The sequence below is a fragment of the Daucus carota genome, chromosome 9 (genome assembly GCF_001625215.2).
Source record: "Daucus carota subsp. sativus chromosome 9, DH1 v3.0, whole genome shotgun sequence".
Taxonomy (NCBI): Eukaryota; Viridiplantae; Streptophyta; class Magnoliopsida; order Apiales; family Apiaceae; genus Daucus; species Daucus carota.
In genome coordinates, this window is record NC_030389.2 from 12,141,408 (window position 1) to 12,247,238 (window position 105,831).

The 105,831-nt window shown below is 35.0% G+C and overlaps 4 protein-coding genes and 1 non-coding gene across 10 annotated transcripts; 4 read left to right on the forward strand and 1 right to left on the reverse strand.

The window, feature by feature from the left end:
• Positions 1–18,503: 18,503 nt before the first annotated feature.
• LOC108201745 (flowering time control protein FY) lies at positions 18,504–32,525 on the forward strand. Its single transcript, XM_017370031.2, has 18 exons — positions 18,504–18,875; positions 20,497–20,588; positions 21,673–21,741; positions 21,935–22,039; positions 22,990–23,085; positions 23,159–23,241; positions 23,340–23,411; positions 23,625–23,722; positions 24,840–24,899; positions 24,983–25,043; positions 25,144–25,231; positions 25,334–25,397; positions 26,892–26,970; positions 29,404–29,493; positions 30,292–30,380; positions 30,505–30,977; positions 31,273–31,512; positions 32,003–32,525. The coding sequence occupies exons 1-18, from the start codon at positions 18,620–18,622 to the stop codon at positions 32,117–32,119; spliced, it is 2,232 nt and encodes a 743-aa protein (XP_017225520.1). The 5' UTR covers positions 18,504–18,619; the 3' UTR covers positions 32,120–32,525.
• A 1,731-nt stretch (positions 32,526–34,256) lies between these two features.
• On the reverse strand, positions 34,257–36,014 carry LOC108201277 (pentatricopeptide repeat-containing protein At5g66520). The gene has a single exon (XM_017369567.1). It carries the CDS (start codon positions 36,012–36,014, stop codon positions 34,257–34,259), a length of 1,758 nt encoding a protein of 585 aa, XP_017225056.1.
• Positions 36,015–38,991: 2,977 nt separating this feature from the next.
• LOC108201750 (uncharacterized) lies at positions 38,992–53,872 on the forward strand. 6 transcript variants are annotated; one of them, XR_010287533.1, is made up of 9 exons: positions 38,993–39,282; positions 40,060–40,344; positions 48,858–48,917; positions 49,005–49,214; positions 49,662–49,769; positions 51,178–51,296; positions 51,416–51,529; positions 53,098–53,222; positions 53,318–53,341. XR_010287533.1 is itself a non-coding variant. In XM_064084300.1 (9 exons), the coding sequence occupies exons 1-9, from the start codon at positions 39,058–39,060 to the stop codon at positions 53,456–53,458; spliced, it is 1,371 nt and encodes a 456-aa protein (XP_063940370.1). In that variant the 5' UTR covers positions 38,995–39,057; the 3' UTR covers positions 53,459–53,872. The 6 variants fall into 6 exon arrangements, 5 of the variants coding, with proteins under 5 accessions (XP_063940371.1, XP_063940373.1, XP_063940372.1 ...); XM_064084300.1 differs by having other exon boundaries at positions 38,995–39,282; positions 51,416–51,513; positions 53,318–53,872; XM_064084301.1 differs by lacking the exons at positions 53,098–53,222; positions 53,318–53,341 and adding an exon at positions 52,371–53,091 and having other exon boundaries at positions 38,992–39,282.
• Positions 53,873–64,585: 10,713 nt separating this feature from the next.
• On the forward strand, positions 64,586–67,575 carry LOC108201747 (aspartyl protease AED3). Its single transcript, XM_017370033.2, has 3 exons — positions 64,586–65,111; positions 66,151–66,625; positions 67,021–67,575. The coding sequence occupies exons 1-3, from the start codon at positions 64,632–64,634 to the stop codon at positions 67,377–67,379; spliced, it is 1,314 nt and encodes a 437-aa protein (XP_017225522.1). The 5' UTR covers positions 64,586–64,631; the 3' UTR covers positions 67,380–67,575.
• Positions 67,576–90,988: 23,413 nt separating this feature from the next.
• Positions 90,989–91,095, forward strand: LOC135149858 (small nucleolar RNA R71). The gene has a single exon (XR_010288063.1). It is a non-coding gene; the product is annotated as a small nucleolar RNA R71 (small nucleolar RNA).
• Positions 91,096–105,831: the final 14,736 nt, after the last annotated feature.

The following is a 105,831-nucleotide window of genomic DNA, read 5'->3' on the forward strand; positions in this document are numbered from 1 at the left end:
GTATTCAACCCCCCCCCTTCTACAATCTTTCTCATAGTTGGTGTAAAATAACAATTGGTATCAGAGCCAGGTTCCCAACAAACAGGGAAAAGATCAACAATGCTAGAGAAGATGGGAAAGAAGGATGCTGGAGTGAAGATTCCTGTTCTTGACAAAGACAACTATTTTCACTGGAAAGTGAGAATGCATCTGCATCTGTTGTCCATTGATGAAGCTATGTGAACTGTATTGAAAAAGGACCTCATGTCCCCATGAAGGTCTGCACAAGTATGGGAGCTGATGGTGAAGACATGGTAGGTAAGATGATTCCAAAACCGATCCATGAATATTCTCAAGAAGATACTGAAGAAGTGCACAAGGACAAGAAACCATGAATCTTCTGTTCAATGGTTTGGATCAAGAAATGATTGATAGTGTTATTAGCTGCACAAGTGCCAAAGAAGTTTGGGACACCATCAGGACCATCTGTGAAGGGAATGAGCAAGTGAGAGAGAACAAGATGCAGCTTCTGATTCAACAATATGAGTCATTCCATTTCAAGGCTGGTGAAAGTTTGAGTGATACATTTAACAGATTTCAAAAACTGTTAAATGGTCTAAAGCTCTTTGGAAGAGTATATCAAGTTAAGGATTCAAACTTGAAATTCTTAAGAGCTCTTCCTAAAGAATGGAAACCCATGACAGTCTCTCTCAGAATACACAAGAATTTAAAGACTATACTCTAGAGAGACTGTATGGAACCATAAAGACTTATGAGCTTGAAATGGAGCAAGATGAAGAGATTGAGAAAAGCCAAAAGAAAGGGCATTCATCTGTGGCTCTAGTTGCATCTCTGGAGGATACTGTCAAGGACAAGGGAAAGTCTCAAGTTGAAGAAACTGAGAAGTTGGTCAAAGAGGAGAGCTCAGAGTCAAGCAAAGGAAGAAGAAAGGAGAAAGAAGTAGCTGATTCTGGTGAAGAAAGTGATGGAATTGATGAACATCTAGCCTTCCTGTCAAGAAGATTCTCCAAACTGAAATTCAAAAAGAATTTTAATTCTGCAAAATCTTTTAAAGGCAATCCCAAGTCTGATAGAAGCATGGTAGACAGATCAAAATTCAAGTGCTTCAACTGTGGGAATGCAGGTCACTTTGCAAATGAGTGCAGAAAGCCTAAAGTTGAGAAAAAGTCAAGTGAAAACATTGACTACAAAAGAAATATTATGAACTTCTCAAACAAAAGGAAAGAGCATTCATCACAAAGGATGATTGGGCAGCTGGAGATGATTCTGATGAAGAGGAGGAGTTTGTCAATCTAGCTCTAATGGCCAACTCCACAGATCAAGAAGAAACACTGGAAGCAGCAGTCAGGTATTCACTACAAACTTAGTTGAGTTAACTAAAGATGAATGCAATGCTACTATTAATGAAATGTCTACAGAATTGTATCATTTGCATGTTTCTTTAAAATCTCTTACTAAGGAAAATAGTAGGATTAAGGAAGCTAACACCTTTCTTAGTGATAGAAACAGTGTCTTAGAAGCTCAATTTATTGAGTTTGAGAAGCTTAAAATTGAGTGTCAGACAGCCAAGGATGATCTCTTGGTTGTTCTGAAAAGAGAAGAGATCATAAGAAAGCAGCTTGATAAGGAACAAGAGATTATTGCCAAATGGAAATCTGGTAGGGATGTTTCCACCAATATCATCAACATGCAAGGTAGAGAGACCTTTGTAGAAAATGAGTGGAAGAGGAATAAGAAAGTGCTTGAGAAATCTGAGAATAGTTCAGGTGATGAGAATACTGATGATGATCATCAGTTGAAGAACAAAGTCTCAACTGATGAGAGTCATCAGTTGAACAAAAACTCATCAGTTGACAAGAGTGTTCTCAAGAAGCTTAACAAGAATATGGTCCTGTTAAAAGAATTTTGTTAAAGGTGAGAATAGTTCTTCTGAGACCAGTGATAGTGTTAATAACACTCTTCATTCCAGTAACAAGAACAAGAAGAAGTTGGATACTAGTGAGCATAAATCTGAGGAGACTAAAAAGAAGAAAGGAAATAGAAATGGCAAAATAGGAGTTAACAAGCACACCAATTACACTCCCAATGCTAGTGCTCTTAGGAAAACCTGCAGTAAGTGTGGTAGTGTAAATCATTTATCTGCTAATTGTAAAACTGTGGTTGCTCCTAATTTATCCTTGCCTATTCCTATGACATCTGTTCCTCACATGAATTTATCTGCTATGAATATGATGCCTGGTTTATTGCCTCACAATCCTTATTCTCAGTCTAACATGCCATATATGTTCAATCCTTATTTCAATGCCTTTAACATGCCTCAATTTCATTCAAACTTGCATGGAATGAACAATTTATGCATGTCTCAAAGGCCTGTGTTTGAAAACAGAGTTGATGTTCCAATTTCTCAACCAAAACCAAAGATTGAACCAATTCAATCCAAGGAAAAGGTTGAGAAAGTGGAAAAGGCTGCTAAGACTAACAAATCTGGACCCAAAGCAATTTGGGTACCAAAATCAACTTGATCTGTTTGTAAAATGTGTGCAGGGAAACCACAAGAAGAATTTGTGGTACTTGGATAGTGGATGCTCCAGGCACATGACTGGTGATTCCTCCCTGCTCACAAAGTTTGTGGAGAAAGCTGGCCCTAGCATTACCTTTGGAGATGACAGCAAAGGATATACTATGGGATATGGCTTGATTGCTAAAGAGAATGTCATCATTGATGAAGTTGCATTGGTGTCTGGTCTTAAGCACAACTTGCTTAGCATCAGTCAGCTCTGTGACAAAGGTTACAAAGTTAATTTCACTCCTGCAGCCTGTGTTGTCACCAAAGGAGATGACAACAATGTGGTTCTGATTGGACAAAGAAAAGGAAATGTGTATGTAGCTGACTTCAATTCTGTCAAATCTGAATCTATCACTTGCCTTCTCAGCAAAGCAAGCTCAGATGACAGTTGGCTATGGCATAAGAGATTGTCTCATCTAAATTTCAAAACCTTGAATGAGTTAGTAAAGAAGAACTTGGTAAGAGGTCTACCAAAGCTGGAATTCTCAAAAGATGGACTTTGTGGAGCCTGTCAGCTAGGAAAGCAAAAGAGAAGCTCTTTCAAAAGCAAGACTCTTTCATCAATTGTGAAGCCCCTTCAGCTCTTGCATATGGATTTGTTTGGACCAGTCAACATCATGTCTATTTCAAAGAAGAAATATTGCCTAGTGATTGTTGATGATTTTTCAAAATACACTTGGACTTTCTTCCTGCATTCTAAGGATGAAGCTGGGAAAATCATCATCAATCATATCAAGGCATTAAACAACAATCCAGATGTCAAAGTTGGAAGGATAAGAAGTGACAATGGGACAGAATTCAAGAACTCTGTGATGAAAGAATTTTGTGAAGAAGAGGGAATTATTCATGAGTTCTCTGCACCAAGAACTCCACAACAAAATGGTGTTGTTGAAAGGAAGAATAGAACTCTTATTGAGGCTGCAAGAACCATGATTAATGAAGCTAAACTTCCAACCTATTTTTGGGCTGAAGCTGTGAACACTGCTTGCTTCACTCAAAACATTTCACTAATTACCAAACCTCATAATCTAACTCCCTTTCAACTCTTCAAAGGAAAGAAGCCAACAATTAGCTTTCTTCATGTATTTGGATGCAAGTGTTATGTTCTAAGAAATCAAGGTGAAAATCTTGGAAAATTTGAGGCCAAGGCAGATGAAGCTATTTTTGTTGGATACTCTGATGGAAAATCATTTAGAGTATATAATCTGAGAACCAACATTGTTATGGAATCAATCCATGTGGTTTTGATGATAAGAAGATTCAAGGATTCTCAGATGAAGGATTTCATGATAATCTCAGATTTGAAAATGAAGGTGAAGGTGATCTGTATGACAGTGATGATGATGATGACATTATTCAAAATGTTGGAATTAATCCTGGAATTAATATTCCAACTGATGACTCTCTGGTGCAAGAAACAACTGCAAATGGAAATTCAACTGAAGCATCAGTTGAAACTACATTGGAGGGATCAGTTGAAACACCTCAAGGATCATCAGTTGAAAGAATGTCTCAAAGTTTCAATCAGTCTAGAAATAATGAGATGTCAAATTTAGGGGGAGCTTTCCAACATGGAAACCTGAATTTCAATAATGAAGCCACATCATCAAGACAATCACTTCCACCACAAAGAAAGTGGACAAGGGATCACCCTTTTGAGCTAATTATTGGAGATGCAAATGCATCTGTACAAACAAGAAGAGCAACTCAAGATGAGTGTTTGTACAGTGCATTCCTTTCACAGGATGAACCTAAAGTCATAGAAGATGCTCTCAAAGATGCTGATTGGGTTCTTGCTATGCAAGAAGAATTAAATCAATTTGAGAGAAACAATGTATGGAAGCTGGTACCCAAACCTAAAAACAGAACAATTGTAGGAACAAGGTGGGTATTCAGAAACAAGGTGGATGAGAATGGAGTTGTCACCAGAAACAAGGCAAGGCTTGTTGCTAAAGGATATTCTCAATCTGAAGGAATTGATTTTGATGAGACCTTTGCACCAGTTGCAAGACTAGAAGCAATAAGAATCTTCCTAGCCTATGCTGCTCATGCAAACTTTAAAGTTTATCAAATGGATGTCAAGAGTGCTTTTCTAAATGGTGAACTGGAAGAGGAGGTATATGTCAGTCAGCCTCCTGGTTTTGAAGATCCAGAATTTCCAGAGTATGTTTACTTTTTATTAAAAGCACTCTATGGACTAAAGCAAGCACCAAGGGCATGGTATGACACTCTGTCTCAATTCTTGTTAGATAATCATTTTTCCAGAGGAACTGTGGATAAAACACTATTTTACAGAAATGTAAATGGTGTCTTTATTCTGGTTCAAATTTATGTAGATGATATAATCTTTGGTTCTACAGATGAGAAACTTTGCAAGAAGTTTGCTAATCTAATGAAAAGTCAGTATGAGATGAGCATGATGGGAGAGCTCACCTACTTTCTTGGTTTACAAGTTAAACAAGTAAAGGAAGGTATATTCATAAATCAAACTAAGTACATTTATGATCTACTTAAAAAGTTTGATTTACTGGATTGCAAAGAAGCTAAGACTCCCATGCCAACAGCCACTAAATTAGAATTAAGTCCTAATGAGAAATCTGTGGACATCTCTAATTATAGAGGCATGGTTGGTTCTCTTTTATATTTGACAGCTAGTAGACCAGATATTATGTTTTCTACATGTCTCTGTGCTAGATTTCAATCTGATCCTAAAGAATCACATCTTATTGCTATAAAAAGAATATTCAGATATCTTAAGGGAACACCAAATCTTGGTATTTGGTACCCTAAAGACTCTGGATTTGATCTAATTGGATATTCAGATGCTGATTTTGCAGGATGCAAAATTGATAGAAAAAGTACAACAGGCACCTGTCAATTTCTTGGTGACAGATTGATTTCTTGGTTTAGCAAAAAGCAAAATTCTGTATCAACCTCTACAGCTGAGGCTGAGTACATTGCAGCTGGAAGCTGTTGTGCACAATTATTGTGGATGAGAAATCAATTACTTGATTATGGATTAAATCTCTCAAAAATCCCAATATTTTGTGACAACACCAGTGCTATTGCTATAACTGAAAATCCAGTACAACACTCAAGAACCAAGCACATTGACATCAAATACCACTTCATAAGGGAACATGTGATGGCTGGTACTGTTGAAATGCATTTTGTTCCAAGTGAAGAACAGATTGCAGATATTTTTACAAAGCCTCTTGATGAATCCACATTCACAAGGTTGGTAAGTAAATTAGGTATGTTAAATTTCTCCTAATTTAGAGTGAATTTTTCTGTAATTTGGCAGCCAGAATTTGATTAATTTTGATTTATCAAAATTGAATTAATTATAATTCTGGATAAAGTCTATAATATTTCAACTGATGAACTAGTGAAATTGTTTCAACTGATGTTTGAAACAATATCCTCTTGCGTTGTTTTTCATTCAACTGATGACACCAGTTGAAGACGCTTTCAACTGATCTTCATCAGTTGAATAGGAAGTTTAAAGAGGCGCTTATTTCATCCGTTGAAAGTATTATCAGATCTGAGCCATTGAAATTTCTTTTGTCTCTCTCCTACTTTATACACACGATCGTGTGTGTAATTTTTGTAGAGATAAATAAGAGTAATTTCTTCTCAACGGTAATTTCTCAGCCAATCACAGCAATTTTCTGAGAAAGTATTTAAGTGTTTTAATTTATTTTCACTCTCTTTTCATCTCACTCTTTCGAATTCTCAAAGCTCTTCTCTCTCTCTGTGCAAAAGCAAACTCTAATTTTTCCTCAAGCTTTCTCTGTAACTACAATGGCACCCATGAAGAAGTATACTGCACCAAGTGGGTTTATCTATGAGAAGAACAACTTTGCGTCATTTGTGGATACTAAAGCTGTGGAGGAGAAGGAGTATCACAGGATGATGGAGTTCATCAAGTCAAGCCAGCTCTCTTATGCTATGACTGAAGCTCCTATCATCTACCATGAAATAGTGGAGGAAATGTGGACCTCTGCAGAGTTTAATAGTGAGAATGAAACTCTAACTTTCTCTATTAAAAATGAAACTCATTCTGTTAATGCTGACATTATGAAAGCATGTTTTAAGATTCCTGAAGATACTGTTTTATCTTTGCCTAGTGATGTTCAGTTGGTTAATTTACTCTATGCCATGAATTATGTTTTACCAACTGATGCCTTAGGTAAAATAGAGAGAAGGGGTCTTAGGAGAGAATGGAGTTATTTATGTGATGCATTTATTAAAGCATTTTCTGGTAAAATTAGTAATTTCAATGCTCTTACTTCCCAGATTTTACAAATGCTTTACATGTTCCTGACTAATGAATATTTCAACTTTGGTGGTTTGATGATCCAAGAAATTGGGGAGAAACTAGGTGATAAAACTGATAGACCTAGGAATATTTATTATGTCAGATTTCTTATGATGCTAGCTAATCATCTCAATGATAAGCTAGTTATTACTAAAAAGGAAGCCAAGCTTCCCAGTTTTGTGCAGGAAAAGAGAGTCTTTAAAGACCTCTTTAGGATGAATCTGTACCCATCCTTGGAGGTGGTGTACCTGCCAATAATGGAGGCTGGAAAGCAAAAAGAGGTACATGGCTTTCCTACTACTCTCTCTCAACCCTCAACTTCTTTGCTTTCTGCCATCAGGGCTGTTGAAGAGGCCCATCAACAGTCCACACAAGTGGCAAAACCTTCTAAAAACAAGTCTTCTAAATCAACCTCAGATGCCTCCCAAAAGTCATCTGTTGTAAAATCCAAGAAACACAAACCTGAGGGGAGTGTGATTGGAGGTTGTGAGGGGGAGGGAAAGGGTGAAAATAAAAGAAGCCCTAAGAATAAGGATGGAGAGATGTGTGTTAACCAGCCTGGCCACTCTGCAGTCTCCCAAAAGACTGTAGATGTTAATATGGAATTAAACACATCCCTAGTAGCATCCTCCCAAAAGGATGTTGCTATTGAAAATAGTCCTCAACCAGGGACACAGTCAAAAAGGGGGAGGGACACCACTTCTTCACCAATAAAAGCCTATGGGAGAAAGAAGCTAAGAAGTGACAAACTGAAGCACTCTGCACACACACAGGCATCCATTCTGGATTTTATGCCTTTAACCTCTCAAAGTCAGATTGATGTGACTCCAATAAATGTGGAGTCACAGCCCCCTTCTTCATCTCAACCAATCACCCATATTTATGATCTTACCATCTCTACTACTCAAACACAATCCCCAACCTCTTCTGTGGATGTGGAATTAATTCACACCACACTTGTAAATTCTCCATCTTTGGATTTCATGGAGAAGCCCCCATCTGAGATTGATCATCATCATTTTGATGATTTGTTGGATTTTTCTCTTCCATTTCCTTCTTCTGTGACAGTGTGTTCTGTGGATTTTCCTTTAAAATCAATCACCACAGACTCAACTGTCACAGCCTCTAAACCTATTTCTTCATTTTCTTCAACTGATCTTTCTCATCAGTTGACAAGTGTTTGTCCTTCAACTGATCTGCTTAACAGCTCTCATCAGTTGAATGCCTCCTCTACTCATGTTTCAACTGATGTCTCTCATCAGTTGACAACTGCTGCTACTTCAATTACTTTACCTTCTTCTACAGCAGTTGATCACATGGTAGCACAAACACTTTTAGGATTGAGTGGAGTGAGCTAAGGAGTGGAGAGGCAGCCTAGTGAGCTGGCAAAAGGAGAGGGTGTGGAGAGTCTGGCATTTTCTTCTGGCCAGGAAAAAGGAGAGGATAAGAGTGACCCTTTAGTAAGGGTAAGTGAGGGAGAGGTGAGTGGTGTGGTGAGCCAAGGGGAGCCCTTGATGCAAGAACAGAGAGAAATTGAGAGAAATGCAGGTGTCAATGAAGGGTTTAGTGAACAAGAGTTTCAAGCTGAATACAGATCCATATTGGATGGTGTTTCACTAGACCCTGAGACTTTTACTCATGGAATGTCCTCCATTCAAGACTTTGCCAGATTGGACAATCAAGCAGCTGAGAGGCACCTCCATCTGATTCACACTACATCTTCAATGCTTAGAGCAAAGGAGGCATTTACAGCTCTGCCTGCCAATGCTGGAGATGATTTTCATTATGATGATAGTGATGAAGATCTCAATGATGCTCTTGAGGAATCTCTTGTTGAACAACCTACAACTTCTCTACCTTCATGGCTCTCCATGCAGTCTGCCAATGCAGCTGTTGTTAGCATGGAGCTGGAAAGGCAAGCCTCCACCATTCTTCAATCACAACCTGGAAGCTCATCCTCTTCTCCAGCCATCTCTGCCACCATTGCCAGTCAAGCACTAGACAATCTCAAGCTTCACAAGTTTCAATCTCTCCATTTTCAGCATGAGATAGAGCATCTCAATTTTCTTATTGCCTCTGTTAAGACTGATCAGACCAAGCAAATTGATGAGAAGCTTCCAGCTCAGGTCAAATCAGCTCTTTCTGCATCTGAGCAAAAACAACTACAATTGGAGAAGCAAGTGGAAGCTCTGGAAGGAAATGTCTACACCTTAAACTCTAGAATGGATGAGATGTTGCAGCATCAAAGAATTCAGACTGGACTGCTTCAACATCTTCTTCTTGCCTCTGGTGTTTCACTTCCCAGTTCATCCCCTACACTTGCTGCTAACAAAAAGGGGGAGAAAGAATTACCAACTCCTGCAGAATTGATCAGTCAAATTCCTCCCCCTTTCCACACTGAAAGGGAAAAGCAGAAGATTGCAAGGATGAAAGAATTGGACTCCATTGCAAAGAGAGTGGCTCAACTGGGCAAGAAATCATCTACATCTTCTACAGCCACCACAGCTCAAATCTCTTTTCCAACCACAACCACAATTCTCAGGGTAATTACACCTGAGATTGTTATTCCCTCCAAGACAGAAAAGGGTGAGCCATCATTTCTGAATGAGTTCAAGCCAATTCTGTTTCCAAACAATTGTGGTTACTCCAGGCCTGGAAAAGACTCAAGCTCAATCTACTTTCCACTAGCCAGGCCTGACAAAAATGAATACAAGCTTTTGGGCCAAGAAATCAAAAGTTATAAAGATTGTGCAGATGTAGCCTTAAAGGCTCATTTTGCCATCATCTACAGAGAAGGCCAGAAGCTGTTTATTGGAACTGGCCATCCTCACTACTCATTTGCAAAAGCTGAAGAGGTGGCCAGAGAATGTGAAAAAGAGGAGTTTGAATCCCAACTCTCCTTGAACCAAATAGAGGTTGATGAAAGGTATGCTATTGAGCTGGAAGAGGAGTTGGCAGCTGAGCTTTTAAATGAGGAAAGATTGCCTCTTGAATCGTCTCCAATGAAAAAGAGAGTCAAATCTAAAACTAAGATGCCTGAGGCAGCCAAGAGAAGAGAAGAAGTGCCAGAAAAGCCTATCTCAAAGCCTTCTTCTCCAATCAAGGATACCACAGTAGTACATCCAGATGTCAACTTCCATGATGAGCCAATAATGCCAAAGGAGGAGCCAATTGACTTGGAAGATATTCCAATTCCAGCTTTTCTTGTCCAAGAATCTTCCAAGCCAAAGAAGAAGGTCAAGTCTGTGGCTAAGAGGATGGCTAACCCTCCTAAACCTCCAAAAGAACCTGAAAATCCTGATGACTATCTGATCATTGCTAACATTGAAGAAATTTCTGAGTTGGAGCTGGAGCTGGATGATCTTCAAGAAGTAAGAGGAATAGAAGCAACTTCAAAGTTACCTGAAAGATTGGTATTCTCTTACAAAAACAAGGGTGATGTCATCTGGCCTCTTCACAGAGTTCTGAATTCTGAGGGATTCAGTTCTCTAACAAAAATATATGGATCTATGAAGAGGACTGGAGGATTTACACCACCTGCAAAGCAAATGGTACTAAAGAGAATCCTTGAGATCAGGAAGGAATGGAACTCAGATGCTAGTCTACAAAGAAGGCTGAAAATTCCCTACACTGGAAAGAAAATTCATCATGAACCTACTCCAGTCATGGAATTTAGGGACAATCAAGGTGTTAGGAGATTTTTCAGACCTAAAGATCAACTCAAGGTTGCTAGCTTGAATACTCTGAAGACTCTCCAATCCAAGCTCAACAGACAAGATAGTGATGAAGAATGGTTCTACAGGATCTTTCAGAAGCAGATTAATATTCTTGAAGAAAAACTCAAGTCCAGAAGAAGAAGATCTTCTAGGAACAAGTAACTGCTCAGTCTAGAGGAGCATAATCATCTGTAATCTTTTCTAACTCTTGTATTTAAATTCTGCATTTTATTTTATTAATGTTTTGTTATCATCAAGTGTAGAATTTATGTCTGCATCTTCTCCAGTCATAAATTGGGGGAGATTGTTAGGAATCAATAATTTTTGATGATAACATAAACATTTTGTAACATGTCTCACTTAGAATCTTTATCAAATTTCAGTTGTAATTGTTACATTTCTTGTCTTTGGGAATTATCAACGGATGGGTAGAATAGGATGGCTAATTGTAAATATCCAATGCCATGTAATTTTATCTAAGTGAAGGATATTCAACTGATGAGATGTAACTGTTCAACTGATGAAGACTGGATGATGTTTCAACTGATGAAAATCAAGCATTCAACTGAAGACAAAGTGTTCAACGGATGATGCTGAGGAATTCAACTGATGAGACTGGAACAGCATTCAACTGATGGAGTTTGTAATTCATTCAACTGATGAGCCAGGCATTCAACTGATAAAGTCAAGAGCAGTTGAAAGCAACCAGAACTTTCAACTGATAAAGCAAAGAGCAGTTGAAAGTGACTAGAGCTTAAGTCTGACAAATCACATGGATCGAATTACACTAAAATAGACATGGAAGCCTAATTAGGAAAACAAAGAAGAAGCAGAAACATACTTATCTCATGCAGTGCAATCTGGATCAAATCAAGATGATGGTCAAAGATGAAGACATCTCAGAAAGCATGCATAAGACAAAGTTGTGCAGCATTGTTTTTAGATTAGAGTGCATTTTGTAATCTAGCTAAAAGCTTTGTAAAACTTGGAGTATATAACCAAGTTAGTAGCATCAGTTGAACTTGTTCAAATTACTTGAGAGAAAAATCTGAGAGTTAGAACTTGTTGAGTGATGAACCAGCAGCTGTGCGAATTGTAAACAATCCACAGATTCTTCTATATAAAATCTCACGGGTGGATCATTCAATCCACCCGTATTTTTAATACTTGGTGTTTTTCTGTTTACTGTGTTTTTAGTGTATCATTCTTGAATCTTTTAAATTTGTAAAAGATTGTATTCAACCCCCCCCTTCTACAATCTTTCTCATAGTTGGTGTAAAATAACAAATACATATCCGCTAGTGGACTTCGACCCGTTTACACCATTTATCCAATTAGAATCACTATAACCTTACATGACACTTGGATATGTTGTGTAGTGCAATCCATAATCACGCGTATACCTTAAGTACCTAAGCACTTTAGTTATCGCTTTCCAGTGATCCCTACCTGGATTACTCGTGTATCTGCTTAGCTTGCTTACAGTTAAGGCAATGTCTGGTCATGTACAATTCATTAAGTACATCAGACTTCCTATCACTTTTGCATATTCTCCTTGAGAAATAGCTTCCCCTTTATTTTTGGATAGATGTTAAGTCGTATCAAAAGGAGTTCTTGACACACTGGAATCATCTTTTCCGAACTTCTCAAATATCTTATCAACCTAATGTGAATGATTTAACACAAGTCCACTTGAAGTTCTTAGGATCTTTATTCCTAAAATCACATCAGCTAAGCCCATATCTTTCATGTGGAATCTTGAATGTAATATCTCTTTGGTAGATTTCACCATCTTGTCATTACTACAAATGATGAGCATATCATCAACATAAAGACACAGGATCACATATCCATCTTTTGTATCTTTGACATATACAAACTTGTCACATTCATTGATTTTTGAATCCATTTGACAACATAACACTGTCAAATTTTTGATGCCAATCACAAGGCGCTTGTTTTAAGCCATAAATTGACTTAACTAACTTACAAATTTTATGTTCCAATCATAGAACCACAAAACCCTCAGGTTGTGTTATGTAGATTTCTTCGTGTAAATCTCTATTTAGAAAGACCGTTTTTACATCCATTTGAGGTATTTCAAGTTTTCATAATGCTGGAATAGCAAGTATCATCCTTATGGATGCCATTCTCGTCGCAGGAGAATATGTGTCAAAATTATCAATGCCTTTCTTTTGACGAAAACCTTGAACAACAAGTCGGACTTTGTACTTATCAATGGATCCACCAGTTTTCATTTTTCGAGTGAAAATCCATTTAGTACCTAATGGTTTACATCCTAGCGGAAGATCCACTAGTTCCCACGTATGATTCTGCATAATAGAATCAACTTCATTCCTTATGACCTCTTTACAAAAAGGACCATCCGGACAATGCACAGCTTGTGAATAAGTCTGTGGCTCATTCTCGAGCAAATAAGTTAAAAATTTAAGACCGAAAGATTTTTCAACTCTAGCTCTTTTGCTTCGACGAGGTGTGTCCTCCTTTTCAAGTTCATCCAAATTTTCTTGTTCCTCGTCATCACTATATTCACTTTCAGATATAGTTTCATGTGTCCGTTTCGATGAACTTGAACTTTCTTTGGACTTTCGTGGAAATAGATGTTCAAAAGATGAAGCATTTCTTGATTCCATTATTGTATTCTTGTGTATATCAGGGATTTTTGACTCATGCACAAGAAACCTATAAGCAGTATTGTTGTGTACATACCATATAAAAATGCAATCCACTGTCTTTGGACCGATTTTTACCTTCTTTCATTTTGGTACAAGAACCTTTACAAGGCACCCCCACACTCGTAAGAATATATAGGAAGGCTTCTGATGTTTCCATAATTCATAGGGGGTTTGCTCTTGATTTTTCCGGGGTATCATATATAATAGGTAATTAGCTAATAACACAACATCTCCCCACATATTTTCAGGTAAACCTGAACTTAACAACATTGCATTGCACATTTCTTCTAATGTCCGATTTTTCTCTCAGCAATCCCATTTGACTGAGGCGAATACGGAGCAGTGACTTCATGAACAATTCCAAGTTTTGCACATAATTCACAAAATGGTGATACATATTCACCACCTCGGTCACTTCTTATAACTTTAATTTTATTCGTGCGTTGGGTTTCCACTTCCTTTTTATAGAGCTCAAACTTCTCTATAGCTTCATCTTTGCTTTTAAGCAAATAGACATAACAAAATCTTGTACTATCATCCACAAATGTGTAAAGTACCGAAACCCCTCCCTTGTTTGATTTGATTTTAGGTCACACACATCACTGTGTATCAAATCTAAGGGTTTTGTATGTCTTTCCATTGTTTAAAATGACGATCTTGTTAATTTTGCCTCTACACAAATTTCGGTTTTGTATGTCTTTCCATTGTTTGAAATGACGATCTTGTTAATTTTGCCTCTACACAAATTTCACATTAGTGTTTTGAAGTAATTTGGAATGAGAGTATATGGTTCAAGTTAATTAATCTACGCATGGTTTCATAATTAACATGACCTAGTATACCATGCCACAAATTGGAAGACTCAAGCAAGTAAGCAGAAGAATTATTAAGTTTATTATTACCCTTCACAGTCATTACATTGAGTTCAAATAACCCCTTAGTTTCATAATCTTTTCCAACAAACATTTCACTCTTGGACAAAATAACCTTATTAGATTCAATCACCAAACGGAATTTATGTTTGTTCAACAATGAACCAGAAACCAAGTTCTTTCGGATATCTAGTACATATAAGACATCATTCAGAGTCAGCTCCTTGCCAGATGTCATCTTCAGCATAACTTTGCCTTTTTCCTTGCATGTCAAATGTAGCAGAATTTCCCATGAACAGCTTCTCTCCGGTCTCAACGGGTGAGAAGGTGTGAAACATCTCTTTACGAGAGCAAATGTGCCTCGTAGCACCAGTGTCAACCCACCACTCATTCGGGTTTGAGCCGATCAGGTTCACTTCAGAAACCATAGCAGAGAGACTAATTTCAATATAATTATTAATATAGAACCGATAATATGTTTCAACTAAATACATTAATGTTATTTTTAATTACTCCATGTTATCAGTTTAAAAATAATATCATAGATCTATAAAATCTATTTATACTATATTATACTATACTATATATTATTTTATTTTATTGAAATATTAATAATTTTGTTGGTCAATCGAGTTTTATCAGCCAACCAGTATTATTCTCAGAGTCTCCTTAATATATAATGTGTTCTAATAAATCTTTTTGTTATCAATTAAACAAAAACATTTGAAAATTCGTTCAATATGATCGGTTGTTTTTCAATTAAATTTAAAATATAGACGTTAAAATTACAAATACTATAAATTACCTGTGTATGACACGGGTTATGAGCTAGTACGTTATAAATTACGCATACAATTAACTAATATTTGTTTGTTTGAAGAGCATGTTCAAGTTGAGTTATATTTTTTTGGTGAATTAATGTTTGTTTGAAGAGCATGTTCAAGTTGAGTTATATTTGTAGATCTTGTTTTTTAAGTGCTATTCTTTCATTTTGTTAAGTGATCGGAGTCAAAAATATCATTGTTTGTGTGGGTGTGTTGAGTTTGCATATGGTTCTGTGTGATCGTAGTGTTTTGTGTTTGTGGAAATTGTTATAGATTTGTATGCATACATGTTTGATTGTTGTATATAGTTTTGTTGTTTTTGAGTTTTAAAATTTTTATTAATTTTGAGGAAGAATTGACATATTGTGGTGTTGTTTGGTAATTTGATGTTTCGTATGAGAGTTGTTATCTATTGTATGGGAAATTGAGTGGTGTATGGTTAGGATTTTACTTAAAGTGATGGTCAGATTGGTATCTTAAAGAGGTTTCTTTATGCCATTGATGGCTTTTGGTCTTGGATGATCCAAGTAAAGGTTATGTCGGTTTGACATTGTTTGAAAAATGGATTTTCAAAACTAGGCTTCTCAATCTTATGTGTGCTAGCTTAATTCCCGATATGTGATGCTAGGTAAGTGCTGATAATAATGCTCTGGCAGAATCCTATATATCAAAACCTGGTGAAGGTCTAAGTTAAACAAAATGTTAACTCTAATAATAGCGTCTAAAATTTGACTCTGGGACTTTTAGAAACTTTTAACATGTATTTTGCAAACTTGCAGAGTCCTCATATTCGTTCAGAGTTTTTCAAATTGTCGAGTTACTGTGGTTAATTAGATGATCAACATTTAATAGAAAAAAGGATATTAAAGATAATTGACATGCCAAAATTAAGATGATAAGTGCACAGTTATTAAGGGCTTTAATAGCAGCTGAATCAAGGGATTCTAATTTGGGAAGTAGCTGCCACATTTAGAATATATTTCAGGATGCTAATTTTCATCCAAGACTAGTAACATGTTTTAAAAAACAACAGTTTTTGAATTATATTAAAAGAGCTGAGAAATTAAGTTGAAAAGTTTAATTTCCTTAAATTAAAACCAAGAAGGAATATCACAGAGAGTGAATCAAATTATATAATAAATGGTCACAAAAAATGCACTCATTCCATCCCATCCCAATTTAGATGAGTTTTTTGCTCATTTCACACATATTAACACGTATTAAATGATTGGCCTACACTCAACTAAAATCTGATTAGTTAAAAGTCTATTATATTATTATTTAGTTAAATTTATTAAGTTTTTAAATGTTCTTTTCCTTTGGTTAGATTTCTTTTTTAGATCTATTAATACTTTTACTTTGTATTTCCTTTGTATTTTGATATTTTTACTCTTTTTGTTATTTAAGATTTACTACCTTTTTTTACATCATATATATATATATATACAAACTTACAAACTTTTTTTGTTCAACACATATATAACTTGAGTTCAACATTTTTTAAAGATATTTTGTTGAATATCGATTAAAATTGGAGAAGTACATAAACTAATTTTTCAATGTAAGAACTAAGTTAAACGTATTATATAACCGATATTTATCTTTCTAGACCCTACCCAAACCCCAGAGGTATACTTTAAGCATCTCTATAAATATATTCAACACAATGATAATTAATGTTCTACACCCAATGTTGAACCTCATTTACAGATGTGTTGAATGCACGATTTTTCTGTGCCTTATTTATAAAATTATGATATTTTTTCAATAATTTTCAACATAGATACTTTCTATAACTAAGGATTAAAAGGTTGGGAGAATAAAAAAAATTTAAAAAAAAAGTTTGTAAGTTTGTAACTTAAAAAAGTTTTTATTTGATCTTATCCCTATATATATATATATATATATATAGAGAGAGAGAGAGAGAGAGAGAGAGAGTCATACTCCAATAGAAACCTCCTTATTCTACAAACTAAAAACGGGTTATATGGCGTTTTGGTCGCTCAACTGACCGAAAACTTGCAATTGGGTCATCCAACTCAAAAAGCTGTCAGTTGCATCATTATACTCTTAATATTTTTCATTCGGGTCACTAACCGTTACACTCCGTTAAAAATTTGACGGAAAGCTGACTAAGGTCGTGACTTGGCTTAAATAAATCCACCATGGCATGTGCAGTCAGCTGAAGTGGCATTTTGGTCACTCAACTGACTACCAACTTGCAAACGATTATTATGATAAGTGACCTAAACGAAAGTTTTTTGAGTTTGATGACCCGATTGCAAGTTCGTAGTTAGTTGAGTGACCAAAATGCCACTTCAGCTGACTGTACATGCCACGGTGGATTTATTTAAGCCAAGTCACGACGCTTAGTCAGCTTTCCGTCAAATTTTTAACCGAGTGTAACGGCCAGTGACCTGAATGAAAATTGTTAAAAGGATAATGATGTGACTGACAGTTTTTTGAGTTGGATGACCCAATTGCAAGTTTCTGGTCAGTTAAGTGACCAAAACGCCATTTAACCCAACTAAAAACCAAGCTGAAATATCACTAAATCCTAAAACAAATACCACTAAATTCTTAAACAACCCCATCTCCACCTCCATCTTCACCAACCCCACATCCACATCCGCCACTGCCACGACCTCCGTCGTCACCTCCTCCATAACCACCACCACCACCTCTATGCCGCCTGCCCCCTCCATCTCTACCTCCACCTCCATTATTTCTTTAACAACACAATCTCCACTCCATCTTCACCAACCACATCTTGGTCGCTGCTTCAACCTTCTTCAGCCCCGTTCATACTTCTTTCTCCACCTCGGCTCAACTTCAAAACGCGGCGGAGCCACCACTATTCCGGCAACGCTACAACCCCCTACTTCAAGCCGCACATACCTTCGCTACAATCATCCTTCCTCCATCTCCACCTCCACCTCCACCATCTTCACCACTGTCACCACCATCTGAATTGAAAACGTGAACATGTCTGGAGATTTGAGCAGTTTTTTGAACATATATGGTGATTCTGGGCGGTTTCCACAAGTTTTCACTAATTCTTGCAACACAGATCACTAAATCCTAAAGTGAATATCACTAAATTGTACTGAGAATATCATTAACTTGTATTGGTTTCTAGTTTTTATTTTAAAAGTGGTTTCTATTTGATCATGAGCCTATATATATATATCATTTTTCTTGTATATTGATTATGTTTTGTTTAGTTTGTCTCTTTTTCAGGATATTTTGGAAGCGAGCAGCTTGTGACTTTTCTTATGAATTTTCTTTTCTAATTCATTTAAGTTTTATCATCTAAGCGTTCGAAGTTATGTTTGCATGATTTTTGGTTCAATGATAAACTCTCTTGAAAGAAAGAAATCCAGGATGCGATTATTGTATTTCGACACAATTAATTTACGAGTATTTAGACCTTAAAAAAAAAATTACGCACACAATTTTTAATACTAGTGAGTTATTTTATAAAAAATAAAATAAATACTACTGATAGTGATAGCGAAGCCCGGGGGTTCCTAATCATATCCTCGCTCACTCCCCCTACCCAAATTCTAAATTCTTTCCTAGGGTTAGGGTTTTTCAATTCAGTCTCCCCTCTCTCCGCTCACAATGATGTACGGCGATCCTCAACAGCAGCAGCAACAGCAGCTCGCTCCGCCCCCTCCGCCGCCGCAGCACCACCAATTTCAGCAGCAGCAGCACCAGCACATGGGAGAGTTCCCGCGGGGCCCACCCCAGCATCACCAGCAGCATCCGCCGCAGATGATGATGCGACAACCGTCCGCTTCGTCGACGACTCTCGGGGGGATTCCTCAGGACTATCATCATCAGAATCAGAATCAGCCTCCTCATTCCAATTATGATGGTACACTCTAATATACGCTTGTCTGTATATAAACTGGAAATGCACTTAATTTAGTTTGAATTCGATTCCTACATTGGAAATTTTGCCGAATAATATATTATAATATTGGTTTTGGGAGTAAGTGGAGACTCTAATAAATTTATGGAAATTGAGGTTAAGTTAATTGTCCTAATTATTTGAAATTACAGACTGTCTATATTTATATTGACGATAAATTAAATCGCTTTGCTTCATTTCTTTGTTCCAAATAGCCTGTTGGATCTATAATGTAAGAGGTAGCTGTTCTAACTATATTTATCTAGCTTAAATGCTGATTTTTATGTGTTATGTACCAGTGAGAGATTGGGTTTCACATCATTTGTGATGACTATATCATGTTATTTTGAATGTATTTGTTTTGCGGTTATGCTGGTTTATGAGCTCAGTAGGAAAGAGGTGGGATTTATTATTTGTAGTATTTTAATTTTAATATTTTAGTGTATCATGATTTGAATATATAAAGCATGATATATTTTAATTTTATCTGTAATTGATTATTACATGATTTTAAAAGCATGTTTTTTTTTTGTTGAGGATTCAGTAGACATAACATCAGTTTGAAACTTCTATTTATTTAATTTATATATAAAAATATAAATATATAAGATGTCGCCATATATATATATGTATTATTAATTGGATAGGATATAAACTAGTATGTAGTAATAATATTAAAATCAACTCCGAATTAGTTATTGAAATTTGAGCAGCTCAGTATAAATCTTATACTCTCTCTATATCTATATATACTTTGCTGATCCACATTACATACATCCTCTGTTTTTTTTGAGTGGGATAGAGCCACAGAGGGGAGTTGCGTATGTGTATTTTTTTAATTTATGGGAAATTCTCAATGATACCCTTCTATTTTTGGCTTTTTCAAGTGGTGCCATTTCGTATTTTCAACTTATGAGTGGTACCCTTATATTTTAAGTTTCAAACACATAATACCTTTCCGTTCCTCAAACGTTCGTCAAACATTAAATTATAAGGGTATCACATGTAGAAGTAAAAAAATAACGGTATTTGTTAGAAAAGATAATAGCACAAGGGTATAATAAAGAATACTCTTTAATACACTTTCTGAAGTTTTAAACTACGTTGTGTTCATATATTTTTATGGTTATATTTTTAAACACCTTAGATTGTTATGGGTGTTGAAAGTGCGAAAAAATTGAGGTTTAAAAGACTAAACAAGTCATTTACTGAAATTTTAACATCTGGTTAACGGAATGGCATGCTATGCGTGAAATTTAAAATACAAGAGTACAATTGATAAGTCAAAAATAAAAAAACACCATTTAGAGAAGTCAAGATTTAGAATTGAGGTTTAAATGGCTAAACTAGTCATTTACTTAAATTTTGATATTTAGTTAACGGAATTGCATGCTATACGTGAAATTTAGAATATATGGGTACCATTGATAAGTCAAAAATAAAATGACACCATTTAGAGAAGTCAAAATTTAGAACAGAAGGCTACCATTGAGAATATCCCTTTTTTTATTTATCCCTTGTGCTGGAATTGATGATTGTTTAGCTATTATTTGTGCTGATGATTTGGTTCCAATTCATGTTGCAGCACATGCAGACAGTTTTGCTACAAAGAGAATGAGAAAGATTGGCCAAAGGAGAGCAGTTGATTATACAAGCACTGTTGTGCGGTATATGCAGGTAATATACACCACACAAATCTTATTGTCATTTATTATATGTAGCTCTGATTTACCTGCCTAGTAATACTACATCAGCCTGCTAGAAGTTGTATGATACCATAGTGATGGTCGGTTATAGATCATATTATGGACCTTTGTTGTAATTATACCTTAAGTTTCACTCTGTGGAATTGCTGGTTTCGTTCATCTGCTCGTTGGCAGTAATTTAATGAATCGCTTATTTAAAGAGGTTCCAGCATGTTATCGTTCTCTTGTTTTGGCTAGTTAATAGTTGTAATGCTTTATCTCAAGGATAGAGGGGAATACATTTCACCTGGACTCCCTTTTTCCTTCTATTTTCAGTTTTTTGATTAAATGACGGAAACTGGATGCACAATCTGTGAAATGATAAGTTAATTAAGTATTGCATGGGTATCTCATTTGCTTTTAATCACACTATTTTACTTATCTGAGCAAAACACTAGTACAATATTTGGCCTGAATTTTTCTTGTTTAAACCTGAAGTGATTCGTAGCTTTGGTCAGGCGTACCTTAGAAATGGCAGAGCTCATCAATCCTCTTAAAGATCAGTAGATCCTCTTGGAAGCTGGAACCTAATTAAAATTTTCATTACCTTGAACCACCTCGATAGCATCATTATCATCTTGCTTCTTGCTTCGACATCATGAAAATTAACAGATTCTTGATCTGGTTACGTATAGACTAGCGTTCCTTCTTGTACTTGTGGACGGGGAACGAAGGTGGAGCAAGTGGTACACGCGGGTCCAAAATCTACAATCATAAAAATTCTTAAACATAACCTATGATAAGTGTAACCCAATTTTATACATGATAGATGCATACTAATAAATCGGGATTTGTTGGGATCAATGCTATTACTTCTTTTGTTCAGCAGTTCACATGTTTGTACCAGGTATATGGTGTAATGTTTTGTTTACTTATTTTTTAGTTGATTTTGAACATTTCCATGCTATGTGCTTGTTGAATAAACACTGTTTAAGAATCAGCCTTCTGCTGCATATGTGTATATAGGGAGGTGAAAGTCTGTTTTTTCCACTAATCTTATATTATATGGTTCGCAGACTCGTATGTGGCAGCGGGATTCAAGGGACAGAACTGTATTACAACCGACTCCAGCTGCAGCAATTGATGTCAGTTAAAGATGAACATTTTTCTATTTCCATAATGTAGACCTGTCTGGCTAAGATAACCAATCTTCTATCCTCTATAGCTTTTATCTTTGAGGGTTTATATATTGCCGAAGAAATACAATAAAGGAATTATTTCGCATAATATTTTTTTGTTCGCGTTAGCTTCATTATCTTTTGTTTATGTTGGGTGCAGATGTTGCCAACAGTTGCCTATGCAGATAACCCGTCCACAAGCTTTGCTGCAAAATTTGTGCACACTTCTTTGAACAAAAATCGATGTTCAATTAATCGTGTAGTGGTGAGTTCGACGGGACATATTTAATTTTTATTTCTGTATCTGTATATTTATCAATTAGTCATCGTGATTTACTGGCCTGGTTTGAGTAATATTGAATCAAAATTTAGATTCATTCTGTTAAATCCCGATTAGTTTAGAGAATTGGATATTTTAGTAGATTAGACACATCGTATATTGATTAAAATTTTAGTTATCCTTGCACAAATGTAAACTAAGTTCGCTGCAAAATCGTCAGTTAATTTTTCAATACTAAAATTCATATCAAGCCACTCGTTCATTTGTAAAGATGCAGTGATGATGTTAAATTTTAATGTCAGTGTTGACTGTATGTAGTGTATGAGTTGGTGAGTGCCATTACTCAAGAAGGTTGCTTTTGAACTTTTAAATACATATTAAAGTCGTGTATTAGCTCATATTATAATTTGTTTTACTCTTGTTAAGCAAGCAAAACATTTTGTAATTATACTTCATAAAAGTATCAACTTCATTCGCAGACCTTAAGTACTGTGCTTTCCCCCATTTGAGTGTAAACTTGAACAACTTATGATACAGAAACAAATCTGACTTTGTCCTTCTAGTTATATGTTTGAGTTTGGTTTCTGATTATATGAATACGATTTCTAGGAAATGTGATTATATTTCATTGGTCTCCGTTGTGTATATTTTGTTTCTATGTATCAGAAAGAACAAATTATACCGAAAATATGGATGAAGTTTTTCTTAGTTTTAGTTGTGGATTATATTATAATTTCCCAGAACATTTTATTAATTAAGATTACTAAAAATCATGAATTAAGATATTTAAACAAACTAAGCCTTTGTCTTCTAGTATGTCTTGGAATCTGTGGCCTGGGCTTTATAGGTGATATGTTAGAGAAACTTATCACGAGTCACTTTTGCAAATATCTTTACTTCTGCCGATAAGTCCTGACAATAATTTTTGTTTAAAGTGGACTCCCACCGGCAGGCGGCTTATTACAGGCTCTCAAAGCGGAGAGTTCACATTGTGGAACGGGCAGTCGTTCAATTTTGAAATGATTTTGCAGGTAATAGACTTTTCTTCCTAACAATCAAATATCGATCGAGTCCAAATGGACTTATGTTGCTGTGTATGTGCAGGCTCATGATCAAGCAATCCGGTCTATGGTGTGGAGCTATAATGACAACTGGATGGTCACTGGTGATGATGGAGGCTCGATAAAGTAGATACTCTAATGAGGACAATTACTTTTTTATATTATTTTTCTAATACATACTTTTATCTTTGCAAAAGTTGACTTGCATTTCTTGGGATATGTAGATACTGGCAAAATAACATGAATAATGTGAAGGCTAATAAGTCTGCTCATAAAGAATCTGTACGTGACCTAAGGTAATACCAGTTTTAAGGTGAATCAGTGATTTATATGTTTTAACCTTTTATTTTAATTATTATGTCTATTGCTTCTACTCTGTGGAGGAACTTGCATCCACGCGGGGGTCGGGTTGGGGGTGGGGAATAAACTTATAATTTTTGTCTCAGACTTGCTAATAAGTGGCAGATTTCATCTATACATTTTGGTGTAACATTGACGCCTTTGTACAGCTTCTGTAGAACAGATTTGAAGTTCTGTTCCTGCTCTGATGATACGACAGTGAAAGTATGGGACTTCGCTCGATGTCAGGAAGAGCGGTCTTTGTCTGGTAATGTGCTCCAAGTTGTTTCTTAAGCAGAAAAGAATAATGCTGTTCCCTCATCAGACCATATAATATATTCAATTAATGCGGCTTCTAATAAGGAGCTATTATTCATCTTTATCTGCAATTACAGTTCCTTTAAATACCTCAAATAAACTGCTGGTTTTCCTTGTATCTAAACGAATTAATTAAAAGAAACACAATTATGCACCCATATATGTTCTTATTCTTTGTTTTCACTATATCTTGTGAAATGTACAATTGAGCCCTTGGAGATCGTGGCCCCTGAAGTAGTGAATATGCAGAAAACCTACTATGATAAGCAAGGTTCTAGTTTGGTCGTAAGGGATTTACTCCTGTCACAATATTGAGTTTATATTATTGAATATATATGATGTCGAGGTTATTTGTATGTACCATGGTTTGATATATATTATAGATTAAGGGAGCTCTCTGTTTTCCGTGAAGAAAGATGACTAGACTGTGAGATTTGAAATGTCTTTAGATATGAAAGGCATTATTTATCGAGAAGAATAGTATCTGTCATCTCTTAGTTGTGTTTGGCAACAGCAATTGTTGGTTTCTATCTGAGCCGCAAAAGACTAGTAGGCATTGCACATTTGGATTGCTGCTAAACAATGTAAAACTTTAGGGTTTGGTTTTGCGCTCATTTGGATCCAATAGCGCAAGTCTAGTATTTAAAAAGGCCAATCCTTTCTGAAATGGAATCAGAGTTAGCAGACACGACTTGCATGTATTCTCCTAAAAGTCAATGGGAACAAATTTCGTATCTAATATGCAGATGGCAGTTGGCATGATGTTCCTTTAAGCTTTGTTACATTAAAAGTACTTAAATGAATAGACTATTGTACTTTGAAACAGAGAAATATTGAAGACGGTTATTTGATCATTTATAAGTTACTACTTCAAATAAAGCACAAGACCTGACATCTTTAGGTGCATTATAAACTTTTGAAGCATGTTTTTGAGTTTTATCTAGAAGTACGTTAGAATTTGTTTTAAAATTGTTGCAAGTTGTCACTGATTCTAGAGTATATCGTCAAATTAAAGTTTCTCTGACATAACCTAAGGGTCTTTCTTTGTGTGGGTTAAACTCAGGCAGGCCATGGTTGGGATGTGAAGAGTGTTGACTGGCACCCTACTAAGTCTTTACTAGTTTCAGGTTAGTTGATGAACTTTTCTTGATTGTTTGCTGTCATTTAGTATGGCAGTGCTTGCAGCTAATATTTATGCGTTTTTTGTTAGGCGGTAAAGATAACCTCGTGAAACTCTGGGATGCAAAATCAGGGAAAGAGCTAAGCTCATTGTTAGTACAAATATTTAATGTCCAAATTTTCTATGTTTTATATATTGATTATATTAAAATTTTAGCTTTTCAAAAAATCATGAGATTTTTTATATTGCAGCCATGGGCACAAAAACACTGTTCTTTGTGTAAAATGGAATCAAAATGGCAATTGGGTGCTCACTGCCTCTAAGGATCAGATCATCAAGGTGACACTCTGTTCTTTTTTCTCTTTCCTAGTTATAGTTTAAGCTGGAATTGTGTTTAATCATTTCATCTTATATTGACGAATAAATAAATACATTTTTCAGCTTTATGACATACGTGCTATGAAAGAGCTCGAATCTTTCCGTGGTCATCAAAAGGATGTTACTGGTTAGTGCAGCTTTCTTTTAATCAATAAGTGGAGCATTACGTGTCAATACTAAATTACTATATTCCAGAAGTTGTGAAAATGTAGTAATTGTACGTTGGTATGGTATCTGTACGCACTACACATGTTTTTTAAATATATGTCTGAAACTCCCATCCTTCGTAACACTACAAACAAAACCTTTCTATGATATACTTGTTAATTTGGATGCCATGAACTGTTTCCAGAAAGTTGATGGGCAAAAGGAATTAAAGGATATTGATATAGATATTAATGGACCAAATACCAATTGAAGATGAGCTTCTAGGTAATCAAATTACACCCAACAATAACTCTGAGTTTGTGAATGAGAGTCACGCAGACATGGAATTGACAAAAAATCATGACTGTATGGTTTTAACTTCATAAATAGGACAGCTTGTGGCCTTCAGGACTGCTTGTTATACCTCTATCGTCTTCAGGTCTCCTTATCTTTTCTTTTCACACGTTTCCTCCAAGTTCCCTTACCCTAGCTCCCAACTCTAAAAGGATTCCCTGCATATTCTACTCTTGAAGTCTGCAGTACATTGTTTCTTGGAAATTTTTATCTTGCTTTCTTTTCTTTGGACCTTATTATTAATATTATACCTCTAGTTCAAATGCTTATGCATAAAAAAAAAATTGCGTGTTCAGCAATACCTGTAGTTATTATGTCTCATCAACATTCTTCTCAACCACCAATACCAACTCATAAGTATATATTACAATGGTAAAGCTTAAATGGCATCCTAGTTTCTCTATGTAACTTGCTTTTTATTGCTTTAGTGTCCACATGTACTTCCTGGCAACTGATCAATGTACTAGGCTTTGACTTTTGAGTTCTGACTAATGGCATTAGATTTTGAGAGATATCATGACATTTTCCCCATAGAATCACTCACATGATTTTGTACCGGTTCCGGAAGAGCAAAGAAAAAGGAGTTCTATTCTTTTTGTTCACCCTCTGGTATAGATACCTTGTACATATTAAATATATAATGTAAAAATGTTGCACTAATGAAAATTCAAATTGTGTGTCCTGGCTTCAATTAGTTGATTTAAGATTCTGAAGTTAAAATTTTAAAGCGTTCATTGAATGAGTAGATGAATAAGTTACCCAATAGAAGGCCGTGTGTACTAGACAACTCGAGGCCTCAAGGTGTGGCCTGTGGCGTAAGGCCTAAATGGTCATATGCAGGCCTATGTGTGGACTAGTAGATTACATTTGTGTTTTATACCATGTGATTATTGTGGAAACCTTGAAAGTAATCTTGGCCATAGAGGTATATATATGACGGATAATATGTTGGCCGGATCCTTATTGTACTGTGTTATATGGCATTCATGATATTTTCATCTATGTTTTCACTAACTATTTCGATTGTTACTCCTTTCATGCATTCTAATTTACAGGTTGCTGCTTTTTTGGAATATACATATATGTACTTACTTTGTGTTAACTTTCTTCATTGTGCCAGCATTGGCGTGGCATCCTTTTCATGAAGAATATTTTGTAAGTGGGAGTTTTGACGGATCTATTTTCCATTGGCTAGTCGGGTACAATACTTGCACAACCTCTTATTTCCCTGGATCTTTTTCCTGCTATATATATCTCATGTTTCTGAGTTGGTGCATTTGGGGGTTGACAACATTATTGACTATCTGAGATTTTATAGTTTTTGTTGTGTACCAGTTACCTAGGTGATTGTATGGTAATCGATATTATGATATATTTCTTCAAGCTATCTCTGGATTCTGGAAATATGTAGTGATAGATAAGAACGGTCATAAAGTATAGTGGTAATATATTATCTCTGTACTTGGTGGTTTTATCCTGAGATTAACAGGTGTCCTGTCAGGAATTGACCTTTGAGTTTTCTGATTTTGTAAATGTTTTTGTGATTTTCTGTGTTTTTAGGCTAGGATTGTAGAAAAACAAGTAGGAAACAGTGTTTACTAATACAGGTTAGCAGGATGACAGATAGGATTGAGAGAATTCTATCGAGGACAGAGAAATTTGTAGAGAAAGCTATGGTTTAGAGTGAGAAAACAGTTACAGAGAGAGAGACAAGAGAGAAAAGCAGTTGGTGGAAATAGATTCAATTTTTTGTATTTAAATTCATAATGCATAATACAAATTACATCTACTACAGGCATTTATAGACCTGGACTATTAACTCTTTAAAAGGATAAACTGCCCTTACTACTACTACTGTACTGCTACCATTGTATCATCAATTAGCACTAGTAACACAAAAACGATCCTGACATGTCCACTGTCCAGTCTTTTTGTTAAAGCTGATTTATCTGTGGACAAGTCTAACTGATCTGGAGCTGATGTCAAAAGGATGCAGCCCAATTTTGCCCTTAATTGACTCTTTCAAAAAGAATATAAAGTTAATGCATGAATCTGATGTATGGGGGTCCTTGAGTCTCTTCTATGTATAATGGCTGTTGCGAGTATGAGCATTCTCATAGATAGATGTTTAGATTCTCATAGACTGATGTTTAGAAAAAATGGTGATGAGTTACAGAATATTTAGTGCAATGCTTGCAACCACTTTTCTCGTTAGTTTATTTTGGACTTACTATCTGGCGGTGTTCTAGATGGTAGGCGGCACTGAAACGCCCCAATTCGGCCCTAAGCGGTGAATTAGGCGTTTTTTACAAAAATTGGTCCAAGGTGGTCGACATCCCGCCTACGCAGTGTAGGCAGCCAATATTTTTTTTAATAAATAAATTTTAAATAATAATAATAATTAGAATAGATTAAGTAGTCAGTTATACTTAACTTAATATCCTCTAAAAAATTAAAATAGCTAATTTTTATTTATTTTTCCTTTACATTATGTGTAAGAGATGTGTTTGTATATATTTGTTAGTCAGTGATCTTGTATTGTTGTATCAAGTATTTATTTAATATATGATATTGTATTGTTTACCAGTCAAATACTCTACTAGTAGTGAAAAATATAAAAAAAATATTAAAGCATGTATGATTATAATAATCTAAATTTAATATCTGTGTGTGTGTGTGTGTGTGTATCCTGTTAATGCTCCGATTAATCCCCGATTAATTGCTAGAAGTTACCCCAACGCCCTGGGACGCCTAGCAACTTATATAACACTGCTATCTGGCCTATTCCTTGTTTCGAGGATGACCTTTTTATCACTTTTTGACCCTCATCCATGCATCTAGGATTGCTTTTTTGAATGCCTGACTTGAGTACTAACCGGATTTTGATTCGGAAACCATAATTTTATTTCTTGAATTACCTTTTAATATATGCTTGACTGTATATCTGACCCACTAGTACCTTGGATAAATCTAAATTTTTATATATGTTTGACTTGCCCATGTGTCAGAGCCTCTTGAACTTAATTTTTCTTGCTTGTATGCTTGAGTTGATTAGTAACTCTTTTATAATTGGGTATTTGGGTGCCTACTTGGTCCACGGATTACTATTTTGTATTGGGTTTAACTGTAACTATTGTTGTCACAAGTATTTTACCTGCGAGTTGGTAGATTTTTTTCATTGGATTTAGTGGATTCTAATGACTCTTACTCTATAATTTGTGCCCGATACTTTTTAAGAAAAAGATTCTATCAATTGGTTTAAAGATTATAATCAAATACAAGTATTTTGATTATTAATAATTGCGTCCAATCATACACAACTCTGTGTAATGTAATGGTACATTTTAAATTATTTTTTAGTTGGTTAATTAATTTTCTATGTTATACATGATATGATATGATTATCTATAAATATAAAATATAAATTGGTATGAAATTGACAAGTATAGTAGTTGAGTCCTGTATGATTAGCTTAGGATATACTAGCTGTCTGTTTACTAAGAACCTGGTTTGGAAAAATTTACAACATTGTATCATCAATTTATATGGATTTGTTTAAATTTTTAATTCAGCTGTTATACTTTTGGGCTCCAAGTAGGTTAGCCACTCCTGACATTGGACATCTGATGCAGGCACGATACTCCTCAGGTTGAAATTTTTAATGCACATGATAATGCTGTTTGGGACCTGGCATGGCATCCTATTGGATATATATTATGCAGGTATAGTCATACTTTCTTTCTGTTATACATTGTTGTAGAAGTTCCTTCGTTGGAGAAAGACATATGAGCATGTGTGTTTGCTAAATTTTGTTCATGTGCAAATGTTCATGGTCAGGGATATTTCCGACTTAAAAAATATTGAATTTACGAATTTATTGCAGATTTCTCTCGGATAACTTTTTAACTGAAGTTAGGTATAAATGGTGTAGAATGTGTTTTGGGAAGAGAATCTCAAATTTCAGAATTTAATCTCTTAGAAATTAAAAAGTTGGGATAATTAACATTATATCTTGGTTTTGTGGTTGTTTGTAGTTTTAAGATAACTCTCAGTCAGATAAAAACACTGATAACTGCTGTCACTGCTCTTCACACAGGACAACACCAGCAGTCTTTCTTATCTAAATTTTCAGTTATCCAGAGAAGCTTTAGCCGAAATTTGGTACTTAATTTTTACTTCATGTAACAGATACATTATAAGCACCAATGTTCCTCGAATCGATAATAATTAGTTCCTGTGTTCATTGAACAGATACTTTGACCTTAAGAAGGTTTCATTTTTAAGTTTTACGCAGAAGGTATACTACGTAAAACTCACAACTAACCCGTGTGTAAAACTGGGAAACTAAAAATATGGGTCTTAATCACTTAATGGTTTCAATACCGTAGGATGAGAGGTGTGATATGTTTTTATTTAATTATTAACATTGATGGAAACAAGTTATCTACATTTCACTTTATGTGTTTTCTTATGCATTATTGTTATTGATATTTATGTTGATGTATGAATATATTTTGCAGTGGCAGCAATGATCACACTACGAAGTTCTGGTGTAGAAATAGGCCTGGGGATCCCGCTCGAGACAAATTTAATATGGGGCAAAACCAGGGTAAGCCCGTGCCTACTTATGCACTTAATACTGACAGATTTTGATTGAACTCAATTGAAGAGCTCATCTGAAGTTATATATCATTGATAGTACAGATGGGTTATTAAACTTGTGATCTTTGCAGGTTATGGTGAGCAAAACTCTACACTTGCCAATCGCATGGCTGGTAATTTTCCTGGATCTGATCCGTCCACAACTCCTGGATCATTTGGTGGTGGATTGACTCGGAATGAGGGAACTATTCCAGGAATAGGAATTGCAATGCCGTTGTCCATACCATCACTTGAGACATCAGCTCAAGGAGACCAGAAGCCACCTATATCAGCTTCAATCCCATCAGGAGCCCCTCCTCTCCCACCTGGTCCACATCCATCTCTCTTTTCAGCCAATCAACAACAGCCTTATCAGCAAAATGCTCAGCAGCTCCAACATCACCAGTTGCACCAACAGCAAATGACGTCTTTACCTCTCCCCCCTCCTAACATGTCACAACTACAACATCCTTCCCATTTACCTATGTTACAACATCCTCAGTTACCTCGTCCTCCATCTCAGCTTCCTTCTCACAATATGCCATCGATGCCTATGCGACCAATGGTACTTCTCGCATACCCTCTTTCTTTCTTTCTTTTTTTTTAATTGCCCTAATGTGAAAAATTGGAAAGGGCATAATTGTTAAATATGTATGATAGATGAGTACACATTGGTCCTCATAGTTATAATGTTATATGATCATTCTTCATCATTGTTATTATCAATTTAAATCCAGGTTCTGGATTTCCGATTATGTTGTTGTATAGTTGTAATGTTATGTTGAAGGGGTTAGCAATGCCTCCTATGCTTTTGATATAGGTACAAAAACTGCTTGGATTGACATTTTTTGTTATGCCAGGGAATGCAAAATACAATGAATCAGATGGGGCCTCCAATGCCTCAGAACCATTTTATGAACATGAATCATTTGCATTCTGGATCTCCTGGTGGTCCACCTCCAGGAGGAATCCCAAACGGGATGCAAAATATGCAGGGTTCTTCAAATCCAAGCGGTAACCAAATGTTCCCCCAAGGAGGTTCATTTAATCGGCCACAAGCTCCACAAATGCCACCTATGCCAGGGCATAACCCGTTCCAGGTTATTTGTATTAATCCTACTCAACACCGCATGTTTAAAATTATATATCATGATCATATTATGAAGGATGCTGACATTCATCTGTTAAGTTCTTAGGACTACAGTTATGCTTTAAATTCTTTTGATGATCATTCTTCCCTTGGTTTCCTGACCCCTCTGGACCTGTTCAGTACATGCATAGTACATTCCAAGAGTTGCCCATTTATAAAATTTTGGCCCTTAACTGAAGATACCAGAAGTGTAAATAAGGTTTATCAATATTTTAATATGGTAGAAATTCACACCTGACCTCGGCAATCCTAGAATTAGTGATAGATAATTAAATATTCATGCACAAAGCAGAGGGTTAGACAGAAGAGATAGAAATGTAGCTTAGATTAAATTGAAAACTACCGTGTAGTCAGATAATGCTCATCGCATTAATATTTGTTTGGAGAACCATCGTCTGTTGAAAAGGTTTCTTAATTTTTTTATATTTCTTTTAATGCAGTCTGGGAATCAAAATATTAACGCGATGGGAGCATTGCCTCCTAATTTTGGGATGCCATCTGGAATGCATCCCCCACTGCCACCTGGTCCTCCACCACATGGCCAACAGCCTCAGTAAATGACAGTTGTTTCTATGAAGTCCTGTAATATTAGAAATGCTTGTTTCTGAGCTTCATGGAAAATCGGTTGAGCTGCTACTGGGTCATTCCTGATTTGAGCAATTGTTTTTTTGTTTAATAGAAATTTAGTCGTATATCAGTGTTGTAAAAAAACTATGGCACAGTCTTTCATGTCTTGAGCTAGTATTAGTGAACTTCATGTAGTAGGGTAAATGGCCTCATTTATATCCAGTATTCCAGTTAGATAAATTTGAGTATCATCTATTCCTGATAAAATTTTAATATTACAACATTTATTTTGAAACAAATAATCCGGTTGGTATTATTGAACTGAAACACTCATTGTTTACTTTAAAGTTTGGCTTCGTGAACGTTTGAAATACCAGTTTTTAATTTTGAGGTGTTGATTTGTTGTCTAATAATATGAATTGAAGTTTAATTTTTTTTCTTACTATATATTGAAAAATTAAGTTTGTTTTGCAGGGTCGAGCTCAAGAGAACCAATGCTTAAAATGGAACCATAACCACTAAGGTTCTGTTGCAGAATCCTATATTTTTTTATTGATTTTCAGGCATGTTTTTTTGAATTGTGGTGTGTTCTCAAAAGTAATATCAAAATATAATACATAAAAAAGACATTTTTTTCCATGTGCAGCTGTAGAACCTTAACTAATACTAGAAATATGGTAATGGTTACTCTAACTAATACTAGAAAATATGGTAGTGGTTCTAAGGTTCTCTCTGAAACATGACTCTTGTTTTGTAATCCTTTCGTTGTTTATCGTGTGGATTTATGTTCATGAATGTTTCATAATCAATGGATACAAAGGGCTCTATTTTTTTGGCACAAAAGTATTTTTTGCTAATTTTATATTATTTTGTGGAGCAACAATTGAAAAAGTTAAATAATTGTTAGATGAAATTTGGTATATCGAGAAAAGTTGGAAGAAGTCTTACTTTCAAAAAAAAAAAAAAAAGTTGGAACAAGTCTTGTATGATAATTGGAAGTTTTGTAATATAAAGGAAAATTAGAAAAAATCTTGGATGAAGAATATAAATTTTGGTATTCTGGGAAAGGTTGTAACAAAACAGAAATGCAAAGGTAAAATTGACCATTGAAGTAATTTATCGTATAAAAAAGACAACTAAAATAAGAGGCGGCAACAATCTTTAAATAGAATAGAGATTGAAATGTGCTAAATCATATTGTAAAAATATTGTCCTCAACATTGTAATAAAACACTACATTTAAGTCTACGATAATAAAACACTATGACACAACGTTTAACTTATATATTATGTGGGCTTGAGTTTTAAATGTTAGATAAAATAATATTATGAAATGACATTACATAATCTCACATTAATGTTTTTAGAGTTTGCACCTGTTTCTTTATGAGTTTAGGTTAAAAAAAGGGTAAACACTACACATGTAGCGTTTTCAAATATAAATGTTAAACGAGAATGTTATAAAGAATTGCAACCTTCCGCTAAGTGTAGAGATTTTCATGTACTTCAATACTTTTCTTGTCTTGCAGATTCTTGTTTTACATGTTATTGCTAATTGCATAATTTAAAGGTGAGCAAGTAATTAAGATGTTGCTTCAGAAGGAGAGAGTAATTTTCATCTCATACTTTGATAAATTTCTTAACCTTTATATATCTCTACATAACCTCAACCTGCTGATCTCCTAACCAGACACTAACCGTTCCGTATCTCGAATTCTTAATAACCAGACACTAACTGTTCTGCATCTTGAATTCTTACTTTCCAAGCTTGGAATTCTGATAGACAATACAGCAGATTAGATTATAGAGATGCAATATATCCAGATTCAGTCTTAGATACTTTAGGTTCTGGTAAAATGAATGAGAACAAGTTGGTCTTCTAGCTTTCTGCAACTTAGAACACATATTTCAACAGTCAGGCAATCCAGATCCTCTTTCTTCTGTTTGCATTAAATTATACTTAATTAAAAAAACAACATTATAGTATACGCTTATCGCTAATGTTACACTAGACAGATATTGTGGTCCTACATTATGGTATAGAAATGTTGATACCTCATGCATTCAACCATAACACCATTAATATATCATGATGGAGCTTGACACACAAAAGTAGATAATGAAATTTTACCAATAATCGTTACATGAACACTTCCCTTCCTGGAAATGGTGAAACCGAACTCTATCTCTCACAATGATTACGCGTTTGTAAATTCTAGAGATCAACTTCAAAACCATATGACAATCTCTGCACACACGTAAATTCTTCACCACTCTGATTGGTGAATTCTTGGGCAATTGCAACAGACCATAAGCTACAGCAAGCCTCTCACTGTGAAAGCCTAATGCATTTTCTTTTTCTTCATCATCTATATCATGCAACACCTCAGAAGTGGTCGCTATGTGTCCCACTTGTTTCAATTTTCTAGCTATTCTATCAAGCATTTCATGAATTTTATCACTGTCTGGATGTGATTCATCCCCCATCCCAAAACGGTGCACTGTGAAATCCAACTCTATGGAACTCCAACCATGTTCCTTCTTCACTTGCTTGTCTTTCATTAAATTTCTAAGATTGCTCACACTTGACCACTTACCAAGTGAAGCGTATAGATTCGACGCAAGAACATAATTATCACCACCTAGTGGTTCTAACTCGAGTAAATCTCTGATAATACGTTCCCCCAGCTCTTTGTATCCGTAGGTCTTGCAAGCAGTGAGCAAAGTTCGCCACAGAATTGCATTGGCCTTAATGGGCATTGTTCTAATGAATTCGTTCGCTCGATTAACATGCCCTGAGCGACAAAATAAATCAACCATACAACCATAATGCTCCAACTCTGGAACGCACCCATACTCCACTTGCATGCTATCAAAAAGTTTACACCCCTCGTCAAGTAAACCCGAGTGGCTACATGCAAACAAGACACTAGTGAATGTGACAGAATTTGGATAGACATCAGCTTTTCGCATACTATCAAACAATTCTAAAGCTTTCTGACCATATCCATGTATGGCATACCCTCCAATCATAGCAGACCACGCAGCAACATCTCTCTTTACCATCTTCTGAAATACTATCAGCGCATCATCCAAACTTCCACATTTTGAATACATGTCAACCAAAGAAGTACCCAAGACAACATCTATATTGATACTCTTTAGGTCAATATAAGAATGCACCCATCTGCCTAAATCTAAAGCACCCAAGTGCCCACAAATCCTAGCTACACTAGCCAAAGTAAACTCATCTGTATCAACACCCTCTACTTGCATATATTTAAACAATGCCAGTGCCTCTGACTTCATATCATTCTCCACATACCCGGAAATCAATATACTCCACGACGCCATATCCTTGTCACGCATTTCATCAAGCAGATAACGCGCAAACTTAACGCACCCACAAATACAATACAATCTCATCAAACCATTTATCACTGGTGTCTCAAAGCACAACCCCTTCTTCAAAATCTGGCAATGCAGCATCCTACCCTCTTCAAGCCTTGACAACTTGCAAAGTGCCTTAAGAACAAAAGCAAGCGTGAAACTGTTCGATGAAATGCCGCAAAGATGCATGTGCTTGTACAATGTGACAGCTTTGGTGGGTGAATCACTAAGTGCGTACCCTCTGATAATGGTGTTCCACATAAAAACATTGGGCTGGTGGGTCCAAGAAAAGATACAATGAGCATAAGCCACGTGGCGACGGAGCGTGATTGCGGCAGCTTGTATCAAACTGCTGGCTAAAATGGTGTCATGGGCTAGACCAGCTCGAATGATATGAGCTTGAATGAGTTTAAGGTCTCTAGAGGTGGTGCACTTTTTGATTAAGGACACTAACAAGCTCTTGTCTAGTGCTAGTGGTTTTATGTTACTTGTCATCTCATTTTCTGAATCTTGCTCGCAAAACTAAAGACTAGTAAAAATTCATTGGATTAGCATTAACAAAACTATCAGTCATTCTTGGCATCTTCGGCAGCCATTTTGTGGAAAACGGCCACATATCTCATGAAATCCGGAAGTAATGCCGAGTTGGAAAAAATCCTTAAATACCGGTTATTAATGCCGGATAAACTAGCATTTTTATTTGGGAAAAAACGATAGATCATATAATGTTTTGTTATTTTAACCCTATCCAGTACGCTATACGATTTAGCGTTAGCATAACAGAATGTTATTCTATTAGACGATATAACATTTTTGATAAATATCCAAAACGTTATACAATCGTTAATAAATGATATTTGTGGCCACTCTTCCGGATTTAAAACATTAATGATAGATGTAATGATAATGAGCCTAACACTCTATTTTGTTGAATTGAAGTCCATAAACTCTCGGTCTCTTCATTCTGTACCTTCCCCTACCGGAGATGGTTTGAGCTTGGTACTGATTTCTGTCGTTAAAATTTGTGTTGAATTCTTATCTTTGTTACTTTAATTATGAGAAATCGGTTGAAAATGCGATTCGTAGAAGAAATCACTCCTATCTATCGTCAAATGTTAAGTAAAAAAAGGATAATTATAAACGGTCTTTCTAATGTGTGCCCAAGGGCACACAATAATCACCAACTTTCATGAAAATAACTTGTTTTGATCGGTGGAATTGATGTGAATGCAGGAGGGCCATTTACATTTATTATTCATCCACCAATCAAAAACTAGAATTCATATGGGAGTTAGTGACTATTGTGTGCCTTTGGGCACACTATAAAAAATTCGAATTATAAATTTTATGTATACAGGAAGTACACAGAGTCACAGACTTTCTAATAATATATTTCTTTCCTCATTATTACTCCCTCATTATTACTCTACATGACTACATGGGACTATGCCGGTAAACAGATCGGGTTTGAATCGTATCTAGTTAAATTCATGTTATAATCTATTTAATTTTATCGGATTCAGATCGGATCGGATCAGGAGTCAGATATTTTATAGGTCAATCTATATCCGGTCCATTCGGATTGTGGATAATCGGATCGGAGATCCGATCCACTGAAAATTACGAAATATATTTTTTCACCGTGGACAATATTTTAACTTTCCATATAAGAAAAAAGTGATTTTCTAGTTGTATTAATTAATGAATTTTAACGTATCAAGCACAAATAAAAACTAATAAAGCAGTAAAGTAAAGTCTGCAGTTTCTTGTTATTAATAAAAATGCAACGGAAAAAGAAAATAGAAAATTAATAAATAAGTTGCTTAATATTTTTAGAGAATGCAAATTATGGTCTACTCCTCTGTTAATAAAGATTAAAATCAATAAATATGTCCTAAATACAGAATCAGGTGATTCAGAAGGTGTTAAGTGAAAGAGTTTAGCTCATGTGTGTTTATACTCACTTTACACTGAAAAAAGAGTGATTATTAGATTAACTGAATAATAAGAGTGAGAGTCAGGTCAAGACTTAGGAGCGGTTGATTGGTTATAAAGAAATATGATTTAGGATTGTGTATCTTGTATTTTAAGAATTTTTTATTTTGTATGTATTATATAAATATAATATATTATAATACAGTATAATATAAAATATATAATATAGTTAAGCATGGATCGGATCGGATCGTTAACAGATCGGATTTGACCATATCAATATCCATTCTTTATCGAACCGGATTATTAGCGGATCGGATTATTAGCAGATCAAATTTTTTTAATAAGAATCCGTATCCATTTATTTAACTACGGGTCGGATCGGATCAGATCGGATATCCGATCCATTTACAGGCCTATATGGGAGTATCTTATTCTCTTCAAAAAGACCTCTTTTTTCCGTGTCCTTTCTTTATACTTCCTCTCGTCTCACTCATTTTTATACAGTTTTATTTTTGGATATAACATTATTTCTATATATTACAAATACCATTTTCTTCCTCTATCTCTATTTTATTATAATAAAAACACTATTACATTTAGTATTACTATCTCAAATCTATTATTAAATATAAATGAGTTCCACGATTTTATCCACTTTTCATCTAATTTTATTTATTTTTTATAATTTTTTTAGTATCCGTATCCCAACTAAATGTATATAATTAGTTGGACGAGGGAATATATTCAGGACTATTACTATGAGTAGTATTTTGTGATGCACATGACTAGAGAAGGATGTGGAAGACTCTTTTGTGTTGATAATGTATAGGCTAACGTCACATGGATTTGACTATAATTATAGTCAAAGGTAGAAAATGACTGAAGTATGATATTTTTAAAAAATTATTTATATTATTTTATTTTTGATATATCAACTTATTTTTTAGTTAAAATTTTTTTATGATTGAAATTGTTTTTAGATAAAATATAATTAAGTATTTATCCGAAGTTTAATCAGTTTAAGTTTTGGAAAATTAGACAGTTATCCAGATCTAACAGGGGCACACACGGAATACAGAATTACAGATCATATGAAACGAAATTCTCAACTCATTCGTGTTTTTGATGTTAAGGAACAAAAACAAACAATTACCGTCAAGACGTAAAAAACACATTTTTTTTTTGAATAAGTAAAAAACACATTTAAAACATTTTATGAATTCAACTATAATGACATAACCCTTCAGATAAAGTCTGGTCAAGAAATGACGACGCAGAAATGATGATATTAATAATTATTTGATCTAACTAGTACTCTGAAAATTTAATTTATTGAAAATTTATTTAATTTCAAAAATTTAAAAATTTATTGTATTCTGATTTAAAAATAATAATTTATTAATTTTCTAATTATATTCTAATTTAACCAAAAAAATCATATTAATTAAAAAAATAAGCAGGTTAACGCATTAGTTACCGCTGACAGTTAAAAAAAGTAAGTAAAAAAATGATGAGTTATTTCTGAACGGAAATTATAAATGGATGTAAAACAGTCCGAGATGAAATTCCCGGGTCGAAAATATCATCACACTGAGGAGCGATGTGCAGCAAAATATCATCATCTCCATGGATACTGGGAACATCAAAATTATCAGTTTATGAGAACCAAACACGCCCTTATTTCACACACACACTCGCTACTAAGACTAAGAGCAGCACTTCAGTTAATCCTACAATTTGTGGATTGGAATCAGGATCAGATGACTATAAATTTGTCTTGCACGATGCTCTTGATTCTTCTGGCAACAATACAACTCATGCTCGGGTATGTTGTTATTCAATTATATTATTGTTGTTTATATAAATTTTGGAACGAGAGATTGAGGTTCTTGAGGCTGAATTCGAATTTCACTTTGAGTAATGTATTCATGTTGAATGTTGTTTATTTCGAATTCTAAAATCAACTCGCGTGATTATTAGATTTATTGCGTTGGCCTCACTAATCAGAATTTGGAACAAGTACACTACAATATACACCTGACGACTTGAAAGTACCTTATACGTGATAATTATGTTAAATGATCTAGGCTTAATTAGGGAAATTGAGGGAAGAAATCTCGGAAATGCAGGGTCCGCGAGTTGAGGTAGAGGTAGAAATTAGGGCTAATTGTTGTGAAAAGTTTTTTTTTTTTTGTTTTCACATGCCTCATTTAAAATAATGGTAATTGAGTATGTTTAGTGGTTAAACAAATTAAACTATGCATACGTAGTTTTAGTGGTTTTGGGAATTATGTAACTTACGGACTTAATTGACTGGTATATTTTTAACTTATGGAGTCAAACATGTGATTGTGTAATGAGTAGTGAATGAAATGTTTTTTAGTTGTTACCTTGATGATACTTTTGTGTTGATTTTTACTGTCATCCATGTATTCTTTTATTGTACTCATATCTCATAAATATTTTACTACAGATATAATGTTTGTTTTTTGTTATCTTTTTAGTGTGTGTGGTTGCATTGTTACAGCTATAGTGCAACTTTATTTTGAAGTGTTTGACTAAATGTAATCAGTTAAAGCTCTGATGTATTTTATCGGGTCAGGCTGCGAGGGATGGTTTCTGCTCACAGGTCAAAAAATTGACAGTGGTGGAGAGGGAAACAAGTATAGCTACAAATAGGAGGGTGGATTTGGCGAGAACAGCCCTTTATATAGCGGCAGAGGATGACTCCCTTATCTCGCATTCTTCTGTTCCACTTCCTGTTGAAGCTTTTCTTGAGAGACTAGATGATCTTTCCATGGGTTACTGCTCACACTTTGGCTCTTCATTTCAGTCCTCACCGGAGAATTTTCTTGAATGTATGGATACATACTTGTATATTAACAAGGTCAGTGTTTGGATAGTCTCTGTGTGCTAAATTCATATACCATTTAGGTTGTTTCCTAAAGTTTTACCCGGTGACTGATACATGGAGAATATATGAAAATCAATATCTTAACAGATGTTTTAATCCTCCTCAATTTCCTAGATATTTTGCTTAAACTATCTGATGGACAAGATCTAATGTTGTGTTTGGTTGGGGTGAATGATTCCGGAAGGAATGGAATGAAAAATGAACTGTATTATGGACAATTGTTAAGAAATTTCATTCCTTCCTCCATTCCATTCCTTACATTATGTGCTAGATATCACACCTTCAATTTAAGATGGAATGCTCCATTCTCTCCTATCCTCAATTTCTTCTCAAATCTCATCATAGCAATTTTGCACTCTGTCAAGTTTTCTCCAAAACTTACTTCCTATCTGTATTAGTGTCAAGTAGTTTTACTCATTCCATTCCATTCTCCCCAACCAAACACAACATAAGTGAACTAGAAATGGAAATATTAGGAGAATGGACCAGTTGGTTGCTGTCTCTGATACATAAATTATGTAACATTATTCTCTTATTAAAAGGCATTTGTGTATTACAAAGAAAAAGGTCATCCAGATTGAAAGGGGGGAACGTGTTGTTTTGAACTACAAAGAGTGGGAAATATGTGTTCAATGTATATTACGGGATTGTCTGTAGTGTCCAGTTGAATAAATGCTTCTTTGCCTATAAATATAAAAAGTTAAAAAGCATGCAGATCATCTGACTTTATTTGTGAGACCAAAGATAACACAGTTTTTCTAGTGTATTTACACATATATGACATCCACAAGAGTAGTGGGAACCTAGAAATTCTGAATCTAAATACGTTCCCATTTCCTTTTGATTAGCTTTATATCTTGGACATCCTAAAGATTGATCACACGAATTACTTCCTCATATATAATAATGGTGGCAGAATTAGAAAAAATTCAGTAGAATTTGAAACTAGCAAAAATTACCTTTATATTTGTACTTACAAACATCTTTATTATCTGCATTAGGACATGAAGCAATTAGGTGATGATGTTTTGGTGCAGAAATTTTGCTGCAAATTATTTATTTTCCCCGAGTGCTCTTATTAGTTTTCCATGCATGACTAGGGGCAGTGTGCTCAAACAATTAACTTCATAAGGAATATGTGTATTATGCAGAAGAATGGGGACATGTTTGCAGATAAGAACTCCAGGAATGATTTTCAGGAACAATTCTACAACTCTCATGCGGAAACTAATTGTACAAATGATCTTAATGTTAATAGAACTAGCTGCAACCATTGCTAAAGTCTGCCAAATAATATCCACAAAAATATACACTGTAAAAAATCACTCATATTTGATATAAAGATAATTCTGTAAGATAACTGCCACTGTTAGAATTAGTTCTTAACTTATTATATTCTAGTACATGGAAATGAAAAACCTAGAGCTTAATGTCTTGCGGTCAAATGTCGTGTTTTTGTGTTCACTTGTATTGCTCAATCCCCATTTTTATAATATGTTCTATAACATTTCTCCTCCATTGCAAAATAAATAAATAATAATAAGAAGAAATAAACCTACTCTTTTCAGTTAACTAGACCAGAAAAATATAGGAACAAAATGGAGTACCGAAAAATGTTGTGGTTGTCGCATAGTCATTTGGTGAGAGGCTCATCTCAGGTGAGGCGCAAAGGGAGAGTGGAACAGTATATTTGAGCCATAAGCCCCTAACGTCAGTATGTTTACACTACTTCTCTTATGTACCCTCTTCTTCAGAACGTTGCGACTCTACAATGACTTCCTTCATCTTCTTAACTCATCATCTAATTTCCTTTTCTCTTTAACCTTGCACACACACACACACACACACACACACACTTGTAATTATACAAATTAATCATAAATTCATTTAACCTAAATAAATTAGTTAGTTTGTTTCTTATTTATTTATTTTGTGTTCTTGTTTGTCAATGGTTAATGCTCACCAACAATGTTATTAAAAGCGTGCATATGCGCTCGCATATGCAAGGTAAATGCGCATTGTTCTGATTATGCGATGCGAGGTTAGAGATGCGCGCGCTTTTCTACGCATGAAGAGCATAAGCGAGATGCGAGAAGCGCAGGAAAAGCGCGCTTTTTTATTTTTTTGACTGGGCGATTGACTGGGCTGTTGACTGGGTCTTTTTAAAAGAAAAAAGTCATAAAACCCTAAAACAGACAGACACGCATCTTTGATACCATACAACACGTACATACACATACATAGGCGATCGATTGAACAAGATCTGTGCAGGATAATCTCCTTTTTGGTAATTATCTTCTTTCTTGTATACACACACACATATATATACACATACACACACACATATCTAGACACACACACACACATACAGAAATATATATACATAATCTTGTCTATACATATATACTGATTATGATAATGATTATTTAGTACAGACATATATTATATATGTGTATATATATGAACATATTATTTATTTTTTACTAATAATATATATATAAACACACAATTATATGATATTGTGACGATGATGATGATGATTTTTAGTTTATGTCAAATTATCAACTACTAGGATTTTAGATTATCTATTTGTGCCCTAACTTTGAACCTGATTATCATCAACATGTTCTATGCCAATCTAATATGCTTATTACTTGTTACATTTAATTGTTATGCATTTTTTTATAATTTTTTACGCTTTGTTTCAAAAAGCGCGCATCTCGCATTGCGCGTTGCGCTTATGCGCCAGGAGGCCCTTTGCGCTTCAGTGCGCATATCGCATTTAATAACACTGCTCACCAGTTATTCCAGACTTCTTGTATGCTATTTGCCTATGCACAGGATTTATTATGATTGGGATCAGTCTTTGATTTGCTTTTTATTTATGAATCGTGAAACTTATTTGAATACTTTGTAGCTTAAAAATGAACAATGCTTGTTTAATGGTGGATGATTCTTTATATGTAAATAAAACAATGGACTCTATAGAACTTAACTCTAAAATATATATCTTTTGTAGATAATAACCCTGTGATTTTTTTAGGTCTAGGTGCCTATATGACTCCAAATCTTAATTTTAGGTCAATGTACTGGCATCAGACACTTGGACGCAACAATTGTTCCTTGTCTGATGCTTTGCCTGAATGTGGTCAACTTTACCACTGAAATTCTACATACCAGATGAACTTAGGATGCAAAAAGAAAATGATGAGAAAGACAGATGTAAAAAGATAACCTATCCAATCTGAATACCCTCTTTAACTATTATAAACATTCCTATCCTATCTCAAGGTTATTAGTAAGATAAATACAATTGTGAGAAAAAAATCTGTAACGAATAATTCTTTGACTTTCTATTGCTAGATTTGGTCCTAATGTTGGGTTTCTATAACAGTTTGGATTGAACCCATGTCTTTCCACTAATAGTAAGTTCTTTAGGAGTCCCCACAAAACACAGAAATCCCAGCAAATTCTTCCACCAGTAGTGTGTACCTTTTACTGTCTGCATTACATAATTTCACATAGTCCTCAAGTATACATTACAATTTTATGTCATAAATTCATAGTTGTTGGTATGTGAGTCAAATGCCGATCGACTGGAAGCTAGTTGTTTATTGCTAGACTTAAATCTTTTTTACGTGAACTATCAGAGATTATGAAAGCACACTTAGATAATTAGATAACACACCAGTTGATTCTCAGATGCAATTAACATTTTTTATCCACACGAGTGTTATTTTGTTAATGATAACTGTTTGACATGTAAGTTATAACACAGATAAAAGAGGTTTTTCTTGTCAAGCTATTAGGAACGAAATAGTACAGTATAGTAATTCTGTTACTAGTTTAGCCTTATATTAGTATATGCAGTAGTAAGGGTAGAATGGTCTATTTCTTAGATATCAGTCACGGACTATTATAATAACTTTCTCTGTACGGTGTTGGCCTCCATTATCATAATTTGAAACATTAATGCCCCAAATATCACGATCTTAAAAAATGCCCTCCAATATCACTTATTAACGTTATATCGTGTAGTGTTTTTGATATTAATTGAAAACACTACTTCGCCTAGCATTCTGTTGGGGTTAAAAGATCAAAACGCGGGTTAAAAAAACAGAACGCTACAAGATGCAGCGTATGGATCTGTTGGGGTTTAGAAAAACAGAACGCTACACGATGTAGCGTTCTATTGGGGTTAAAAGAACATAACGCTATACGATCTAGTGTTTTCTTCCAAAATTAAAAACGCTATATTATCCAACGCTAATAAATGGTATTTTGGGCCACTTTTTCCAATTCTGTTATTCTGGGCATTACTTGTGTGTTTTGTGAAATTTGGGGCCTTTTCTTTGTAATGTTTCATTTGAGATCATGTTATATTTGAATTTAAAAAAATGGAATATATTTTACACCACTGCTTCCCTCTGTTCTCTCTCTAAAACCCTAACTTTTTCTACAAGTTCTGTGTTCTTCCTCATTTCTTACTAATCTCTCTTTTTAATGCAATCAATCACTCTTATCTCTCACTATATCTACTTGTTTCTCTCTTATAAAACACAAAAACCTCGAAGTTGTAAAACAAGTTGGGAACTCCCCGATTCCAAACAAATTAGTATCAAAGCCCTAAATTTGGATCAACCAGTGCTTCACCAGTGCGGTGTGTGTCAAAACAAGCTGAGCGGTTTTAGAACTGTAGTAATTGCAACCTTCAATCTCCAGTTATGTTTGAACCAACTCAGGTGTTGTGTTTCCTAATTGCTCTTTACAGTTCAGTACTTGTTGAGGGTACATCTGTAGTTTCGATTGATTTCTGCTAGTTCTACTTGTTTTTAAGTAGTTGAGTTTGTTCAAGTGTTGTTTACATCATATAATCACAAAAATAGTTGTTGTTTGCTAGTTTTGTTGGTTTACTGAGTCAACTCAGTAGTAGTGTTGTAATATTCTGGGTAATTTGTGAACACTCGAAGCAGTTAAGCAGTTGTTAAGGTGTTGTTGAGTAGTTTGTGGTTGAATCCTGTCTTTGATTGTGGATTGGGGAAGTGACTTCTGTGGTGTAGCCAACGTCTTTGATAGCTTCTGTAAGAGATTATGTGTGCTGATAATTGTATGTCAATAGAGAATAGTGACAAGGCCTTTAATGAGCTTCTACAAGAAGTTCAACAGCAGTTTCTGTGGTATAGGGAAAAAGTCGAGTCAGAGGTTGCAGGGTTTGGAAGGTGGAGGAAATGATCGGAATGGTTGCTGAAAAGATGGAAGTTTTGAACAAGCTGGGAACTCAAAGAAGAAGGTCAAATGTCTTTGTGAATCCTTTTGCTAGTAGCCATACAGCTGGCAAGAGTGGTTGCAAGAGTGTGAGTAGTACTTCCTCATATTCAAGATAGGCGAAAGTAAGAAGGTAACGTTACAGGCCTGCACCGGACTGGTACAACTAGGAATTGGTTCCAGGTGTATGTTATTGGAAAGGAAAAACTCAAGTGGTCACTGCTAGGTTTGGGACCTAGAAACAAGAAATGCTGTTTGACAACTTCAAACAGCATCACCAAAGCACATATATCGAAGATTACTACACTCAGTTTGAAGAGTGTATGGAGAATCTTAAAGAAAGTTTACCCGTCTTGAATGAGTCGTATTTTGTGGAATGCTTTATAGGAGGGATACGAGACAAGGTTAGGAAACCTTGAAGCTGCTCAATCCTCAACCTTAGACCAGGCCTATAGATTAGCCAAACAGTGTACAGGAGCTGGGGTCATTAAGAAAGTGAACCAGAATGGCAGTCATGCTATCAATACTGCGAGTATTAACAATGAAGGAATGGTGGCTAATCTAGAAATGAGGCACGAGGGGAACACTACAGATATTTGAGTCAAAATATCTCCAGAACAACTCAATGAAAGACTCCGGGAAGGATTGTGTCCTTACCCTGATGAAAAGGATGATCCACAACATAAATGTGCCCAACCTTGTTATTTCAATATAACTAGGGAAGTGGTTGACACCACTAGCAAGAAAAGGGTTTTGGTCAAGGTAAAAGAAGAGACCCTTCATGAGGAAAAGCAAGAACAAGTAGAAGTATCAGTTCATACAATTGAAGGATTTCATAATAACAAGACGCTTACATTACTAGGAGGGAAAACCAACAGTTTTCAATACTTGTAGATGGAGGCAGTACTCACAGCTTTATTGATGAGCATACTGCTAGTAAACTGAGATGTGAAATGGTGAAAACAAAGCCTATGAAGGTACAAGTAGTCATTGGGAACAACTTGATCGGGCAATATGAATGTGCAGAGTTCTCATGGAAAATAGGCAATCTAGAATTTCAAACTAATGTGAGAACCTTGCCAATAAGGGGATATGATTTAGTCCTTGGAGTGGATTGGCTGGGTTCTTTAGGGTTGGTAACCTTTGATTATAAGAAACTGACATTATAGTTCCAAAACCAAGGCCATTTAGTGACACTACATGGCAATACACAACCTTACAAACCAAAGATCCAACAAATGAGTGCCAAGGCTTTTATTGTGAGCTGCCAGAGGCAAGGTAATAGGTTTCCTTACTTGGCTAATGAGCTCAGATCAGAATTAGCAGGGAAGGGAAGACAGTGAGCCAGAGCTTGACCAACTATAAGGAACAACTACAATTGCAAGGGTTATTACATGATATGAGGATATCTTCCGAGCTCCAACGGGCTTACCACCTCACAGATCTATTGAGCACAACAATGAGCTGAAGGAAGGATCTCAGCCCTTCTCTAGAAGACCATATAAGAATTCATATGATCAGAAAAATGAAATTGAGAATGATGGTGAGATGTTGGAGGCTGGGATTATAAGGTCCAGCAATTCCCCCTATGCATCACCTATCTTACTAGTCAAGAAGAAGAATGTATCTTGGAGATTTTGTATAGATTACAGAAAATTCAATTCCTTAACAATCAAAAACAAATTTCTTATTCCGCCCATTGAGAAGTTGCTGGATGAATTAATTGGAGCCCGGGTTTTCTCTAAGTTGGATTTGAGAGCGTGGTATCATCAAGTGAGAATGAAGCCTCAAGACATTGAGAAAACAGCTTTTAGGACCCATGTAGGTCACTATGAATTTACTGTGGTGCCCTTTGAGCTCACTAGTGCCCCCGCCACCTTTCGAAATTTAATGAACCAATTTTTTGCACCTCACCTAAGGAAGTTTACTCTCGTCTTTTTTTGATGACATCTTAGTTTACTCAAAGTTTGTCAAGGATCACATCCCTCATCTAAAGTAGGTGTTCTAAATCATGAGGCAGCAACAATTATTTGCTAAACTCTCTAAATGTGAGTTCATGAAAACACAGGTGACCTAACTTGCGCATATCATCACTCAAGCAGGGGTTGAGGTCAATAAGAGTAAGATTGAAGATATGGTGTCTTGGCCTCTACCTCAAAATAAAAAGGTGCTCAGGGTTTCCTTGGGTTAAATGGGTATTATAGGAAGTTCGTAAAAGACTATGGCATTATTGCCAAGCCTTTAACCAACTTGTTGTAGAAGGATGGCTTTAAATGGACTGAAGAATCCACCCAAGCCTTCAATAAGCTTAAACAGGCTATGGTTAGTACACCTGTACTTAAACTTCCAGATTACTCAAAGGAGTTTACAGTTGAAACAGATGCTTCAAACACTGGTATTGGTGCTGTATTAACTCAGAAGACCACCCACCTGCTTACTTCAGCAAGGCCCTATGGCGCAAAGGGCAGGCCATGTCCACTTATGAAAAGGAATTGATGGCAGTAGTTACTGCAGTTAATAAGTGGGCTCCCTACCTCATGGACAAACATTTTTTCATAAAAAGTTTCATAAAAATCGATCATTGGGCCCTCAAGTATCTGACTGATCAAAAAATCAGTAACCTCCTGCAACAGAAGTGGATAAACAAGTTAGGAATTCCCTGATTCCTAACTCAAGCTCCAAAGCTTAATGTGTCACATGATCAGTACTCACACCAAAGATAGTAGGTAGCCTATGTGTAATTGTCTTCAACGTCCACATCATCAATTATAACAATAACTATCATCAATTAAAATGAGTTTATAGCCAAGTCTTCAATGTGGAGACTCCCCTGCAGTTTCTGCTTTTTAATTTTCGTCTTATATTAATATCGCTATTACATGTTTGCATTTGCATTGATTCAGAAACTCTCTTGTGCCATTTGTTAACTTATTAGATCTCTGTTTGTCATAAATTGCATGTAAAGATCTTTTTCAAGGGATATGCCCGTCAGAAGTTGTAAATTGCAATCATTAGTGCAAGTAGTTCACATAGTTCTTATAACCACACTAGTTTACATGGAAACAGAATATTAATGTTATATGTTTGTTAGGAAGAACTTGTTCCCACCCTTCTCTTCATTGCCTACCATTATATCATGACCTAGAGTGTGCCTTTATCATCCTAGTTCTCCACTTCTCATCTATTCACTAACTTGTCTTCCATTGTTTTTTGTGTTTCAGGCTTTCTGCAGACACAGTTCAAAAAATCCATCTGAACAGCGCACCCTTTATCTTCACTCTGTATGCAAAACTGCTGCCTTTCTCAATCACTATAGCAGCGGAATACTTTACCTGCAATTATATTGTTACCTTTTTGTTTGTGTTCAGGTTTTGACACATCGTTTAGGTTCTGCCGCTATGCTTTCCCTTGTTTATGCTGAGATCTTGAAAATGTTTCGGATATGGGGTATATTAAACTTTGATGTTGAAATTTTCTTTCCTCATGATTCTAGTAGCAATCCTAGAGGCTATATTAAGCAGAAAAGTAAAGAGTCTGATCAAGCACATATCATGACAACAGAATCCTTATTGGTGAAGGTACATCTCCCTCATCCCACTAACACGGGGGCACATTTACATGTATTGCAACTTGCTGAACATCTATGTTTGTTCCATCACATGTACTTGGAATTGTTGTGCTTTTAGTTTTAAGATGACTCTAAATGTTGTCATATTCAAGAAGTCATTGCACTATATAATTAGAAAAAGAAAAAGGCTAATCTCGCACTGGGACTGCGAATCATAGTCTTTTTTTGTTAATATTTCTTGCTTTTATAAACCGTTACTTAGGTATTTTAGTAGCTGAATGATGAGGAGTTGCCGAGTTTTGTGAATACCATAGTTCTATATTTATTGAGTGCCTAGGCTATCTACTTACTGATGATTGTTAATGTTTTTGTACAACTTGCGATACATAAAGCCACTTTTGACCTGGCACAGTTGGACATATTCCAGTGATATTCAATGAGGGATCAATTTTGTCAGGAACTTTTTAGGTGTGATTGTACAAGGCCAAGACATATTGTGGTGGGCACCATAGCTCTGTGTGGACTACAAATTATCTTCAGTAAATTCTTCACCAAGTGTATCTTTGTGGGTAACACTTGTTTAACAAAAACTATATATATTTATATATAGGGCATCGCTCTATGGAGAACGTTTTAGCGTGAGAACTCTAAGAACACTATTGTTCTAGTGCAGAACAATACAATATTGAAAAATGTGAAATTTCTGCAAAACAGTTGTTATGTACTTTTTGAAAAGTGCATAACAATTGTTCTCACTGTTCTTACATGATATATACTGGAAAAATAAGTTTTTTTTGTTTTTGGGGGGGGGGGGGGAGTTGAAAATTGAATTCTATGCCTCTTCTAGTACTAGTAGAGCTTTGTAATCACTGTAGTCACACTCCTTGATTCGCAACTCAAACTATATACAGTTGAAACTCGATTAAGTTATAATCAATAAAGTAATAACCTCATTGAAGTAATATTTTTTTCTGGCCCCAACATAATGTAGATAGTGTATTTTTACTCTCGATAAATTAATATTTTTCCTTAGTCCCAACATTATTACTTTAAAGAGGTTTAACTATATGGTTATGAGGCTAGACACAAGTCATCTTTTCAGAATTTACCGGATGGAACTGTTCATATATATTTACTGGAGGCCTGTTTTGTTAACTTATAGCCCTTCTATGCTTTATTATAATCTCTGCCTAGAATCTGTATCTAAGCCCGGTCTACTTTTTGTGTCATATAGTTGAAACTTAAAAGTAAAGAACTGTGTCCTACCAAAAGTTAGGGCATTCTATTTAGTTGTTCCTAAGTAATGTTAATTTCTTTCATCCTCATTTCTTCTATTTCTCTTTCCTCATTGCATATCTTTTATTTTGCACGAATGAAGTCTTCACGCTTCCTTTAAAAAATTGTTCATCGTATAATTAGTCAGGAGCCCAATTTGTCTTGTGACATTCTTTGCTTCATTTTATATTATAGTATTCGAACTTTTCTTTAATTTTCTAATAGTGATAAAATGCCTCGTAAAAGTTGCTGAAAAATCCTCTAGGCACGGGAAAGTAATGTTTTAGTGAATTGTGCTAGAAGCATTAGGGATGTGGAGTGTTATGGCTTGTTATTATTGTATTTCGCAAATGTTTCCCTAGTAGGTAGGCGCTTTATTGTGTCTTGGGTATAAGGTCATCAAAACAGCTTCTGTTAAAAGAATAAACTGGGCACCAAAGAGCCTTTAAAAGTTCTTCTAAATTACCACTTAAGTGCCTCACTGAGTTATATGATTACTCCATTAACCATTTTTTTAATTTGGGAAAGAACTCAAGGTAGGGATCAAATAGATTTTGTCGGAACTTCACAATGACATTTCACCTATTTGCTTTTCATGTTGCCCTTTTCAATTATGTTTACTTTTTAGCTAGTATATTTTGTCAATCTTATGTACTCTGTAATGAAATGTTTGCACTCATTATACAACCTGTGAGCAGATCCTGACAGAATTAAAGGTAGCTTTTTGGCCGTTCCAGCTTGATCAAGATAAGAGTTTATTTTTAAGGGCAGCAGAAGCTGCTAACTGCTCTCGTAGGTCAAGGAATGTCAATGAAAGGTCTATTAGTTTCATTCTTTTGTATAAAATACTTTGAGAATTTACTTCTACATTGCAATGTGATTGCCTGCCTATATCTTCCTGTCTTTCTTCTCAGTATTGTATTATGTCTCATGTAGTGCCTCTGAGCTTGCCTCTGTCAAGGCTGCACAACATAGGTTAGAACGTGGAGTTTGGACCAGTGTACGGTTTGGAGACATGAGGCGTGCTCTATCTGGTATGTACTCTATCTGGTATGTACTACTGTTTTGTTTCTATGCAACAAAACATTTTGTATCATTTTTGTTTGTTTTATCACACCTCAGGCTTATTGTTTCTTTTCTCTATATAATACATTTAATGTGGTAAAATAGCGATAGCAATTCTGTTGTTAGACAAATGAAAAGTTTGGTAGATTGTAGTGCTTAGTTGACTGCTAATGACCTCATACATAGCTTAATTTTGATTTTGCTAAAACTCTTTGGACTAAACTCTATATATGTAATATGTGAACTTAAATATATATTTGATGCACAACATGTTTTTTTAGTATCCTTGACTTGATTATCTCCACTCCCTGTACAAAGTATGATATGACATTAATACCAACACATCAAACAAGGTTATGTATTTCCAAACCTAATAAATATCCCCATCATCCTGATTTAGTTTGGATGCTTGCAGTTTTGCAGAAATAATTATTCCTTAGGTCCAAATGATACTTTTCATCTCAATTTCATTTTCTAGAGTGAACATGCAATGGCTCATGCTAGACACTGATCAACTATATTGGAAGATAAAATTGCATACAGTTACAGAAAATTTCTCTGTAAATGATCTAATGGATGTTCACTCTAAAAATTAGAAAAAGGATTGAAAATGTAGTTTGAACCTTAAATTTTTCATTGGTATTAGGCTATATATAGGCATGTGGCTGCGTAGTGTCTGTTACTATACAACTGGCAAGAATAGTGTTTCTCGAAAAAGGTCTTATTTGATTTGAAATTTGTATCGTTGATATTAGTATATATATCTTACATAGCCGAAAGTTGGCTCTTCTGTATTGATAAAGAGACTGCTTTATGTGTGCTGAAGGTTATTAGAAAGAGGGGATTCCTTTCCATGTGAGCACAGGCACAGATTCATATATTAGTCTGAACCTTCCGCAGCTTCTTTGATGTTTAGATTACTAAATTGTGCAACTTCTGTTTCTGATGTAGTTACAGGCTCTATCTACTATTAATAATACTACTGCATTCCTGATAGCAGGCTTGTAATATTTTGTGTTTGAATTCTATTCTTTGATGTTAAAAATAACTCCAAGTATGCAACTTCAAGTGAGAGGCAGACTAATTTTGTTGTTGATAATAAGACTGTTAAATTTTATTGCAAGTAGTGGTCAGCATTCGATCAGACTGACATATTTTATTAGTACTATTATCAGTATCATTTACCAAGTACAGGAACTGGTTAATGACTGAAAAATGGCAGTGAAGATTATGTGATATGCGGTCTGGTTTGAAAACTTGTTCTCAATTCTATGTAATTCCTGTTTGGCAGCAAAAGAATATGAAGATTTTATCGAAAGATATATAGTTGACATTAGAGGGAAACGAAAGAAACTAAAACTAAAAACAAGATTAGAATTGATTAATAATAACACAACATACCATTTTTTGTTACTGTTCATGGAGCGCTATCTGGGGGTTCTATGTATTATTATTGCACGGTGTTTTCTTTGTTATCAGTTACCTGGTGTGTGTGCACAGTCCTTGTATTAATGATTCATCTCTATACTCTCATAATTTTTTTGCCCTGTTAGCATGTGAGCGTCTTATCCTCCTAAATACCGATCCTAAGGAACTAAGGGATTACAGTGTGCTCCTATACCATTCCGGTTTCTATGAAGAGTCTTTGCATTACCTGAAGCTATATCAGGATGCAGAGGTAAGTTGCATATTTTTTTTGATAAATTAATACCTGAACTTGACTTGCTGCTAAAATTCACTAGTACGCAAGCTAATCTAGCAACTCTATTTCAGAAATCATCCAATTCCACAAGTGATCTGGAAAAAAATGCTGTGGATATGTTGTTGATACGCCTAAACCTCATTTTGATGGAGGATGGTTGGAGCAGTCCTCCACACATTAGAAACTTCCTTCATAACTCGGATCCATGGTAATTGTTTGTTGGTGTTTCTTCTGATGAAGTGAATAATTCAAGATGAAGCTGTCTAGTGCATATAAAAAAAATAAGAGATTAGCATAGAACTGGCAGCAATGTATATAGAGAACATATCATCAGGTGGTCAACTGTGGATCACATATTCATGGAAAATCTCCATAGTTTCTTACTACTCACAGCCATGTCGAAGGAACGGAAGACCTAAAGTGCAAAACCTGACCAAGAAAAAGGAAGAACAGAACAAAAGGATAGCAAGTAGATCATGCGGCGGACCTTGTTATTGATGTGTAACACACAAGATTAGTGAATAAATCTGTAATGTATCTGCCATGTACATAATAACTTATGTAGAACAATGAATAATACAATAACATCCAGAATAAAAACATAATTATATCTTTTGGAATTTTAATATATGATGATACTGTATAGAATTAGTAGTATTGAAGTAGTACTTATCAAATTATGAAAAATTTCGACATTTAGTGTAATGTACTAAGTACATTTTCTGACGTAGTTATGTCACTGAATGGGACCTTATAAATGTTCTGGTCTTTTACCCAAACCTAGCATGACCCCTTGCCCGTGAACAAATTCACATACTTATACTTTTGCCCAAAACATGTCAGGTCCTCGGGCCTGTGCCAAATTTAAATTTTAAGCTTTTTTATTGTAAAATCTATATATACACTATATAAATAATTTCACTATATAAATTTTGGTCCCTTTTAGTTAGAGTACTGGTGTTGGGCGTGTCTATTTTTGTGTGTGACTTCTATTTTTTTCAAAACTAATTTTTATTTTATTTAATATATATAAGCAGTTGTTTTGCGTGTCTATTTGTGGCTTTTGTTTTCTTCAAAACTATTGTTTATTTTGTCTAATATATATAAGCAGTCGGACTAATTGGGAGCCTGCATGTCTCCTTCCAAGTATAAAAATTATTAATATAATGAAAAAATACAATAAATTATTTTTGAAAGTGATTCATACATCTTTATAAAAATCAAATTTTAAAAATACAAATGGATTAGTTAAAAAATTTGAATTTCACCTCTAACTTCTTTTTCGCTGAAAATAAGAGGGGTGTATTGGATTGAGAGTTTAAAGCATTTTTTTGCATTCATAAAATCCGAGGGTATTCGATTGGGATTGTTTGAAATCCATTAAAATCTTGAGGTATTCAATTGAGATTTTAAATTATGCCACAAAATCCAGTGGTATTCAATTGGGATTTTAAATTATGATTAAAAATCCGATGGTATTCAATTGGATTCTTTAAAATCCATTAAAATCTGATGGTATTCAAATGCTGATGAATTTTTTTGCATTTCATAAAATGATGGATTTTGTGGCAGTCTGCAGTGTATTTTAAGTTTTTTGAAATCCCACCAAAATCAATGGGATTTTGAAGCATTGTACTTAAATCCTATAAATTATGCGACATTTTATCAAGAATCCGCACAAAATCAAAATCACACACAATCCATAAAAATCCATAGACTAAAAACAATCCATTAAAATCCCAATCGAATACACCCCCGTAATTTATACCCCGGCAAAAGAAACATGTGCATAGATTGTCCCTCTGTCCCATTTTGGTTGTCACCTTTGGTTTTGTGCCGGTCAAATTGACCAAAGTTTGACTGAAATTTATTAATATTTTATTAATTAAAAAAATAAAAAAATATATATCTCTATTTTAAGACGTAATTTTCAGTTTTTTAAAATAATGAAAGAGTGACTTATAATCTTTGGTCAAAAAATAGTTAATTTGACCAACAAAAACAAAAATGTGGTAACTAAAAAAAATGACAGAGGGAGTATATCAAACCAATTATCATAAAATTGATTGATTGCATTTTAAGATATGATGATATGCACTTGCGGCTTGTGGGGAGAGGCTAGTGTTTATACATCAATTGAATAATTGTTTTTTTAAAAGAAAAAGTCGATTGTCAATTCTGCTTGGTCGACTCAATTTGTCCAGTCGACCTGATACAAAAGATCTTGCAAATTTATGTATGGTTATAATTTTTGGCCATAAAATTTTGTCCCTTGTATTCGATAAAATTTATCATCAGCTCCGTGAATTGAGATGATTGGGCACTAAGATTAGTGGCAAGACAAGAAAGCAGAATCACATGTATTAGTATGTCCAGATGGTGCGCTCAACATCACATGTAGCGCTACCTGATAAAAACACAAGTACAAGATCTTGACTTGGAAGCCTGTGTTTTGTTTCATCTTCAGGGCATCTTAATTGCTTAATTGCTCTGTAGGGTACGATTCATAGTGGTACAGATAGAAAGAAACAAAATCAAGAACATGGATCTGAATCTCAAATGAATATGCTTTTCATGTATTCTCTCCTCTCGAAATATAACTCTACTCGTCCCAACTTGTTTGATTTTTTATAAATTGATTAAACTTTAACTGAAATTTACACGTATAAAATAATTAGAAAAAATTATGAAAAATATATTACTAGAATTTAAATCTATTCTACTTTAAAATGTATTTTTTCGATTTTCAAGATCATGTAAGAATAATTATTAAATATCAATCGAAATTTGGTTAATTTAACCACAAAAAATCAAACAAGACAAATAAATTGGGACGTAGAGACTTTTTTTTTTTTAAACGCGGGAATATTATATATAAAAACGGCAAAATTAGGCCTTAGAGCTTACACCAACCCGCTCTAAAAGCCCCCCCTCCACAAAAGATCATAATCATAATTAAAATAGGACATTCAAGATCATTTAAATCTATTCTACTTTAAAATATTTTTTAAATTAAGTAATCTAAGACATAATATCACAATAAATGTTTGAAAAAGAAATCAATTGGAATAAGTAGCTAGCTACAAAGCACCTAGGTTATATATATACACACACACACACACACACTCATATTAAAGAATTTTTGCTGACAAAAAAAAGAACTTTTACAAAAATACTATCATTTTTTAAATAAATTGCAAAATTATCATCTTTCAAAATAATATTGCAAAAATCGGTGGTTGCAGATGCAGCAATATCTACAACTGTAAGCAACTTTATATGCAACCACAAATGTAATTTTGTAAACATCTGTTGAAATTTATATTTAATTATAAAATAAGTTGCAAGTGGTTGCAAATAGAATACCCTTGCCGGTCAATATTCATATAACAAAATCAACCACAATCAATTTTTCTCGCTTCTCACACTCTCCCGTCTCTCTCCTTGCACCCCTCTCTCTTGCACTTCGAAATCTTCTGTTGTTACCTCAGCATAAACATGTCTGACATCTGATTTTGAAACGCAGTGAATCGCGAGATTTAATCTGGCCTGTAGCGAGTTGACTCGGAATGAGTTTACCATTGAGTATGCCAGTATGGGTTAAACGACAGTTTTTTGCGTGAAAACTTTTGACTATTTTAGGTTTGTTTTAATCTTGGTTTGTGAGCTTGGTGTTGGTATGACGATGATGAGAGAGAGTGCGAGAAGAGATGAGAGAGAGAATAGTGAGAGGAGAGTGCAAAGACATATATAGTAGAAGATGAAGATGTCGACAGCAAAACAAGACTCGTATTTGTGCAAATGTTTTAACTGAAGTTATAAGAAAAATGTATAAACCAAACCAAACCAAACATACTCAGTATATCTTGTTTAGAGCAGGGTCTGAGGAGGGTAAGATGTAAGCAGCCATGCCCCTACCCTTAAAATAGAGAGTCGGTTTCCGTGAAGACCCCCGACTTAGTGCCCAATAAATAAAACAGTGTGTACTATAATAATAAGAATATAATACCTTAGTCATGGTCTACTTCACGGGGCTTATAAGAAAAATGTATGCTTGTAAATTGTAATAATTATAAATAAACGGTACTTTTGCAAATGATATGATAAAAAGATGCATTTTTGCGAAATCCCCAAGCACTTGAGCACTCATGATCAGCAGATCCCACCATTATCAAGATTTACGAATGATTGAGATAATCCAAAGTGGAGTGCATAATGCTCAAGACAAGACCTAATTATGGTAATTAGTGGCTCAACTCAGATATTATTTTCTATTTCAGCAGTGGAGTGATGATCATAATTAAGAATGCCCCAAAGCCGTGCTTTCAGTATATGATTGCATTCTCAAATATCAAGTAGTGTAGTGATCCATGCTAGGCCAATAATTCTATAAAGGCAGAAGGCAGTAAAGAAGGTAGGGTTCATGTCACAGCGGCACGGGCATGCCAGATTGGGCATGCCAGACTGGGCATGCCCTAGGCATGCCTTTTGTCCATTTGGCATGCTTTTTTACTAATTTTTTATATAAATAATAAAATTTATATAAATATTATATCTTATAAATATTGAAAATTTTAAATATAGTCCAACTTCATAGTTAAATATTAGATAAACTACTAATATAAGTTAGTATTGTACTAAGTTCGGTTCTTAATATTTACTAACTTTTGTTATATTTGTAAGTGCACTTTAGTATCAATCCTGTAATGATGCAGCAGTTTTTGCTATATTTAATGGAAAATGGCATGCCATTTGGGCATGCCTTTTTGTAAAATACATGCCTATAGGCATGCCAGTGAGAACTGCCGTGACATGTACCCTAAAAGAAGGGGACCTTTGCCTGTTCCATTAGACTCATATTTAGGCATATTCTATTATTCTGGGTTATGCTCCAAACATTAAATTAAATAATTTAGATCAATTCTGATATAAAATTTTGACTCATTTTAGTATAAGATCTAAATTTTGAGTCAAATTATATATTATATTATTTCAATATTAGATTAAACCATTTAATATTAAATATAATGTTTAATTATCATGGTTTATTTTTAGGGAAATCTACAAAACTACCTACCTTTTCTTTTATTGTTTTCAAAAATACTACTTTCCAGAATTATTTTTAAAAATACCTTTTCATAAATTTTTTTTTTCAAAAATACTGTTTGCAACTTTTGCAACCTCATTTGCAACTACAGGCGGCGCCAGCCGTGTTGCAACCTGATTTCAAGTTCCAGTTTTCAAATGTCATTTTCGACCTCATTTTCGGAATCGATATATATATATATATATATCGATTCCGAAAATGAGGTCGAAAATGACATTTGAAAACTGGAACTTGAAATCAGGATTTGTAATTGCATATATGGTTGCATATGGTTGTATTCAGTTGCATATGGTTGCATTCAGTTGATTCTATTGTAATCTAATGGCCCCGCCAGGGGCACACCATACATCTGTTGTTACTTACAGTTTTCAGTTGCATTTAGTTGCAACTGCGGTTGCAAAAGTTGCAACTGCAGTTGCAACCTCATTTGCAACTTTTGCAACCTCATTTGCAACTATATATAGTTTTCAGTTGCATTTAGTTGCAACTGAGGTTGCAAATGAAGTTGCAACTGCAGTTGCAAAAGTTGCAACTGCAGTTGCAACTTCATTTGCAACCTCTTTTGCAACTTTTGCAACCTCATTTGCAACTTACAGTTTTCAGTTGAACTAGTTGCAATTGCAGTTGCAACTTTCCATTTTTATTTGCAACTTTTGCAACCTCATTTGCAACTTTTGCAAACTCATTTGCAACTTTTGCAACCTCATTTGCAACTTTTACGGCTGCGCCGCCCAAGGTTGCAAATGAGGTTGCAAAAGTTGCAAATCGTATTTTTAAAAAAAAAATTTTATGAAAAGGTATTTTTAAAAACAATGAAAAAGATGGTAGTATTTTTAAAAAACTAATTTTACAGATGGGTATTTTTAAAAAGATCCCTTATTTTTATTATATTTGTTAATTTAATAAATTTTAAAGACATAATTTTTTTAAATATACATAAATAACAAAAAAGATAAAATATGTATACTATATTAACAATAAAAACGTGTATCTCATTAATTTACACATGAAATATTATCGTTGATTCGTACTGCTATTTGTTAAATAATTAAACAATTACACAATAAAATTTAGTTAAAATCAACTAAAGATATACAAATAACAATAATATTGTTTTTGATATTAAATGAACTTATCTGAATTTTGGATTAGTGAACAATGGTGATCTAGTTTGCATCAGCACTCTTCTCCTATCTAAATTCGGATCACCATATAGATTAATAGCAGAGAAAAATTGAAGAAAATCTGTTTTAAATTTGAATTTTTGGATCACTGTTGGATCTACCTTTTTGATTCACCTGATTTATCCAAATATCAAAAATGTGAATTTTATCATCACTCAATTATTTACACTTTTGACAATTTACCATCCAACTAAATATTGATCGTTATTCCTACTTCTTAAGCTATATGAGTAATATTATGTATATCAAACTCCGTCTCAAATTATTATTTTTAGTAAATTTTAAAGGTGTGGTTGGATTTTACACCAAATCCCACATATTTGTGGCCATATTTAAAAAAGGACAATAACGTGGCTGGAGTTTGCCTCCGCGAGTCCGGCTTTTAAAAATGTGACTCACGTTAAGTCAGTTATTTTTACGCCGTTAACGTACTTAAAAACTAATCATTCGAAGGGGTAGAAATGTAATAGCAGATAAAAGCGCGCTGCGAAGGGGAATTAAGAAATAGGCGCGCTCTAAACCATTCTACTTTAGTAAACCGTTATTGTGAGCGAAAACCTTAATTACTAAATCAGAAAATGTTGAGTGCTACACATCTGAACTACTCGTTGCCTTGCGATGGATTGGTATATGCGTACAAGGAGTGAGATGCACAAGTACGGAGGCGCTGAATGCCCTGATTATAAAGGTAATTCCTTCGATGCTCTAATCCACTTGTGTTGTATGGATTTGTTGCTTTAAAATGATGTGACAGTAGAATAATGATAGTGTGGTCCCAATCTTGTTAGTTTGCTCTAGCTCTATATGTTGATTGCTGTTGGTTTATTTGTTTATGTGGAACACTGCTGAACATTGTTGGTTTATGTTGACACCGGTGTTGGTTTTTGAGGCTGTTGAAGGTGGATTTGGATATTAACAATGATGCAGCATGGACATTTATAAGTGACAAACAAAAGGTATGTATTCCTTGACTTCAGTTTCATTTGTCAACTATACCACGTACTAATGAATGCATTTTCTATTGTAGGGGCTAATCAATGCACTTGAGGAATTGTTTCCAAACGCAGAACACAGATTTTATGTTATGCATTTGTACAACAACATGCATAAGGAGCACAAAAGTCTTGAATTAAGATCTCTTCTATGAAGTGCTGCAAGAGCAACCCATCTCCGGCGCTGGAAGACAAGCTTCCCACGATGTAAAAGCATAACACCAACATATGTGTAATGGCGGAATCAGCACAAGCTAAACCAGGCATATCGTATTAAAGATGAAAAAAAACAAAAACAACGATGAAGAGATATAGATATGGAAGGGTGTGTAAGTATGTGTGCATGTATGTAATTGTGTAGTTGTGAAAGATTAGGAAGAGGAGGGGAAGATTAGGAAAGGTGTGAAGATTTATGTTGACGAGCACGAAGCATGATGAAAATGATGTTAGTGGTATTAAAGGTGAATTAAATAAGGTAGTATATTTTCAAATAAAATCCAAAAGATTGTATATTTGTAAGATCCGTGAGAAGGTAGTATATTTGTAAATATGATCTAAAAATTAGTATACTTGATAAATTACCATAAATTTTCTGTCTTTATTTGTAAACGTACAGCTTAAAAATGTCCCTTTATTTGAAGTTTGGCTGAGGTTGAGTAGTGTTTCAGCTCAACAATTATAATTATAAGTGATCAATTCAATCTTAAAAAAATAAAACATACTATGATCACTGGTTTAGAGTAATTTAATATCCTAATTTAATATATGTTCTTCTTCAAATTGTAGTGCTCGGAATTTATGATTATATATAAAATCAAATATTAAATATTATAGTTGGATTATATATACATCATACAATAGTCTACATAGTTTTTTTTAAAATCTATTATAAAATTTAACAAAATAATCAAATATCACAAAATTTATAATGTTAGTCAACTATTGATCGAGAAATAATTATTTGATAATAAGTTCTTAAATTAAATAACAATTTATTAACAAAAATATCTATTTTCTTAAAATATAAATCACAACACACTATCATTATGGTAAACATATTTTCTAACGTTTTAAAGTTTTAAATGAACCTGCAATCTGAACTCGTATATAGGGATGACAATCGGGTCGGGTATGACAAAATCATATCGAACCGTGAATATTATATTCATACCCGAACCCAAAAATTACCTAAAAATGAAAATTCGAACCCGATTTAATGGATTTCGGCTCGGATTCGGTTATGCTCTGAATTCGGATATTTCTGGATTAGATATCTGAAATCCGAACCCGAAACCTGAAACTCGAAATCGAAAACGCGACATGTAGCATTACGGGAGATGAATTTTAATATTCTAACTTTAACCATTATACCACAATATCAATTTTGTGTATATATGTATAAATAATATTTTAATAATCAACCAAGTTAATGATATTTATCACTAGAAAATATTTTGTTCACCACATCATTCGTTTGAATTTTTATTATTATAATTTAATTTTGTTAAATTTTATTATTAGTCAATATTTATCTTAAAGATTAATATATGTTCTAAGAATTATACAATAATATGCATATTGTATAATGTCCGGTATATAAAATAATATATAAGTATAATATGAATAATTTAATATAATGTGTAATATATAAATCTATATTTAAAATTATAAAATTATATACATATATATAATATAATATTATATATTTGGGGTTTTTTTTCGGGTTTCGGTTCGAATCGGATTTCGAATCAGTATACCCAGTATTTAAATCTAAATTCAAAAATTAGATCCATAAAAATTCAAGTTCGGATCGGATATTCATTATCGGATTATTTTGCCATAATGCCATCCCTACTCGTATCGAAGTGCATGCATGCTCTTAACATTTGGTTCGTGAAACAATTTTAACTTAGCACAAGAGATTTTGAAAAGTATAATTTGTAATGTCTTTTACTTTGAAATATATAAAACTAAAAACAGAAATTATGAAAATGAAAACAACTTCAAACAACAAGGTTGGAGAAACGAAACATTCATGTAAGAAATATAGTCTGAGTTGTACGTACACACCACAAAGTTGGTGAAATAAAGGAGGTCGACAGAGTACAAGTCGCCCACCGAAACAAATATTGAATCAAATTACAAGTGAGTTCCACCAGTAACAGCCAAGAATAGTTTACTTTTTTCTATTCTACAATTCCAAGAAAAGTTAGATACTTTACATATCCACTTTCAAGAAAAAATTTTGTTTCAAATTACTTGTCTACTTCAACTTTCAATGCAAAATCATATTTTCAAAACCAATTCTACTCTACATATCACTTATTTATATTTCCTAGATCAATCTCACTCCACATATTTTGATCATTTAATGCAATTAATTTGTGAACAACTAATTTTCTTAAACTGTGTGATTTTGATCATTTAATGCAATTAATTTGTGAACAACTACTTTTCTTAAACTGTGTGATTTTTTTAAAGTGGACAGCTAATTTGAAACGGAGGGTGTATAAATATGGAATATATATTGCATATGCATATAGCAGACAAAATGAACAGAATGTATTTTACGTTGTTCAAAAAGTATTTCTTGATATATTCACTCTTCCCTTACCTGCTCTGCTATGCTCGCTCTCTTTGCACAAAATAATCAAACCTTTAGTCCTTATACTAATGTGTCATGTACTCGCACATTGTCTGTAGCTAGGCCTGTTCACGATTTTCTTAACTCGAGTCGTCTCCTAGTATGTTTGATACTCATACATATCATCAGCTACCATAAGAATTTTCAACTTCAGAACATGACTAACTTGGCTCGACTTGAATTAAACGCTTACTTATAACACAAGTTTAAGGTCGAATATTAAATCATAGACTCGATCAAGTCTATTATCCACACCTGCTTAAATTGTTGACGTGATTTGCCTCTTCATATATCACATGTGTTGAGCGTGTGATAAGCTAAATCCCATATTGTAAAAACATAGAGGATTTAGTAAAGAACTCCGTTAAAATGAGGTTAAAATGAGGTCTTCTGAAACATATCCGTGCGAGTTTGATCAAAGTCCAGAGCGAACAAGATCATACTAATGTGGAGTTAATAAGCGTTGTGCGGCCCAACAAGTGATATCAGAGCCGATGGTTAAGTTGATCATGATATCACGGGTTGCAAGTTATATAACATGGGTGGCTCTCCAGAAATGTGATGGGGTCTTCGATAGCTTTGTCGAAAGTTTTCCCAAAAGTTTTCCCAACTAAGAAGGTCGGGTTACGTGGTGGTTCTTGGATTGAAGAGAGATTGCTGAGTGAGTGTCAACCCAATCTCACATCATTAACATAAATAAGATTTATCTTGAATATAAAAGCGGCAAAACAAATTTATACAGATACCACGACTCAAAGCCGATAATATCATATAATACTAATACGGAGTCAAGGATGTTACGCGACCAAGGTTCATTTCCAAAGTATTAATAATTCTTTAGTTTTTAACCACGCATGATTTAAAAGGCCATCGTTTCGAAACAAATGTAGTAACATTTATGTATATACACGTTATGCACTGATTTGGCAATTGGCAAGCATACTCATAATTGTGTTTCGAGTTGTCTATTTCACCGCTTTTATGTGTCCTCTTTGTGGTCCGGTTATTCTTTAGTTAAGCATGATGACATATAAGCGTCAGTATAAAAATTCAAAAAAATCCGATATATCTAATTAATAGAAAAAAAAGTTTAGATTCTTTAAAGCATATTGACAAAATGGCTTTGTAAAAGTTTCTACATTTTTCATGTAATTTCGGTACTTTTGGACTGTGAAAAACAAGAGATCTACTTAATTAGAATCCAAGGATGGTTCTACCTTTTTGTGTTGCCACACTTTTCAAGCATTTCATATTCACTTTACCAAAGTAGCAATGAGGAAACATGAAATTTTGCAATTAGTCCTTTTGCTAAAATCATTAACACAGTGAAAGTCATATTGGTTACTTTCTTGTGATACTTGAAATAATCACTGTACTTTCTCTTTTAACCCTAATCATATTTCCTCCTATATATCCCAACACAATGCACCTCTTTCAACATACTAACCAAGCCAAGCCATGACAACTCCAAACTCATTCCTCCCCATTCTCCTCTTCACAGCCTTTCTCTTATCTCCATCACAAGCCTCCAACATAGACCCTAAATGCGACGTCCCGGAATCCGGATCAACCCTCCAAGTCCTCCATGTTAATAGCCCATGCTCCCCATTCCGGCCACAGAAACAGCCCTCATGGGAGGAAAGTGTGCTCAAAATGCAGTCCGACGACACGACAAGGCTACTCTTCCTGTCGAATCTTGTTGCGGGGAGATCAGTGGCTCCTGTGGCATCAGGCAGGGGGATTCTGCAGACACCAACTTACATTGTGAGGGCTAGAGTTGGCACACCACCACAGACATTCCTTATGGCTGTTGATAATAGTAATGATGCTGCCTGGCTCCCATGCTCTGGCTGCACTGGATGTGCTTCCACTACTTTTGCTTCTGACAAATCTGCTTCTTTCAAGACTCTCGGTTGTAAAGCTAGTCAGTGCAAACAGGTAATAACAGTTATAGATCTACCACTTTAGCTACTTCATTTATGCTACTAGAGTCTAGATTCCTCTGCTATTATAAGAGCATCTCCTGCACCAGAGCTACTCACTAGGAGTGTCAACTATTCTTGAATTATCTTAAAAGTTATTTTCTGAACAATGTATATAGTTTAACATATTTGAACTACTAATTACTAATGTTATAGATCTGAGGCTCCACAGTCGAATCTCAGTAGCATACATCCTACGGGAAAAAACGCTAGCTCAATGACAATGTAACACCCCTGCATATGCATCGAAAGTTTAGAGTTAAGTCGTCTAACAATTTTTGTCGCTGATAGTATGAGTCTATGACATGACATTTATATGTTAGGGAGCCGCACCCTTACTTTTACTGCATAAAATTTTACTTTGCATAAAGATATCCGGAAGTTCCTGGTGTTTTCTAATTAGTGGGGACAACTCTGAACAGCTGCTTTGGTCTGATTCTCTATATGAATAACGACATTTGTTTATCTAGTGGTGGGATACCGTTATAAACACCAAGATTTTGGACGACTCACCACACCCCCCACTCTGCAATTATGCACACACATGCTCTACATGTCTGTTTATAAAATATGAATGTGTACTCCCTCCCTTCCAATCAATTGTATACGTTATTTGATGACACGCTTTTTAAGACTCTTTTAAAATATAGTTTTATAATATTTTCATTAATTTTTTTCCTGAATAGAAATTTAATGTTTAATCTTTTACTCCAAAAAAAGAAAATTTTTAAAAAAAATTATGAAACTATACTTTATAGAAATCTGCGTGCAAAGTGAACGTATACATGTCAGTGAGACGGAGGGAGTAGTCACTAAGTCAGTATCTTAGTCATGATTTTCGTTTATATGGCCTCTACATATTTAAAACAGTTTGCACTGCTGCAAGTACTATTACTTGTTAAATATTACATTTTGAACCTGAATTTTATAATTGAATTGGAATCAACTATTGTGATTGTGCTGACATTAACATAATTTTGACATGAAATCTAAAGGTTGCACACCAAACCACCTGCACAGCCACAGCATGTAGCTTCAACACCACCTACGGAAGCTCCTCAATTGCAGCAAATCTCTCGCAAGACTCTCTCAAACTCGCCACCGATGTCATTCCTGGATACACATTCGGCTGTATCCAGAAGACGACTGGGGGCTCAGTGCCCCCGCAAGGACTTCTAGGCCTTGGTCGAGGCCCTCTATCGCTGTTGTCCCAGACCCAGAGCCTGTACCGATCCACATTCTCCTATTGTTTGCCCAGCTTCAAGTCTCTGAACTTTTCAGGTTCCCTGCGATTAGGGCCCGTGCAGCCCGTCAGAATGAAGTTTACCCAGTTACTGAGGAATCCCAGCAGATCATCACTTTACTATGTAAATTTGGTGGCAATCAAAGTTGGTAGAAAGATAGTTGACATCCCTGCAAGCGCGTTGGCGTTCGATGCAACAAATGGAGCTGGAACAATCATTGATTCAGGTACTACTTTTCACTTCCTGATTCAGTATTGCAAAATTGTTACTTGTGGATAGTTTGAATTACTGGGGCCGTTTGGGTTATCTTAAAAATAGTGTTTTCTTGCTTAAAATAAAAAAGTGGAGCAGAAGTAAGAAATATATTAATCATGATAAATTATTAAAGTTTTTGGAAAAGAAGTAGGAGTTGAAAAAAAAAACTAGGATTTTCTACTTCCAACTTTTTTCTCGTGACTTCTTAAAAGTACGTTTTGCTTCTTTATACAAACGGGTCAAGAAAATCAGAAGTAAAAAGCAGGAGTTGCTTCCGTTTCCCAAACAGGGGCACTGGTGTAATACCATAATAAGTTGTGGCATCGTTTTCTGAGTAAATGTTTAACCACATTTTCCAAATATCAGGAACTGTCTTCACTCGACTAGTGGAACCAGCCTACATTGCAGTGAGAAATGAGTTTCGTCGACGCATGGGCAAAGCTGCTGTAGTGTCATCACTAGGCGGGTTCGACACATGCTACTCTGTCCCAATAACAATACCAACGATAACATTCATGTTCAAGGGCATTAATATGACACTCCCGCAAGACAACTTCCTTATACATAGCGCTTCAAGTAGCATTACTTGTCTAGCAATGGCCGCATCGCCTAACAATGTGAATTCTGTGCTGAATGTCATAGCTAGCATGCAGCAACAGAATCTCAGGGTTCTTTTCGATGTGCCCAACTCAAAGCTTGGTATGGCCCGTGAGACGTGCACTTAATTAAAAGCACCCTTATATGTGTGGTCTTTGTAGCTACTTGTGTTGCTTTTGGTAGTTAAGTCATTTGGTTTGGCGTTTGTAATCTTGCTTTTGGAATTCTAGTATTAGTATTGTTCCTGTAATCGAATTAAAGGTTTGTATTGACCTGCAATGGGTTTGTCACAGCAAGGATCGCCCTGTACTTTTTCTACCCTTACTCTGACTCTTACATATATATTATAATTAGAAAGTTAAAGAGTTTGGTTAACGGAAATTGGAACCTCAAACCCATGTGTTGGCGTTTGGATTAGTAATATAAGTATAATTTTGTTACATGGAACGGAAATCCCAATTTCACTTAGAGGGTAAATAATTATTCCTTGCTCTCCCATTGTGATACCCATTCTCATACCTTTCATTCTCGTTGCTGTGGTAATCTATATTCACTCAGTTTGTTATAAAGAGAAAAAGTAATGTGGAGAGAGACTGAAGAGAAATGTATTCAGATTGTGATGTAAAAGTTCAGTACAAAGTCTAACCTGCAGAGTTTATATATATGAATAGATGATATATTACCATGAAAATGATATGAAAGTTGATGTATCTGATGTTTACATCAGTTAGGTTTTTATATACACAACATCTCTACATGATATACTCAAACTACAAGATACACTTCAAATTACAGGAGATAAGCATAATAACGGATCTGCTGTAGTTTATCCTTTAGCCTTATCAGTTTGTTGTTGCTGCTGTGTTGACTTGGTCTGGTCAGTACTATCATTAGGCCCCCTCAAGTTGGACGGCGTTTCAACAAGTCCCAACTTGGAAATATGAGACTGGAAGGAAGTCCGAGAAAGAGGTTTGGTAAGTGTATCAGCAACTTGATCTGCTCCATGTATGTGGAGAACTTCCACCAGTTTATTTTGAACTTGATCGCGGACAAAATGAAAATCTATTGCGATATGTTTCATACGGCTATGAAACACAGGATTTTGACAGAGGTAAGTAGCACCAACATTGTCACAATAGATTTTGGGAATGGTAGTCAGGGGAACCCGTAATTCACGCAAAAGATTCATCACCCAATTAGTTTCTGCCAATGCACTAGCGACGGCACGATACTCAGCCTCCGTAGATGATCGTGCAACAGCACGTTGCTTCTTTGATGACCAGCTGATTGGATTACTACCAAAATAAAGGATGTAGCCTGTTGTAGAGGATTTATCTAACGGATCACCAGCCCAATCGGAGTCTGAATAGATGAATAAATTCTTGTCTCTGGTTCGTGCTATGAATAAGCCATATGATTCAGTATGCTTTAGATAACGCAGTACTCGCTTAACAGCTTGCCAGTGAGACTGTTTAGGGCAGTGCATAAACTGCGACAATTTATTCACAGAAAACGAGATGTCAGGCCTAGTAAAGGACAGGTACTGTAACTTCCCAAGCACCCTGCGATACATAGTCTCATCCACATCTGGGCTGTTTGAGTCTAAAGAAAGGGGAGGACGAGAGGCCATTGGTGTGTGAACACCTTTACTCTCCGTCATGCGAGTCTCCTGTAACAACCCGTTAAGATAATATTTTTGCGACAGAATAATACCCTGAGGCCTGTGCAGCACCTGAACCCCCAAAAAATAGTCAAGACGACCAAGATCTTTTAAAGAAAACCGAGCTGATAGGCAAGAAATAACTTGACGTATAATAGCAGATTGAGAACCGGTGACAATAATATCGTCCACGTAAACAAGTATATACACTGTAAACAAGTATAAACCTTAACCCTCATTCCAGCCGCCGCCCCCCCCCCCCCAACCCCATCCCATCTCATCTTATCTCTAGCCTTAATCTTTCTGAATCCAAACCCTTATTTCCCTTTCCATCTCTTCTTCTCTGAATCTCTCACTTATATTTCTTATACTACTTATTAAACACTTATTTATTCTCCATGTCTAATTGTGACTCCGACGGGGTTCCAATTGACCATGATGGTCACCGCCTTGAAGACTTCATGCCAGATGTTGCTCCCTTTGCTGTTTCTGGGGAGGTGCTTCGTGAGTTGGTATCGAGCAAGATTGATGATGCTCCAAACAGTCATCTTGAAGCTGAGCCCTCTGTTGGCGTTAAGGTCCGCTCTAGCAGCCTGGCTGGAAGGATCCCGATCCAGATTTTTGATGATGTTACGATTGAGGACTATGATTCTAGTGAGGAGCCTCCATCTCCTCCCTCGGCAATGGGTGGGTTTCAGAACCCTACTAGTGACACAATCCAGGCCATCTTGCGCACCTCGAAACATGAAAGAGATGCTTTGTTTGCCAGTCGGAGGAAACTTGCAGACGTACTCGCCTTTCTCAAAGCCAAGGGATTTAAGGAAGAGGATGTTCTTAATAGCTCTTTGACTCAAGGATTTGGTAGGGCCAATCCTCTTCGTGATGATTTTGGACTACCTGTTGCTCATTCTGTTGAAGGAGATCCCTTCAAAGACAAAATGAAGAGCAAAGTTGAAGATTCTTCATCTAAACCGAATGCAGCTAAAGTGTGTGATGGAAAGTCCCAATCGGGAATTGCGGAAACTGGTGTTCCTATGAGTAAATCTGAGCCTGATGTCTCTAAAAAAGCTGAAGGTACTGGTGCTACTAGATCTTGGTCACAAGTGGTGAAAGAAACTGAGGTTGAGCTGGACTATTGCCCTCTCCCAGTTGGTTCGAATGTGGTTTGCCCTCCTGATGAGGAATTACGAAAAGGACTCGAGAAGTTCAAATTCTGTGTTGTTGGGTTTTTCACTAAGGGCACTATGCCTCTAAATGCTGTGACGTCTATTGCAAATAAGCTGTGGAGCTCTAAGGGCTTAATCTCTGTGATGCAAAAAGATAGCAGAAAATTTATCTTTAAATTTGCCTCTTCTGCTGCTATGAACTCAGTGCTTGCTCATGGTACTTGGTATTTTGAGAGGAAACCAATGCTTGTTTCTCCTTGGGGCAAAACCTCTGATGATGGAAAATCTTCTTCCATGCCAATCTGGATCAAGCTTACTAACATTCCCGAATGTTACTGGACCAAGGAAGGCATAAGTAGGCTTGCAAGTGTCATTGGTAAGCCTCTTTTTGCTGATAAACTCACTTCTAAATTTGATGCTCTACCATTTGCTAAAGTATGTGTGCAATATTCTATGGGGGCTCCTCTCCCAAACTCGATATCTGCTGTTACTCTTGATCCTGCTACTGAGAATAAAATAACTGTGGATGTTGGTGTCTTTTACCCGGCTAAGCTTATGTTCTGTGACTGTTGTAAATCTTTGGGACATCTTCCCGGTGCTTGCCCTACTACTAAAAGAGTCTGGGTCCAGAAGTCTACAAATCCTCCCCCTGATGATTCTGTTCCTCCTCAAGCCTCAGAATTGCCAAAGGACCCTCCTCCTGCTGTTCCTGTGCAGGAAACCCCTTGGACTGAAGTGAAACGCAAGGGCAGATCTTCACCTGGTACCGAGGAAGACTCCCCCACACCTCTGATTACTTTTAAGGGACTAAAAAATGTGGATGAAATTGACCAGAAGTTGAAGGATACTCCTACATTATCAAAGCACCAGTTGAAGAAGCTTAAGAAGCAATTGGGGAAGGGTTCCCCCTCATCAGCACACTGATCTCATGCTGTATGATTTTTGTTCCTACAATATCCGAGGGCTGAATAATAAATTATCTTTTGTTAAAGATTTCATTTCTAGCAATAATCTTGGAATGATAGCCCTCCTGGAAACTCACGTGAAAAAGGAAAATGCTTCTTTTTGTTCTAGAAGTATTGCTCCAAGCTTCAATTGGTTATTTAACTATGATTTTCATTTTGATGGTCGAATTTGGCTTGGTTGGGACCCTAAGCTCTGGAATGTTTCTCTCTTGCTTGCTTCTGCTCAGCATCTTACATGTAAGCTTGAAAAGCTTGATGGTTCTTGTTGCTGTGTAATTTCGTTCATTTATGCCTTTAATGCTGTTGGTAATAGAAGAGTTCTCTGGGATGATTTAAAGCAAATTGATGTTGATTTTATCTCTGATAATACTCCTTGGTGTATTATGGGAGATTTCAATACTTTTCTTGAATCTTCTGAATCAAATATGGGTTTGCCTCGGAGGAATAACTCTATCTCTGAATTTAGAAACTGTATTTGTGATATTGGTGTCTCTGATTTAAGGTTCACTGGTCCAATCTTTACTTGGTGGGATGGGAACACAAGCTCTCCTCTACTTCGAAAACTTGACAGAGCAGTAGTTAACAGTACATGGTTGTCTACATTTGATCTCTCATCTGCAGAAATTTTGCCAAGAGGTATCTCTGATCATTGCCCTGTTGTTGTTGGCCTTGGTGTTCATTGTGAAAGAATTAAAAAACCATTCCAAATTTTTCATTATCTTCTGGAGCATGAAAGATTTTTTGAGGTGGTATCCCATGCTTGGTCTTCTCACTTCTCTGGTCACCCTTGGTTTGTGCTAAAATCTAAACTCAATGCTGTGAAGAATGCTCTAAAGTCATTGAATTCTGAACAGGGCAATCTGCACCATCTAGTTGTCTCCTGCAGAAATGATCTTGCTGATTTTCAGTCCTCTCTTCCCTCAATTCCTGATGCTTCCCAACGAGAAGAGGAAAATAGATTGATTTGTCTGCTCAATGATGCTTTAGCAAAGGAAGAGCAAATTCTAAAGCAAAAGTCCAGAATTAAATGGCTCAATTATGGAGATGGGAATAATTCTTTCTTCTATAACTCTTGCAAAGGGAGATGGAACTCTAATAAAATATGCAAGCTGCAGGATGAGCAAGGGAATCTTTTTACTTCTCACCAGGGCATCTCTAGATTGGCAGTTAATTACTTTGAGAATCTGGTTGGCAGTGAGCATTTAGTCCAGGATTTTCCTTCCTCCTTCGATTTGCCAAAGCTCTCTACTGAACAGGCCTCGGAAATTATGCAACCTTTTTCTGAGATTGATGTTTTTCTTACTCTCCAGTCCATGGGTAAAGGCAAGAGCCCGGGTCCAGACGGTTTTACTCCTGAATTCTACACTAAAGCATGGTCTATTGTTGGTAAGGATGTTAGTAAAGCTATTCTTCATTTTTTTGATACGGGGCACCTTCCGAATGCTATTAATTCTACTGCCATTGCGCTGATTGCCAAGGAGGAGAATGCTAATTCTATGAAGCAGTTTAGACCTATCTCCTGTTGTAATACATTGTATAAATGTATTGCAAAAATGCTTGCTGCCAGGCTTAAACCTATCATGGGGAGTTTAGTTTCTACAAATCAAGGTGCCTTTATCCCGGGTCGTAAAATGGGAGATAATATTATGCTTGCTCAGTTTCTTTGTAGAGACTATCATTTACAGAGTGGAACTCCAAAATTTGCTTGTAAACTTGACATTAAAAAGGCTTTTGATAGTCTTAATTGGTCTTTTTTATGGAAGACTCTTCATCTTATGAATTTCCCTCCTGGTTTTATTTCGTGGTTGAAAGTTTGTATTAGTTCTTGCAAATACTCTGTGAAAATCAATGGTTCACTGGAAGGTTACTTTGATGCCAAATCTGGGCTTAGACAGGGGGACCCTCTTTCCCCCTATCTATTCGTCCTAGCTATGGAAGTTCTTAATGCATGTATGAAACAATCCATTAGTGAAGGAGACTTTCAGTATCACTGGCGCACTGCAAAGCTTCAACTTACTCACCTTGTATTTGCGGATGACCTTTTACTATTTTGTCGCGGAAATCAGGACTCAATTTCTCTACTCCTCAAGGGCATTTCTTTGTTCTCTAGCATCTCAGGTCTGCAGCTTAATTTATCTAAGTGTCACTGCTTCTTTGGCAATGTTGATAACACTGTGAAAGATTTTGCTCTCTCTGCCTCGGGATTTTCTGAAGGTACTCTGCCAATTTTATATTTGGGCATACCTCTTATTTCTGGAAGCTTAAATGCTAGACAATGTGCACCTCTTATTGATAAGCTTTGTAGAAGAATCCACCTCTGGACTTGTAGATTCTTGAGTTTAGCTGGTAGAATTCAACTACTTCGTCATGTTCTCTTCAGCATCCAAGAATTTTGGACTTCAATTATTTTCCTCCCGGTTCTTGTTATCAAGAAAATCCACTCTATCCTCTCCACTTTTCTTTGGAAGGGTACGAGTTCGGGTTCTTGCAACTTTAAAGTGGCTTGGAAGAAATGTTGCTTCCCTAAACATGAAGGTGGCCTTGGTTTCAAACACATCAGGAAATGGAATGACGCTGCAGCTTTATTTCAAATCTGGAGAATCATTAATCAGGCACCATCAATTTGGATTTCCTGGCTTAATGCTTATGAGCTTGATAAAAATCATTTCTGGACGCTAAAAATTCCATCTAAATGCTCTTGGTGCTGGAGACGTATTCTTCGTTTACGGCCTATTGCTCTTCAACACCTTCATTATAAAGTTGGCTCCCAATCCAACTTCTCTCTTTGGCATGATCCTTGGTGTAATGGTGCTCCCTTATTACATCAGTTTGATGCGAGTCTTAGGTCTGCTATGCGATCCCCGTTGCATGCTAAGCTGAGTACAATTATTTGGAATGGCCAGTGGAACCTGAGAGATTGCTACTCCGTCATTCACCTAAGACTTCTCTGCCAGAATATCACTCCTTCAGGCCGTGATGCTATTCTATGGAACAATGATAGTGAGGCTTCAGTATCTTCTGTTTATAAGAGCCTAGTGCAACACAACACCGCTCCTGTTTGGTTGGACTTTATTTGGCACGAGTTTCACATTCCTCGGTATGCAGTTAACGCTTGGCTTGTTTTGCAAAAACGTTTGTTCACTAAGGATCGTATGCTGAGATTCGGTCTTTACACTGATCCAATATGTGTTCTCTGTGCTACTCACCCGGAAACGCATTCTCATCTGTTTTCTCACTGTGCCTACAGCAGAATTGTTCTTAATGCATGCCCCTTCAAAGTGTCCTCGACTTGGGACAACTTTATTAGTGGACGATTTCTTGAACCTGAACCGAATGATTTTGAGAAGCATATTGGTTATTTATTCATCTCGGCTGTCTTTTATGCTATTTGGACTGAGAGAAATAATCGTATTCACCGTGACACCAGATGCAATCCTTCCACTATGATTAGCAAGATCAAGCAGATTGTTCGAGAGAAACTTTATTCATGTGCTGCTTTTAGAGCTAGAATTAAACGGGACCCTTCCTTTGTAGCCATTCTCTACTGATTTAATTTGCTAGCTTGTCTTTTTTAACAATCTGTAGCTTGGTAGTTTAATGCTTGTTCTAGTGCCTGTACTGGTCTTCGTATTATAGTCCCCCCTTTTCATTAAGGGTTGGACCCTATCCTTGTAATCTTTTCAGATTAATTCATTTTTAATATTTAGCAAAAAAAAAACAAGTATAAAGAGTGATTCATCTGACCGTGACATGGAAAATCCTATAGAGAGGAGAAAAGTATGTAGTTCAGTGTACCAAGTGCGAGGTCCTTGCCTAAGACCATAAATTGCCTTGCGAAGTTTACAGACGTAATGTGGAAGATCAGGATGCTCAAAACCTGGGGGTTGAGACATATAAACATCTTCTAATAAATGCCCTTGAAGAAAGGCATTATTGACATCAAGCTGGTGAAGTGGCCATTGATTTTGCACTGCAATTGACAATACCAAACGCACAGTGGTAGGTTTAATTACAGGACTAAATGTTGCATGGTAGTCCAGTCCGGGTCGTTGGGTGAAGCCCTTAGCAACAGGGCGGGCTTTGTAACGATCAACAGAGCCATCAGGTTTATGCTTTACTTTAAAAACCCACTTGCAGGCCACAACATTTTTAGAAGCATCCCTCGGAACAAGGTCCCATGTAAGCATCAAATTCATCTTGCATAGCCTTACGCCAATGAGGATACTGTTTTGCTTGTGTATGAGTTTTGGGGACGTCTAATGGGGACAGCTTGGTTGTATAATTAAATGGTAACTTTGGTTTGTAAATTTGATTCTTGGAACGAGTTGTCATCTGGTGTGTTGGCTCAGCATATGGTGTATTGGCAGTGGCGGAGGGGTGGACTGAAGAGGATGCGGTGCTATTAGGATGAGATGATGATGAAGATGCAGAATTTGGTAAATCTGGTGAAGAGGGTCGGTGGAGGGAGTGCCCTGGTGATGCCGGTGACTGTCCAGAACGTAAAGATGGTGGCTGACACACATGAGGAACAGATATAGGAGGGAGTAGAGGTGACACTTGAGTTGTGGATGGAGTTGGTGTTAGTGGTGTAGCTGAGTCAATACAGGAGATTACATCCCACTCTGGAAGATGAGTGTTCCGAGTAAGGTGAGAGAACATAGACGCGAATGGAAAGTGATCCTCATGAAAAATGACATCTCGAGAAATATACAGTTTTTATTTTAGAGGATCATAACATTGGTGTGCATGATGTTGAATAGAAAAACCGAGATATACACACGGGGTAGAACGTGGTTGTAATTTATTGGATGTATACGGCCTCAACCAAGGATAACATAAACAGCCAAATACGCGAATCTGTGTGTAATCAGGGGAGGTGCCAAATAAAGTTTCAGATGGGGATTTGTTCTGTAAAGATTGGGAGGGTAACTTGTTAATAAGGAAAACAACATGGTGACATGCCAATGACCAAAACAGGGCTGGAAGTGAAGCCTGATGAAGTAATGTTTTTGCAGTTTCAAGAATATGTCGATGATGACGTTCTGCAGTTGCCACCCTCTGAGGTGTATATGGTGGAGATGTTAGATGTTCAATACCATGAGCATGAAGATATGGACGGAGCCCCACAAATTCCCCGCCACCATCAGTATAGAGAGAGTTGATCTTATACTGAAAATGGCGTTCAATTAATGGGTGAAAGAGTTTAAAAATGTCTGAAACCTCATTTTTATTTTTGATAGTGTATAACCATGTATATTTAGTAAAGTAGTCAACAAAAATAAGGTAGTAAACTTTATTATCAATAGAGAGTACAGGAGAAGGCCCCCAAAGATCACTAAACAAAATTTGCAGAGGTCGAGTGCATTGAAGAGTGTTAACAGAAAAAGACAACCTATGGCTTTTATTGCAGCTACATGAGTTACACACTGAGAAATTATGAGGCTGACTAACTGGTAATGCAGAAGAATGTAGAATAGACTTCAGCAGCTGGTTGTGTGGATGACCTAGGCGTCGATGCCAAAGAGAGAGGGAAGGTTTTTTTGAGGCAACATATCATTGAGGACCAGGAGGTGAATGCATTGATGATTGGGGCCATTGATACAATCCATCTTTACTCTGACCGCGCATCAGGGTTACTCCCGACTGCAGATCCTTCACACAAAAAGAATTTGGAGAAAATTCAATTGATGTGGAGTTTTCTGAACAAAACTTAGAAACAGATAATAGATTTTGTTTAATAGCAGGTGCACATAAAGTGTTTTTAAGATGAAAAGTATGATTAGGAGTAGAGAGGCATGCGGTACCAGAATGTGTAATTGGTATGATATTACCATCACCCATGGAGATCGAGGATGCACCATTGTTATCATGTGGATATGCCAGGTGCTGAGTATCAGCAGTGATATGATGGGAAACACCTGAGTCGACAATCCATGGTAGGTTCGGCTGATTGCTTGTGCTGGCAAAGTTAGCTTTGGCTTCAAAATGATTGTGAGAGCGAGAACGACAAACTTTTGTTGAATGACCGTAGCGATCACATAACTGACAGCGAACACGAGACCCATTATAATTGGTAGTAGAAGCAGGACGCCATCCCGTGGAAGGAGCAGCTGATTGTGGCGATGATGGACGCCATTGAGATGGTGGCTGTGACCTCCTTGAGGACCTCAGGTTATTGGAGTAATGACTTTGCGCAACTGCAGCTGTAATAGGGGCAGGGCCTTGTGCGAGTTCAGCATGCTTTAAGAAAAGTTCATGATCGAGAAGCTTTTCATACAGTTCTTCATAATAAGAAATTGGAGACTCACGTGCTCTTATAGCACCAGCAATGGGATGTAATTCTTTTCCAAGTCCACTCAGTATTTTAACAACCAATTTTAGCGTTGGTTACAGGAGAGCCTGCAGTGGCAAGTTCATCAGCAATGGAGCGAATCTCATGAAGACACACAGCAATTGTGCGATTTTCTTTGGTAAGGCGGGCTAGCTGGTCGCGCAAACTAAAAATACGAGTTTGTGATTTATTGGCAAAGGCTGTATGGAGTGAGTCATAAGCACTTTTTGCAGAAGCGGCGGTTGCCACAGTTGAAGCAAGAGTTGAGTCGACGGAAGCAAGTAAAGCATTTTGGATGAGTTTGTCCTGCCTGAACCATAATTTGAAAGCTGGGTTAGGTATCTGTGTTTCTTTTTCAGAGATAGTTGTAGGAGGTGCAGGATTTGTGCCATCAAGAAAACCATACAGGTCATGACCATGGAGAAGCATCTCAATTTGTGCTTTCCAGGTTGAGAAATTTGTTGATCCTGTTAATTTGATAGGCAATTGGGATGCAGGATTAAATTGAATAAGTTGGTTGTTATTGTTGGATGAGGAGCCATCAGAATTGGTGACGATGATTGATGAATTTGTCATATTTGATGAAATTGGTTGAGGAGGAAAAAAAAATAGGTTATGATATTTCTTGGGATCGGTGTTAGCCTGTAATGGCGTTAAGCTCTGATACCATATGAATAGATGATATATTACTATGAAAATGATATGAAAGTTGATGTATCTGATGTTTACATCAGTTAGGTTTTTATATACACAACATCTCTACATGATATACTCAAACTACAAGATACGCTTCAAATTATAGGAGATAAGCATAATAACGGATCTGCTGTAGTTTATCCTTTAGCCTTATCAGTTTGTTGTTGCTGCTGTGTTGACTTGGTCTGGTCAGTACTATCATTAATATATAGTATTCAGCTAACTAACTAACCAAGTAAAATTTTTTACTATCCTTACTTCGTAACTATTTAACTTATTCTGTACTACTAGAGCTTGATGCTCAATACCCTCCCTCAAATTGAGGGTGTAAAATAGTTACAAACTCCTAATTTGCTAAGTAAGAATGTAAGACGCTCAGCAAAAAATGACTGAGTGAATAAGTGAGAAGGTTGCAGCTTGATGGAGTGATAAATTGGAGTGATGAATCCTGACTTGACATTATCCCGAATTAGATATGACAATCTAATTCTACATGCTTCGTACGTTCATCAAGAACTGGATTTTCAGCGATATGAATAGCTAAGGTGTTGTCATAATAGAGAAGGATGGGTCGAGGGACGGTGAAAGACAACTCTTGCAGCAGGTTATATAACCATGTAACTTCACAAAGTGCATTAGCCATGTATCGATATTCCACTTCAGCTGAGGAACGAGCGATGGTATTCTTCCTTTTACATTTTTATGATAACAACGATTTGCCTAACATGACACAGTAACATGACACAGTAACCTGATAACGAACGACGTGTCATAGGACAAGTGCCCCAATCAGCATCACTATAAACTGATAACTTTAATGAGCTTGATGCAGATAGTAGTAATCTCTGACCAGAAGCATTTTTGATATAACGCAGAAGCTTTAATGCAGCATTCCAATGGACATCTGTAGGCTTGGCCATGAACTGGCCGAGGATATGAACTGAATATGTAAGATCTGGGTGTGTTATAGTAAGATAAATGAGTTGTCCTACCAGACGACGAATATATTAGCCATTGATAGCTTTCTTGATTAGTTGTTGATAGCTTTCTGTTTTCAGTTGATAGTCTATCTTCATTAGCCATTAATGAGTTGAAGAGCAGTTGGAGTTTTATTCCTCTTCTGTCGATAGCTCAGATTTAGCCGTTGATCTTCATTTCACATGAATATTTTACATGACTTAAAATACTTTGAATTTGACATATTAATTACACATCTGTTGATAGATCAAAAATTCTACTTGGTGATAAATTAATCTTATCCATTGCTAAAATATAAAGTACCCATTTTGTTACAACACCTCATCAGTTGATGGCTTATCTGATCAAAGGATGTTGGATCTAAATATGTATAACCAAGGATCATCTTATGTGATATTATCAAGGCTACAATAATACTGTATAATCGGAAGCATACCTGATTCAATAGTTGTAAATAATAACCCAGATTGTAGGACTTGATCTTCCACAGACTTGATTCGCCTCTAGCCGTACCTAGCTTAAACTGATGGGAATAGATGAGTAGAGGTTGGAACAGCGTTGGAGACCAAAACCCTATATTGTTCTTTATATAGTATCCTTATCAGACCCCATTAACCGTAATAAAGCTTACTATTGGGTATTACACATTTCAAAGGTCATACCGACTAAGACGATTTAAAGGCTCTTTATTTTAGACCACTTAATTAGCCCAATAATTAAAATAAACATAATAAATATAATTGTCTTTAATTTGTATGCCCACATATTATTATTAGATTATTAAATATAATCTAACAACCTCCCACTTGGGCTAAAAATTATACCAAATAACAATTACATTTAATAACCAAAGACGCGTACAAAATTGTTTATTCATAAATACATCTTTTTGAGTCAATCTTGTCCATCTCATATAAAAACATGAAACCAAAGCGACCTTCAGCACCTTATCGTAACTGGATCCTCAATGATCACTATATTAATATATTTAATGACATAGATCAAGTATGGATGTGTAACTAGAAACATGCAATGTGATCTCAATCATGCCTATTTCCAAATGATCCTAAATATCTTAGTGAGATCAAAAACTTAATTATTTCAACCTTTATGTCAAACCATATTTAAAAGATAACTCATAAAAAGAGCAAAACATAGATAATAAAGTATGAACTTTGTTCTGCAGAAAACTCAAAATACATAATGTGTCACAATAGCGTCAACATATGAACTAAGTACCGAATATAAGTACAAAACAAACTCCCACTAGAACTGAACATCCTCCAATGAGACAACACACATTTGAGCAGTATGCCCATGAAAGACTTTAGGTGTCAAAGCTTTAGTAAGTGGGTCTGCTAGCATATAATATATTCCTATATGTTCAATAGACATTATATGATTTTGCACTCTCTCTATAACAACTAGATATTTAATATCTATATGTTTAGAAGCTACGGAGCTTCCATTATTATTTGAGAACTCAGAAGCTGCTCGATTATCACAGTAAACTTTCAATGGCCTTTCAATTTCATCAACAACTCGTAATCCCGTGACAAAATTCCGCGACCATATAACATGATTGGTTGCCTTATCGCAAGTTATAAATTCTGCTTCCATGGTAGATTGAGTTATGAGTTTCTGCTTAGAACTCTTCCATGATACAGCTCCACCAGCTAACATGAAAACATAACCAGAAATAGATTTTCTCGTATCCATGTAACCAGCAAGATCAGAATCGGAATACCCAATGATCTCCAAATTTTCCGACTTCTATTAAACGAGCATGTAATCTTTTGTTCCTTGCAAGTACCTCATAACCCGCTTGATTGCAATCCAATGATCCATTCCGGGTTTACTTGAATATCTGATTAACATACCCACAATGAATGCCAAATCTGACCGGGTACAAACTTGAGCATACATAAGACTCCCAATAGCCGAAGCATAGAGAGTGATTATTTGTGCACAGTCTTTCATGCCGAACCTAGCAAGCACCTTCTTGTATAGCTCTTTTGTGATAACCCAAGAATACCTCGAGAGTGATCTTGATATATCTTAATTCCTGATATAAAAGAGGCGTCACCAAGATCTTTCATCTCATAATGAATTGTCAGAAATCTCTTAGTTTCGTGCAATAAGCCTATATCGTGACATGCCAAGAGTATATCATCGACATATAGCACCAGGAATATAAATTTACTCCCACTAAACTTGTGATATATGCAATTTCAACAACATTTGAGTTAAAACCGTATGAGACAATGGTTTGATGAAATTTGCGATTCCACATATTGTTTTGTACCATAGATGGATCGTTTCAGTTTACAAACCATAGTCTTTGGATCATCAATCTCAAAATTTTCTGGTTGTGTCATGTATATACTTTCATCAATGTTATCATTAAGAAAATCCGTCTTAACATCCATCTGGTGTAGCTTTAAATCACAATGAGCCACAAGTGCCATTATTGTTCTAAAAGAGTATCCCTTTGCGACTAGACGCGCCTTATATCTTTCAATGTTGTCCTTGGAATCCCTTTTGCTTTTAAATATCCATTTACAACCAATCGGATTCACACCTTCGGCCAACTTGACAAGATCCCAAACGTCATTGTCTCTCATGGATTTCATCTCATCATTCATGGCTTCAATCCACTTATCACAATTTGCAGTTTGTTTGACTTGTTTGAAGTTGACTGGACCACCTTCCATTATCCCTATGTCTCATGCTCTTGAAGAAATACAATATAATCATCTGAAATTGCACTCTTTCTCTTTCTAGTGGATCTCCTTAGTGGCGCTTCCTCTTCTTGAGGTTGATGTGTTTGTTCTTCTTGAACACCATTTTGATTTTGAGTAGGAATGTGTAGAATATCCATATTTTTGTCTTGAACTATATGAGGTAAATAAATAGATTCTTCCTCAAAGAAAACATTCTTAAATTTATCTTCCCCCTCAAACACAACATCCTCAAGAAATCTAGCATTTTCAGTTTCGAAAAAGGACTTTGTCCAAGGATCAATAAACTTGAAACCCTTTGTTTTTTCAGGATACCCAACAAAATAGCAATTAACAGTTCTTGAGTCCAGTTTATTTTCATGCGGCTTATAAGGCCTTGCCTCAGCTGGACAACCCCAAACATGAAAAAGCTTGACTAAGTATATTATTAGCCCATAATTCATAAGGGGTCTTAGCCACTGCTTTGCTAGGTACTCTATTCAAAATATATGTTGTAGTCTTAAGTGCATCACCCCGGAGTGATTCGGGTAAAGAAGAATGACTAATCATACTTATCACCATATCCTTAAGCGTTCTGTTTCGTCTTTCAGCAACACCATTCATGTGTGGTTTCCCTGACATTGTATACTCTAGGACGATCCCGCATTCCTCTATGAAATTTGTAAAAGGTCCAGGACATTGTTCTCTAGATCCATCATACCGACCATAATATTCGCTATGGTCAGATTTGACAACTTTAATTGTCTTACCATGCTATTTATTAACTTCAGCTTTGAAGACCTTAAACACGCCCAAAGACTGTGACTTTTCATGAATTAAATATAAGTACCCGTAACGAGAATAGTCGTCTATAAAAGTGATAACATACTGTTGACCATTCCAAGAAGCTCTAGGAAATGGACCACGTATATAAGTATGTATCAACTATAAGACTTCAGTACTCCTATTGGCACTAAATTTCCTTTTATTTGTCTGTTCTCCCTTGATACATTCAATACAAACATTAAGGTCTGTATAATCGAATGGTTCAAGAATCCCGTGTGACACAAGTCTCTCAAGTCTTCCTTTTGAGATATGTCCTAAACGCTTATGCCATAACATAGCGGAATTCTCCTTTGATAATTTGTATTTATTTTACCTTTTGTTGTTATATGCAAGGTTTCATTAGATGAAGCAATTCTGTTCAACATATATAAATTATCAATCAAAGAACCAGTCGCAACAAAAGAAGAATTAAGAAATAGACTAAATTTATTATCTCCAAATGAACAAGAGTAACCGTATTTGTCCAAAATAGAAATAGAACCAAATTCCGTCTAAAAGACGGTACTACATAAGTCTCTTTTAATTCAATAAATTGACCAGTCTCAGAAGATAATCTAAAAGTGCCAATGACTTCAACTGGAACTGCATTGCCATCACCCACATAGATGAATCTTTCAGCATCACTTGGTTTCCGGCTCCAAATGGAACCCTGCATAGAAACACTTCTGTGAGTAGTAGCAACAGAATCCATCCACCAAGTATTACTAGGCTCAGAAGTCAACTTAACTTCAGAACAACAAAGATGAAAAGTCTACCTTTCTTCACATGCCAAGAGACGTATTTGGGACATTTTCACATGCCCCGATTTCTTACAAAAGAAGCATGAAATTGCTTGATCCCGAGTCTTTTGTTTCTTAGGCTGTGACCGTCCCACTGCAGTCTCTTTATATTTAGTCCTCTTTTGGTTGTTAACCTTTGAGGTAGTTGCAACATGAGCACTTTCAGTCTTGTCACGCTTCAACCAATCTTCCTCTCGCATACAATGTGAAATGAGCTCATTAAGAGTCCATTTATCATTCTCAGTGTTATAACTCATAATAAATTTTCCGTATTGTGCAGGAAAAGAGATAAAGACCAAATGCATAAGCAAGTCATCGGACATATCAAGCTTAAGTGCCTTAAGTTCTTAAGCGATGTTAGACATCTCCATAATATACTAACGGATATTTTTTTTAGCTTTATACCTCATCTTAAACAAGATCAGCCAAGAGCTTACTTGTCTCAGCCTTTTCGTTTTTTGCAAAACGCTTTTCAAGCTTGTCAAAGAAATTCTTTACGGATACCTCATCGGAGTCATCAGACATACTGGCCCCTGAATGCTTCAGGAATGCTACATTTTACCATCATTAGACTTAAGCGATTTGAGGACTCATCCGTCATCACCGCCACCAAGCTCTACCTCCGTCTATCGCCGCTCTACCGCTCGAACGAGTCAGGTCACTGATCTTTAAGTTGCCGTACTTTATTTTCATTCGGGGTTTTTCTATGCTTCTTCTCCAACGACCATGATACACACGTCCTCTGATCGTACGACTATGGCTCATTTACGTATAAAGATTTCGACATTCAAAACAAAAGGTGTACTCTCCCTGATTCTTAACTTACATGTTTATGTGACTATTTTCCTAGTGTTTGACTATATTCAATATTGTGTGTTTTTAAAAGTGTTGATGTAAATATACAGATTTTCTCATTAATTTTATTTTTATGCTCGATAATCAATTATTGTAGGTGTTGATTTATGTCTTTATTTTGTCTTTTTAGATTTATCAAGAAGATGAGATAGTTGGTGAGGTGTAGTCAAACTTATTTGTATATTATGTTCATAATATGTTGTGTCACAAGTTTTACTTGCAATTGTGTTCCTGAGGTTGGAGGGATTAGAGTTTGTACATTGTTATTGCGAAGTGACAATGACGAGATTAGGTTGGTACAATGTCGGTGATGATGAGATGTTGCTATCAATTAGTGTGATTTTGAAGAGGAATATTCTTGAATGATTTTCTTGCATGATTTAAGATTTTTTTGTTTAATTGGTAAGTTTCTTGTCAACTTTATTGAATTGGCTTTAATAGTAGTAAATGATGATTTAAATCTTATTTATTTTAGGGAAGTTGACTCGCTTGATTGTTGCACATTTTGAATGTTATTTTGTTTAACTAGTAATTGCATATAAATATGCTCTAAATGCTTTAATCATATTTAATGCTGATTAATGAATTTTATTTGTACCATTTATGGGTGGCCATTGTAACAACCGGTAATTTTGAACTTTTTCATAAGCACGATACTTATATTCTAGGTTATTATGTCGATATGTGGAATCGTTATATAAGAGTGTATATATATATTCTCTTGTTATGTGGTATTGCAAGTATCACTAATATAATTTCTACGCGATATATTTTGTACGCGAGTAAGATTTCTTGTTACGCGATTTAGTAATAATCGAGATTGATACATGACTTGAAGGCATAATTAGATTCTATTTCGTGTATAGATAGTCGTATGCTAGAGATTTCGCTACGCGATTAATTATCTTGCACGATTCGATGTAATTTAATAGTTGCGGCTACGCGATTTAATAATAGTAGAGATTATCATAAATAGTGGTAAATTGTAATGCGAGCGATTACGTGATATGATATACATATATAATTGTAGTGGAAAGTCGTTTCGTTGTGAATTATTACGTGTATTATTCTTTTTATACATAGATTATATATTAGAGGGTAATACTTGAAAATGCTTTTAAAAATATATCTTTGTCCAAAATTTTTGATCATGATTTTGTTAAACTTGTAAAATCTCATAGTATTTATAGTATTAATTTGATGATTTATGGAATTGTAGTTTATTTATTAAAATCCATTCATTTTATTCATACTTTTAATAATTATAAGATTACACTAGTACCCTTGCATGCATTTTGGTAGAGAATAGAGTCCAAGGGCATGACCGACTATTCACACCATTTGACTCTTGTAATTACCACTAAAACCTTGCATGCATTCTCACCTAAAGCCACTAGAAGGATAGAATTGTAACTACCCAAATCCACTCACTTCTAATCTAGTCAAAAGCACAAGACCTCATCATTCTCTACACTACACACCAAATTAAACCCACCAAACTCTCCTCCCTCTCTCTCTCATTTCAGCTGAGTAGAAACCCCTCCCAAACCCTTAAAATTTTCTCTTCATAACCTCATATACACACATATTTTGCAACTCATCCAAGAGAGAAAAATCATCTCCTAGTCACAAGCTTCCATTTAAGGTTAGTTTGAGTTCTTGCATGTCACCAAGCCGAGATTTTCAACTTTGATTCATGTGAATCTAGAGTTGAAATCATGGTGGCTTAGATACTTGGACAAGGAGTGGTCTTGAGGTAGTGTATCACCCCCATTTGTCAAGCCATAACCTTGGTTCAAGCCCTCGGCAATGACTCTCAAAGAGCCGAAGGGAGTCCATTAATTTGGATGATTTTTATGGATGGAATGAGATGTTTCTTGCTGGGTTCTTTGAGTTTTAGTCTCTACAAGGTTGTTTTACAAAGTTTTAAACATTGCATGTCAAGATCTTGCCAAGAAAGTTAGAGTTTATAAGTGCATGTCATGATTTTCATAGTATAAAGTGTAAGCTGATTTTGTCACTTTTTAAACTGGTTTTTAATCATTGCATGCCTCGGTTTTTGCCATAAAATGCTAGTATAATATGTGCCAAGATTAGTCATGTTCAGTTTTGATGTATTATGTGATTTTATATGGAGTATTAGATCGAAATCATGCTTAGAAATGCTAAAAACCAATCTGCTCTGCTCTGCTGTGATTTTTGGCTTCGGTAATGTGATTTTTGAGGCTTGATTTGTGTTGTAATTTCTTGTATAAGGCTATACAGTAGTGGTATATAGATTATAGAATAGAGTTGTTGGCTTGGTTGTTGTTGAATGGTGTTAAGATGGGTGATAAGGTGGAAGGAGGCACACACTAGCACTGGACAGATTTTTGCACATAGAAACTAGGAGTTCTGGTGTTAATTTGGTTGGGTTTTACTTGTCCCAAGTGTCCAGGAGTTGGGAGTGAGTTTTGGTATGATTCCAGTAGGCTTAAATCACCAAAGCCCCTGCATTTAGGTAGGTATACACACTCAAAACAGTAGATACCCCAAAACAGGGCAGAATTGAGCAACCTGTGTTCTTGTGAGATTTTCACCTTGTCATGAGTGAGGCCTTCATGGGGCCTTGGCTTAACTGAGTTTAGTGAACCCTTAGGAAGCCTAACAAACCATTAGAACCCAAAACCTAGTGAGAAAACAGAGTTTTAAATCAGTAAACACAAGGCAGTTGGGAAACAGGGTAGTTTTCAGCAGTGTCAACTTTGAGTAATAACCTGGGAAGTTTCAGATGGGGCCTTGGAGTGAAACCAAGTCTGAGAGATAGCCTTAAGAGTTGGGAATCCATGGGAATTGATTTGGTAGGAATGCACTTAGTACACATTAAGTTATCTCAGTTAGGATGCAGGTAGTGCAGAGAGGTTACAACAGAGAACCTCACTGTGCCCTTTTAACTTTTTAAACCAATTTGTGTGAGGCCTTTGTATTGTATCAATTGCACAAGTAAGTTTAGAGTCTTAGCAACCTATTAAAAGTAAATTAGAGTGAAGGCCCTAGTTAGAGCATCTTATTTTCACTAAGTAACCGAGAGCAGCCTTAGAGAGTCATTGGAGAGTTGTAAGTGCAACTCTTGCATGATTGTCAAGGGTATAAGGGCTGAGTTTTTGCAAGCACTTTTAGGATTAAGATAAGGTCAGTATGGGGAGTTTAGAAGTTTAGAAATAAGCCTTTATGTGCTACTTGCTTATGTGTTTAGGAGTTTAAGTATATAGTATATAATATATATAGTTAATAAATCATGCCATGTCATTATGTGACTATGTGGAGTATGTGATTACATGATTACGTTAATTATCTTTATATGTATAAATGAGCATGTATACCTATAATTAAATACGTGCAATGACTCTTATAGCGATAGTTAGCTAATAATAGAGTATTAGGTTACGTAACTAGAGAATAGGCGCGTGTAATATAAATTAGACTTAAAGTGCCCTTTAGTGACGAGGTTAATATAATGTGTAGGTTCCGAGGCGAAAGGAAAAGCTCGTACCATCAAGATTGAATAATCTCAGAATCTTGCAAAGGCAAGTTACTACATCCTTAACCTTATAATTGTTGCAAATATATGTGCACCCGTGACTCATAAATCCTCGCGAGTATTTTGTTGCAATAATCACCATACCTATTATGTTCGCAAATACCTTGACATAAATTCCCGATCATATTAGTACCTTTCTTTCCACATATTCCCTTACCCTTAAACCACAAAACGATAGATTTCCTAATAAAACCTCCAATAAGATCATGACACGTACACCTTCATAAATACCGAATAACACTTGATAGAATTGACTTTCTTTTGACTTTGGAACTTATCCCCTTAAGTCCAATATGCGTTGACACATTATTAGTGAACTTGAACCCTTTTGCCATATTTCAATAACAATGATATAAACCTTTTTCCGGCATCCATGTTATAAATCAAAATGAATTATAAAATGTTTTCTTTAGTGATTTGGACTAGACGCAAGTCCTCTTCACATTTTATTAGGCTCACATATAGCCTAGGGATCCCATTATATTTGAGAACCCAGCGCGGTTCGGGATTACTTCGCGGCTGATCACCGGCTGTAATCCGTAGCGTCCTAAAATGAAATTTGATGATGATATGATTATAACATGTTGCCATATTGCCATGATGCCATGATTTCTATACCATATTATCCATGTGTTTTGCCATGCCTATTCATCATATTATCATGAATGCTTATTCAATTATCCTTGAATTTGTTTCGGACACCTTTGATATTATTATGATGCCATGTGTTTAGAACTGTTAGTACTTGCTGAGCGTTTTGCTCATGTTCTCGTATTTAACCCCTTTTACAGCTAGCAAATATGGTACGCACAAAGCAAACAGCACGTAAATCGACCACTGGCTATGCAGAAAATTGTTTAAGGGCGAAGGTAGTATATATGATATAAGCGGCTTTCGCTATTATATTGTACTAGTTAGATGGGCTGGTCCACACTCTGAACTTATAAGATCTTTTGGGACTTTATTTCACCTTTTTGGATTTGTAATTAACTAAATGTTATCCTTTTGGGATATAAATTATGTAATCCTAATTTCCGGATTTATTATTTATCTGTCTCTTGTTCATATTATATCAATTCGAGTGTGTGTGTTGGTTTGGGGTGTGACAGCCATGATTGATGGCATATATTTTTGGCCTTGTATAAGGCAATTTAGTGCCATTTTGTTGGCTTGTTTATTATATGTAATTTGTTTCTTAAAATTTTATATATTATCTTGAAGATGTTTTATATTATATTACTTATATTATTAATTATATATTCTTAGTAATTGTTTAGCTTGTTTTATATCTAGCCAAAGGGTCTCCCTATGGTTAGATATACTTTTTTCTATTTTCTTTTATTTATCTTCTTTTTTGATAAATTATTTTTGGTATATCTTCTTTTGAGAACTATACCGATTTTAATATTTAAATTTTTTATTATTATTTTCTTGTTATTAATTGGATTGTATTTGTTTCAGGTAGCGTGTTCTTACAAGTTGGGACGTTTTTCTTATTGGACATTAGGTGTTATTGTCTAAACTTCCGGAGACATTTTCATGTCTTTCGGTTAGATAATAAGCTTTTTGAACGAAGGAAACTCTTCGGAGTATTGGTGTATCTCATTACGGGCAAGTGCATTTCCATCAAAAAAAAAGACTTAAGCGATTTGAACGCTCCTACTTCTCAAAGTTCAATTTATCAGTAGTAGAACTTTCATCCGTAAGAAAAGTAGGTCGTTCTTTCCTTATAGCATAGTCCAAATCCATGCAGCCGAGAACTAGTAGAACGTTCTCTTTCCAACTCTTAAAGTTTGTGCCGTTAAGCACGGGAATGAAGTTCATGTTGGCAGTTATATTAGCAGCAGATGCGGCAACTAGGAGAGAGGGAACAAAAAAATAAAACATAAGATCACATAATAGAAATTCATGTCATATGCATACAATTGAATTAAAAAATAATGAGGCACATAAAACATAGAATTTTAGTTACTATAGTTTGTATGTGGGCCCATATTGACAAGATACCTAACACCATATTAATATTTAGTCTTTGGACAGAAATATCAACTTGCAAGTGGTACTCTCCACGCAGAAATCAAATATTAATAATAAATTTGGTCAAGTAATAACCTTCCTTTGGGCCAGTATATTTACTCACATGCATGAAAATTGATAATTATTACAAATTTATTTCCGCACGCATATTTATTATTCGGCCATTAAAAAATCTACCTTTAGGCCGATCATTTTAACGCATAAATAACAAATACACACATCTCAATATTTCAAAATAAATAAATCTACACATAAATATCACTTTGGCAATATTATGTTTCAACTCATTTATTCGCGAAATAAGAGGACAAAAAAATATTTTTTTAATAAAAAATATATGTGCCCATAATCCGAATCATTGTAAAATATTAAAAAAAAATCACCTCATATTTTAATATTCTTACAAGCCAAAAAAATATGAAAACATCAATAATGCAGTCTCGCCAGGATGCTAGCAAAAAAACTCAACCCATTGATTCACTATATTCGAAACTAAGATAGGTTTAAGTATTCGAGTAAAGGCCACCCTTATTTTGATTTCCCATGTAAAAGACAAATTCTGGATTTGAAGGACAACTATCAGAAGTATGAGCCTCACCGCAAAATACACAAGAAACATTCTTGCTTTGATTAATCTGTGAACTAAGGGATTGCTGCTTAGAATCATTACTGCCCATGCTCAGATTCTTGAGCAATGCTCCATAAATGCTAGTTGAGCCTTCATCGAATTTATAGAGTCCACATCATAGATTCCAGCTATCAGAAGTATGAGCCTCACCGCAAAATACACAAGAAACATTCTTGCTTTGATTAATTTGTGAACTAAGGGATTGCTGCTTAGAATCATTACTGCCCATGCTCAGATTCTTGAGCAATGCTCCATAGATGCTAGTTGAGCCTTCATCGAATTTATAGAGTCCACATCATAGATTCCAGCTACCTTTTTCCCTGTTTGAGCTCTAGAAGATGACCACTGATAGTTGTTGGTAGCAATTGTCTCAAGAATTTCATAAGCCTGATTATAAGACTTAGAGAAAAGAGCCCCATTTGTTGATGCATCCTCCACCATCTTTGTTTGAGCATCGAGACCGTTATAAAAAGTCTCCATCTGAATATAATGAAGAATACCATGATGAGGACATTTTCTGAGTAATTCCTTAAATCTCTCCCATGCATCATACAAAGATTCATCATCCTGCTATTGAAAAGAATTGATCTTATTTCGGAGCTTTACATTTATATTGGGAGGAAAATACTTGCTCAAGAAATTTTCTGTCAAATCATTCCATGTGACTGATCTTGCCTGTCAAGAATTTAGCCATGTTCCAGCTTTGTCTCGCACGGAATAAAGGAATAATTTCAAGCGCAAAGTATCTTCAGTTTTCCTTGAAATTTGAAAGAATCACTGATCTCCATGAATAGACGGAGATGAAGGTGGGGATCCTCGGTAGGTATCCCACTGAATTGACCAATACTCTGAAGCATTTGGAACATGACTAGCTTCAACTCAAACTGTGTTGCTTGAATATTGGGTCTTATGATCCCCAAATTTAATTCTTCGAAACGGGTGCCGCACATTGCTGAATTGCACGATCTTTATCATCCACAATAAAGGCACCCCCCGGACCAGGAGAAATAGTTCCATTGTTAACGTTGTCGACCATAGCTACTTGTGTTTGTTTGATCTTGAGTTGTGCTTTTCTTCTCTTTTATTGAATGTTCGCTCAATTTCAGGATCAAAGCCAAATACCACTGGTGTCTTTCGCTCATGCACAAAGAGACCTGATGAACACAAAACATTACTCCCATTAGGATAGAAGTAACAAAATCGAAACTGTAAAAATATCAAATTCGTAATTACAGCGGCGCCAAAAACTTGTTGCGTAAAATACTAATGTGCAAGTGTGCACAATCGCAAACAAGTAATATCGTAATAAATACCAGATATCGTTCCTAAGGACTATTTAAACATATTAATCACAAATAATTTCTAACAGTCAGATTACCGAACACAATAAATTGTTGATGGTTTTTATATTAAAACTAATTCAACTAACTAAAATTATACTAAAGAGATTAATAAATTCATATATGAGAAGATAAGTCGGGATAATTACTTCCCCCTAAACCAAGAATATCGGTAGAAGAGTTGCGAAATACAGCAGCAAATCACAATTTACTAGTTAGAATATAATGGTCATAGGCTTCTCTCGAAATCACTATGGTATAATTCCTACAAATAAAGTAACATATGTCTATGCCAATTTAATATTCGGAATCCAATTAAGCATCAATTCACAAAGCTATGCATGGTCACAATATATGTATATACCGTAACTAAATTATAATCAAAAGATATAATCATGCACCATTCAAGTTTTGTGTCAATTAATCATAACCCTCTCAGTGTTATAATTAACTCAAAAACCCACTAGAGTTGATCAGACAATATCAAGTATTGACATGAAAAGCACTTGAATGAGTTTACCACGAAATTGCATACAATATTCTTTAACAAAACACCAAAATCCTCATGCTAGGGTTCCATAAAATTCCCAGCTTTATACAATTAGTTCATGCTCAAAATCTCAAAATTAACCAAGAATAAGAAACACATGTTCATGATAACAAAAGTTAAGGAGAGAATTCTAAACAAAAAGATAAAGAAACAAATCCACTGAATGTATCTTCAATTGGTGAAATCTCTTCTGTCTCGCTTCTTCTTTCTCACTATGCTTGTGCCTCCCTTCTCTATCTCGTACTGTGTCTCTCTAATTAGGTCTAAATACTAAACCCTAATATCTCTATTAAAAGTATTTTTAATAAATTAATGAAAATACAAGGGGATTTCTGAATCAGAATAGAATTCCAAAAGAGAAAATTCTTAGATGTATTTTGGACTGTGATTCTAGGCTGATACGGCTGGTATAAAATTTCAAGACCACTTCTGAATTATAGGCCTTGTTCTAAGCTTCGCGTGGACTGTTAAATCACCTGATTTGGACTTCTAGAACTCCAGATATGGCCAAAACAGTGAATGTTGTGCAGCTAGCTTTAAAATCCGAGTTTTATTCGAATTAATCTCCAATCCTGACCATTTTAACTCCAATCCTAATTAGAATTCCTTGCATCCTACAATAAAATATTAATATTTATTTAATAAAAATCCAATATTAAGATAATTTGCACGCTTATCATTAATCCAATGCAGAAAATAAAGTACATATTTCATTTATTCCAAATATGACAGATCAAAATTTCAGATAAGTATTGCATGCAATGAAGCAGCTGAATGAATTTTATCTATGCTGGCTACACATGCATATAATATATAACAACATTCTTATATATTCATATCTTGTGGTTGTGTCCATAGAAATTTTATATGGAGGTTAAGGGTCTAATAAAACCTTATTAAGGGTCTAGAATAGTATGAGGCGATTAAGGGTCTAATAAAACCTGTCAACATACATTAAACTTTAATTTTAGGCCATACCACAACTGGCCTTTGACATCCTTGGCTAGTTGCTGAACTAGTCATCTTACATTTAAGCCACCTCTTGAAAAACTAGCAAAACAGATTCAGTTTGTGTTGACAAAGAAATCATTTCATTTTTTTTTAAAGAAAAAAATGGGTTATAAAGGGAGAGAAAAATAGAGAAATTTACATACACTTATAGAGAGAGAAAAAGTCTAAAATAGGAAGAAGGCTGCCAAGAGAAAAGAACAATACAAACTATGAATACTATGACAATCTATATGGAGACCTCTTTGTATAAAAAAACAAAAAATGAGTAACTTAACATAATAAAACATAATAATAGGGTATATCGATTCCAGAAAAACCTAACATCTATGGTCATAGGATATATACCGACGTGGAAGAATATAATCCCTATACATTCCATTTGACTAACCCGACTTTGTTTATCTAGCACATCAGACTCGAATGCTTCCGAGTTGCATTGAAGAACCTCATCATAGAGGTCCGTAGGTCCAACAGAGCCATAACATTGTGAGCTTGAGTCTCCCTTGAGATTCCTGCAATTTAAAGCACTTCATTTTATATACATATATACATACATATATATATATATATATATATATATATATATATACACACACACACATACATATATATATATATATATATAAATATATATATATATATATATATATAATCAGTAATAAGTTTACAACTGGAATGATTAGTCAAAGTAGGGCTAAAAGATAGGTCAGGAGGATAGTAGATAGATAATTAAAATTTGATTGGTTTCTAACAAGATATCATATTCAACATGATTAATTAGCATACATAAATATATATAATACGTCACAGCACATGCATTATCCTAATATTCAGGATGACAAAAGCAAAAGTTTAGGAGTCGAAAGGAAAAGCATTGCTGACTAAATGACTCTTAAAATTAGGCCAACAGCCTGACACTACACAACAAATAAATAAATATCTTCCATGACATGATAAACATGCAAACTTACTACTATCTACAAATACTATATATGTTTAAGAATGAACATGCAAACTTCTAGTATAACCTCATTAACCGAGAAATGCATAATATATTCTGGTTCCAATAATTGATTTTCACCTCTATGTAAGTAATGGAATCCACAGATATTGTTTTAGACTCGATCATCAAATTATAGAATACTTAACCTATTCCCTCTATTAAGGGTAGCAATCCATCATATTCATAAAGGTTAATTCTATCACCCTAGTTATATCTTAATGTTTTTATATTATAAATCTTGTTTTCAAATCTTTAACTGCATCAATTTTTATATTATGAGAGTACTTTTTATCACTAGACAAAACTCTATAACCAAACACCACATTAATGAAAAATAATCAAACACATACATAGGATATACACATTTTGCATACTAGGTCTCACTTAACCATTGACCCACTGCTCCGATCCATCTCGAGTTGTTCTGGCAAACATGGCTCCATTATTGATAAGCGGAACAAAAAGTAGGACAAAATGAGACTTCCCATCTATACTAAACTCTTTTTTATCCTCAACACCAACAAGTACGAGTGGGAGTATTCATATGTACACACATGGCTGTAGTATAAAGGAGTGTACAAATCTGACTTTAATTATGTCATTATGCATATCAGGAAAATAAATCCTTAGATTACTATAACAAGTAATCATAAATGGCCTAAAATAATTTTAAGGCACCTATGGTCACACTTTAGCTGGTTACACTAAAAAGAAATGTTATAACAAGCCATATATGGTGTAGTGTATCATTGGCTTCCACAATGTTCGTCTGACAACTTTGTTCTTTTTAAGTTGTCTCAGTAGTCCAGCATCATTCAATCCTGCCTTCATACAAAAATAATACGCTATTTAACTCAGTTCATGTAAATACAATACCTATAAATGACATTCAAATGTTATGTTTAACATTATTTACCTATAGCAAAGTACATTGGATATTTTATTAATGTTGTATACTTAGAAAGTTTGAGTAAGAAATATTGTGTATATAATACCAAAAAATATGTATTACCTGAAAAATGGCACTCGAATAGTACTGAAAGCGAAACTCGATCTTTTTGGAGCATTTTCTTCATTATTTTCTGCATATATTTCATAAATTTAAGAATTCCATATCATATAAATTTTACAAAATTGACAATTACATTCACAAATAAAGTTGTGAATCCTATAAATATATAATATGTTTGTTACAAAAGAAAAGTCATATCACGTATGTTGCGATTTTGTACACCATAATATAATAAACAGATGATATCTCTGAGACATATGATGGTCAATTGATTACACATATCTTAAATCACAAATTTGCATTAATAGTAATAATGAGATTTTTTAATATCACAATCAAAATTCAAACTAATTCAAAATGCGAATCTGAATCATTAATACAAAAATTATAGATATGATACTATATAGATATTCAGGATCTAGTTTTAAATTGGGGGAAATTAACTTAAATTTAGTTTTGACTTAATCCAGTCCAATCTAAAAATAATATCAATCTACTAAAAAGTGTCTAGTTCATTCCAATTAGGAAAAACTCGATACATGTCGAATAATAAACACCCTTATATAAACATATGTACATGTGTACATATGTGTGTATATAATATAAAACAATTGAACTACTTACTCATTGGGGGATATCAAGTATTTTGGAAGCATAAATTAAGAAATCGTGATCCATAAAAAATTGGACAAAAACAAATCGGAGAGTGATGAGAGAGGTGTAAATTTAATAAATTAAAAACGTGTCTATCATAATTTGGTTATATCTAAAAGGAGATACAAATTCAGGAGAAAAATAGTGACATAAATTGATAGAGGGGGAGGCTAAATAGAACGAACATAAAATTATAGCTGGGAGCTTAATTGAGCAAAGGAGAAAATGGGGGAATTAAGAAGGACGATTTTATGCATATGCGCAAGCGTGCGAAAGAGGAACAAAAGAAAACTTATATTTATAGTTGATTCAGAAGGATCTCGAATGCATAATAAATTGTGTGATGGATATTATATTTAATTTATATATGTATAATAAATTACAAGGAAATAATATATTAATCAAAATAGATAATTGTCGAGAGTTAAGTTCCTTGGAGTCCTGGAGTCATCATTCTTTAAAATTCAATAAATTATAATCTCCTAGTTTCAAATTTATTTATTATTGTTCTACAATATTTTTAAACATCCGACAAGCTAAAGATTATGTTCTACAACGTAATTAACATGCATACAAATTATTTTTATAAATCACAGAACGTTATGCTTAACAATATGTTTAATATGTCCCGCGATTTATAAAATTAATTGTTGTGCACATTGATTACGTTGTAGAACATAATCTTTAGCTTGATGGATGTTTAAGAATATTGCAGAACAAAAAAATTGAAATTGAAACCACTATATTATATTTTATCCAATTTTGAAGAATGAAGACTTCAAAACTCCGATGAAATGAGGACTCCAAGGAACTTTACTCAGTTTGTCGATATATGGAATATTAAAATAATATATTGAAATCTTTGGGTATTCAATCAGGATTACGAATTATAACTTTTAATTTGCTGATATTCAATGAGCATCATATAATATTGATCAAATCTAATGATATTTAAAGACTGATAAATGCTTTTATACTTTAATTGATCTTGAGAGATTTCATAGTGTATTTTATATAATTATTATGATCTCATCACAGTCCATAAGATTTTAAAGGATTGTTATTAGTTCTCAGGAATTCTATAAAAATTCTTGACTCTGCATTGAACAAAATTAATTATAATAAAATAATAATTTTTAAAACAAATATACACAAACAAATCAATACTGTATCATATTATATTATATAGTTTAGTTATATATATATATATATATATATATATATATATATATATATATATATTATAATTTGATCTCATATGAATAACTTATTCTACTTTATAAAATTTAAAATTTTGTATTTTTTAATGAACGTTTTTACGCGTTCTTCTTATGTAATGTAATACAAAAGTTGAAAATGGAGTTGAATCTAACTAATTTAAACTCACTTAAAATGTTCAACAACTAATATTTAAAATCAAATATTTAATATTACTTATAATTTTTTTTAGTTTTCACTATTGATATGTTGTTGACTAGATACATGAAAATTCTATGGAGACCGCTAATTCATCGGAGACCTCGGACACCACGTATTTTCTACAATCAAAACACTATAAAATACATTATTTTGTGAAGTATGTTCTACAAATATAATGTATTCATTATAATTATTGAAGATAATCTATATTTTATAAGTAGATAATGTATGTTCTGCAAGTTGAACAAATATTTTGCCTACTAAATATATTTTGTAGAATAAATATTTTTTAAATTTTCTACATGCAAAACTTATATAATATTCAAGATTTTAAATGAAATAATGATCTTGTACAACATGATTTGCAGAACTATACATTTTGCAGTATTTTTATACAATATTTTACTTGCTGAACATAAGTGATCTCCACGATATTCTAAAACAATGGTCTCCATAGAACTTAACTCTGACTATATATATATATATATATATATATATATATATATATATATATATATATATATATATATATATATATATATATCACCATATATTTAGTTATGTTCTTTAAAGTCCACCTTTAAGTTAGAGTTTTGGAGTACATGTGGAGAGAAAAGCCTAAATGGCTATTAAACTTCGTACTTATTTCTAATCTGTTCATTTTATAACTATTTTTCCAGTAGTCACTTAACTAAATACTTATATGATTTGTGGTCATTCTGTTAGTCACACCGTTATGAATTTGACCTGTACCTGTACACTACCAAATCTATCTGCCGGAGAAGCTATTAACAAACAATATCCCCGTCACAGTGCATGGAGCTTTTCTTAGTGGGATGAGAAAGGATGCTAGTATGCTGAGAGTTGCTACTTCGAAACCTACTGTTTTCTACTTTTCTTCTCATCCAATATCGAAAGAGACAAATGGGACATGAGAATAGTAATATCTGATAAAGAACTATATGATGTCAAGGGGAAGTGGAAAATGATATTAAAGATAAATTACACCAGCCCATCCCAATCCAATTTCTTCGATTGCGGCAAAATTCCAATTCGCATAAACCGCAATCAAGGTAGCAATCTGATTTCTATTACTTGAATATATATAGCAGAAGCAAGCTTCTTAAAGTCATGGTGGGCGGTTTTCTCCAGTGAACTTACCCCAAATGTATTCTTATATGTCGAGAAAAAAATTGTCAGTAAAACCATCACTAAAATGTTACTAACTTGACTATAACCATTGATTCAACATAATGCGATGTCGATTGAGAGTAGATATATGGTCGCGTTTTCGGAGAAAACCCTAGTTACATTTACTCATAATAACATGTTTTCAATTACATTTGAAACTATTTGAAAATTGTGACATGTTTCTAACCACATTTGAAATTTGCAGAAAATTGATGAAGAAAAAAAGAGGCAAGAAGAAGGGGGAGAGGAAGAAGCTGGAACCTCAAGTGCCGCTAACATTAAAAAGTGTAGTGTTTGACAACAAATTGGACATAATAAAAAAAACATGCACTGCTAAAGGAGCTAGAACCTTAATTGCTGCAAAGGTACATTACTATTAAACTATTTGCATTACTAAGCACTTACATTATTTTTGAGTAACTGTTTAGAGAATGTTTTTATTTCACTAAAAAATGATCCAAACCAATCTAGGAGCAATACAAACAAACACAAGACTCCAAAATTGTTGAACAACCACCAGCGGAGACATCAAAACAATCAACTAATGTCAACAAAGTCCAGGAAACAACCGAGGTTGAAAATACAAGCAGACATGGAGGGATCTTTAAAAAAATTCAAGCCACCATCTCAATCATCTAATAGACATTGCTTGGGAGTTGAGCCAGTGCAGGACAGAAGTTCATATCATTAAGAATTTTGCAAGAGGTTGGTAAAAGGAAGAAAAAGAAAATGTTAAAAAAAGACTAGCAGTTGCAATATGTGTGCTGTGGGACAATTTTTTGGTTGTTTGTTTAGAGCATTTCTGATAATTTGGTGGAAGTTTTTAGAGCAGCAGTAATGGTTATTGTTTTGTGCTTGCTTGGATGTTTATTTTTGTAAGGTTGGCACAACAACCTTGCCTTTAACATTGATTCCTCTATAACTGTACAAGAGATTTTAATTTGTGATGTCAATGCCTTCAACTACCTACCATTTATAACTATCTTGCTAGGATGGAGAAGATGACATGTATGTATTAAATATATCAGCGTCTGGGTTTTACATTATTTAGATAGTAAATTTCCTACTTTATCCCTGCATTTTATCATTTTCCGTTAGTACTTTAACGACAATTGGAGAATGGTTGCATTTTGTTTGATAATTATAAGCTTTGGGTTGCATACTGCCAACATTATAAAAATAGAACCAAATCGCAAAAATCACTTAAGTTACGGGGTGCAAACTGTCAGTTACTCTTAGGAATGATAATAATGTAAGAGCTGTTAGGTCCAAAGTATCGTAGAAAGGGGGGGGTTGAATACGATACTCACTACAATTTAAAATTCTTTCGAATCTTGCGGATAAACAAATTGCAGTTCTGTAATGGGTTTCGTGTTCCGGATATTTATTGGGTCGGTTTCTGAGGATATGAAAATATTAAACCAACACACAATATTTTCCAAGGTATATCTGTATATTGATAAATACCTCGAAGGGTGCTACAAATCCAAACCCGAAGGTTCGGCTACAATGGCCACTACTCTCAATATTACAAACTCTAACCGCTACGGATATTTCTATTACAAAGCTAGACTAGAGTGTATATATAGTGGGAGTAGCCGTGCAGAGCACTTGGCCATTTCATCCCGAAGGATGTTTTGTAAATTGTGAGAACCACAATCACATATTTATAGGCTTTCATAAACTAACCATGGTTAACGAGTTCGTCCTGGACGACTTGAGTTCGTCCTGGACGGATTCGATTTAACAAAATAAATCTAACTCCTCAGCACAAGAAGTGGCGCCAGTTATATATACACATATATATGTATCACAAACTTGCGCTTGGATATGTACATATGTGTGCATATATAAGAAGTCAAAGTTGGCGCCTGGAATTTAGTCAAATCTTGCGCCTTACACTGCTTCCCAGTAGAGATTGTAACTTAGACAAAATTCTAAGTTGGAGAGGAGTTTGCGCCTTGAGAGTATATGGCTTGGAGTCGCAACCTTTGACTTAGTCAATGGTTGCGCTCCAAGTGAGCTTCCAGTGTAGTATACTGTATGTGTGGCACTTAGACAAATATCATCACATAAAACTTGTGCCACTTCACTTCAAAGGAGTCAAACTCTGCGCTTTGACATTTCTAGTCAATACTTGCGCCACTGTACAAGCCACCCCTCTGTTCTCTCACATTGGACCATGGTTGACCCCAGTTGGCGCTTCCATACATACAGTGGGTATGTATAGCGCCAACCCAATTCTTACTTAGTCATTTCATCCGCAAAGCTTCAAGTTGGCGCCTCAAGGATTGTATTTGCCACTGTTATCTTTCCTCCTTCCTGTAAAAGCAAGTGGCGCTACTATTTCTTTTTCTTCTTTGTGTAGCCTAGTTTGCTCTCAGCCATGCATATACACGCGGTGTGTATAGCTTTTTACGTTAGGTGCAGACACATGACACATGCAAACCCTAGGTTGTAGTAGACACCTGACATCATCACATGCATGCATAATATATATAATATAATATATTATGTTGTTATTATATTAATAAATAAAAGTATATATAAATATATACACACATATATATATTATTTATATGAACATATAATAATATATGTACATATATTTAAATATATTCTCATATATTTAAATATATATAATATATAATTATATGTAAATACAAATGTAAATATATATATAAATATATATAGAGATATATATAGTTATGTATAAATATAAATATAAACATAAATATATATAGAAAAAGTATATATAAATATATACATATATATAATATTTATATAAACATATAGTAATAAATATATACACATATATTTAAATATATTCTCATATATTTAAATATATATAATATACATATAACTATGTGTAAATATAAATATAAATATATATATAAAGATATATATTACTCTCTCTAAATATAGATATATTTATGCACATAATATAATATATATATACACTTAAATATATAAATGTTTATGTAAAATATAAATACATATATTATATACATATATATTTATTTAAATATATATACATATAAATATACATATACATATGTTTAAAAACATATATACATATATACTATATATATTATATTTAATTAAATATACATATATACATATATAATTATATTTGTACATATACAAATATATAAGTGCACACATATAAAAGATAGGTCACTTTGGCATAGCTTGCAGAGGCTAGGCATTTGGCTTGGCTTGGCTTTGGAACAAATGACTTGTTATGACTGGATCAATTCTTCGATCGATAAATACTTTGCAAAGCTCCGTACGTGCTGACGCTTAGTGTACTGGTCTGGTTCACAAGCGACTAACACTGAAGTTAAACATTGTACCGTCTTTGTCAGCAAACATTGATCAGTCTGTTCCGGGTTAGTTTATGCTTCAGTTTGTTGATTGTAAATAACCAACCAAGATATATAGAATATCTTGCTTCAGGGGTTGCACTGAAATCTTTCGAGTACTTGGACAACATCTTCATTGCTTCCACAATCTTGAATACTTCAATCTTTATTCTTCACTGAGGCATGAACATATTAATGAACTTCTTCCAGTGAACTTATTCCTTCAAGACTGTAGATGGCTTCTTCAACCTTTGTCTTCGTATCTTCCGATTCCGGTGCAGGCGTAGTGTTATTTACTTATCCTGTTCTATTGTTGAGTTATCATCCCTATGTAACAGATAGGGTTGTCTTTACATTTAGACTTCTCCCCCTATTTGTTTGTTAATCATAACAAGCAAATCCTCTGGAGGATAACTCAACTAACACTAGAAAAAGTATAATACATTTCCAGATTTCATGAATAGAAATAACAGATGTGCATATCACCTTTATTTCTCTGGTTCTTGCTTACCTGCCAGATAATCCTCATAGTCTGTCTTGAAGAGAATTCAAAACATTCCATTATGCAAAGAACAATCAGCAGCTTCTTTAAATTCTTCAGTGGTAATGAATAAGTTTTTGTCTACCACTTACTGAAGAAAAGATGTATCACCTTATACTTCTCCTCCCGTTACCTTGATCAGGTTCCCCTTGGTGATAAGTAGTTATCTCCCCTTAGATGAAAGATCAATCCTCCTCCTTAGTTGAAAGAAGAATCTCCCCCTCAGTAGTACAAAGCTAAAGAGTAGTTTAATCCCCCTTAGTTGTAGACAACAGAAGAAAGCTAACTTACTTTTTCTTCCCCCTTTCATAAATTCTCCCCCTAAATATATTCTCCCCCTTAGTTGTGGAATCCTCCAAGGATATGTGGTATCAAATAGGTCAAGGAATGTGTACAATACTTCCTGTACCAAAAGATAATATCCCCGTAGAGAACTAAACAACGCTAAAGCTGGGGTCGAAGAAAGAGTTCAGAAGAAGGGTTTACTTTGATTGGGTTGGTCCCTATGCTGAAAGAATAGGTTCCAAACGGAAAAGTAATGAATAAGAACTGACATTCCAGTAACAACATCCACTTTGTCTTTAGGTATAAATTTGGTAATTAGTAGGTGTCTCACTAAAATGTTCTGCAGGTGTATCACTCAACACTCAATTTTCTCTCGGTTTTAGGGTAAGGGTGTCACTCACAAGTTCTGTAAGTGTATCCCTCCACACAAATACTGAGCTTCCAAAATGCTGAGTACCTGCAAGAAAATCACCTTAGCCACCCTTAAAGGGGGTCACCGGTGGTGCAATGGGAGTTCGTAATTCCCAGTCCCTGTAGACTCATCAGATAAATCCGAATCATGGTCCACAAGTTGCCAACCACTAAGTGGCTTATCCAATTAAGGATCCAGAGTTGTTTTCTCTGGGAGGTTAGACAAAGGCTTAATTATGGCAAATGCCCGAGTCCTCCTCAATGTCTATGAAGACACTTGATTCAAGAGAATCATCAACCATAAGTTCACAACGTGAAATGGAATGAACCGTAGTTGCTTCCATCAATTCTTTCAACAACTTGTGAGCTTACGATACCAATTATTATTATATGTACCTCACAAGTGTTTCACTCTTCTCAAAATCCTATGTGTTTGCACTCACTTATGCTCACATATTTCTCATTCTAATATCTCACTGGTTCTTCTCAGAATCTCACCAAGTGTTTAACTCTCAGTGTTTGGCTCACAGTGTTTCTCTCAGCACTCAAAGTATGGTCTTCTGTACCTGCATGAGAAAATCACCATAGCCCCTTCAAGAGAGGTCACTGGCGGTGCAATGGGGTTTCGTAAATCCCCGATCCTCAACCGACTCATCAATAAATTGACTCATAGTCAGAGAGTTGCCGATCTCCTATAAATAGGAAATCCATTCCGATTGGATCCAGATCTGTTCTTATCTGGGGAGGGAGACGAGAATCCTGAAGATTTGGCAATTGAGATCCTCGTTTCCTCCTTACACCTGTAAAGGCATCAACCATCTTATTTACCGTAAAATGGTAACTGAAGAAGTTGCTTCTGGAACAAAACCTTTAACCTTACTGTGCACTCTCTTGTATAGTGTCCATAAGATTTTCTGTTTAGGCTCTTTATCAGAGTGATTACTGATGATGTGCTTGACTCAATACAAGATGCTCTGGCTGACGAGCGAATTTCAATGGACTCATCCTGTTGAGAGAATGATTCCAGAGACTGTTTTATTGCCTTTTCAGCTCTATATTCTTTTGAGAGAATACAGATGGGCAACAGTTACCTCAATTTTGAAAACACCTTTTCTCCTTGAGAGGTAGAGCTGTGGGTACACTATCCCTCACATCCTTATTTGCTGTAACGAGTACAGTTTCTCCCTTATTGACCTCTAGTCTAATAAGTTCCTTATTACTCCAGGGGAAAAGTTGGGATGTGTTCTGAATTTGGTTTTATAGTCTGGGATAAAGATTGTTGGTTTTCAACCTTATGACTATATAGGAAAGCCAAGAGGCTGATTAAGTTCCAAAGAACAGAAAGAGATATAAATGCACTTTAGAAAATCTATGATTTTGAATGAAAGCAATTGCATTTAATCTTTTGAGAAAAATGAACCAGTTGTGAGTGTAAAATGATTTTCATAAAGAACGACAATCACAACTGATGAAAGAATTGAAGTTTTCCATTAAAAACTGGTTTGAGTATAAGAGTCTGAATCTATGCATAAAAGGTTTAAATGAACTTGTCTTTGAAAAAGACACAGACTCCTGTTTCTCACTACAATTTAAAAAGGAAACAAGAAAATTTATGCGCTGCAGTGTATAAAGCACTCGCCACACTAATTAGTGAAAATGCCTCATACTAGCACATCGTCAAAACAGACGCTGCAAGTGACAAAGATCACCAAGTACACAAATACAAGATAATCAATGTCTCGTCCTATGACGCTACATGTATAGATGCAAAATATTCTAAGAAATATTTATGAAATAGAGTAGTGGATACCAATTGTTGAAATCAATTGATAAGAAAATTTCTTTGAAGAAATTCACCACTCCAGAACATAAATATGAGACAAAATAAAGATTTTGTTGTCTCCCTTGTACTCAGAATATTAAACACCTAATATATATTTGCACTAGTGGTTTTAAGAAATATGCAACAATATTTCACCAGTGCCAATACATCACAATCAATTCACAAATAAAACATCAATAAAGCATCAAGAAAAGATACCAATCAAATATTTCAAAGATGAATTAATCATGCTTCTATTATTCTATCAAAGTCAATCATGAAACAAATAAGCATATAATTGTCATGGATCACAATCTAACTAAGATAAAATAATAATTACCTACGCAATATCATATAATTATCAGATCAGCATATAACAACTAAAATTATGACAATCATACAAAGATATTCGCAGGCCCGAGGGAAAGTTGAAGAAAAGTTCACAAGTCCTTTACATGTAAGCATTAAGTACAAGTAAACTCACACAACTCCTCGCAGAAAATATTAACAATTAATATTAGTGATCTACATATAAGCATGCAAACATGTCACTAACACTAAAAGTATCACAACTATATGTAGTTAGACATGAAATAAAATATCAATTAATAAATCATCAAATATCTAACACAAATAGTTATGCTTCAAATATATACAGTAATATAAATGGATTTAGCCTAGAGAGAATCTAAGTAACTCCACAAATACTAGTATATCATGACTAATTCTAACTAG

Excerpts from the sequence above, each read along its gene's own strand:
- LOC108201745 (XM_017370031.2), top strand. The coding sequence starts at position 18,620 with ATGATGTACGGCGATCCTCAACAGCAGCAGCAACAGCAGCTCGCTCCG. Across the intron at positions 23,412-23,624 it reads GAATCTGTACGTGACCTAAG|CTTCTGTAGAACAGATTTGA; the intron begins GTAATACCAGTT and ends GCCTTTGTACAG. Across the intron at positions 30,381-30,504 it reads TAATATGGGGCAAAACCAGG|GTTATGGTGAGCAAAACTCT; the intron begins GTAAGCCCGTGC and ends TGATCTTTGCAG.
- LOC108201277 (XM_017369567.1), bottom strand. The coding sequence starts at position 36,014 with ATGACAAGTAACATAAAACCACTAGCACTAGACAAGAGCTTGTTAGTG.
- LOC108201750 (XM_064084300.1), top strand. The coding sequence starts at position 39,058 with ATGTGCAGCAAAATATCATCATCTCCATGGATACTGGGAACATCAAAA. Across the intron at positions 49,215-49,661 it reads CAGAATCCTTATTGGTGAAG|GAACTTTTTAGGTGTGATTG; the intron begins GTACATCTCCCT and ends CAATTTTGTCAG. Across the intron at positions 53,223-53,317 it reads AGCTATATCAGGATGCAGAG|AAATCATCCAATTCCACAAG; the intron begins GTAAGTTGCATA and ends ACTCTATTTCAG.
- LOC108201747 (XM_017370033.2), top strand. The coding sequence starts at position 64,632 with ATGACAACTCCAAACTCATTCCTCCCCATTCTCCTCTTCACAGCCTTT. Across the intron at positions 65,112-66,150 it reads AAGCTAGTCAGTGCAAACAG|GTTGCACACCAAACCACCTG; the intron begins GTAATAACAGTT and ends TGAAATCTAAAG. Across the intron at positions 66,626-67,020 it reads TGGAACAATCATTGATTCAG|GAACTGTCTTCACTCGACTA; the intron begins GTACTACTTTTC and ends TCCAAATATCAG.